General features: G+C 34.2%; 3 protein-coding genes across 9 annotated transcripts; all 3 read left to right on the top strand.

Annotated features, from left to right (window-relative positions):
- Positions 1-9662: 9662 nt before the first annotated feature.
- LOC113495342 lies at positions 9663-17230 on the top strand. 6 transcript variants are annotated; one of them, XR_003400709.1, is made up of 6 exons: positions 9663-10296; positions 11727-11909; positions 14541-14622; positions 14950-15171; positions 16029-16161; positions 17013-17230. XR_003400709.1 is itself a non-coding variant. In XM_026874028.1 (5 exons), the coding sequence occupies exons 2-5, from the start codon at positions 11808-11810 to the stop codon at positions 17135-17137; spliced, it is 531 nt and encodes a 176-aa protein (XP_026729829.1). In that variant the 5' UTR covers positions 9663-9803; positions 11727-11807; the 3' UTR covers positions 17138-17230. The 6 variants fall into 6 exon arrangements, 5 of the variants coding, with proteins under 5 accessions (XP_026729829.1, XP_026729828.1, XP_026729827.1 ...); XM_026874028.1 differs by lacking the exon at positions 16029-16161 and having other exon boundaries at positions 9663-9803; XM_026874027.1 differs by lacking the exon at positions 16029-16161 and having other exon boundaries at positions 9663-9976.
- Positions 17231-18261: 1031 nt separating this feature from the next.
- On the top strand, positions 18262-21314 carry LOC113495343. 2 transcript variants are annotated; one of them, XM_026874029.1, is made up of 5 exons: positions 18262-18596; positions 19359-19437; positions 19917-19943; positions 20366-20497; positions 21115-21314. In XM_026874029.1, the coding sequence occupies exons 1-5, from the start codon at positions 18501-18503 to the stop codon at positions 21279-21281; spliced, it is 501 nt and encodes a 166-aa protein (XP_026729830.1). In that variant the 5' UTR covers positions 18262-18500; the 3' UTR covers positions 21282-21314. The 2 variants fall into 2 exon arrangements, with proteins under 2 accessions (XP_026729830.1, XP_026729831.1); XM_026874030.1 differs by lacking the exon at positions 18262-18596 and adding an exon at positions 18904-19014.
- Positions 21315-40741: 19427 nt separating this feature from the next.
- On the top strand, positions 40742-117751 carry LOC113494848. Its single transcript, XM_026873350.1, has 12 exons — positions 40742-41221; positions 103987-104092; positions 104630-104741; positions 105853-106019; positions 106464-106547; positions 108969-109067; positions 110464-110582; positions 112286-112441; positions 112527-112761; positions 112937-113149; positions 114088-114340; positions 115332-117751. The coding sequence occupies exons 1-12, from the start codon at positions 41125-41127 to the stop codon at positions 116553-116555; spliced, it is 2865 nt and encodes a 954-aa protein (XP_026729151.1). The 5' UTR covers positions 40742-41124; the 3' UTR covers positions 116556-117751.
- The last annotated feature ends 26428 nt before the right edge of the window (positions 117752-144179 follow it).

Below are 144179 nucleotides of genomic sequence, written 5' to 3'. Positions count from 1 at the left end.
AATTGAACTTAATCATAACCCAATTTGAATAAAACCTTTGTCAATTTACAAAGCCCAAATATAATTCCAATAAATAGAATTCAAAATCAGTTCAACATAAGGTAGAAAATATATATATTTACTACATGTTATCTACTATTAGGTATGGTAATCATAACAGATTATCATGACAGTTTTTTAACAAATAAAGTATACATACAACCGACTTCAAATAAAAACTGCTGAGCCAATCTTGATATTTTTTATGGGACCATGACAGTTATCTAATAAAATAGTTAAATAAAAAAAAACCAGATAGACACAAATTGGGAACCTTCTCTTCTTTGCAATCTAATAAAAATTACTTCTAAAAACACACTGAAAACCTTAAAAACATATCCAAGCTAAACATATTCCCGTCATCAAAAGGGTTTCTCCCCGTTAATCTCACATATCCTTTAAATTAAACAAATATTATCGCGACCGAACCAAACAGCGAGGGATGGAACTACCCTCGAATACTAATACTTAAATTTTCCCGATAAGCTTTTAAGCTAAGTAAATTTATAAACAGATACTGGATAATAATTTATAGAGGCGCATTACGTGAATATCTTACTGGTTAAACCTTGGAGCTTGAATTCATTTCTCAATCGTGTTTTGAATTCAATGGGAATTAATAGGTAAAACGGGTTTTGTGACGACAGGACTCTACTGTCTGATCTTCTGTCTCTTATCAGGCTGCTGTGTTCGGGAAGCCTGATAGCTAGAATACTAAAAATAACATGGTGAATATGGTGGATAATGGTACAGAAACAATCCTGCGCGAGTCTGGCTTGACTGGTTTTTTATAATTACATGTTGTTATTTACTTTTTTTTATTATTAATAAAAAGTAAAAGTATGTATTAAAAAAAAGAAAGAAAGAGAATTCAATCGCAGTTGGCGCACATTTTTTACAAGCATTTGCGTCATATGCTCGAAGAAACCTAACCTTACAACAAACTTTGTCTTTCGCGAATCACACAAATTTATGTCCTACGCGAGGTTGGAACCCACGACATTGTTGTGACCTATACCACTCGGTCATCCGTGCAGCCATCAATCTCACTGCCTACTATAGCGTAATAATCATAACAGACAGGTAAAAAGTCGATAAGAAAAGAAGGTCTTACACAACCCGATACAAAACGTTAAAACAGGTACAGCATGGGTAAAAGCTAATTCGAAGTTACTTCTTTCTCTTTATCCAAACAATATTGTACAGACAGACTTAATCAACTAATTGATTTAGCTCTGTAAAGGAAACAATGTGAGGAAACGTATTTACTTAAAACCTTTTCTCGAAAGTAATTGAAGTTAATATTAGATTAGTAACTGTAAGGAAACTAAATACAGCCTATTTTATCGGCCTTAAGGTTCCGTATCGAAGGGTAAAAGAAGACACATTTAGGTACAAAGTATTGGCTATATTTACCTTCCTTCGGTTTGCCTGTCACTAGGCTCGTGATAGCTAGGCAGTTAAAATTTTCACAGATGATGTATTTCTGCTGTCGCTGAACCAAGTGGCAATAATATAAATTTGATTATTGACCATTTTTTCTATAAATATATATGTTATTTTGAAATATTTCTAAGAAACTGTTAGTTTTAACGTACCTTCAAGATGCAATCGTTGGCCTTTAGTAGACTCATGTGAAGTATTACATGCATTGTCGAAGCATTAAACAAAAATCATTCTCATAGCAGAGTCAACTTAACAAGTTGAGGCTCATGACGTCAGAAAACAGATTCATTTAAAACAACACTCTAAAAACATGTCAACAAATTCACTACCTATTACAATACTCTAAAGTGCATTAAAATAATTTCACAAGTTTGTTTCAGCATTCAGTCACACGACGTCATGGCTCATTAATCAAATGCACGTCAATACTCACACATACAAGTTTTACTTGTGTAGGCATGTATGTGTGTGTGTGTGCGTGACAATCCCGTGATATATAGTTAACGAGCTGCAATTAATTAGCTTTAGAATGTCAATGGAACTGTTAGTAATTCGCCAATGATTTTGTTTCCATTAAAATCCTTTTGTTGTGAACCTGTATCAATAGGATTCTGCTGTTTAGTTAGTTACCTTTCATTGTTGTAACTAATCATATGATATTTAATGCGATTAACGACGTGTATTAATTTAAATTGAAAGCGGAATTGTTTGAAAAGTTGCAATTATTTTATGACTGTAAAATTGGCAGGGCTGTGAAAAGTCAACCATTATTTGATATATGGACCTTATCCTCTAACACCCTTTGAAGTTTACCTCAGATGAAAAAAAAATGGGAAAAACATTATTTAAATCAGATTGTTTAATAATTATGCTACAGTGATCCCGTAAAAATAAATTTACAGTTAACAACGTATGTAGTTCTGGTTTCAAATCAAAATATAAACAAATGCATTAAAACCTTACACTCATCAATATTTTTTAATACTTCCGTATAATTCGATTTCAGAATTTCAATTATCGAATGGTCCGTCATAAGACCAGTATTGATATACACTAGTGCTGTTATACAGTATGTATCTGTGTATCAAATAGAGGGGTCGATAACGAGCAGACATTAGCCGTGTGCTTGACATGGTAATGCGCAATCAAGCTTGATCAGCGATAGGTACATGCAGAAATCCTTTCTCATGTGCGGCTATAAGAGCAGCGATAAATGCGAAGTGAATTAAATGGGATTTCACTTGTCATTAATATAAAGAAGGAGTTACTAACACTTTTGTTCAAATTTTCAATGTTGTTCGTTCAAATGTCAAATATTTTGTAAGTTAAAGCTTGATTAATAGAAAATCATCTGTTTCAAATTTTTATATTCTATTGCAAGTTGCTATGACGCTATTTTTACATGCAGCCTATGCTATGTTTATATAGCTCTTAAGATGAAATATTCTTCATTGTTAACGCCATTTATAGAGAATTTGAAAATTATAACTAATTACATGGCGCCATAATAGGCGGTTTTATCGCTATGACCGATCTTTTACAGAGAACCTTTTACACATCCTTGGATGGGTTAATATCATTTTTCAATACATTACCATATTAAAATAATGCAACGTTAAAAATTATGTCCACAACCAAGCTATGATCAAAAAAAAAAAAAAAACTCCAAAGTACGACATTTCGATTGACGCACCTACTCCGATATTGTTGCAAAAAAATAAAAATCGCATTTTTAGTGGCCCCACTAGGCTGTCAATCACTTGGACGTGGCTCGGTAATCCAGTTATCTCCGAGCCAAGATTGACGCACATCTGCGCCTGTTATACGCTGTTATCTTAACTCCGAATTAGCTACGCGTTAATTACACGTAGGTAATTACAACGAAAACGTTACAAGTTTTCAGGGTTCTGTAGCAAAAGAGCAAAAACGGTACAATATTACTGAGTCACTTGTTCTGCTGTTTGTCTGTATGTCACAAGGCTGTACCTCGTGAACTGTGATCAAATATTAAACAAGCCAGTACTCACTAAGTCTGCGCTTTTTGTCTTGTCTACCTTTATAAAAAACAACATTAGAAAATAGATGGTTAGAAGTCATACATTTTGCCGGATATTTTTTGAAGATATTGTCGCGAGTTCGCCTGTCTGTATTGTCTGTATTTTCTGACTTGACTGTTTTTTTTCCAAAGGTATCCTTATTTCAGTGACCACTACCAAATTGAAGCTTCTACTTGTCAATCATTCAAAGAAATTCAGCATTTCGCCTAAAGCAAGTATCAAGATTAACATCCCACCTACATATCGTAAACCGCCATTTTACTTCCAAATTACTATCCTTACCATTACTCATCAGCTGTTTGCTTTACGAGCAATCCTGGATTATTTCTTCTACTTAATTTGGGAAAGACCAAATTAAATTGACCCTTCACAAAATACCGATGGTTCTTTTAGGAGGGTCATTGTCATTGGCAGATTTTGATTATTAATGAAGTTATAGCTAAGGGCAGTTGGTTTATCGTCGTGACACTTTCCTGATTAGATAATCATGATAATGGGGCTGGCTACTTGTTTAATTGGGTTTTGGTGATACTTTATGGTTTTGGTATAGTTATTGGTGTTTTTTATTGGAAATCGTTATGGAACATAGTAATACTGTATTAGAAAATGGTAGAATGAGGGCCATGCCATGTTTTATGAGAATGTATTATGAAAAATACTAATGCCTTGTTGGAGAAGATGGAGTGGTGTATTAGCTTTCATATAGCTAAACTATCTTTAAATTTAAATACACTATTTATCTATTATGATAAATATACATAATGGTTGAGGTCAGAGTGAGGAGGTTGACGCCAAACCGACGACAAACATTATTTTGTATGATGCACGAATGCTTGTCCTGAGTCTGAGTGTTTTTGTGCATGGCACTTGAACGATTGGGCAACACCTTGCGACACAAGTATTTATTTATTTGATGTGCCTGTCTACTCAACTATCAGCCATAAAAAATGATTAGCTGCTCTATCTTAGAATACCCAGTGTACCAGGCTGCCAGATAACGAAACAGCCTGCCGACATTGAGTACACTACACAAAACCGAACAAGATCTTTCTAAACATCAACACAAGAGTATTCACTTTAATCAAACCATTTATATTCAGGAAACACTCCACAGTATTATATAAAAAGGCGTGATAAAAATAATCGATAGGATCGCGTTATTTAATGCGACCCTAGTATCCCTTGTGTATCCCTCTGACATGTCAAAAGATACTGTCAACCCCTGAATTATACCCCCCTTCCTAAGTGTTCGCTCACACTTGATGAATTAACATACTTTCTTTTTCTTCGAGGGTTGCGAAGGCTATTTATCGTGATTTATTTGAGGTGCTCATAATGAAGTGCTTGGCAGCTTCAATGGAAATTGAAAAGTTTAATAATAGCAGTATGTAAATGTACCTAGGCTGGGCTAAGGTTTAAAAGAAGTATGAAGCATTCATTGGTCTTGACGCTGGCTTTCTGAAATTTTTCGAGTCTTGTACTACTCTAAATATTGTAACCTGAAATGAAGTTTACTCTGTTTTTATAGTTCCGGGCCCAAAAGATAATTCCCTATTACTAAGGGACTTCCGTCAGTCCTTCCATTAGACAGTTAAAATGTTCACAGACAAAGTATTGTTATCCCTGCTTAAACAACAAACAATAAGCTAAGATTGGTAAATTCATTTATTAGGTGGCCGTGCTTGAGCACTATTTTTACGTTTGTCAGTGTTGAAATAAATACACGTATAAACTTTGAATAAGTGGTATTGATACTAGCAAATTTTCAGTTAGATGCTGCTATTATATTGTGTACATGTTTGTTTTTTATAGTCATATATTTTTTTCTTTTTTGTTATATCTTTTTTTTATGTTATATTAGTCTTTTGTGTTATGTATGCGTTCAAGTTCGCAATAAAACACTTTTTCTTTCTTTCTTGCTTTCTATTTCGCTCATCCAAATCTGCTGCAGCTCTGCAAAGACACTACAATTTGAAAATATACGTTTCTACATTTTTCGTCTGAAAAATATAAATTTTTGTAACCAACTCGATAATATCATGCAAACCAGAAGTGATAGCAATCATTATTAATCTTAGTCTGAACGTTAGCTTAAACTCCGCCCACGGTTCATTCAGGCAATCCATTAATTTCACCACGTCACTTACCTATCCCATCGAAAACAAAACAAATACATCTTATTTTTACCTAAGCATGAAGATTAATCGTTATCCCAAGTCTGTACAAGCACTCGCCTCTCGGTTTTTCCTTCAAAATCCAGATTCTTTCAAACAAATAAATCAGTGACAGGTGTCTTTGACGTACTTCCCCTCTCGTTCACTCTATCCCCATCTCGCTCTTACATTTAATTAGAAGATTCTGGCATTTAAAATAGCCTGCAATTAATTCTGGAATATTGAAAGCCAAATGTAATTAATTGGATCTATGGAAAAATAATTTATAAAGCTTCCAGTTTAGTCTTGGCCCGAAGGAGGCACTTACAGTAATTGATGTTTTTAGACCTCTCCTTAAGAAATGGCTTTTTTGTAATCTGAAGTTTAAATTAGATTTTTTAATTCTGTTTTTGTGGAAATTCATTTATTTGCTATTAATAAATGTGAACGTATTTTTGCTTGGAAATTTTATGGGGTCACTTTAAGCAGTAACAATTTAAGTAATTTTTTAGACTATGCAAAAATATCCAATTTTTTGTTTTTCATCTGTTTTATACAAACCATCACAAACATTTTTTCCCAACATCGAAATTATCCATAAAATACTTACATATTTTTTTCATAAAACCCGAATAAACATTTATTAACTTCGCAATAACTTGACCTAAGCATAACTGGGTATAAACCAGAGTAAATTCACAATGTTACCTCGCCATACCAAAGGGGGGAACTGTTAAAATATTCAGTAGTCTAAAAGCGTTCCCATGTTGTTGTACGGACCAAGTCCAAGTTTAGAACGTAATTGGTATCGCGAGTGACGCCCTCTACCGATTGATAATTATTGAGAATTTATTTATGGAGTAAGTTTTGTTTAGTTTTAATATTGTCTGCTGTAGTTGTTATTTGTTTTATAGATTGGACTGTTCGAGTAGAAGGTGATTTTTTGATTGGGGAAAGTTAATAGAAAAATACTTAGGCAGTTCAGAATTTAACTCCTATTAAAATTCATCATTCGTCTCGTTGGACAAGACCGTATCACTTGAACAAACATGTAAGTAAACTTTTAGTAACACAATATTGTATTTATAAATAATTGAGCTAAATTCTTCTAAAACCACGTCGTTAGCCATACCAAGATGTTTCTAAAAGTAAGTGGAGCTTGCTAGTAATATTCATTTCTTTAACTCAAATCCAAATAACTTTTATAACTGAACATTTCACAAAAAGAACTTCGATTCCCTCGAGTAGGTATCAAACATTATTTTCTTTTAAACTAGTTTTCTTTTCGAAATAAAACCCGTATTTCACCGTAGGAGCTCGACAAAAACTTGTTCACAATTTTCTTTCACAAACGTATATTTGGTTGAGTATAACCACAGTATAACCGCAGGTTTACCTCGGGTTCTTCATTCATTCGTTGTGGAAATATCGCCTTTTCACTTTGGTAGGGCGCTTCAGAAATGAAAGTCACCTCCTGAGTAGTTAAGGGCGAGTTGCTGAGTTAGGAGTGCAGTGGGCGGCAAACCTTTTTTTAATGACGTTCTTATTTGAGTTATTGTGTTTTGTTTGGTTGTGTTTTCTGCTGAATAACGTGCTGACTGAGTCATCGTGTTTATTTGTTTGTTTGTGTAGGTTTTGGGTGGTAACTAAGTTGTGCATTCATTTTTGGGGAATATTACATATATTTAAACGTATCCGTACCCAAAAAGGAAAAACTTATTCCTATCACTGAGGCAACGCTGGCCGCATCTGATGATGTATAAAAATAAAATTGAATGCCGAGATTAAGCAAGTCGTAAATTTGTTAGTGGCAACCAAGAAATTTAAAGCTGGAAGGTGGACCTATAATTTAGTTTGTCACCCAACAGATTTGTTCTTTTAGGCTATTTCTACCTAACTCCTTATGTCATTATTCAATCTAGTCGATGTTTCGGTTTAAAAGCTTTAAATTGTTTAAAAAAATCAAGAGATGTCTTGTTATTGTAAAGTAAATTTTTCTCCTAAGCTGCAAACTAAAAAATACTCACTTCAACCAACAAGCCAGAGCCACGCGCAATACACATAAAAATATATAAAAAAGGACTTTTCTACTAGTCACTTGGTGTGCCTCAGGCTAGGTGAGTCAGCGGAAACCCTACCTCAAGTGGTGTCGGCGACACTCCGACTTACCGACTTCAGAACCGCTGTGTCACGCTCTCAGGACCAAACACGCCACCACACGGATTTATATAAAACTAGGTCTCTACTTGTTCTGTGTTTTAGTTTGAATGGAGTGGTTGGAGTCACAGAATTAAAATAAATATTTGAAGCCTATGTTTTAGTTGTATCGCGGGGGGTTTCACAAACATACAATTCACATGCACAAAGACACCCAGACTCAGAACAAGCATTTTTGGATCACACAAACGCTTGTCCTGCGCGGGGATCAAACCCGCGACACCACGCGCACAGTGGTATTGGCGTGATGACCTCAACTACTTGGCTATCCGTGTAGTCCGAAGTTTACTTTATCATAACATGAGGAAGTAAATACGTATACAACATGAAAATATAATGTATGTAGTGAAATAATACACCTATTATTTACACTCTTCCTCTATATTTCTTTAAGTCCTATCCACCCAAAGGGTATCTGAGAGAAATCTATTCTTTTCTATTTTATAATGTATTAAATAGATACGAATAATATTCATACATTCGGTCTAGATTATCAAGCCTAACGTTAGTATCCCCATCTCCAAATCTCATAAATCTAAACCAGTTCCAACAAATTACAGTCATAGCGCAGCACTAACATGCACTTACGACTAAACATATTATGCGTCCTAAATTATGTCAGATCTTGTACGAGAAACACTTTGTCTTTACAGCGTGACAAAAGTCTTGGCAGGTTATACATTTTTGTCACGCAGCGTGCTAAACAGGTTATTAAATGCAAAAGTTCCAGAATTATTATTGTTTTGTTCATTTTAGAACCCGATATAATAGCTTTCATTTGTTTTTTGAACTATTCGAGTTTAGTTTAAACGTACGTGACGTAGAGCATTGATAAATAAACGAGCCTCTAACTCAATTTGAACTCTATCCCTATCCTATAAGGTCGATATTTGTTATTTGTTAAGGTTTAGTTCTGGTAATACTAAGGCTCGTATTATGATATAAATTATTACTTTAGAATAATGATAATTGTCTCATTATATATAGACTTAACGTGAGTTGACATTTTAAAACAAAGAAATCATAACACATCTTGTTCGAGTACCTTATAATCTTGTCGGATTATCCGTAGTACTCAGTTAAAATAAGTATGGTCGATCTTCATACAAGTGCCAAGTGGGCCAACAAATCTGTCTCTTGAAATTGCTAGCGCAAATAATAAACTAATTTATTTTTTGTCATGGCAACTCTTTTGCCGCGGCCTAATAGACTGTGGGTCATGAGGTCAGATCGCACAGATACAATAATATTATCAAGTCACTCGTGATATTGCATCAGAAGTATAAGCATTACAATGTAATCTTCGAGAATATTCTTTGGTGATAGAGGATTTTTTTATTCAAACATATACCTACCATATTAAGGAATTCAATCCAATCAAGATTTAAGTACCTAATTATGCACAAACACAAACCAATTTTTTTATACTATATAAGATGCTCGTAAATTTTCAGCTTACCAGAATTAAAACGGAACTACTTACACGATATTTGCAGCACGAAAAGTTATTTACCTTTCTTGATAGCTCCTTGATCAAAAACATTATTATGACAGTAAAGGAAAATACACAACGAATGCTACTTTATTTAAACAACGTGCACTTAACGATCTCTTTTCTCCGACATCTCTCGCTAACACAGAGTATTAATCACACACCATAATATTTATTTCTAATACACATTATTATGTTATCGATACAATCCATAGACAAAGGTTGTTGTAAAAAAAGAAGTAAATCGCTCTTTTTTACGACCAGTAGTAGTTCAGCATTCAAACGATCACAACTAGAATCCGTTGAACACAGTTTTATTATAAAACAACTGTTTATTTCAAAATATTTTTTCTTTTTTTATCAGGAAGTGTTTGTGAACGTGATTTTCGAATTGTGAAAGTGAATTGAAGCGATAGATTTGATAACGATTTATTATTTGAAATTGGAATTCTTTATTTTATTGTTTTTTTTTTCGTTCAGTTTTATGGTTGTAGCGTTGTAGTTTACAAGTTGCTTGCGCCATTGAATGATTTAACCTTTTTACCTGATTTGGTTTACCTACACTTTATTGAGTAAGGTTATGGAGTTTTAAGAATTAGTTGATATAAAAATAAAATTCAAGATATTCTCTTCCACATAGAAATAAGCCACAATTTCTGAATTTCGTTCTCTTTGGTACAACAAAAATACTTAAAACAATATTACTTATTCCAGCCTCATTTTTCCACAGATATCACACGACCGACATTCCGTAGTAAATAAAAATGCCAATTAAGTCAGGCACCAATGGCTCAACAGTTTTAATAACACGAGTCGAAAATTAATTAAGTGTAAGGCAATATTTTCCGCTACATTACTGATTGGGAAACAAATTACTGTGACCACGTGACCGGTAGTAAATAAATCATTTTAAAATATTACCTTTTTGCTTACCACTGTGCATAAAGGTTCTATATTTATTGAAGGTTTTAACAAAAATTAAAAATAAGAAAAAAAAATTATAGCGTGTGTGGATACTTTGATCTATTTAAATTTGCGATGTCCGCGTCTCAATTGGAATCGAGGGATCAAAGGTCAGAAATTTTCCAAAGTTATGTTCTACTGGGGAAGTAATTTAATGATATTTTTTCCTATATATGCCAACGGTACGGCAGTTCTTTCAAAATTATCCATTCTCCAAATCCAGGAAATCATATCCTTCACATTGGATGTTTGAGATAATCGTGAATCTATATTCGCTTACTATCAGGGCCTATTAGGTCCTGCTAGAGACACGTTGATCCTGCTACTGAGATCCGCGACTCTACAATGTAGAGTCAGGATGTTTTCAGTCGGTGAAAGTACAACATATCTTTCCTTATTGTTCTCAGTGTTAAAGGTCATCTTTACATTCTATTTTTTAACCTGTGTTTTTGTTTAATTAAAGTGTCCGATAAAAAATAGAGACCCTGTTTTATCACACTCAGCTAATTTCATCTAAGTGATTTGTTTATCCCAACCCTTTTATTATGTGAGTCAATATCAAAAAATATTTTCGTTATAACGTTTCTTTGTATATCTGCAATAAATTCTGATTCCATGTCAGTATGACGTCAAAGAGTTTTGGCAGATCCCTGGATTTTCCCGTGTCGAATCCAAGAGAGAATGGAGTGTATCAAAATATGCGATATTTATTCCCCTCCTGGCTTCGAGGAAAGTGCGTTGTTGTTATGGTTTGCTTTGTAGAGCCGCTACAGTTTTTATCGGCTTTTTTTTTAATTTGGTTCAGATTTGTAAAAAGTTCTAGTAGAGCGGCTAAAACATTTATAATAGAGTATAATTTGCTTATATATCTCTTAAATTCACCATTTATTGGCAAAATCAAACGAAATCCTAACTATGACTTACTAAAAAAAGTAGCTAAGTTCTGTCCAAAAAACTGAGAATTCCTTTAGGAAAAGACAAAATTAGTAAAATGAAATCGGTTAAATACTTATATAATTAAAGATAAGAGCTGTAAATTGACTAAAAATAAGGAGGTAAAAGATCATTTATTCCAAGATTCATCATTTTGGAAGATCATCAGTTACAAAGACGCCAAAGACCGGAACGGTTATGTCTAAAAATGATCGTACAGAAATAATATTTGTACCAACGCACGTCGGACACAATGTATGACTGAAGTCATTTTATAATGACAATGAGTAAGATCTACATGCGACACTTTGTACCCCTCGATTCCATGGTCAGACGTCTCAAAACAAACTCGTGGCACTCAACTTCAAACTTCCAAGTGATTTTGACCGATCGAATCATGTAAAAAATAACTTTCTCTTCAAATAGTAAAGGTTGAAATTCGCATAGCATCATTCTCGGATCGAGAACGCAAGAAAATAAATAAGTGTATGGGTGTTAATTAGTGAAATGAGGTCTTTTCTAGCTATATTTTTGATATTAGTGTGTTTTGTGGACAAAAGTTATGGAACATTCGCTGAGTTTATGAACAATCTGCCTACTGAGGTTGCAGTGAGTCGCTTTTGATTTTTATTTTGTCATTAATAATTATTTATTAACTTCATTGGGCTGTAATTAATCCTGCTTTGCTTGTACTGACTTGAAACAATAAACAAATTATTTATTTGTTTATTTATTTTATTGACGCGTATATTACTGGTTAAAATATAAGAGAAATATTTTTTGCATGACTTTTTTTTTATTTAGTAAAATAATGTATACGATTATTTTATTTAACAAAAACATTTACATAGTTAAAAATAATTAATTTTAATCAATTAAGTTTTCATGATTTGTAAGAAAACACTTAGTAGTTTTATTTACCACGTATTTTTAGGGTCTACAAGCTAATTAAATTTTACATTGCTCATTTTTCTTGTTTCTCAATTAAAACTATTTCTCATAAACAAAACTTTTTGTTGTTTTCTAATCAAATATTAATTAAGCGGATTGTTTTTTAATTAAAATACTAGCATTTAATTACTAAACACTCATTCATGTCTTTTGTCATTCAAAATAACAAAGTTTCATATTCATATAATTAATTCTTACCTTAATGTCTCAATTTTGTACAATTCGTCCTTATGTATTTCTGGGTCACAAGCACGTAATAAAAGTTATTTTCTTTCTTTCTTTCTTTCTTTCAAATTCCAGATACATTATCTACTAACCTCACTAAACTGTTGCATTGTAAAACATAATGCAACATTTTAGTTAAAAGGCAATTATGACTGAAGAAATTTTAATTTCAGCGTGAATTTAACCCTATATTTAGGTATCGATTTTGTTTTACTAATGTGTGATTTGGCAGTACATTAAGGATGGCAAACGATTGAAACCTCTTCATAAAAGACTTCTTGGTTCAGGTCTGTAAGAAGGTCCACGTAACAGTCATTTTTCATCATTACTACCACATGACATCAAGGCTTGAAAACTGTAAGTATACATTTAATTATTCTATGGGATATTAATGAATGATCGCTTGCTTACATAGTTAACTGAGTTGACAGTAGTACTTAATTAAGTAATTAGTTTTCGTAGCTTATTAACATTTCATGATTTACATTACTAAAGTTTTAATTTAATTTAATTTGATGTTCGTTAAAGTATACTAAAACTCTTAAAAAGGAGTCCAATTATAAAAACTCGAAGTAGACCCCAGATGATCGAGACTCATATGCTATGCTATTGATAAACTAGCTGTAGCACGCGGACTCACCCGCTATAAATAGAAAATGATCCCACGGGAACATGAAATCGGGATTAAAGTTATCCGTGTACCAAGTTTCGTCTAAATCATGGTTTTGGGTAAAAGAAGAACAAACATCGTATGGATAGAAACTGTTGCATTTATAATATTAGTAGGATTAGCATTATATTAATGTTTTTGAAAAACATTTAATTAAAATCAGTACTTTAAGTTATGAAATCTACAAGTGGCGTAAGAGATTACTCACTTCTTACGACATTTTAAGATTATGAGGAAAGGCAAGCAGTTACACCTACCATGTTATTGTAATACATTTTAATAACATAATATTGTTCATTGAAATATTATTAATACACAATACTCCGAGAGCACGTGTCCTAATGGTTTATAAAAGCAACAAACTTTGTTGTTGAAAATATCTGCTTGTGCCAGTACGGAACAAAGACATTTTGTGTTGTAATGTTGTAACTTTGATTAAATCTCTATACAAGAACCTTGGTCAAATGTGAAATGAAACCATTTGAGTTGATTCGAACCTTCGTTTTTTTTAACCCATATCCAAAAAGAGAGGTGTTATAAGTTTGATGTCTGTCTGTGGCATGATAACTCCCAAACAGATTTACAATTTCAATTTAGTTTATTTTGTATGAATTCTGTGTGAGGGTTGAAAATTTTTACCATACCGTGTTCTTAATTTTATATTTAATTGGGAAATTTCTTGGCACACATGACTGATGCCTTTTTGAAAACGGGAAGCCAAAAACACTGTGCCCTGTGTTGCTTCCATAATGGTATCACTTCTGATAGAATTTATAGTAGCTATTGCCATAGATGGGGTAGATCTTCAGGCATAGCCATCTTCCCAGCGAAATAAAGTATTTTTAATTTCAGATGCTTATAATCTTTGCACAATACACCTATTTTGATTCCTCAATGAATGTCTTCTAAAGTGACTTCGTGTTTTTATTAAAGACAAACAAGACACAATGGCTAGCCAAATATAAACACGCAAAATAATCATGATAGATTTCTCAAAATATTACGTTATATGGGACGTTTGACACCTATTGTCCCCTAATTATCCCACGCTTGATTATTTTTGTTCCACACGGTTGGTATGCCTAGGCCCCTGTGAAGGACGAAGTCAAATTGAGGATTGTTTTGAAATTGTTGTACTTCAAATGCTTTATCAAAAAAATACGTATAAGTTTTAAGCTAAATATGAAAAAATAACCTATTTCATTCTTTACTTAATTAAGAAAGACAAAAATGAAGTGGGGCAGATAAATCGTCTAATAATAGTTAAAATTTGGGCATATCTCCGCAAAATTATATTTTCAAACTTATTTATCAATTTATTTTCGATATTTCGAATTATTTTCATTTGAAGTCCATAACCAGGTGTATAATCAGTTAGATAAATATACTTTCAGAACGCGTTCAGTAATGCTTGGACATCTATAACAGACGCCATCAAGAAACCAGTCAGACTAAAGCGCCTTGGTCCTGGAGGAAGTAAGTTGCCATTTTTGTTCGATATCCTATATACAAGGTTAGAAGCTTTTACATTCACAGTTTTCTAGGCTAGAAAGGTAATGGTAACATTTGCCTAAAAACGAAGTGGATATTGCAGTAGTAACTTATATACCACTGACTTTCTTGGCTCTGCATCTGAACATTTTTCAAACACGCTAAAACCTAAGTATAAACGAAGGTCTTTCTACGAACAAATTCCAACGAAATTGCACAACTAAGAAACAGTATGGCTGTTGAATCAAACGTCTTCCAAAAAGAACGTTTTAATTTCCTCTAAATCTTGAGCATCCTTTCTTCTCCTTTCAGGACTGAAATCAACTCCGTCTTATGAAATAGGTTCTCTACCTCCTGAAGACGAAAGAAGTATATTCGGGAATCCTGGCGCCACGCCGCCTTCCTATTTTCGTTCAACAACATACTTTGGTAACAAATTGACATTACCGGTGCTACCTGCACCAAAGTATAAGAATCTCGATGACTGGAGGGAAATGCAGAAAGCTCATTTTGCCAAACGAAAAAAAGTTGCCAGTAAGTTCCTTTTTTAAAATGATTCCCGTACTAAGGAATTAAAACCTTGTATCGCGGGGGGTTTCATCACACAAATGCCGTCCTACGCGGGGATCGAACCCGCGGCACGTCCCACTCAGTGGGTTTGGCTTACGAACCGATCATAAACGAAGAAGTCAAGAAACATGAAGTTATTAATTAGTTAAATATTAAGTTTTATTTAAAATACTTGTGAATACAGATACAAGTCAAAATACGACGCCATATGACCACAATCTGTGGTCCATTAATATAACTCAATGTGACCCTAATATTGCAATAGTTTTAGTACCTTGGCAAAAATTACTTATACATGCAACGAAATTACTGTCGTGATATATAATAGGAGATGCTCGACTAGTTTCGAAACTGAATAATGTCCTTAATCATGAGCTCATGACGTGATGGAGTCACGCAACGATCAGCTGCTCTGAAAGCAGCGAGCTGAAGTGCATCTCGATCAAAATAACGTGTCGTCAGATGGGCGTGTTGCTGTGATACAAGCATCAGGCACCAATTATACAAATGTGCAGTGTGCGCGCTGAGCTGACCATGTCACATTCCAGGACGAAAGCGCCGCTTTGGATTGATTCAAGAGTGCCAAGTCCTTAGTTGGACGCGATTCCCAGCCGATGTCTCCGTTGAAATAGAAATAAATAAGAAATGAGCTCATAATTAAGGACTTCGGTACTATTCAAAACTAGTCAAATATCTCCAATAATATTGCGTGAGTAAAGCCGTTTTAATAGTTGCGTTGTCACAAATTTTGTGTAGGTATGCAATATTCATCTCTCATGGATGAAAATAAGTTTTAATATGGCCTAAAATCTTGATTACAGACACTGAGACAGTGCCACCGGTGAAACTAAATAGAAATATTTATAAAAACCGTTTTATTTTTTATAAATATTAAAATAAGTAAGTACAGATGAACTCAAGGTTCAAGGCTCAACCCCCTTGACGCAACTGAAGGTACTACGACTTTAGTTTGTACTAGCGTGGTGATAGATGGCGCTGTTTCACCCCGTTTGACGTGTTTCACCGTGTTTTTTTGTTTTGTTTGAATCGCACTATGGCTTTGTTGCACTTGCCAAATAAAGTCTAGGTTCCACTGCTTGTTATATTTTAGGATTAAACTGCATGATTACCTCTCTCTGTCTCTACCTGATCTGTTCATCATGCTACATCTGAGTTAAAATTTTACCAGTATTATTCATAAGCATATGTAAAAATAATGCAATCCCTTAACGACTACAAGTTATTAAATAAATATTTTACTTTTGCTACAATGTGTTCTAAGCATTGCACAATTTGATTCTTTGTGACCACTGTTGGTAGAGTCAACCTTTTATACCGGAAAAATATACGATTCCTCCGGGAACAAAGTCTGAAGTTCCTCTCCGCAACACTAAGCTTTGGGTATAAAGTTGCATAAAACTTTTCATCCATATTTGTTTGCATGCGCTAAGAAGATTGCCGTTTATTTGCATAAGGGAATTACTCGTGACCTTTGATACATTTTCTGAACGTCGATCAAAATTAATTGACCTTCAGACAATTATCGAATTGATAGTTTTCTAAAATATTTTGAACTTTCCCATGTTAATGCAAGTCTCACTGAAATCCAAACAATTAAATACACTCTTTTATTTCTATGCTACTCCCAAAAACGTAATTTGATTTTTATAACCTATTCACTCTCAGTATACTATTTTTAGTATCCAAACTACCAAGACACATAATAATATGTATATAGAGCCGGTCATATGTAGGCAAACATTTAAAAGTTCCGAGTCCATGTAATAGGGTCATTTTTATTTCAGATCCAGCGCCTGTAGTTATATTCATAGAACCGCCTGATGAAGTAACAAGAGATAAAAAAGGAAGGACTAAACCCATTACAAGATACGACGACGAAAGTTTCGCTACTATGATGGTTTTGCAATAAGGGTTTGAACATTGAACAACCTCCATGTACAAAATGACATTGAAAAAGGCAAAGACAACAAAATATCATACAGTTTAACGTGTACCAAGTAACATATTGACACTAAGCGACAAAATGTAATTTGTTCCATCGCTCTCCTTAAATGACTGTCGTTGGGCGTTGCGTGGTGCAGTTTAATATTTTGATCCAAATGTCACTTACATTTCTACAAAACTTAATTGGAACTTACTTCAAATCCTTCAAAAGTTGTGCTTTATTTTATTGCAAAAATCCTTATAGATTGTTCTTTTTGACAAGTACGTGACTTAGATTTATCTCTAAAGTAGACTTGCGAAATCCGACTGTCAATGTGCACGGAGGTTGAGTCTATGTTTCTTTTTGTGAATTCAAGTAACGTTTAATTAACATTTAGGCTAATTTAATTTATTGTTATTAATTATGAAACTTATGTGGCCATATAAAATCTGGTGCCATTAAAGTTTGACTATGTTAGAATTAATTTAGCTTACCCATAATTTCTGAAATTCTGATAAATGAATGCTTGTCCGGAGTCTGTACGCAACACAAACATTAATATTCTAAATGTGGGTAATATTATTAATAAATTAAATTAACCACAGCTCTTTATAGCTTTGACAGATGGTTACTATTTTACTATTGATCAGGTTTTCAGGAATTCGGGGTTTTTAATCTGGTAACGCCATGAAATGCTTTTTGTAATTCTTTCTTTTAGTATTTCGTTGTTTATTAGTTAATTTAGTTTAGCCTTTTAGATGTTATTTTATTTAAAATACAGTAATTCAACTTCTATCATTAATCTAAGAATTTAAAGGGTCAATTTAAACAACAGCAAAACAACACCGAATAAAAAAGATTTGCTTCAAAGATTTGCAGAAAATTTTAGTAATTACACCTTTCAATGTTCAACCATAATGTGTTTTTGAATCCTCGATACAAAACAATGGGATAGTATAAGTTTGACATGTGTGTGTGTCTATCAGTAGCTGTCATCATAGCTGCCAAATGAATGAACCAATTTATGATTTTGTTTATTTTTCTCTTTACATTCAGGATTTTTTTTTATTATTTTTATTTATATTTGCTAAAAGTCAATTCAAGTTAGAAACCGCCACAAAGGTGCATTTCGTATTTTTACTTATCTCAAAACTCACAAAATACACAAAAAGAAAGTCTGAAAACCGTGGGAATAATTTGAATGTTTACTATATTAACAATATCATGTTGACAGTAAATCTGAGTGGACTTCATTATATAACGTCTGTTTCAATATTTTTCCGGCCATTATAAGGTTTGGACACACGTGCAACTGTTGATTCCATCAGGCGTTCGTGAATTGAATAATATGTTGCAGTTTTGTGTCTGTATAATCATAATTTTATCCGTTACTAAATGTTTTTGTGATGTTATAAGTGTTTATCCCATACCATGGGAGGGAGAGGTGAGTGTAAAAATAAAATGAAATCAATTAAAATTTGAAGCCAAATTCAGTTCTAGATATATTTGTATTTCTTTTTGTTTTTTTACGTCGTACAAAATTATATTTTTAAGGTTATCGATAAAATGCTTTTTTTTATTGTAGTTCATCCAAATAAAACGTTAATTTTATTGTAATCCTTTGCCATTTTTATTGTTTTTCTGTAAGTTGGTCTTTCAAAATTATTTAATGTTTTCACTTAAATCTTTCGCACGTATATTGTGTATATTTCTTCTAAAATGGTCACAGAATGTTAATGTATTTTTGCTCGTACTTTTATGTAAAATGTTGTCTTAAAACTATGACACATATTTAATGTTATCTTCACATTCTCTAAGTTGTATCTTATTACACAGCTGTAGGTTTGGCACTAAATGTGTAGGTATGTACTTCACAAGTGTAGTTATTAACTTACTTAAAAATAATTAATAATTGCTTATTATTTTCAATAATTATATCGAGATATTAAATGGCTTTTGAATAGCAGATTAAAAAATATTTAGTATTCCAAATAATCTAGTCTTGATGTCTTTAATGATACAACGGTTTACTTATGTTTATTTTATCGGTAAAGCTCGATTATTTTTGGACCCGACTGTAGCTCTTAATCATGATTAATATAATTCTCATGATCGAGCGTCAAAAACCGTTGTATCGTTTTAGTATGAATAATCACAAAAGTTTCTATAAATATATTAACATCAATTTGTTCACTGTTTTTTTCAGGATGCATTTCAGACTACCTGGAATATGATAAAATCTCAAGTCCCGAAGCGCATTGATCAAAAACGATTAAAACGTACAGGTACCCTTTTTATTAGTATTGCACCCTAATAAAATCACTTTGGAAATTATATATTTTTTTACATTTCCAAACTCTTTGTCGTGATTATAATGGAAATAATTCAGTTTCACCTAGATATAGAAAAAGACTAAGCTGGACATAGTTACTGGCCATTGGTTCAATATTCGATTGTTTTATCAAAGGGCCTACCACTATCATGTCTTCAATTAAGATTTTAGCACTTATGGAACCTAAAAAACGCACTACAAATCAAACGAGGTGATAGCAGATGATGTTTGGTACATGACACAGCAAAGTAGAAGCATGTTTCAAATAAAACTTATTGCACTTGACCACCCTAAACATTCTCTTGTTTTCGGCTAAAAAGCGAATTCGTGTGTGACTAATTTATCTTAAAAATTTAATGCACTGTTGTATAAATGACCCTCTATATAATCACACTACTTCTATACTCACACTAATTTTTCGTGCACTTTCAGGTCATTCGCCAATGAAACAGCACAAAAGTACGATATTTTTTAAAACCATTTTTACGAACCAGGGAGTACATGTGTTTGGACACACAATCTCTCTATTATTAGCTTTTAATAAAAAATCAATATATGAAGCAAGTCCATCACCCATTGGTTTAAAAGAAGGTCTGGCTCACTACCAGCCAGATATACTGATGTCATTCTGGGCTAACAGGTCGAAACCTGCTTGAAGGGGCGTAGAACAGGGGTATATCGACACCTTAAGTAAAACTGCGGTTGTGCGAACAAGACGGCACACCAAAGCAAATACTCCCTTACACAATTGCAATAGTATTACTCGCAAAAGTTGTAATACTTCCCCAGATTTGAGTTTTTAAAGGAGGAGTGTCCGTCTGTTGGTTGTTTAAAAACTGATGATGATGGTCTTATAATACAATATGAGTATTATTTTCCAGGCTCAACCACACCACCGACCACTGAACGATCAGGTTACATAATTATACCAATATTACCGGAACCAAAGTCACGGTATCAGGACTTGTACAGGGTGAAACTCCCGCCATCGAATAAGAATTATCTGGAAAGAGGTATGACGCTTTTCATAAAATACTAGATAGATAGATAGAATATTCTTTATTGCAGACCACATAAGTACAGCTGGCTCTGAATGCTATACAATGGTCACCTTTTCAGTTTTAACTGCAATTTGCGAAAGTTTTATCACAGTCTCTTGTTTCACCATAAAATTGACCTAACCTGATAACCAAATCACTGAAAAGAATCAAATGGCAAAATGCAGTAGCTATCCAAGAAAGAGAAAAAACGAACTCGTTTCGAAAAATGGAAAATAACCTAAGGGCAATAATATTAACATTCATGGTGAGTTCGGAGGTCCATGAGACCTCTGAGTCAGCACTTTTGTAGTTCCCAATCTAAGAAAATTGGGCCAAGGTTTCTGAAATTTCCATAATTATTTTGGATTTTCCTTGCTTCGTAAGACGTCGTTGCGCTGCAAGAGCACAAGTAAATTACCGAAGCAAATTGTTATTTAAAAGTAGCTTTTTGTAATAAAACAAAATGTTTTTTAATGTCCCCCCTTATTCCCAATCTAAATTGACGTCCACTTACAATATTACCGAACTCAACTAAATTGTTCATGAGACCGAGAGGGCAAATGTTAAAAATCTCCTTTAATCCGTTCCAGCGCAACAATGGTACCGCAAAACAAATCGACGCATCAAAATCAGAACAACAACAACGACGACGACGACGCCTGCACCGAGGCCGGAAGCAAGCGATGACTCTGTGTACTACATAGACTTCAAGAACTTCAAAGTCAAATTCTATTACAACATCAATGTAGACTTTTAGAGCAGAAAGTTCTTTCAAATTATAAGAGAAGATTTATAAGTGTTTTTTTTATTTGATATATTCTTTGTAAGGCATGTTATGCGGAGGAATGAGAGTCATGCGGTGAGGAAGGTGTTGAGTATGGATGTGGATGGATATAGGGGAAGAGGACGACCAAAGAAACGTTGGATGGATTGTGTGAAAGACGATATGGCTGCAAAGAGTATTTCTTGTGAGATGACATCAGATAGTAAGGTATGGAAGTAGAAGACATGTTGCGCTGACCCCTAATAATAATTAGGATAAGGGCAGGGGAATGATGATATATTCTTTGTAAATGATTGTCTACATATGAGTCGAATAGAATCCTCCTAAAAATGGAAAAGAATCTGCAACCCGATACCGAACGGCTTTCAAGAATGATGCTTAGTTAAATCTTGATATAATAAAATTGTATATTTTTCTCAACATTCCGATAAAGACTAGAACAGCATGACAACTAAAAGTGAAGTTTTGCTAGGCGTTCCAGGTTCTTACGTAGGTACGTACAACTCTTCATTTCGGCTTTCTATTACTGCCATCTATTTTTTAAACATCGTTAAAAATACTCATTAATCTCTCAACATTTGCTTTGTTTTAAGGGCAACACTCAAATCATAAATCCACAGCAATACCAATACGAAATCACCAAAGAGTTTCTATATCCTTACTAATATAAAGTGTTTTTGTGGTATTATTATGAATATCCATAACTATATGAGAGAGCTCATTAACATTTGGGTATTCCAGACATGATTAGGTTGATATACATAATACACGCAAAGGTCGGTGACTTAACGAATGTGACGTCAGATCACGTGACGTCATAGTGGTGACCATCACGCTCTTTTATTTATGAGGTGGGGTAGAACTGTACTAATTAATATCAGGAAGTCAGTTGACCGAATATCAATTGAGTATTTCGTGCCTTTCAGAGGAAAATAAAAGGTAAAAACAGACCTAATGGAAGTATTTTTATTTATTTCTTTATTCTATTATAAAAAATACATGTTATCCTTATGAAATAGTACAGTCTCACAAAACAGTACACACTGTTTGCCTGTGAGATCAAAAATGTTTTTGTGTATAATATTAATATTTTCAATCTATACTAATATATAAAGCTGAAGAGTTTGTTTGTTTGTTTGTTTGAACGCGCTAATCTCAGGAACTAATGGTCCAGATTGAAAAATTTGTGTTGAATAGACCATTCATCGAGGAAGGCTTTAGGCTATAAACCATCACGCTGCGACTAATAGGAGCGAAGATACAATGGAAAATGTGAAAAAAAACAGGACAGGTATAAATCATAACTTATATCTTCTACCCATGGGGACGAAGTCGTGGGCAACAGCTAGTATTAATATATAATTTCAATATTATTATAATATTTCCCTTTCTCTAACTTATATTACGTAATGATACTAATATATTTTCGTATAATTTATGTTTAAAATAATCACTTACTTAATAAAAAAGGACAGTCAGAGAACACAGTACATTACTCTGTACAATGTTTTGTTTCAATATGATCTTATCATTTTCAATAGATTGGCATAAAATTATTTAACAATAAATAAGGTTTCATTGCCAATATTTTATTCGATGTATTGGATAAAACAATTCCTGGAATTTGTGTAATTAACATGTACAAGTATTAGTTTCAATGAAACGAATTGTGAATATGGAACTTTTAATTAATATTGACATATATAGAATGCATTTAAATATGTATAATAAAATTAGGTCGATGAAGGAAAAAATAATAAATCCCGACGCAAAAAGAGGGGTGTTCTAAGTTTGATGTGTGTGGCTGTCTGCCAGTCTGCTTGTCTGTGGTATGATAGCATTTGTTCTGTTGTTTGTTCAAGAACATGTTTGATAAATATTGGTCGAGCCGTTTAAAAGATGTGGGGTCAACATTTTGACAATCTTATTTTTTCTAGTATCAATACTATCAATGTAATCCCAGAAGTTTTACACTTAACAAGTAAAACGTTTTGGAAATGACCCTGCCTTAAAGATCCATTCAACAGGAAGTTTACCATCATCAATATTTGTCACATCTTCCAACAAAGATCACAAAACGAACCCACATAACCTTCGTCCTACTAAAGCCACACTGCCTTTTAGTTTCAAAAATCTAACAACCCACGCCATCCCTCAACAAAATAATGACCAAAAAGCCACAGATGCCAGACACCCACACCGCGAAAAAACCAACGAGAATAATCGTAAAACATTTTTTTTCATCATCAAAGGGAATAAAAATAAACATGACATTTTCAGTTGACAAGGGTAAAAAACTTTGGACGTCTGTTTCACCTGAGACGTGGACTGGTTAAAGTTATGAGGGATCGATCGAGGACAAAGGAGGCTGTGTAATGATGATGAGGAAATATGTGATTATCTTCCTTTGTTTTATATCTCTGTGTAGGCAAATTGTAGCGGGCGGTATATGGTAAGTATTTGAGATACCCATGATGTTAAAAAGGAATCCTATTATTTGGACACATCTATCTATTCGTAGGTCCGTCCTTCTGTCACCAGGCTGTATTTCATTATCCGTATTGACTAGATAGTTCAAAATTAGTTTGAAAGTATTTCTCTGACAAAAAAATGAAGCTTAGCAAAGGTCACAAAATTTGATGGGAGCATGGTTTTTGGAGTTTGGGTTGCCTTTTACTATTAAACGTAACCCTCAGTTATTTTGAGTCAAACTAGCTCATGCCTGGTGCTTTTAGTTCGGTTGGAAGATTTTTTATATTTGATATATTCTTTGTAGGGCATGTTATGCGGAGGAATGAGAGTCATGCGGTGAGGAAGGTGTTGAGTATGGATGTGGATGGATAATTGACTACAATTTTTTTCTTCTTAAAAAAACTTATGGACATGGCGAGGATTTTGATTAGCCACTTGTTTTTTTGTTAGTCATATGTTAAGCCTATCATAGAACTGATACATAGACGATGTATTGTCTGCATTGTAATTTTATTACGAAATGTTAGAAAAGGAAGCAGACATTATTTAAAATAATGACCATTACTTAACTGAAACCATATTGCATTTCCTTTTTTAATAAATCCTTTATTGAAACAAAAAATATATCTTCCAAAATAATAAAAAAGTTATCAGCTTTTTGCACATCTACCACAAAGGTTCTTTATTAAAATGAAAACGCGTAAATTATGACGAGGTAAATCCCACCGTCCTTTGTAGAGACTAACCAATTTTCAAGTAACCCGTATATTGGGTTTAAACCTAATCTTTTAGGAGCTGGATGCCACAGAATGAGAAAGCAAGATCTTTATGAGATCACTTGGTTGTTTATCTGGACTATATATTTGTATTATTATGTAAGCTGGTATGCTACAAGGGGTTTTAAGGATGTCAGGGGTAGGATAATGCAACTACGTAATGGGTGTACTGTGTATGTGTGTCAGTTTTTAACGTAGCCTTGGTTTAGATCACGATTCTAGGAAAACATACTTCCATGCAATTTTTAAAAACTATTTTTTTGCGAAATGACACAAAAAAAATGAAACAAACTTTTCCTTTTAGGCTTGACAGATTAAACAGGACAAAAAATATTTCTTTGTTGTTAATATTGATCATAATTATATCTGAAAGTTTATCCATTTCAATTACAGTTGGTAAAATTAAAGAAACACTAAAGCAATGTGTTATAGGTCAATAAAGTCCAATGACCTTTGCCTACATCAAATTTAATCATCTTAACGTCTGTTACTGAAGCTGTCTGATAACAGGATTTTGGATGGCAATGAGCATGATTCCATCCCCATAAACTATGGAAGTGGGTGTCTCATAGAAATATCCGTCCTCTTTAGGGACCCGGTATAAATTCACGGATTAAATTCCGAATATTCTCTGTGGGACATCGTAAAACATGATTTTATGCGATTTCTGTAAATGGGCGACGATTTTTATTAGAATTGGATGGTATTGGATATTCCTGGATATTCAAGTATTTGAAGTTTTTCGACGTTTTGTATGCTGAGCTTGTAAATGGAACTTGTAAGTTGATATTTCTGTGTACTTTAGATAAGGATTCCTCGAGCTACAATGTTATGCTGACTTGAATATTCTGTGTTTGCACTAATATCGATAGGAACTGATATCCCTGCAAATTCGCCAGACGATCACAGACAAACTTCTTATCTAGTTTTGTGGGAAATTGCATTATTTCCACTGTTTTATGAAGAAATTTTAAATAAAAACCTAAAGAGCAAATTATCAGTATTTATATTAAATGCTGTATAGAGTACCTAACCTACCTACCCTACCTTGGGTGTACATCAAATAATAGATTATTTGACTAACAAAATGTATCAAGCCCGTAAGATAGGTTTGAGAAAAATAATGTGCACGTAGTTTCTTTAATCCCTTAAAAAATAGGTAATTCAGTATGTGTATGTATGTACTAATGTTCACTAACAAATTATTTATTTTAAATTTCTACACACAGTTCCTGCACCTCTTAATGACATCCTAAGCAGAATCGTGCTCTATCTATGTGGAGAAACAGAAATTGTCCTTACTCAATTGAACGAAGGGAACTGGAACGAAGAATTCCCTCGTCGTCATTTTATGGGTAAAAGCATGTTGCTGTCACTCTTAAAATAGCTTTCGATAAATTTGTAATTGTTATTAAGTTCAGTTCCATAAATTATTTTCTCGTCAGGGTTTATTATAATCCAAATCAATTTAATTATAACCATGGAAACAATTCATAACTTAAGTAACAAATATTCTGTTCTTTGATGTTTTATTTTAACTAAATGTCTCCGTAAAATTTCTTCCTAAAATTCTATTTCAAAAACTTTTCCACGTCGCGCGTCTACTTTAACAAATTCTTAAATCACAACTTGCAAGTGCTCTCGAAAATCCATAAACAGAAACAATATGCTTCCAAAATATTGGATACAACATGAGTGGCTCTCAGCCGATATCTGCAGTAGTCTGAACGGATTTAAATAATGCCAGACCAGTCTAGCAAGTGCCTTCGATTGGTTCAGTATTGAATTTACATTTTGCCTGTTTTGTTGGCACCGTGCCCAAACCTGATGAATTATAGCACTCATATATTTGTAGTTCCAAAAACTTTTTGTATCAAGACTCAGCCAAGGTTGGGTCTAGTATTATTTTTGTTAAGAGCACCATTTATCTGGACTAAGGATAAGATTATGTGTGTTAATCTATTAGCTTTTTGTTGTCGTTTGGATTTTGTTGACGAAAACATCTATCGCTTTGGGAATACGGTTGACTGGAAGTCTTTGGTATAAGTAGACAAATATATTTTGTGAAAATATTGTTTGGTCTCTGTTGTTATTTTTTCAATCAAGATAAGACATTGGTTGTTAGGATTCTTTACCCAAAGTGTAAAAATAGAAACCTAATACTGAGGGTCTACTGTCTGTCCATCTCCGTCCGTTCGTCACCAGGCACTACCTCAAGGGTCGTGACAGCCAGACTGTCAAATTTTATACACAGAGCATGTTACAAAAAGAAAAATTCATCGAGGTCCAGAGGTCATAATTTTATTGATGGGTGACAAAAGAACAATATTTCAGACTCAACTAATTTGCATTTTCTTTTCCCGAATAGAAAGATACAAATCCATCAGCTTTTTATTCGACCTTGTGCTAAACTATAATTCACTGTACTAAACTTATCGCTAACTTCCAAGCAATTTCAAAGCGTTTTGTAAGATATCCTTTTTATATAAATTCCATACGAAGACTTACATCAAAGATAGGTCAAGTTATCTTTGTACATTCGAAGTTATAATGTACCCTAGTTATTATGGGTTACGGATTTCCTGTGGAACCCGTTTCGTATTTTTTCTTTGATGTATTTCTTTCTAGCTCAGAGTTATATTTTCGTTTCGTTCGCGTATTGGGAGATACTATTTTTATTGCCATTTGCTTAGGTTGGCTTAGTAGAGGGATGTTTTGTATAGTTTTTGAATTGGATTTTATTCTTTTTCATGTCAAATGTTTTCCAAAGCATTAAAACAGACGTTTAAGTGCTACGGACGTTTTTAAACGGAAGTAGGCATCTAAAAACGTTATCCCTTTTTTACTTTTTCGTGTTTAGTTTTGAAAACACGCCGAGAATGCGATTTACAAATGAATAATCAACCAAACGCTGAACTACTCACCTTACGTAGAGCTCAAAATTTTTACATATCCAATAACCAGGTTTAAAACTCCAACGAACTCATTATAATACAGGAAGATAAAATAATTCAAACGATAAAAATTAAAAATATCCAAGGACGCGACGTACCAAAAGCAATTTTCAAAGTCATAAAAATTCATTGGGGAATAAAAATTCAAAGTTAATTAAACTAGAGTGTAGGACTGAAACACACCCCTTGCAATCTTAACTCACGATCCGTGACCAATTTTTTAATTGAAATGAGCTTATCGCCACCTGCGCCGCGGCTATTCTGCTGTTTACTCGATAAATTTATATTGTTTATTAAAAAAGTTTACGATTATTAAGTTTTGGAGAGTTTACCCTTTATTTAGACAATTTTTGGTTTGTAAATATTATAAACAAATGCGGGTTGGAATGTAAAATTTTATTATTTGCTATGCTAATTTGAACAAGATGATTCTGTTTTTGTTATTTTTACGAAACCTATAATTTATAGCATATATTATGCACGACTAGTTTTAGACTTAACTGGAGTCCATCATAAGCCAACGCGGTGGTGTGACCGCGTAACTTTACCTGGTATACATACATATATTTGGCAACGTTTCAGGTATGAAAACGTCTTTCAACAAAATGTAACGTTGACACTCGTAATTTTACTCCTAACTGCTCTTAAGTATCTAGGACTTATAGCCCGTTCAACCTAACCAGAAACTATAAATTTAGATCAAAGCCAGCATCAACGTCATACCCGATAAATATTTATTGGCTAAATCGTTAAAACTTGCTCTCTAACTTCTAAAATCCCTCCGGTATTTCATATTTCATCGTTAATGGCTGTCGGTTTACTAAGCAGCGCTTTACCCAAAGTGCAGAGTGCACGCAAATTACCTATCAAACTGTGTCATAAAGAACCTTTAAGCTTCGCCGGCGTATGACGACAACTAAAATTCAATATCGAATAATTATCGAACGCAAAATTGCTTTGATAATAGCCCCCGTTCGCAACAATAATAGGGCTGTGCCAAGTTCACTTTTAGATTCCTTATCTTAATTGCCTCGGGAGTTTCATGTCACTTCGTGTAAGGACCGCTTAAGGAAAAAACTGTTGCTAAAGTGCTGTCAACTTTTTCTTTTAAAGTAATATAAGTTTGGGACAAGAAAATGATTGCGAATGTTAAACGTAATGTTTTTTTTAAACTGACCTTTGAGTATTTCTTTGAATTTTTTACATGTTTATAAAATAGTATTTTAAATCCACTAAAAAGCTTATGAAAAATAGAGTTATGTTTAGTAGCAAAACAGAAAACTTTTAAATTAGAACTTAAGCTGGATTAAAAAGAGACGCCATGACGAATACTGTAGTGCGCCGTCTCTTACACACATTCACAAGAGTCCTTACTCAAGACAAGTGCTCTCTGTACAGGAATATTCAGTACTCTATATTTATCCACGGAAATCAATCAAAAGCAGTAAGTAGGTTAATACAAAGTGAATATATAAAGTAATTTTTGTTCATAAATAATGTTCACCACTGAACATAAATCAGTTTCTTCAATACTGGGAATTCATTCAGAGATATTCACATAAAGCATTTTCGCTTTGACTACAAACGAATTTTAATATGTGGTCATAGGAACATATTAATCATTAATGATGAATTCAGAGATATTTATCGTATGTACATATTCATCTTTATTTGGAATACTGACAGCTGATGACATACTGAAGCAACAAGATTTTATAAAGAGAGATTTTTCTAAGAGTTAATTGTTGGGGTTCGATCCCCGCGTACGACAAGCATTTGTTTGATCCACGAATGCTTGTTTTGAGACTGAGTGTGTTTGCTTCCATGACTTGAACGTTTATGAAACTCAAAGTGATACGATAAAATAAAATTATTTTAGAATAACTTGAAGCTTCTACCAAGAAAGAAACCGAAAGTAAACAACTATACTTACTTATCACATCCAAATATTTAGTTAATAATATTATTATTAAGTGATCTGTTACAGCCCTACATGCCATCTCACTTCGTTAGTCGCTGTAATTGAATGAGGAATGGTTGCCAGCAACTACAACCAATGGACCTTTGTCACTGGAAAATTTTATGAGGGACATTTTCATAGGTTTTAGACATAATCTAATAGTGACCTATGCAAGATTTTACTAAAAAAATATATATTTTAGAAAAATACAGAATCATACCGCAAGTTGAAATGATAGTAAGATCTTTTTGAGTTAGTCAATTGGTTTTTAGTTGGATTTAATCATAGTGACAGATAGACAAAAAAATGTTTACTGAATCGTAATTTTATTAAGTACACGAAATGTTATAATTAAAAAAATAATAATATACTAATGCTCGAGAAAAGAATTTATAATATTTTTTAATAACTTACGATTGAAGACTGCGGTTGGATCCGAATTTAATTGGTCAGTTCGGATAAATACGTGTGAATGCCCTCAATGTAACTTACTTTTAGAATTCATATAAACTACTATAAACCAGTAAGCAATTTACTAAAGCAAAAGCAAAATTATGATACAGTAGCACACATCGCTGCACTTGTTCTCAACAAATACGCGTCCAGTCTAATAAAAACAGACATGGAATGCAAAATACACCGTCAACTTTTATTACCGCGCGTTGCATGCTTAAAGTGTTTTGCTTCGTATTTGCTTGATTCAGTTTGTTTGTGGCAATTAGAATGGTCTCTTAGATAACACGGTGTTTGCGTTTGTGGAGCATTTTTATTTAAAAGGGTGAATTGAATATGCTTTTCTGTCAGTTTAAAGTAAATTCGTTTTTAGTTGCAAGCGTATAAAGTTTATTTCTGCCTGGCAAGGTAATATTATTTACACAAATATGATTGCACGGAGGTCTAAGTAGTGTGGGCCATTTTGCCACCTACTTTTTCTTATTTCTATCTTATTATTTTTAACTCACTCTGTTATATTTTTATGTACAACAGACTATTCAAGATTCCTATTTTTGAACTTCTTTCTCTTCCGTATTTAAAAATCTTCCTTGCAAAAAAAAAACAACACCACAACTAAACCCAACAATCAAACAAGCATAAAAAATGGCATCTCATATTTCTTTCCACCCCTCTCCGTTGCCATGACAACCAAACATTCGAAGACGCCAATACAAAATGCATGCCTTTAGAGATTGTACGGATCGCCTGCCTTAAGAAATTACAGTCCAGTTATATCAGCGATCTTTATGGATAGTTGAACGTACGAAAGGTCCGACGTTTCTGTATAGAACGTTAATAATATGATATATTGGACATTCGAGTGAAGGCAAAAGGGTTATTAAGGACGAGATCTGAAGAATTTGTGTATGGAACTCTTTGATTTTTCCTTCGTGGACTGATCCTTTGAACTAGCTATAAAGTGCGTACCTAAATCATTTTCTTTTTCGGCCTTACCTCGCATTAGGTTTAAAATGCGCTCATGTGACCTCAACATTTCAATTTCATACATTTAAGCAATAACATGAGCTGTTGTGTAAAATGTGTAAATATTGTCTGTATTTCTAGAGATCGTAACGATGTTATACCATGAATCAACAATCAATTTCCAAATAAGTCCAGTCGACTAGGGGCAAGCCCCACTGACTTCCGACCCCCAAAATCCCGGGATCCCAAAATCTCTCCGTATTAACCCTATAACATCTTTCCCGGGATAATGTACCATCGCTTATTCCCGTACGTGATGCATAAAGGAATTTTTATATTCCCGTCTCGCGGCAAACGTTTTAGTAACACCCTAAAATTTTATGTCGAATGATTAAGTAAGGAGGTTCGAATCAGATTTCAAATGCGAGTGTAAAAAGGGAACGTGATCTTCTAAGAACTGTCTTTTGGATGTGCCGCTTGATTTATTATCGCGTGACACTAAAACCTAGATCTGAAACGGATAAATGTAAACTTTATTGTAAACAGATCAAGGACAAATTTTCTTTGAACTTGTAAAGCGATATCTCGTCAACTTATTTACGCTTTTGGGATAAAGCTTAAATAATTTCCAATCTCAATTTTATAGTCAAATAACTGGCGATAATTTAGGTTATGACTCTTTTCTTTAACCCAGTGAAACGTATTTGTGTTAGACAGCACAAAACAACATAAAATTTGTATCTTTTTGTATGAACTGCTCGACTTGCTTTTACAAAAGGCTTTGAACAAAAAAAATAAAATGAAAACAATCGTTACATTCCGCGTTTTAGGCGTAAGTAGCAACATATAAGTTATTTACCGTTATAATGGCCAGCTAACGTAATATATCTGTCAATTTTATATTGAAGAGAATGTAGTTTTCACCTAATTCTCAGAACTTTCTAGCTCAAAAGATATTCAAGACTTGGATGTTCGGCAAACATCGTGATTCCTCGGTGTCATTTGGGTCGGCAGCTATGTAAGTTGCCCTAACTGCTGTTACATAGTATTTATTACACGTTATTGAAGCAGTATTTGAATTTCATGTTACTGAGGTTAATTTTGCAGTCTTGCTACTTGATTTTGTGACCGAAAAGACTCTTGGTTAGTCTTAGCATTTTATAACTACAAGGAAGAGAGATAGATATATTATTTTTATTTGACATTATGTTTACAAAAAAAATAAGGTATTCTTACTAAAGTCGAGGATAAGTAACATTGTAACGGTCCTTAATTGGTTGATGGGGAACCTTCAGTGTCTGAGAATTAGTCTGACTTGACTAATACTCAGAGGTACATTACAAACAAAATTTGAAAAGGCATCATGCTAACATTAAACAAACCATATCTTCAGAATGTTTCATAAAATCAAAGACTACAAATAAATGTCGACGCGATATGACGTCACTGGTTAGGTATTTGCATTTACGTTTTTCTTAGTGACAAAGTATTTTAGTTTCAATACTTTGTTCCGTTTTTTTTTACTCTCCTGCTTTAATAAATTTAATCTTTGTGTCAGCGGACTCATCAACTTTGAATTTAAATGCACAAAGACTATCCAGACATATCAAACCATAGTGGTCTTTACTGTAACCTATAACTACATGCCTATCCTTTCAGTACAATCTTTCTACTACTCAATATTTATTTTCTACAACTAGAATTAAAACAACTGACATCCGTCGTCCCCCACGTCAGACCTTCAGCGAACATCCCCGTCTTATCCCCGTTAAGCTTTCCAATAATCACAGTCGATCGGAGTTCCGTTGCGACAACCCTGAATGAACGTACATCGTATGACACCCACACATGATTTGTTTTATTACTTGTATTACTGTTTTGCTCTGTAAATAGCAACGAAACTATTTAGGGATGGCAGTTTTAGTTTAGTTGGTTAGTTAAAGTTTCGTTTGAATAATTTATTTTTAGAATATTTTATAATAATTTTGTGAGGTGGACACGTATGTTTTAGTCATACCATTTATTTAGAGTCGCTCGATTTTTGGACTTAATGTAGATCTTAAGGAACACGTGTAAGTAGTAAGTGTTATGTAAATAAGAATATTAACAGTAAGAAATAAGTATTGGTTTTTGATGTTTATTTGTTAAAGTTTTTTGTCGTTATTCATAATAATATATATGTGGGAGCGTCAGGAACATTTTCCGAACAGTCTAGGTTGGCCTCCATCTTGGGCGTATGAGCGACGGGATGATCGAAATAAAAGCGTCAATGTTATCTTGTAGATTGTATAATGTGAACTTATAACATTATGGAGTAGAATACAATAGGACGGTTGAGATGGAATATTATTTGGAGCCAATAGGTTAGTACGTGCTCGCTATTTTTATGACAACCGTCTTGACAAGCAAAACGAACGTCGTCGCACCTAGCGCCACCTACTACTCTATTCGGGGTAACCCGCTCCCTTTTATAATTTACCACTTACTCATTATAATAATAATTATGGACTATCTTAATACACATTTCCACAATCAATTAAAATCGTCTAAATAAACAAAGTATTCTCAATTAATCCGCGCGCCGTCACGGCCGTCCTGCGTCGTCACACGTCCTCGTGTGTCTCATGTGCATCGTTGTTGTCTGCAAACATTAGATAAAATGATACACTACACTCTCGTCTTGGCCTTCCTGACCAATTGGGTGACTGCTGATCACTTATCATTTCTCATAAGACACATTTTCCACAAATCTATCTTAAAAATTATAAAATCCATCTCCGAACTATACTCCAACTACAGCTATAGCTATAGATTAGCAAATATTAAACACACCGGCTCACCAATGCCACATAGGCCCTTGAATGCCAACCAGGTTCGCCACCCAGGCTAGTTTGTGCCACACAGGATAGTTGTCGCCACACAGGCTAATCGTCGCCACACAGGCTAATCGTTGCCACACAGGCTGGCCACACAGGCTGGCCACACAGGCTGGCCACACAGGCTACTTGCCACACAGGCTTGCCACACAGGCTACTTGCCACACAGGCTTGCCACACAGGCTACTTGCCACACAGGCTCGCCACACAGGCTACTTGCCACACAGGCTACTTGCCACACAGGCTCGCCACACAGGCTACTTGCCACACAGGCTTGCCACACAGGCTATTTGCCACACAGGCTATTTGCCACACAGGCTATTTGCCACACAGGCCATTTGCCACACAGGCTATTTGCCACACAGGCCAACACACAGTCCAATCGGTGCCACACAGTCCAACTGATAAATTGAATCAACTGCTAAGTAGTGATCTCCTCTAACCACACAAGTAGGACTCACTTACCCGCGCCGTCATCGGCACATTCTACTCATGAAGTATCCCAGGGACAAATTATCAAAAGTACAAGAAACCAAGAACAAAAATTCACTCAGTTAAGTTCCAAATTCAGGCTCCACACTTACGTGGATTGGGTCTTATTTGACCAACGGAAACCTCGTAGCTCAAAATTCAACATTTGTTTTCAGCCAAGAATATTTCTTTATGTTTACTTATGAAAAATATGAAATCCTAATTTTTAGGACAAAGTCATTTAAGTCCGCACGGCCACGGCCGCGTTGACTCAACCCAAAATATCGCTACGTATTGCACAGCATTGTATTACGTTAGCCTGGAAACTTGTCAGCTAAAGTCTGCTTTATTAAAGATCATTATGCATCAAAGAACAACACAGCAGTACTCACCACTCGGTCATTCGTTATCATGATTATAATAGTTGACTTTATCTTAACATCTGTATCTTCTTTACCAGAAACCTTTCATTAAGTCAGAGCTACCAAGTAACTCTACAATCTTACAGTTGCCACCAGCAACTCACTACTGGAACTAATCACGAATCTCAAAGCAGGAATCTGAGTCATACAAAGTCCGCACGCATTCCATGTGAATACTGAGTCCACCCGACTCCATGGCCTCTCCAAGACCCAATCTCAGCCAGAGTCACCATAGTCTCTTCAGTCGCCACGCGACACGGTCTCTGCTTCGATCCCGACCATTGACCTAAAATTCTATACTATCACCATTCTCGACCTCGTTCTTTATTTGGAACGGTACTTAGTTTTCGGACTAAAGATATAGACACTTTGGATAAAATCTTTACTAGTGGTAACAACAGTGTTAACAGCCTTATACTCAGAACGCATAACTGCCAATGACATGTGCAATAACACCTATTATCATTCAAACAATAAGAAACTTATTATAACATATCAGTGCTTAACTTTGATTAACCCTGGGAAATGGTCATCATCACACTTATAACTTTAATCCAATCATAAGCATCAAACCAAAATGACCTCCCTCCGGGCATGATCATGCAACCTCCTTAGGTAACGATCACAACGGGTAACCTCTATCCAGTCACTACCACACGTAACTTCCATCCGGTTACAAACACAACACCCACTACTAGAGAACCTCACTTTCTCAAACCTTGATCAAAATAACATTAAACTTGGTTCTTTCAATTTGACACTTTATTTGTCCTATACATAGCCCCTTTTGTAAATCAATAACTTTAAAATCTTAAATAACCAACTTCTTAACGAAACTGCCATCAACTCATACTGATAAATATGCCGCTCCTTATCAAAAATAAATTGTAATCGACCCACCGTTGTGTTAGTGATCCTAAGGAAAGCTTGACCATAAGCACCCAGTTCAAATTAACTCGATACTCGCTGGAGCTCACACAGCGCAACACGATCAGATCACTCTCCGCACTTCGCACCAGTTTCCCTCGATGACTTTAAGGTACAGACATAGCGGTCGACATAGGTCGCTCCTCCTCCGCAAATAACTGTCTCTTTGAATCGACATTATAAGACGACAAGCTGTAATAAGAGCAATAATTAGTTGTCAATATTGGCACCATACAAAAATCAAACTCAAGACATTTTGCTTAAACTTCCGATACCTCGCCTAATGGCTACAATCGTTATACTTACTCACTTCTTTTTTTCAAACACAAGACATACAACTGACTTGACCACATACAATTGACTCGAAGTGATGATGCTACATTCCATTTAGCAAAGACAAATTCACTTACGTGCGTTGCTTTTCTTTATTAACTTAGTACAATAACCATCAAACCTTTAAACGTCTTGCCGAATTTCAATTTAGTACGCATTGTAAGACAGCAACGTAGTATATAGTTGGCCAATTTTCATTTTCAAATCTAGATTTCAAACCAAATCAATCCGCTTTCTTCCAAATGCTTGATCTGTCAACCTGCTTTTTCTCGTACAAACTGCTTTATCGTCGATACCGATTTCAGAAAAACCTCACTTCTGTCTTCTAGAAGCTTATACAGGAACTTGATTGTTTTCTTTATACGGTTGCGGCACTCATTCGATACGTAATCCTGCTTGCCACAACTATAGGCCTTTGGAACGTCTTCTACTCGTGACTTCATTGCCACTATCGGCGAAATGGTATACTCATACATAGTAGGCTTTGTTTTCTAAAAGTAAGCGCGACGAGTTCTTGTTGCAGTCTACTGCGACTTTTAATATCTGTGGTAAATGCAATTCTATACAATCGTGGTTCTATCATCGCTGCGTGCGCCAATGTAAAAGCAATAGCAATCTTCTCCACTGACAAGAACTTCATCCGTGCGGTTCAGGTGCTCATAACTCATATCAATCATCGACTTCTATTGAGTAATCGCCATAAATTTGCAGCTGGGGTTTTTCAATTGATCAAATGTTGCCAAAACACGTCTTCAATTCAGGCATGCTATTCCAGGAAACGGTCTATATTATCTTCACCAAATGTATTTCGTAGTTGCATTGCAAAAAGATATTTCCAACAATCGCAATAATTTTCTGAGGACATATTTTCATGCTGACCTGTATTTATCTTTTACGATGCGTCGCTGGTAATCCCACTTCTGATGTGGGAGCGTCAGGAACATTTTCCGAACAGTCTAGGTTGGCCTCCATCTTGGGCGTATGAGCGACGGGATGATCGAAATAAAAGCGTCAATGTTATCTTGTAGATTGTATAATGTGAACTTATAACATTATGGAGTAGAATACAATAGGACGGTTGAGATGGAATATTATTTGGAGCCAATAGGTTAGTACGTGCTCGCTATTTTTATGACAACCGTCTTGACAAGCAAAACGAACGTCGTCGCACCTAGCGCCACCTACTACTCTATTCGGGGTAACCCGCTCCCTTTTATAATTTACCACTTACTCATTATAATAATAATTATGGACTATCTTAATACACATTTCCACAATCAATTAAAATCGTCTAAATAAACAAAGTATTCTCAATTAATCCGCGCGCCGTCATATATATATTTTGTTTTGTGCTAACAATCAAGAACAGCAATGTGATAAAGTTCAATATTATCTCGAAATGTTTTTTTTTTAAGAAATGGTGTAACATTATCCTCTTCCACAGCCACTGTTATACTTTTAACAATAATAATATTATAATTTAAAGTGTTTCAAATACATTTCAGTTCATTTTAATAACAATCCTATTTAAAGCAACACACATACGTCAGTTTCATCCGCATTTAGCCCGATTTATAATTACATCGGTGGATTGCGGATTTGAGGCCAATTTACACGTGATACCTGAAAATAATCGCCGACCTGGCGCTGATTTTTGACCATGCTATTCCCTACTAATATTATAAATGCGAAAGTAACTCTGTCTGTCTGTCTGTCTGTTACGCTTTCACGTCTCAACCACAGAACTGATTTTAATAAATAGTTTTTATCCCGGACTTTTGAAACGTTCTCTTGGAAACGCGATATAACCGACCTCGACGCGAGCGAAGCCGCGGGCGAATAGCTAGTGCCCTATAAATCCTAAATTTAGGAATTGTTATTTAGCTTCTTTCATTATATACAATCCGCATGTAAGTAAGTGGTTTTTAATTCTCGTTTCTTCTCGATAAGAGCACTTCTATGTCCAGCAATTTACTTTAAGTGGCTTTAGAAAATACGTCGATTTTGAGCTAGGTGAAGATGCCGATACCTTCTATATACTTAAGACTACGACGATTTCAAAGTTAATCTGAGAAGTTGAAATATATTAGCTATACCACAAGAGGGCGTAGCAAAAGTTATCTGTTTTTGTCTTACAAAATCAATCTGAGACTCATCTTCTGGCCTTTTTGTTAAGCTGTGGGAGGAAGTATATACAAGAAAGAAAGAAGTGGCAATCGAGCCTCTTTGCGTTTACCTAGAGATGACGATCAATCTTTACTTAGCCCAATTGTAGGGCACAGTTTGCCAAAAGAATAAAAAAAATGCTTAGTTACTTCATATCGATATGTAAAAACGTTGAAAAGAAAAACACATCTTGATTTTATAACTAATACACTATTGATCAATAGTTCCAGCTCTACGGCATTGAAGAGGTACTTCCATTGACATGCCTATGTTCCATGTTTTAATGTACAATGTGTAACCACTTCATAACACATACTGCTTATCCCACGAGAATACAAATATGATGATATACATACATTTAGGTCAGCGGCCAGGTCAGGCGCCGCCTAATAATACTCGCCCGAAACAAGCTCAAATAATAATAGTTAATTTCGTTACATGTTAGTATCTGCTAATGAAACACGTTTCTCTGTTTTCCTTATTTATTACGAGAACGATACTATGTATCCTATAGAATTGATATTTGAGGTCTTATCCAAATTGTCGATGATCCCAATTACTGAAATACTTAAGCATCTGATTTTATGATGTATACAAAAAAGTGACTGTTTGCCTCTAGTAGTGTATCATTAGTGTAGGCATTATTCATTTAATTTCGCTCTGATTAAAATGCAGAGCTATCCAATAACGCATTAGGTTATTTCCTGTGCCTAATAAGAAGAACTTTGAATCTTTAGGTAAATATGCTTCAATTTCGTAAAAAACTTTGTAACCTTTATGTAATTAAAAGATTTTTTATTGCATTTGATCTGCGATGTGCGGCAAAATACAGTTATATTACCATCCGACATTAATTAACTTCATTAAGAAACAAACATCTTTAATATCACTGTTATAAAACATTGTACAATATTAATGTCACAGAACAAATGTATAAGTAGGTATACAAGAACAGAGATGAAAGAAAGAAACCTCGACTCACTTCTGGCGTCTCACTATAGAAACCTAAATCCTTTGTTATAAGCACGCAAGTCACTCGAAACATTAAAGTGCCTGTTCGAGACCCATTCTTATATCACTCGATACAATATAATCCTTAAATTGTTGGATTTTTTTTTTGTTGAAACTGTGCATGCTTTTTTTCTTATAAATGATTCTTAATAATGTCCAAGTAAAAAAAACCTGAATCACATCGATCAATACTTTGACACAAAGTCACAATTATAAATAACTTTCTATTGATGTAGGTATATAATGAACACAATGTTTTTAAACACCAAAATTATAATGAGGAATATACATAATTCAGTTACAACTACCACATACTAGGTCTCCTTTCAACGTCTCCTAACAACGGTTATATCACTCGAGTAATATAATGCCATAAAAAGTCGAGCGGTTTTGATAATGAGCCCCTTACAAACACCCAGTCATTCGTCATCTGTGTATAAATGTACGTTTTGGTACTTTTTGTACACTCCCACTTGTCGGGCTTAATATAGTGTTACGTTAGTGCTTTATGTTAAATTAGGGTTAAGTTGTTTTGAATGTAATTTTAATATTATTATTTTAGCTTCGAGTTGGATTATTTTTTTATTAGACTGTACAATACAACACGGTTATTTAAACAAAGTCTATCCGATTTTGAGAATAAAAAAAAAACTTCTTCTCTTGATACGGTATGTCACCGATTGCCCGGTCCAGCTAGTTAATACAATAAATACTTAGTACAATGCCATTTGGTTTTAATGTTAATACATATATGATGCATTATTAAATAAAACCTTAAATCAAATATTCAGTAGACTATAGAAAAATCTTTCACAAAAAAAATAATCGCAGCAATAACTTGTACCATTTTCATTTGCGAATACCTTTAAGAAAATCTAATACCACGCATTTCAAATCTGCGTTAAAATGAAGGTCTGGTAATATTTAATATAGCTCATTCATGGCGTCATTATTCCGCAGGACGTCCGAGGTGCAATGCGAGGGATTTTAAAATTAAAAATTCCTAGCCTACAGGTTGTGGCACCGGTATCTGGACATAGAATAGTTCGAATATTGATTTCTTCATATAATTTAGTGAGATATGTATGTTCATTGGCAACATTGACACTTGAGAGAGAATTTTGAAAATATTCGTTAAAAAAAACAGTTAATTTTAATGCTTCAGTCTGGTTCGCTTCAGAATAGAATTCGGTACCTTTTATGAAGATAAATATTTAACAAATACGCGTCTAATGAAAATATTTCAGTTTTTCCCTTTCAAAATATTGGCCAGCAAACAACCGGAACGAACCAAGACAGACTTCCAGGTAAACAAAATATTCATGAACTTTTTTTAATTTAAAACTTTAATACCTATATATTTTTGTAGCATTCAGAAAAACTCGCTTTTTTCATTTCATGCGGAAGTTTTGGCGAAATGTCTGAATGGGCTTAATATTTTAACATGAACTGCGATTCACTGGGTGTTAATAAAGGAGAAGATTGGTAAAAATATTGCTGTTCATCCAAAATTTGTTATTTTATATTCAATATGTTTTATTAAAGAAATAAATTCATTAAATGTTTTCATAGACTGCTTGGTATTGAAAAAAAAAATCAAAATGGAAAGTTTAAATAAATATCACAAAAAAAATGTATTGAATAACAAGAAATTGAAAATATCCACTGCGGTTAGCCAACTTTGTACACAATACAATAATGTACCACATGACATTCAAGTAAAACATTTAATTATAAAATATGTTTATTAAATAACAAAATAATACACAACTGGGGCATACAAATAAGCACAATCTATATCATAACACATTAAATCACCAAAAATAACATTTTAAAGAATCAATAACAGCCGACTGGTAAGCGTGGCCGAAGCTTGCTTTAGTTGTCTGGGCGCCGTAGCGCGGAGCGGACGCCTCTACGACACGACGCGCTACGACGTAGCACGTGCTACGATACCGATGAAAAAGTGCTTCGGGACAAAAATGTGATACAAAAAGTACATTCGTGGTAAAAAAAAATCTTATTTCGTATGAAGTGTTGTGACTTGAATTGTGCTAAAATGGAGTGGACTTTGATGCTGTTGGTTTGTCTTTTCTACACGGCTGCCGGTAACCCTGCAAAAATGGGTCAGTACGAGTTAATAATTTAGTTTCTGCGCGGTTAGCTTATTGCATAGATTGGCAGTTTGACGGTTGGAACAAAGGAGGAACTGGTCGGCTTATAAATTATGGTTTCCATGTTTGTCTTGCTTGTGTTTCTCTGAGTTTGACGGACTGCATTGTGTAGCAGTCGAATTGAACAAATATAAATTGTTCGAGTGACGAATACTTGATTTGTTTCAGTAAAGCTGCTATTAATTGAATTTGAAACGGGTTTGCTTGTGATATTAATAACCATGCATTTTTTTTAATGAATGGAAATGGAATTTATTTACGAGGGTAAAAATTATTTAAATGCGGTTCTCTCAAACACACAATCGGATCAAATAAGGAATACAATATAGATACGACGGCTAATCAGGTAAAATTAACGACTATGCTTTAATGTGAAATTTAATTTCGTTTAATATTTACGAATGGGAACACAGAATCTGCATTGCTTTTTTGTTTATTTTACCGCCGGGTAAAATTCAATTTGTTTTTTTCTATGACTACTGTTTCTGTATAACATGTTTAAGATATAATTCTAGAATATTACAAAAAAAAAAATATACAAATTTAAGAACAAAAGAGTCGTATCTTATCATATTGTTATATCCTTCTTTTAAAGGTATTTTTTTATTATTACTGTAGGTTGCTCATCTGTTCCATAATAGAGTATGGGCGAATGCCTTTTAATAGTAGAATTCACGGCAAGGCCGGCGCGTGTTGGACCTGTGTCACAACGTATTTGAGACTTCCAAAGGCCCTCCAATACAAAATAACGCGTATCTAATAAGAAGTATTAGCGAATAGATATTTATATTAAAATTTCTAAGAATGATGACGGTCAAGTAGCTTTAATTAGTTTTTTCATACAACACATTTTTAAGTATATGAATAAGTGGTAGTTAGAAAATAAGATTGGAAAGTCGAAATTTGAACCTTAATAAACATTATTATTGAATCCGATTTTTTTTAACATTGTTTGATAGTCAGGAATGTTTTCTATAAATAACCCAAATGAGCTGCGAATAGGCCAGTTTTATATTCAATAAACAAAATGCAAAGAAGTCCTTCTTGCATTCCATATTACATTTTCTTTAATAAATAATTATAATATAGGTACACTTTTCCAAGATCTAGGTTATTACAGAATAGTACTGAGAATAAAATTATTGTATCAAATTATAGCTTTCAGTTTAATTAAGTGTTGCAGTAATTATTTGAAACACGGCGTTTCCTATAAACTAACGTTCTCTCGAGGCAGTTATTAGAATTGAAACATAAGTGCTTTCTCTGAGAAATTAATTTATGAAATATGACTAAACGTTTATATTGAAGTTATTGTGGACGTAAAATTTAATCAAATTATTAATATATTGTCTAATAAACTTGATATTACGTTTATTCGTTTCACACCTCATTAGATTGTGGACGACTGTCTAGTGGTGATAGAGAGACGATTGACTGAGCTTTCGAGTTCAGTATCTTTTCAAACTACCGAAAATTTAATGAGTTTTGCATTGTCAACAAAAAAAAACATGTATTTATACTTATGTATATATATTACGGGATGCGAAGGACATGAAGTGAAACACAACAGATTATATAAATTTTTCGCTATTATATATCATGTATACTTATTAATATTTTTAATTCTTAGTGTAACATATTTTTTTATAAAGCTTTTTAAATAACGGAACAAAAACCATCACCGCGGCTTAATACTGCTCTTCTTAAATATAGTTAATTTCATTGAGCAACAAGCTAAGCCTGTCATAATTATATACTCATAAATACCACATTTTTGACTCGAATTATTTTATTTTCTTTTTCAATTGCAAGCCCAATTACCCACATCTACAGCAAATAGTACAAAAATAGCAATAAATACTCAACATAGAACACATAACAGACCTAAACGCTCCTAAGATCACACATAACAACAGGATATCGTTCGAGTTCAAAAGTCAATTGAGGTCGCCGCATTCCCCTCGCGTGATTGGTGATCACATACGTTGTACTAGCATGCCAGTGTCAATACTATTTAATACATTTGTATTTGCATTTCTGAAAAGAGAATTTGTAATTGGAATATATAACGAATAATAAGTTGGTGTCTTAGGTTTACGCGAATGTAAGACATTGAAATGAAACTACTTTCGTATGATACCTGCAAAGGCGTCGAAACGTCGGGAACTAAAATCTAAATTAAACCGCGATAAAATCCTTAAAAATAGTTTTATTTCAATGATTAATAAGTTACTTGTATTAAAGTCTTAAGACTGTTTTATTCGAAGGTTAAGTATATAAGTAAATTGGGTTTCAGTGTTTCGGGGCTAAATTTGAAGAATGGATGCACATGGTTATTTTGATGCTGATTTTATTAAAAAAAATATAAATAATCATCAAATAAGTCCAGTATTGCGCTCAGCTGGGTATAGAAGACATTTCTCTTTCACTACTTATGCCTGTCAAGCGAAACATTTTTGGTTATTGTTTAGCCTACTATGTCCACAGCGTATATAGTGCCATTTAGAGCTAGGCAATCAGCCCAAAACGTAAGTGTTTAGATCGTCGCCGTCCATCTGCCAATTATTTTGCTATGTATGATAAATAAAAAGGCTTCTGTATTTTATGTACCAAAAAAGGCAACGGCTATTCCATATAAAAATAATAGTTACTTTCATTTCTAGCAAACACCCGTTTTGACACTTTTAACCATGAATCATTATCGTTACGCCGTTCTAATATGTTGTTCCTATTAAGCAACATCGGTAAAATTCTGCATACGTTTGCCTTCCACATCATTGTTAGTAGAACACCAACTTAACTACGCTGAATCTGTAACAACTCATTTTAAATAAAACCTTCGTAATAAATCACCATACAATGACACTTTAATTAACTTTCTGACACTTGACAATTTAACACGACCGACATTACGAGATTATCGCCACTCAAGAGTTTAATACACATTGCGGCTCCCCAAAGCAATACCCCACGTACATACGTAACATAAACAGCAATGTATAAAGTACAAGTATTTGTCAGTTATATTGCACAATTTACTCTGTAGACAGTGGTGCATTGTCTCGGGAGGCCGGCGATGTACGACGTCGTTCAAGTTTTGTATTTCGACTCAAAACACGTTATAGCCCACATTTATTGGAAGATACGTGCTGTTTGATAACGTTAAGGGATGCTGGTTTTAGTAAATTGTTTTTATAATAAAAGGTGGTATTAGTAAGCTAGGTGTTTTTCATTGTATTTGAAGTTCTTTTTGTCTGGACTGGATGCTGAAAGCGGAGGACCGGGTGTTGCGGTGCAATTTGAGGGCAGGCTTACGTCCATCAGTAGATCTCACTTAGCTGAATTGATTAAGAAATGTCATAGTATGCTACGTAGATGAATGCAGTACTGATAAAATGTAAATAAACGCTCTACACATGAAATATATAAGATTAACTGAGCGATGATAACATGACATGTCCTAAAGGTAGGGGAAATTCACAGTAAAAAAGTAAACCAAGCACTTTTCATTAGTAGTAAACAAAAGAGGTCAAATTAAAACTAAGTACTCAAACAAACGTCCAAGTCTATTTAAAATAACTCACTTTAGAACACCATTTAGAAAATGAAACGCGAGATAAAAAGCAGAGCATACATTTTAAAACTAAATCATAACTTTACACAATAAAGGAAATTTAAATACTCAAAATGTACGGCGTAAGGAAATGTAAAATGCACGGGCATTATGAGCTAACATACTAAAATGTGTAGCTGAGATACTAAACTGAGATTAACGAGCCGTCGCTGAGCACGATTTTAATCTTTTAACTTACTATTTTATTGTTTAAACTTGGGTTCGTGATTTTTTTTACTTTGCGTATAAAGAAAAGTAATAGCTGCAAGTACTTGGGAAGAAATGGTACATATGTAGGTAGTAGTTTGACTCTGATTTGAAAGTTATTTATTTCATTAGGTATCTATGGGTAGCTTACTGACTGGTTTTTGGAAATCTTAGTTTATAAAAAACATCAGCACTGTTTTAACAGTTAGAAAATCAAAAAGACTAAAGGAGTTATATGAATGACCAAGGTATACATACATGAGAAGATACAGGCCAATTAAAAACATGTAAATGCAACAAACCTAACATTCAAGCAGATACGTCAAAAAGTATTTTTCTCAGATTTTAAACACTTTCAAATAACTTTAACCAGCTCAGCTGATCATCCTCTTTCAAAAAATTAAGGCAATATTTTGTTTTATTTCATTCTAAGCCCGAATTCTATGTAAGATTTGTTTGGGTACTAGGGTCCCAGGAAGCTTAGCAAAATACCACGCAGCTGGTTTTTCACAAGCCATAATGCTAGGACGCGGTAAAAGGGCTTTGTAGCGTACAGAATAATGCGGTTCAAAAAGTATTTCAAACAATTCACACTTAAGTTTCATTATACCTAGGTAATGGTTGATTTAGTGTGATATTTTTGGGATTTTGGAAAATGATAAATATTAATAAAACGTGGATTTTTCAAATACATATGATTACAGAATACTAAAACTGACGTAGTCTACTTTAGATAAGAAAAGATGACAGTATAAAATAATTAATTACTTTTGTCATCAAGTAAAACTAGAAATACATTACATAATTTTTCCTAGTGTCATGTTAAATTTTAATTCTCTTTGCCAGGGGATCGACTTTATATCAAGACTTTAAGGTTGAATTTCGTCTGTCTTCGTAGCCATTAGCGTGTTATAAGTAAAACTATTGTTATACACTAATCGTTGATCACTTACTCACCCCGGGGCGCAGCTGACTCCCAACCTTGAACACAACAAATAACATTTACCAAGTTTAACCATAAATCGGCGGCTAACGCAGTAAGGACTGCGTTGCAGTGCCGCCTACAAATCATAGTATAGCAATTATTGTGTACAACGCTAACAGGGATGTTATAACACTCGGTTATTGTAACCGAAGTTTCGGATATCCGAAAATTAAATATCCGAAACTGACAGTGATATGTAGTTTTCATCAAAAATCTGATATATAATCAAGACGTAAAAAAATTACTGCTAATTAAATTAATGAACTAATTCGCATTTGATATCCGAAAGTTTCGGATAGCCAGAAATAATGTCTTACCCAAGAACGTAACTCAAACTATACCCAAAACTTTCACAGTACCGTATCAAATGCGTATCCGAAATTTCATACCCGAACAACCCTAGCCATACACAAATACACATAAATCTTTCGAAAGTTTAGTGTATCGTTGGCATTGAGATAACTTGGCCTATTTGTGTGTCGTCCTTTGATAAGTGTGATCAGTGCTCGCCTTCGGATAGTTTGTTACGCACCTGGGGATTGTATCCGAAAGGGAGGCAGGCAAAGGAATAAGTAATGAGAAAGGGGTAAGTTATACGGTACAGTAAAGTTGTTGAAAAAGTCATATTGAATATGTCGATCTCTGCCGCACAGTAACCGTAAGTTCTCTTTTCACCAGTGATGTTTCTACCATTGTTTGCATTGATAAAGTTATTCGAGTAGGTGACTGTGGAGTGATACTTTAACCACGTCAATGATAAATAATCTTCAATGGCAGTGTATTTAGAGCATGTTTCTTTTGTTACCAACCACGCGATAACGTTATACCTCAAAATTAAAACTATTATCTCACGGAAATATAATGCAATAAAACTTCCCCACAGCAATAAGAACAAATGGGATCCGTCAGGTAGTAACAAACACTCTTAAACTCGGTAAAGCCCGCGCGAACAATCGCGAGTGGAATCCATCTTAAATTCTAAAACCGGCACGATACAGCGAGTGCCGAGATCCTCCGTACTAAACACACCATTACGACCGTGCACTATAATATAATAACAATAATTTCGCTAAAATGCTCGGTACACGGTGACAGATCCAAATCTTACATTAGTGCGATTGTATAGACGTAACATACGGGAGGTAAAGATGTACGGGAGCGATGCGTTTTTGTTTTTTGAAGAGTGAATTTGTAACATGGATACATTAAATTGATATTAAATAAGTATTAGTGTAATTGTACAGTTATTTGTATTGACGTGCTAGCCGCGGTTAATAATTTGCTTTAATTGTAATTTACACAGATTGATCCCATCATGTGTTATTGGAAATTATACAATTGTGGACGACTTCAAAATGCCGCTTCGTGAAATCTTCAAAAAAAAATGGTTCGGTACCGCCGCCTGTCGACACCCGTGTATTCACATTGTTTGCCTTCTATTGTTTGACATCTGACTGAAATGTTCTCGTGTAATTTGGTATAATAACATTTGCCGCGGTTCTGCATAATTGAGTATGTACGAATATATTAAAGCGTATATTTACATAATGCGTACACATAACGTAAGTAAAGCCGATGTAAGGATCCTTTAAGTGACAACGGTACGGTAAATGCTGGAAATTTTTGAGCAAACCTGAAAAGATAACGACAATTCGTCTTGTTAAAATGTTCCTCGTTTAACTGAGCGAATAAAAAGCTTCTTGACTCCTGTATTCTGTGAGAGCCTGGTACTTTATGTAAGCGGTCTCATTTATGCCTTGTAAGCAACTAACTACTGGATTCAAGGAGCTTCTGCCTGCCAAGAAAAGTGGACTGAAATTGGTAGTCTTACAGAACAGACTAGATTATAAAATAACGTTGGTATTTCATAATTTTAATGGATTAAAGATTTAAATTTATGTAGGTGAAGTATTTTCCTGCCTTACTCTTTCCCATGCGTATTAATGAGCAAAACTTTAGATTTTGTTTATAACAACCCTTCTTTAGATATCCTACAAAATTTCAAAAAATAGAAAAGATTTTGATTGTAATCACGTTTATTCAGAAATAAACAGAACAACTGCCAATCAAGTGTTATCATACTCGGTATATAGCACAGCGCATTATCATCGCTCGGAGTGAGTGATGCGTCATCTCTACACCCGCTTGAAGTCACGCGTGCCTCACCACACGAGTGACATGTCAGACGATCCAACAGAAGATCACTTTGGGGACAATTGCGTCGAAAATAGTCATTTATTAAATTTATTCTATAATATACAAATATTTCCCTTAAGATGTGGTTGTAATCAATAAGGGATTCGTTTAACGACATATTCTTAAAATCGAAATCATAATGATTTTATTTCTAGTAGGCCTAAAACAGGCGCTAAGAAACATTAAATTAGATAGCTAATGGTTAAATGCACGGTTCGAAAATGTCATTCCCATACAAAAAAATACTTTTCATTGTACTGTTTAAAAAATAAAAAAAAAACGAAAAAGTAGACAGACATAGAAACAAGTAAATAGAGATGGCGTTCAACATGGTTGAACAAAATCTTAGCTAAAACGTATAAGTACTATACACATCACATCTAAAACACAATTTCCTCATTTTCCTTACAATCTACACAACATCGCCCACCTAAATCACCCAAAACTGCTTCTAAAACAGTTACCCTCGTTAAAACGTTTCCATTTATATAAGTAAAACACATTATTGTTTGTCCTGAACCAAATTGATTGCTAATGATTCCGCTATCCCTCTCGGAATGGACAACACAAGACACTTGAAATGGATTAATGGATTCCAACTGTCAAAATGGAATTTCAATTACCATTACAGAATCAATGAGGACCCGGAAAACGTTGAGCATAAATACTGGGATGTACTTCGTCTAAGGCGAAAAATAACACGGTTTTAAAAATAATATTTCTTAATTTGAGACATCAATCATATAATTTGTGAAGTTATATAGCTTACTCTTATGTTTACCCATAGCTTTCGGGTTGGTGACAAGCATTTACAAATATTTTATTACTCTTACTCTCATCCATATACGTCTTTGGATTTACCGGAGGTTCAAAAATAATATCCTATCTTTATGATCTATAGCTGTGTTTTACATTTTGCCATACTGCAAACCAAATTTAACAAAAGTGTCCAAATTATAGCGGTAGACGTCACCAAAAAAAAAGAAAAAAAATTGCCTAAAAAAATTGCTATGAAACAAATTGGCCTACTGAATTAACTTGCTGCGTAACGAAACGAACTCACGTGACTTAATATTTCTTGAACCCCGGTAACGAGCTATTGATGTAGAAACTCGCTTTTTTCACAAAACTCGTGTGACGACGTTATTATGCGAATTTTATACAAATACCAATTTGTCTTCCGTACCGTGTGATGACTTCGTCTTCAACTTAAATTAGATTAAACATTGTTTCTTATAGTATTATTAATGTTCGAAAACTGTTTGTATTCAATTTTATTGTAAAGTTTTTTATGTACGTTTTGAATTTGGATAATTGACAGCAAAACACCACCATCTTTGGTTGTAAAAAACCTTTATGATGTCGGTTGTAACCCTGTCGGCTGTCAATGTGCCCGAGAGGAAAGCGCCATTGCCACAATGCAAATCCTTTGTGTAACTTAATGCCAGCCTGTAGGTTACGGGAAGTGACAACGCGACGAGACTCCCTATACTCGTAATAAAAAAAATGCTAACAAAAATTAAACGCAGATGCAAGTAACAAGGAATACGATCGTTTTGAAACCAACTATAAAGAATACCTAGATTCCACATACCCTGTGACTAGATACAAAGCCATGTTGCTGTTCAATATTTCTATCAATCTATCAGCTATTGCGATGCGATCGATATTTCATTAACATTAACGCTATTGTCCCGTCCAGTCAGGGTAAGTGGCACAGTTGACTGTCTACAGACAATACTCATTCAGAATCACACATACATGCACAGATATTTGTATGTCTCTGAATATAAGGATCAAAATTTTGGCTCTTTTGAGAGTATATACTCAAAATAAAAGAGATAAACAATAAAGACAAGATTATATAAAATTCTTGAAATAGACAGTTGTAATATAACGGTTGTTTGGTGCTGCTATGATCGCTAGCATATGCAAGTTCAACTTTTTGCTATGATTATACTAATTGATGGTCCTTTGACCCACAGTCAGTTGAAGGCATAAAACATGATATTACAAAAAGATTAGAAATTCAGGTATCCTATCATTTTCTTTGTAAATAAATTCATTTAACAGAATGTATGAAAAAGTTTTCTTTTATCACTTAAAGTATCTCACAATTCCTTGCTTATATTACGTGACCTACTAAAAATAATGCACCAACTGCACAAATAGTAAAAAGAGTAACTGTTGACCATAAATAAATCCAATTTCGCTTATAGGTCACACCATTAAGACTTAAGTAGGTACTTAACAAACTTTATTTAAATGCAAATTCGTTCACAATGTATAGTTTATTCCACCCAATAAAATGTTTTGAAAGTATTCAGGCGACAAAGTATAATACACGAATTGTTACGCCATTTACGTATTTAAGGCTAGCACTATGATAAAAGTTCACTAGGATATATCTGTCTTTGTCATCCCGCTTGTCAGTGATAAAGATAGCATGATATGATAGCGAGATGTTCTTGAGTACGGGCGTCAGTCAGTCACATTTACGTAAACAGTCTAGCGTTATCCTTCTGTAGATCAAATGGAACTGTGTTCATATTGCTGCGCTTATATTGTGTAAGTAAATGGATATGTATGAATAATATTAACATGTTAAATGTATCCTAACTTTATGGTGTTTTGTACTGAAGGACAGCGACTACAAATTCTAGGTCTAAAAAGATGCATTAAGTAGTAAACTTCTCGGCATTCAGGCTTTCTTTTCAATATTACTTAAACTTGGCGTTAATACTGCTACTTTTAATACAAGGAAGTGATTAAATATCTTTAAGAAAAGTGGCGCATCGAAATAATCGCATCGTGGTCAGCAAAATAAATTGTGTTTTCCATACCAAATTCTGATCAAAATTTGTTGAAAGAATAATTATTTTTTTAGTTGTTGAATCCCACCCACAAAAAATACTATTAAAAATGTGACTGGCCTGCGCAAAATCACAAAATATATTAACTCAAAATAATCAAACACTACACAGAATATCGCACACGTAATATAGCACACACACTTAAGCCTCAAGTAACCCCAACAAAAAAACTAAATCCAAACGCCTTGATTCAACAAAAATATAAGGAAAACATACCTAATTTGATAACATCAAAGCTTCCTTTAGCATCAATCTTGTTATTTGTCACGGCATCAGCAGGAACAAATCAAGGCGTTTGTTTATCTGTGATATTTCGCGCGGCCTTTACTTTACGCCGTCGTGACCGGGGTTGGCAATACGCACAGACCAACTTTGTAAGACGTGACATTATTTTAGCTTATGACAGATGACAGGCGCTTGACGCATGTATTACGTGCGTTGACGTTTCTATAAAGTGCTCTCGGAAAGCGTACGTGATGATTTTGTGAGCGGTTTGTTTAAATTGCGGTTTGGCTTGTGGTGTGGGTTTTATTAAGTACTCTGCGTATATATTTTGTAGTGACAGGTTTTAAAAAGTACGTGTCTAGGCCCATGTTTAGAAACGGCAATAGTATACACTCACGATCATTTTGACATTGAAATTGGCGGCATTTCAAATTCGTCCCCGTAACTTTTGCTTTAGAAAAGAAGTGCCGCAACATCTTAAATTTAAAAATTTACAATCGGCTGACAATCACAATGAAAACACACTCAAGTATTCTATGCATATCATCATTCACTCTTACTTCTAAACTCTATTACTTAAACAAAACACTACCACTTCCCACGGTCGTACCAACACGAGCACTAATAATTCTTCACTAAGCAACAATCACTCCCAATTTCGCGATCCCTCATTCCCCTTGCGTCGCATCTGTTGATTGGTCTGAGTCCTCCGTCACGGCCGCTCTGCCGGCCCGACTCTTGTTATACGCCGTGAATTTTGATATATCTCTAATTTATTTAACTTCTTGTAATGCACCGAGCTTTGACATGTGTTGGGAAAGACTTTAATAACAGCTTTTCCATTCGTAGTTATCATTATCGCCTAACTAGTTTGGACCCAACTGGATTGGACTGCTCATGAGACGCAGTCATGGGACAAGTCAAGTTGATCAAGCGACAGTATCGTGTGGTAACCAAAAGGTTTACATATATAAAACTCCACAGCACAAACTTGAACTTCATCTGAAATCCACACACATAAAATAAATATCCAACTCATCAGCTTACCCCACAACAAATCAACCTCAGACAATGAACTGTCATTCATAGCTTATTACGATGACAGTCCAAAAATAGCGTCGAAACCATTACCGTCAAACGTTACGTACCAATCTCCGGGGCATTCGTCAAAGTTCATGAAAACGAACTAAAGCTGCCCCGCATTAACGAAATCATTGAATTTTAGTCACGAGCGCGGTCTCTAGTGTATTTATTCCGCTGATTGGTCACCTACATGATTAATGCTGGGATTCCTGGCATTGGTATCGAATTTGAATCGCTACAAAATGTAGTGGGCGGTAGTTTGTAATGACTTTAATGACGTTTTAGCTTATTATCGATTTCTCGTTTTAGTAGCACGCGTATAGAAATTCGGTAATAAGCTTAAATTCGATGTTGTTTTATATTGGTAGTATAGACAACATTTAAATTAATTGAATTAAGGGTTTTGGCTTTTGGGATTTGCCTATTTTTACGGAACCCTCAATGTCACTTCTTCTAACTAATTCAAATACTCCAGTGCCACTCGCAATAAACATTATCGCCATCAGAGTATTTATGTAGATTAATTATTCTCCCTACACTGTAATTGTACAGAAACATACTTTTTGAAAAATTGGACGACGTTATTATTATAAAATTCTTCAAGAACTCAAGTTAAGTATTCTAAAACATTAACTGATAAAGCCATAGCTCCGAAGGCGTTTTTGCGACTAATAGGGCACATCAACGATATCGCCACCAGTCCCCGTATACACCCATAATTCTACTAATACAGACATACAGGGTGCGTTTCTGTGACAATTTATACATTATTCAAACCGAAATGGAACTATGAACACGCAATTTGTTGCAATATTCGATACAATTTGCTAGTTGCACGCACGTTTCAAAACTATAGTAGTTTCGAAGTCGAAGAAAAAGTTTTGTGTACATTTGTACAGGAATCGTATTTGGAATTTGTTTCACATCGTGTTTTTTTTAAACTATACTTGTAGACCAAGTACTCAATAGTAAACTTAAAATACAATTATTGACATTTGAACTACCATAAAAAAAAAGCTAAGAGATTAAATCCTTGCCTCGCTGGTATTTTACAAACATTCAAATCACAAACACCAAGACATCCAAACTCAAAACAAACATTTGTGGATCACACAAATGCTTATCCTACGCGGGGACCGAACCCGAGGCATGTCGCGCACTGTGAACTTGGCCGCATAACCTATATCACTCGGCTATTCTTGTAAACAAAACTACGAGCAATAATTGTTTTTTATAAAAGAGTAATGAACGCACACAAAAAACTCGGCTTTAACTGATAACGTCTTTAATATTCCTATTGCTCTACATATTGAAAATTACTCCGAGTGATCATAATAAAGTCTAACATATTTTGTCTCGCCACACATTGTCTAGACGTAACGTATTATACACGCACACAAAGAAGGCATAAAAACAATTGCCTATGCGTTGGTATATGTACGAGTATATGTAGTGAACTAGCTTGTCTGACCGGGCATAAGAATACTGCAAAGATGCTTAATGGTTGAGGTCACCACGCAAAACCCACTTTGTGCGAAGTCTCGCGGGTTTGATCCCAGCGAACAGCGAAGTGGAGAAGCGGTTATGTGATCCGCGAATAGTTGTCCTGAGTACAAATGTTTTTGTGTATGTGACTTAAAAAATTGAAAAACCCAAAAAAATATACACTTACCCAAACATGTATAATTTGATACCTTTTCAATAATTTCTAAACCGACAATGAATGAAAACTATTCTATAACATGTTTGATTGCGTATGACTTACTATTCGATCTATTTTGCCATGAAAGCATACATCCCTCACAAACTTTGTTGGTATACCTTAGAGTTGATTCGAAAAGATCATCGCAATGTTTGACCAGTGTATATTAGATTGAAAATATTGTTTATTTCAGTTGCCTGTCTACGTTTTGAGAGAAAATATTTACTTCATATACATAACTCTACTAGTACTTTTGAACAAATTTATTTATTTATGGCTATTTTCCCATGTGCATTGTTTCCCAACTTTGTCCTTCAAAAACCTTAATACAACAGTGATAGAATGTAATACAGTAGATAAGTTTCAAAATTGACGACTATTCAAATATAAATTACTTATCAAGTGCGAGTCGGATTGCATGCGTGGTTAAAGATAAACAAATTAGTTGTGTGACCAATAAATTTACCCACCCTCAAATTTATTTGCTACCCACCAGCAAATTTATGACCGTACCAGCTGTTGCTTTGCCTCGATCTTTATTTTTAGTATTTGTTAGCGGCAGCACTTCTTAGCTAACACAGTTCATGAGATAAAGCCTGGTGACTAACAGACGGATGGATAGCGGAAACTTTTTAATAGGTTTCCGTTTTTACCCGCTGGGTTAATAAAAAAGGAAACCAAAAACGTATGCAATTTCCATAACATTGAAACAAACAAACCTTTTAGTATCGATTCCTTCTGTATATTGGTCCCAAAGCGGTCACACAGTATTGACTTGTTACTTTGTGTACATCGTTCTGTAATTTATTTTATTGTACGGTTTTTTATATTGATATTGTTTCGTCAACGGTGATGATAAAAACTGACAAGTAAAGCAAGCTGAGCACTCTAATAAAGCCTTTTTCAAAATCGATAGAAATCGGAGCACTACACGCTCATAGAAGCGTCCAGTTTTCACAACTTACACACAGTAAGGTCCATAGTAAAACGCGCAAAGACACACATACCCAGAATTAGCATTCAGGGTCACACAAAGGCTTGAATTACGCGGGTATCGAATCCACGACACGTCGCCACTAGGCAGACAATCACAATCACTGTCGTGCTTAAAAATTCAGACAGTTTTGAACGGTAAAGAATTTTTTTTAATTGAGTTACGCAATGAACTGAACTAGCACGTCAACCTCAAAACAACATCTAGTAATATCGCCATTATAATTAAATCCACTAAGTAATAAAATGCTTAATAAACGAAACAGCCTGTATATCGAGTCAATGTCACGAACACCCATTAGTCACGTCGAGACACCGCCACACTTGTAATCCTTTTGGGACAAATAATACAACGGAAAATGTAGTTGAAAGACTTCTTGCGTCTGTAAAGTGATATCTTCCTTGAGATCGGTTTAAAATACGATGTCTCGGGGAAATAATAAATGTTGAAATCTGTATCGACTTTCTGGGTGTTCTTAACCAGTTTGATTATAGCAGTTGTGGAAGCAAGACGGAGCTATAAGCGGCGTAGAGCAGCATCTCGCTCTTACAAATTCAAACGTGTTATATTGCAAGGTGGTGGTAGATCCTAGCCAATGTTTTATGTAAGACTTTATTGTTTCTGTAGACTGTCAATGTGAATGAGTCGGTTGAAATATCTTGGTTGGCGCATTTGGGTGTATTTGAATATGTGGACGATAAAATGAAACTTTAAATGCATTGGGTGGTTTTATACGAGTATCTAGGTAATGTTTTTTAAAACGCGTTTATTTGACTGGCATTATGCCATTGTATCTCTTATTTAAATTTAATTATTTTTATTTTTAATCTACGACTTAATTAGATCTTAATATTGTCATCTCGTTATTGTCATTTTGAACCGGTCGCGCTGGAGAACTTATAGAGAGGCCTATGTCCAGCAGTGGACTGGTATAGGCTGAGATGATGATGATGATTGTCATCTCGATATGAATGTAATCTTTTTTGTAATATATTAAAAGTAATCACTTAAAAAGCACCTTTGCTGCCTAAATATATCAAACCACAAATTCCCAGGATTTAAATAGAAACTTATTACAGGTATAGTACCGGTCAAAAAGGTAAAACTTCATTGACCACTTTGCACGTAGCGAGCAATTTATCAGGCCATGACAACTACACTATTGTAAGCCATTCGGGACTAATAAAAGCATTAAGGAATAGCGTCTCGGGATCTCGCTATTGATATATTGTTGCGTATGAGTCAAAAGGGCTTAGGACCTGTTATACCTATGTTGTTCGAGATAGTGTTTAGACAGGTGACAGTTCTAGAGGCATTGTATCCTTGTGCTGAAATGTATGAAAGTGACTAGTCTTAAGTTATGACGCGTATGGCTCTAAAATGATATCGCATAATTTATTCATTAGTGTTTGTGTTAGCGAAAAGGCTATATACATTTTACCTACTTATCCATTGAGTTTTTGATTTAAGAAAATGTTTTTTTAAATCATTGTCGATGTCTGCTTATTACAAAAGCTATGTGGCTGTAGTTGTATTCAAGGATGTTATGCTATTCCTTTACAGTACTGAGTTATCTCTAGCCAAATGAGGTCTTTAGTGTCGTTCTAAAAACCATTACGCACAGTATAAGTCAGATCTTTAGTAGAAAAAAGAATAAATACTGGTTTCTTAGGTTTACGCGAATGTTAGACATTGAAATGAAAGTGAAAATTGAAATAAAAGGTGTCGAAACGTCGGGAACTAAAACCAAAAATTAAACCGCGATAAAATCCGTAAAAGTCGTTTCATTTCAAGAATAAATACTTTTAAAAAATACGAGTTTATTTAAAAATAAACATTTCTTATCTACCAAATCTTAACCTTACCTATCTTTTTCTCATACATTTTTGGCTCGACTTCGATACCTATCTTAGATAGTACTGCTAAATGAGATCCGAGGGGCCGGAGATTACGCCACCTATCTCAAGCTTAAACGATCATTATCTAAAATCTAGTACTCATTCTCTGAGCTTATGAAATTTTTGGAATTTTCGTCAAATGTGTGTTTTTAAGGGTGGATTGGTGGTGGTATGTACGTATTAAATTGATGTTCTAACATAAATAAAAATTACTGTATTTGATTTACTTGGTACAAAGGTTTGCATTGAATTCGGGTTAAATTTAATGTTATTCATGTTTTTAAGTAAATTCGATGATAGATTACAGTTATTTCTTACGACTGAATTATAAAAATTCTTTATTTTATGTAAATCTGAAACACTCTTATTTCACAAATTTTACAAAGCAGTTTTCACTCCATACAATTTCAAACTGAATCTTTCACCAAAAACATATTCTCAAAGACTTTAAAACCTTTTCAATTTATTCAAAAGTATAAAACTGGACAGTAGCAGCAACGCATAGGAGTAGAGCGACGTAAATGGTGCAGACAATTTGTCAGTAGACAATGCCTTGCAAGCGTCCCCTCGAGACAACTTAAGCCACTGTCATTTATGCCGGTCCCACTCACCGGCCCGCAACTATGAAACACTATGAAAACGTATTTAGATGTGTAGATAAAGATAAATTTAAATGAAAGGTCTAAGTTAGAACTGCTAATGAAACTTTGGGCTCGATTTAAACATGAGAATGTCTTAAAATTCAAATTAATTAAAACGTGGATTTGGTTTGGATAATGAATGAATTAAAATAAAGTTTTCTTTGCGTTCATTATCGTTTATTATAATGACGTCATCTATTCTTCGATTTAAAAGTTTAAAACTATGATGTTCAAATTTTTTAATTTACTTCTAAAAAGTTGTATTTACATTTTACTATTTCTAATTCTTATCTTAAGTAAAAAATCTCTACCAAAGTAACATTAAAACAAAATTATTTCACTGAATACCTAAAATTCAGCATTCGCTTAACCCTCAGCAAACATCCGACAACGAAACCAAAACTCATATAATTCTCAGAATTCTCAAAACAAACAAACAAGTACCTGATTACTATAGCCGTCTCGTTTCAATTCTAAAACAGAATACTGTGTCAGAGTGTCCTCAAAGGCGCTCGCCACAATCGCACCAATTAAAGTGATGCCGAGTGTACAGTGACGTTGCAATGGTACGAACAATTTATCACCACTCGAGACAATGAGAGCCTGTGGGACAGTTTAAGCTCGCCGCTCTGTTATGCATTTAACGTAAACATCATATAGCGCTTGTGTTTATATAGACGCCACCTGTGACGATATTACTGATCTTATGAATAAAGTAATGGAGATTTGGTGTACAGTTCTCATAGAGAGCTTTGGGATTATGTGTTTACAATTTACAAGCAAAATTGCAGTTATTAAATTAAGCAACAAGCAGTGTAGAAAGGAGTTCTAAACCATGTAAATTCAAAATGAAAACCTTCAGTTACTGGAATTTTGATCAATTAAAAGTTAAATTGAAACCATCAATCCCATCAAAACTCTCTCTTCCCCCAAAGCAATAAGTACTTCTTAAACCCATTTTCAGGAACCCATAAGTCACATTACCAAAACAAATGAAACTCGAACAATATTCATAGTACCCAAGTAGACAAACATTCAACTTATATAATCAAGACTGTGTCCATTTATAGAACTTGTTATACAGGAAAGTTTATCATGTCATCTGGATGTGAGCCAGACGATGTTTCTTCTTTCATTTTTCTTTCGGACACCAAGTTTGACTTAGTTGCTGTTTTGAAACGATTTGCGTTTGTTCTTTATGTTTTTTAACCTTTTGCCTTGGGAAATTGCTTGCATTTTAGGGTTAGCTGTTTTCTTTTCTATAAAAAAGTCGCGAACTCTTTTGTAGCAATGTTGATTTACCTTCTTGAGGACAATATAATTTATCACTACCCTTGTCCAGACTTGCAAATTTGCGATTCTCCGACACAAATTCCCAAGTTACCCAATTTTCTCAGCCATTGGTCATAGTTTCACAATACAATTTCAACATTTTTCCGCGCCTTACATTTAACATTTTGCCTTACAATATTTTCCTATACAATCCGAAAGAAAAAAGTCTGAAAACCAAAAACGTTAGCGTTACCGATAAAAAAGACCGATACAGAAGTACCCTTAAACGAATATCCATCTACCCACCTCTCGCTGTAAAAATATCACTATGTTCCACTGCATAATATCAATGTTTGACATGAAAACTGGGTCGGTATCGGCGGTATAGTTTGGAAGTCTGCCAGGCCTGAATTAGGGCATGCACTTCGTTAACTAAATTGATAAGGTAGCCATTGTTTCTGTTTAGAAGTTAGGATGACGGTGGTGCCATCTGTCTGGAGGAGTTTGTGTAAGCTGGGGAAGTGGTCAGTACTTGTTTGTGACGTATTTTGGTATGAATATATAGTCTTAATTTTGTAAAGGTCTTAAGATAGCCGAATTCTAGCTCAAATGTTTAAACCTTTCCCTTTTGTTAAGTATCTCATGGGTTTCATAAAACGTGGTAGTTGCATAAATGAAATTTTGATAGATGTTGTATTTCAGTTGCCGCTATCACAATTTACCTAGAAATAGAGACTTAGCGAGGGTATATAGTCTTAATAAGCTTCCATTTTCGTGCTTTTTGCAAAGAAGCTTCAAAGAAAGACTTGAATAGTTTTCATTCTTGAATAGTAGCTTCACCTTAGTACCTATAGGGTGAGTGTAAGATTGTAATACCAAAGAGTGTTTGCTTTATATTCTGTACCGTATTGAAATAGTCTTTTTCAGGATATTTTTTTTTGAACCGAAGACCAAATAAAAATAATGACTTCACGAAAATGAAACAATTCAGGAATTACAAGAAATAATTAATTTCGGTATTCATGTATCTTTAAAATGAAAATCCCAAAAGCATTTTCAATCCCCACTGAAAACATAATTCGAAATCAGAATAAAAATTACATGAATGGTATAATTTCAAAATAATTACATTGTTGTCTTATCATAAAAGGTATCCATTGTTTCGTCTGCGCGCATCGTATCGCCGTCGGTGAGAACAAAGCCTGTCATTTATCAAATAATAACAATATGCAATTTTTCTCATTGTCGCACCACGAGATAAATTGTGAGGAGGGATAATAAGATAATGACGGGGTTTATTTATGGCAGTTAATTTTACAGTAGCTTTTGTCTCGACTTTTTGTCTATTGTGAGAAAAATATTATATTTCAGAGAAAGAAAAATAGGTCATTTTCTGTAAGACTGAGTTGTGACAAATTTTTGGCTTTGTTCCTGCTTGATTTGAAGGAATGCTGAAAGCTGTTGTGTTTTAAAGAGACTAGCAGTTAGGATTTTAATCCTTGTGTCGTACTAGTTTTCACAAGCATTCGCGTGTCACACGTGTTTTTATATTTGGCGTTATGACATAATAATATCGATCAGCTATCTTGCAGTCAAAAGCAATTTCATAAGAATCATCTTCAGCTCATGAATCATTATTAAGTTCAAACGTAAAATCTTAAGCAAATACATAATTCAGAATGCACAACAACCCTTCTTGCAATTACAGATCAAAAATTTCAAAACTCATTTTCGCAAAAGCTTACCAAAAAGCAGGGAAAAAGTATCTGGCAGTAAAAGAGTCAAAAAGACTCCAGGGATATCGATTAAAAAGAAAAGTTTATCGAAAGAGAGCGGCTCGTTTGCGTGAAGCCAATGTGTCCACAAATTCTGGGAAAGAGCACACAGTCCCAATAAAAACGATGTGATGAGGCGACGCCTAGTATGGATACCAGTAATAGGGTTTCAATAGGGTTTCAACACGAATTAAACAAAGCGTGTTTTAATATTAACAAACCGGTTACTCGCAAGTAGGACTTTCTAGACTTAAGCTGCCATAGTAATAGGCTAGGAAAGTAAAATTGTTCACCCATCAAATTTATGGCCTTACCGAGCGTTGCTTACAAGTGATTTCATTTTTAAAACATAATTACACAATCTGTTAACGTTTCAAATTTCTCCTTGCGACACATGAATAGACAGATAGCAGAGCTTTAGTATTAGGAGTTCTATTTTTACCCCTAGGGCATGGATCTCTAAAAAACATGTCAGAGTATTATAAACACTGTGAGTAAATAAAGTCGATGCAACAGTATCTAATTATGAGGCTTTGAACTACGACTACTAAGCACGACTATTACCACGCAATGATAATATCAAACCTAGTATTACATGCAATGTATTATTATGCTGGTATTTGTTATTGTGTCGTATTGGCCTTGCGGTTCCGTGCATGGATTTGTATGTTATATTTTAACACGGTGCAGGTTCAATTCCAACACATAGTGCCAATGTGACTTTTAAAGGTATGTATATACTTAATTAGGCTAAAATAAAACGTGAGGAAATCCGGATTCTAGCATCAGATATTAGAATCTGATATTACCAGCCCGCAGTGAACGTGAGTAATGTAATGATCAATGCTCAAACCTTCACTATCCGTGACGAGGCCTGTGCTCAGGAATAGGTCTTATATAGGATAATATTACTATTATATGTAATACTGGCAACAATATAGTGTGTTTTTATTTCTTTCCCTTATTCTAAAAAAACACGTCTAGCATAAACATTTCAGAAAACTCCATCCAAGTATTATGGATAGCACAGCTAGTAAAGCATGAAAAGATGACTGTTGTAATACATTTTGGCAAAACAAGGATTTTGGCGATATTGCATGGACAAGACTAATCACAAACGGACTTGTACGATGTAGGATTTTAGGCTGATTCCCTTTGAACAAGCTTCGTGTAGCAACACAAAGTTTAGCCTTGCTTTCATATTCACTGATTCTAAATTACACCTGCTTCATGCTTTGAATTTGGTTCAGGTATAGATTGAATTGAATTTGGAGAGTTTGAGGAACGTTATTGTGTTAGTTATAGGCCTTTGATAGGCTTACTCAGTTACATTTTGTCTATAGTGCATTATCTAGGGACTAGCTGAGGACTATAGAACCACATGCGTTGACTGCACGGATAGCCGAGCGGTTCAGGTCATCATGAAAAAATCCTAACATAGTAATCCCAATCAATGATCCCCAGGTAGGACAAGCATTTATGTGAACCACGAATGTTTGTTTTGAGTGTCTTTGTTCATATGACTTGAATGTTTGGGAAGCCCGGCGCCACATAAAAATTCATTTAGTTAATCAAGGATTCATTTTTTTAATTATTAACTTAATGGGTTTGAAATAAAAAGCCAATAGAAAATCAAAGCCGCTTATTAAAATCTAAACCGTACACATGGAAAATTATGAATGTACAAAATCAACCAAACGCAAAAATATGCTATTCTATGTACAGTCATCGATGAAAGTCTATAAACTGTCTGATTTACAAAACTATCGAATGAAATAAGTTGTATTTGCAAATAGGATACTAAATAAACTCGATATGAAAACTCGCTCTACTGAAAACTCTCTGAACCCCAATGTTTTGAAATGACATTGAACATATCTGGAAATCGGTAATTTGATTTTGTTTACCAACTTTGTTGCTGATTGTATCTTTCACAAAATTATAGGACGTTGCTGATATATTTGAATTTTATATATTTGCACAGTATTTGGATTTAGATACATGCAAAAAGTAAAAACCAGAAGATATAGTAAAGATGTAATTTAAGGATGCTTTTAATTTCTTAGGAAATCTCTACCGACTGATTGATGATATAAAAATGGTAGATGTTATTGGCAGACGTTATATTTGTACCTGAAGAGAAATAAAACTGTTTCAAGTCAAAAAATAAATCAGCGCTTAGTATATTTGGAATCCGAAATATTCAACCAGTTAGACTCTCGTCGCCACCAGCATTTTGAAGCTGTACCGCTCATGATTAAAGACTCCGTTTTGTCTGAAACAAGTCCAGCAATGTGAGTTATCCATTCTAGTATGTAAGTGTGATCATCCCGACCAAAGTTACGAAAAAATGTAGTTACCGCGTAATGCAATGAAGCGTTCATATATTGTGTGCTATATTGTAACATGTTACGAGAACTTCATAGACTATGTTAAAGTTTGAACACGATATCAACAGTTTTGATAAATTTTGTGTCAATTTCGCTTGAAATTCGGCGCAAACTAAAGTTCGTATGAAACCAGAAGTTTGGCACTAATTTCGCATGTATGAAGTAAAACGCTACTAAGGGATTATGTTATTAGTGTGTGAGCAACATACTCTAGCGCTAATGTATTTTGCAACCTCCCGTTAATTTTCTTGTGCTGAGTTTTAGTATATTTTTTCTTTTGTTCGAGTGATACCATGAGCAAATTGTCACGCTCGTTCGTGGTAGATTCTTCATTCGAGTACCGATGTGAGATTCTAGCAATTTTTTTTTTAATTTTTAGCATCACTAACCATCGGTGACGGTAAACTATGGAGAAACTTAGATACCGAATTAAATGGAAATTGATAGCTGTCAGTAGATCAAGATTAATTTTATAGTTACTTTCTTATAAGAATAAGATGGTGTGATGTTACAGCGAAACTGGAGGAAAGGCAAAAGAGCTTTCAATTATGTGCATGAAAACAAACGGACACCGTCAGTTTATATTACTTTAAATATTACAGAAGAGAATCTTCTTTGAGTAGAAAACGCAGACCAAACCACTTAAAATGGCGTTTTAATGAACCTTAAGTAAGGCTCAAAATGTAGTTTTGACCTCAAAGGACAATGTAATGGCATTAAAGTTCAGAACTCAGCTTACATCTTTAGTAACGAGTTTGCGTTAACTGTTATACCTTAAACTATATAGCTTCACGTGGAAACAAAATACTTCAAAAGCCATTAATTTTTTTATAGACATTGACAATTTGAATTTAAATAATCACTGTTACTGTTTTCTGACATGTTGACGCCACATTAAGATCATTAACCACAACGGATCTGTGATGCTATAAAAAAACACTATTCACTTGGTGGATTATTAAGGTGCCATACTTGATTTTCTTTATGATTACAGCAGAATCACTACTGAACATCACGTCTTCAAGTAATATTCTACTGGTTTTGAAAGCATGACACACGCTATCATATTATTATTACTAACTGATATAACAGACGTGGTGCGCTGCCCCTTGGCATCGTTGTGTTAAATTAAACATTGAAATAAATATTAATTTAATAAAAAAAAATCAATTCCACTTACAATTTGTGACACACATAGTCACACAATAAACTACCGTATCAGTGAGTTCTAAGTGATTATTTCCTTCTATTCTCCGTCCATGGGACGCTTTGTTACAAGACTGGCAATTTGCGGGGACCCTTCGTTTTGTTTGCTCGCTTTATCGACGACGTTCTGCGGTCGCCCTACCGGAAAGGACGTATCTCAGGGATCTAGTTACGTTCAGGACAAATGATCGTACCTTTCGATATGAGAGTAATAGATTTTGGTGAAACTACGGTTGATTTTGAAGATTTTTGGGATCTTGACTAATAGGTTTCCATTAAGCTGAAGCCAAATACAGTAGTTATTTTAATCGTTAATGTTTTACCCCAAAAAATAAATATTTATTTAAAAGTAAACAGATATTATAAATAACGCTATTTCTCGATACTCTTTAATAGTAAAAACAGTAAAAAACATTTATGTAAAAATATCGACACATTCGGAATGAACTTATCGAATGAAAATATTTCGTGGTACATACCCAAATACATTGCTGTATCAACAACATGCTATACAAACTCGACTCTGGAATTGTTACGTAAAATGAATACAACTAAAATTTTCCAATTAATCATATACCCATGCCTACTACCTACGACTGGACCTCGATATTTCATTAGGCCGTCCCCTTTTACAGGGAGCCTTTACAAACGAAAAAACGCCAACTTCAAACCGTGAAAAGCTATTGAATCCATTCATTTTTGTATCCGTTAATTAACGGAGCCGGTCCAGGAAAGTTTTTATCAATAACCTTGGCAACATTACTGTATATATTTTTGTTCAGAAACAGGAACCATTATGTATGAAATGCAGAAAATGGATGTTGTATTTTTTCTGGAAAATTGTTTTCGCTTTACTTTTTGCAATTACTTCAGTTATTTAAGAGCCCGTTAGATAGTACATTATAGACTTTTTAACGAAATGCAATACTATTTTAGCTAGTTGGAGTGTCTTCAAAGTATCTCATACAAATAAAACCATCTTATCTGCAATAGAGAAAATCCTCCAAATACAGACCATTAAAACGATCCAAGTATATTTATCGTCAGTAAAAAGGACCAAAGAAAAATCATTCAAAGGATATCGTTCAAAAAATGTTATTCCCTCGATAGAAATATTATGGGCAGACAATAAAACATCATCAGCAATAATCCAGTACACATAGAGACTATTATGCTGAGTCGAAGTCGAACCGCTTCCAATTACATTCCCCCTTATTGAATCGTAAAAACCATTGTATTGCAAGATCCGGATCATATTCTGATTTGTGGGGGATATTTTAATAAACAGAATGTATTGGAGGGTCTATTAACGGGACCGTCCATTTGTCGAGGAATAATAAATGCCAAAACAGGTATCGAAATTCGGAGAAACGGTTTCTTTCTTGCTGGAATATTAAATGGCTGGAGACTTCTCTTTTGAGACTTTTCTGCAGATATTAAAAGAAAAAGCCTGTTTAATGATAGATATTTTAATTGAACTGGTTTGACGAAATATTATCTCTTTCTGGTCCTTCTGTAAATTTAATTAATAATTTCTTCGGAGAATGCGTGGTTTCAAGTCGTGGTAAAACACAGTAGGTACTAAATCTTATTCATGTGTTTAGATATGACAACAAAAATGTTCTGGCTTACAACCTTAGACTATTTTTTGAATTCTTTTTTTGCAACACACACAACATATCTGTTAAATTATTACATGCAGGCGCTTCAACCTATTCAGAATTGTAATTCTAATAAATTCTCTTTAAAACGTTCTGGGTAAAAAGAGGAAAACTCAAAAAGGATTCTGAAAGCCCACATTGGATTCAATTCTTACGGAGCATGTCCAGTCAGAAATTAGGACAACATACTGGCAACCGGCCAGGTCAAGTCGACCTGTGGAATTATGCATGAGACCTATAAGCGAAGAGTTGTTACCCAGTTATGAACGAATGATAATATTATTCTAGGACAAGTTTTTGTCTTTGCTAGCGGTTCATACTTCACTGCTGTTGTAATGGATGTTTTTCTCTGGTAAGAATTTCAAATTTCATCTTTCATCTTTCACGATAGTTTTTGAACTAGAAAATGTTTTAGCGTGGAATTCCAACTTACTTTAAGTAATTCAATAAAAACGATAATGAAATAATATTTCTTATCATCACTCAGATTTGTTTCATCAAGCAGACACTTAAATTTGAGCAGCATCCATGCAGAACAATTAGGGAACTAATCGAAATCAACCTTCTGTGAAACGAGTCTTCGAAATTCAAGTAGTATTCCAAATTGCCACTTAGACGGCACACTAATACCTTCAAAACATCTGTTACCACTTTCAAGGCTTCATCTATTTATGATTTTAGTGAACGTTCATTCTTGCTCCAGATAAAACCTCAACACCGCACTACCCAACAAAGGACATCATTACGAACTCTGAAACAACCTGAAGAGGTCACGGCCAGGAAACTCTAAGCAGGCCCAAAGGCGACCCTTTTAATGAACACTCGAAATCGTAAAACATAAAAGCTGAGATGTCTTTTCTCTTTCTTTAGTAAACACGAAAAAGGGACGAAAAGATTTTGAGAAGGAAATAGAGTGGCTAAGAGGGGGACAAAAGTTGGGCACGAAGCACTTGACACAATTGTTTGAGATAAATAGAAGCTGAGACTAAAGCTAATAATGAGACGAGTCCCCAGATATCATGACGGCCAGAAAGTATTCCTTTGTCACTTTGATGGCTCGTGTTAAGTAGGCCGCATATCTGTAGTCAGACAACGCTGAAATATTTTTGCTTCCGAATAACGATGTAACCATTTGTTGGTTTGGGTTTCTAAAGTCTTCAAAAACAAAATCATTTTTTTAGGTAGATAGAATTTAATTGTATCTCATTATTTGCTTTAACCTACCTCAAATGATACCCTAAAAATACAATAAACGATACCAATTTTCTATTAACAATCTCATTATGAAAAAGGTTGGTATTTCAACAAAAAATTACGGCTAAATTACTTTTACGTGAAACATAAATGAATTCTAGACGTTAGTCGGAATAAAATTGTCTTGAAAAGTAATTGAGGATAATGAGGATTACTTTTGCCTATAATTTGGTAAATGTTTGGTTCAACTGTCAATTTTAGATTAAATTAAAAATGATATAATTTTAGGCCTAGATCTTTTGAAAGTTTAGTCGCGGTTTTAGTGTCAAAGGTTTCTCCTGAGCCTTTGAAGCAACACTATTGATATTATGGAAGCGAGATGCTACTACGGGACGTAGGTAACGCTTAGGCTTTTCTGTCAGAATAATATTTTATCCCTGATTTCTTCATATACGTGCAGGTCTAGTAGTGACTTACCTCCATACTCAATATTACCTTTCTTATCACTTGAAGAAAAAATGATATTGTCAACAGCTCTGTTTTGCATCGCGGGAGTTTTATAAACATTTAAGGCATATGCGAGTAAACAAAGACACTTAGACTCAGAAAAAGCTACGTATAAATACTTGTCGAACCCAATTTGTCGTAGAGTCTACAACCACTCGACCATCACTAATGACATTAAAATAAAATTCAATGTTTATATAACAGAATGCTTAAGATAAGATAGTAATTGCTTTTTATCGTACTGCATGCGTCCTTAAAGGGGTTGGAGCAAATTACTTCAAAAAATGGGGCAGTTGTGAGGGGTGGGCAGCCATCAGATTTAAGGGTAGATTGCTTCAATGATAATTGTGATAACATCGCGCATTTCACGCATTTTGTAGCGACAAGTATCTCCATGGGACCTTTTGAGTAAACGTTGAGTTTCATCCCTTTTCGAGGGTTTTAAGATTATGATGATAAAAAATGTTGAAGTTTGGGCTTGACCTATTAGGCCAATTTTGGATCAAGCGAAAACGTCTCGTTTTGTACAATTTTACTTCATTGGATATTTAGTTAAATTTCCTATAAGTATTAATGTTGTAATACTTCAAAAACAGAGTCTTCTTTACCTAATTACAACGTCTACTATTTTAAGCGTTTTCTCCAATAATTATACCTCTCCTATTCTTAATTACAGGTTTGTAATTATTCTAAATAGGAGAACGTAATGAAGTCGTACTTAATAAAATACCCACGTGAAATACAATAATGGACCTTCAACAAAACCGTTTATTGGGAGTATTTCTATAACGACATACGAAACCTTCTTCCACAACACAGAATCCAATAGCTTCCTTGTCCGAACATTCAATTGAAATCCCTTCGATTTTATGCCCAATAATTTATTTGAATACCATAAACTTTGGGTGTTCTCAGAAAGTTATGTATTTTGCTGAATGTTTTATTTAAGCTTCCTATATACAATTATTCTTCCGTGGTAAATGTTGTATATATGAACCTTCATTCCAATTTGATAGTATTTTCCCTTGGATTATTTAGAGTTCACACAAACAAACGTACTGACAGAAGCTAGTATTGAGATATAAGAAATATTTCTACGCATTGTCGATAAAGACAAAACCAGTATCCCTGTTGAATAGTTTTGCTGCCTTTTCCCCTAAATTGGAACCTCCTTGTTCCAACCACATATTTCTTTCAATCTGCTTTCTGTTATAGTGCTCGATATATCTGGGACACGTGGGGTTTCATTGGCATGCCATGCGGGCCGCAGGTAAACACCTGGGACGCGGTCAAGGTCATCTGTACACCTTTTTGTCAGTGGTGCAAGTTTGGAGAAATCTTCGTTGACCTCAATGTCAAGAACTTTTTCAAGCCTGGTTTCTTTGCCGCGTATTTGCTTGTGTGTTTTAATCAAAATAATAAAGAGAAAAAATCATGTTTCTTTAAAATTTTGCCTTTTTTGGCATTCCTTTCAAAGGCTAAGCATAGCTTCTGAAGAAGTGACTTCCTTCCGTTATCATTGCAATCGATTAAGTTAAAATAGTTAAATAATAAATTAAATTGTGATATATATTGAGTCGCAAAAGTCCTTGTAAGTATGAGCTAAGTGCTTTTGTATTTCGTTCACAAAGTTTTGTGACATACATCTGAATAATAGCTGTGACTCTAACTGTGTAAGCGAAATTCAAGTCTCCAAACGCTACAATGAAACTGAAGGAAATCCCAACGCAGCCGAACTCCTTGAATGTTTTGAACTTTATGATGAGAAGCGTCCCAGTTGCTACAAAACTATAACTCAGTTACAAATCTCGTTTTTCAAGGAACAACCTGCTAACACAATTACTGTATCTTCGTTCACTTTCGACGCTTCAAGCTCATAACTTGGAGTCACATTTACAAAGACTATGGATGTACCCTGGTTCATGAATATGTAACGATTCTACCCTGCCACGATTTTCGGTTCAGCTAGGACGAAATAACGCATGAAGGTCCCTCCTTCTCTAATGTCATGAGAGTGAGAGAGACAGGTAGGGAAAAATAAGCCATAAACGCTCGCGTTACGCGTAATGATGTTGGTGTTAAATTGACCTGGATGTGTCTGATGTACACGAAATTGGATTATAGACTTGACACTTTTAAAGTGAGAGTATTTTAAATTGGTGTTACATAATATGTAGTAGTCTGCCCTTATAAAGGTAATGAAATGGTATTGATTAGAATGTAACGAATGTTGCGTGTACAGAGAAAGTTCTTTAATTTAGGTTAGGAATTTTAGGATCACCTGGAATTCGATTTATCAGTAAGGGTCTGTGAGAGAACAGTTTTGTTACATAAGTCCCAATAGTGCTAGTCCCAATAAGGCAATACAATTTTAGCGATTTGTTGTAAGCAGAACTAATGTCATATTAAAGGTACTCAAATTATATGTCTACATGCCTCCATCATAATTTGTTGACGACAGCACACAGCAAATTGCCAATAAAACCTATTCAACTAAAAATAAATGACATATCAGGGTGACTCGACCAAAAGTCGGTTACTTTGCCCAATTACAGGGTAAGAGGCCTCAAAAGGTCCTCCCATAGGACTTTATTATAGGCCCCTCTCGAAAGGGTGTATCGTTTAACGATATTACAAAATCGAATTACATAGTTTTTCGCCTTACGACGGCCGGTAACGGGGACGTTTACCCTATTCGAATTGTCTTATTATGTAACTAGCGATTAAGGAGATTGCTTAGTTGTCGTTATTGAAAGTAAATTGCTGGGCAATTTTCAATTTATGTTGCATGAGCTGAATTAATGTTATAGTTATGATTTTCTATTATTCTATATTTATGATAAATCATATGGATGCTAAAATATTTTTTCTGAGAATGGTCAAATTTTTTACCTTAATGGTAAATAGGGATTTAATATAATGTCATGAACCGTAATAGCAATACCAACAGCTGAAATTTTCATAACTCATTTAGCCTATTTATACGGAGCTCTAAGTGTCGCGAGTTCTACTCGTACTTGATAGGTTTGTCTATGCTGGTTTGAGAGAACAAAATTTTTACCTAAACTATACCTATAATATTAGTTCTCCAATCCTTTCTTAAAATCTAATCTTCTCTTTATTTTATCTTTCTTATTTACATCTAAAAAAGATTCTCAAATCTTGTTTTGTCAATGGACTTCATACAACATTGAATACATTTATAGGATATACACACGATTGAATCCCCCGAGTTTATCCGATGTTAACCGATGTTTGCCGATCTAAATATATTTTGCTCCGCTTGGTTGCTGCTAAGGTTGAGTGGACAAATGGGCCGAGGGCAAAGGGCAGCTTTTAATAACGGCGTGTGATACTTCTTGCTATCTTAATTTATGTTGTAAGTGGGCTATCGTAGCATATTTCAGTGTTTGGTGAAAACAAATGCGTCAATACGAAATTTGTTTACCTGGGTAGTATTTATAGCAAAGCATTCCCAATCACAAGCATGAAATTTGATAAGATTCTAAGCCCAAATCGAATCCGTAGTATTCACTAATATAATGTTAATACACTTCTGGTGATTCTGTCTCAAATTACTGCATCTGCAGATGTTGGTGTAGTAGCTACTGTTCGAAATAAACAAATAAGAATGATTAATTAGTGGGCAGCAAGCCAGTGAGATGGCATTCAACTCCTTCATCAAATAAATAGGAGGCCCAAAAACAAATGTATTTTTCACCCAACTTATTGTTGTTACAAGCGGCAACAGGAATACATGGAATTTTGAACTGTCTAGCTACTACGTTGCAAAAGATACCTTCAGACAGGTGACAGATGGACAAACAGCGTTGCCTCAGTAATAGGTTTCCATTTTACGCTTCGAATAAGTAAGGAAACCTTAAACCTATTAAAATATTTTTGAGAAAAACAAATCACTTAAATAACGTCCATGTATAATATTCACATTTATTTCGTACATTTAGCAAAGCACTGTAAATTATAAATAGAGTACGAATTAATAATTTTGCGCAATCATTAGGGTTGGAAACATCGATAATTATCAATGTCGGTACTATAAATAAATTAAAGAGGGGCCGTATTGATGGGGGCTAGACAAATAGGGCGAGGGATCCATCCCCATTATTGGATCACATGTGGCTTTCCTCTTAGTTATGTGAATAAGGGTTGCTTGTATTTAATTGAAAAAAAGAAAACAATGAATCCTGTTATAATGAATGAATCAAGGTTTGTAATTATGGTAGTCCGGGTTCAAATGTTTTTTGTGGCTGTCTTTGTATCTTCAGAGTTTCGGCAAATGGTGTTTCTCTTTTAACGATTTATTTTTCTGTCCTTGTATATTTTCAATATGCTTAGCTCGAGTTACGTGAATATTCTCACTCCACATATAAGTCCGCAAACCGCAAAACCCCAAGATAAACGCTTTTTATTCTCAACGAAGTACCACTTACTTATTTATCACTCGATACCTAGACGCACTGAAGCGGGAATTTTACGAGTTCCAGCGTTTGTGGGCTATTGAATTATTTATAATAACCAGCGTCGCCCTATAATGCGACAAGTCACTTGCTTTCAACTTGACAACGGTGTCGTGTCACACGCTATAAAGATTGCACGTGGTACGCGTTCGCCCGTAATTTTACACGTAATTCACAAGTAATATTCGCCTCGTAAATTCTTGGTTTTTATTGCAAAGCTCTTTGTCTAAAGGCACTGGTTCACTAGGGTACGGTGTCGCCAGCTGCTTGCGTATTGATAACCGGACTCAATTTCAAGATGTTACTTTTCTTATCAACACTGCCTAATTCTCAACCGACTTCAAAAAAGGAAGGTGTTCTAAGCATCTTTACTTTTATGGTTGTTAAATAAATAAAAATGTAAAAATGTTGTTTATTCTTTTTAAAGTGAACGTGAAATACTGAGTTGACATTTGGCCCATAAAAGTATCATAAAGTTTGGCTCAGCTATTTGTATAGGAAGTCAGTTGTATGCATTTAATGTTAATACATACTATCATTGACTTGATGAGATGTTCCCAGTACAATTGTGATTGACGTTACAAGCTCCACTAGCTCTTTCGTAGATAAGAATCCAAGTAATTAAACTTAACAAATCGGTGACAGATTAAAAATCTATTGTATCGCGTTTTCAATGACATTAATTGAATTTTCCGTGTTGTTCAATATAATTCTATGTAGAATAAAGAAATGCAGGAAAAAAAGTACGAAATACCGTAGATGAGTTAGGATCTCTAGCTAAAATGTGGCATTTTAATTTATTGCTCAATCTTCAATAGCCGTATAGCCATTACCTGCAGGGTGTTTGAGTTTGGACGGCCATTTAAATCATTTGTTTGTTGTTTTAAAATTATTGGAAAGAATACAAGGCTATATTTTTTAAACAAACTTTATTATGTTACTGCCTTATCAAAAAGGTTGACAAACGTGTTACTTTTTAATAACACTTATTATGTTTTTGTAAACCTTTGCCAAAAAGCAATTTTATCATTGGAACATCATAATTCGTAAGGGGATTTCAGTATGCGCGTGTTTTTTTTAATAAGTTTGTTGTGAAGCATTATAAAAAACATATTTAATGTATAATGAACACCCAGTCAGGAACATTTTCTACCTTATTTACAAACAGATGTACAAAACATAAGAACAACAAAACAAATAAAATTCTACAATTTCATATTGCAAGCAAAGTTTTTTGAGGAAATTTTCAATTCACTCCGTATAATTTTAAAGTTTACCCACTGAAGTCTAGCCGTAAAAACTAAGTGCTACAGTTTGGGAGTCTAGCATTCTAATAACGGCAGGCTTGGCTACGGAACCCGAATAATACAAGTTTCTTTAAATTCTCGAATTTGTGTGTGAATTCGTTTTGTTATTTGGTATTTGTTTAGTGGACGGTTATGTGGTGATATCATAGAATATAAACAGGAAATTGAAAAATATATATTAATAGATACATAAATGTTGAGTGATAGATTGAATATGATTAGAAAACACAAGGTCTTTATTAAAATCTCCTGATTTATTTCTTTAATAAATCAGAAGATAGACTTCGATTGAAATTTAAACAATAGACTTTTAATAAACTACCTCCTTAACAAACCACAAAAAAAAAACAAAACATAAAAACACTTTCTATAATTCAATTTGAAATAACAAAGCCAACCTTTTCACCAATTAAATGAAGTCAACTAATAAGAAACAAAACCAGTCAATTTAAATTCTAAAATTGAAACACCAACCGGTCATCCGGTCATTCCTTTTGAACCCTTCCAACGCAAATCATTCACTGTCAACGAACATTCACCGTTCATTTGCGGTCTATTTGTTCATTCGGCTATCATTCAGTAACATCGTTAGTACACCTTCCAACATTTGGCGTAAGAAAAACCTTTTTCTCCCGAGTTAATTTGTTTAAGAGAATGAATGTGTTAAGACAAATGTTGGACATTTTTTTGCGCTTTGTTTACGCGTAAATGCGTTATTATACTCTGTTGCTTCTCTCACGGAATGAGTTGGTAATCCTCTTTTTTACAAATGAGCCTGGATGTTTGGAATTAAGTTTAATGTTTCGAGAGTTAATTTTGTTTTTCAGAATTTTGTGTTCGCCGGGATTATTGTTGAGCCTTTAAAATTACTTTCTTGCATCCCCTTTTATATTAAAATGCAAACGCTCACTGCGTTTGTTGGTAAGACAGACGGACTTTACTGAATTGTAGGAGAAGCCATGTTCTTCCTTGTTATTTCTAATTTTGGAGGTCTGAGGTTTTCAGAACTAGAAATTGCTGGAAATGATCAAAGTGTAATCTCGTAACTATTAAATTTTCTAGCGAGCTTTATTTACCAAAAACTCTAAAAAACATAGCCTTTGTGAATAGATTGAATGAATTACATTTTTTATATATTTTGTACTGTTTAGTCGCTACATAAAATACAGGTCTGTTTACCAAGCCGGACCTGTACTATGGGCATTAAAAATACATATTCCACCCAAGGCTAGTTACAGAGGTACAAATACAAATGTTTATCTATTTTGACATAATTTCCAACGGGTTTATCCGTACCCTTCTATATATCATTAACAAAGCACACAGACCCAAACTCCCTGAAATCCAAATTATCATACGTAATTCAAACTACAACTTATCACAATAACGCACAATCACGAACAAACATCAAGTTATGGAACAATACCAGTTGTAACCAGTTCAAACTGGGGCTATCCAGACTACACCGGTGTGAGATAACAAAGGGTGTTTGAGGAACATTGAGATTGCAAGGCTAAAACAAACAGTACCTACTATATGTAATTATAAGTTTCGAATTTAGGTCGTGTGACGTCATCGAGACGCTGTAAGGAAATTGTGGAGCAATCTCGCTAAGTTTTCGAACAAACGGCTTGCTTTGGTACATTGTTAGATACTTACTTTTGATATTAAATTTGTTATCGGAATTTAACTCTTGGGGCCTACTACCAGCTCTCAAAGTAAGACTGTTGCAATTTTGGAAAGTGAACGTGATGTGTTCGCTGCGTAGCACGCCATCTTAGTTCTTTAATTTATAAAATATCGTAGAAGCAAGTCACAAGCACCTGAGAAGCCTTTTTTATTCCATTTTTGGCCAATAAAATAAACGTAATAAAACTGCAAATTTACCTCAAAATCGGATACGGGACCAAACAAACAAATTTCCCAAAACCAATGAGGTCGGTATATATATTTTTGCTTATTAAAGTTTCGTTGTATGGTTAAAGTGGTTGCCGCAAGCGTGACTCGTTGCTGAATATCCGACGTTAATTATGAGAATCATTTATCACGCGTGATCAAACATGTATGGTGCGGTTCTGGGTGATTTCTGATAAGTCTGTTGTTAGGTCAGGAAATGCTGTACTACTTACAGCTTCTAGTGTGAATAAAAGACAATTCGCAGTCCCAATTTCAGAGAAAATACCTTAATTAGCATTTTTAGTGTCATAAAATTCTTATTTTGTATAAGACAATTCGAAGCTAACTTATTGAATTTGTAGTATAGTATATTATATTTTTATAGTACAGTATATCTTTGTGTCTTTTTATCTATATCTTTACTAATATATAAAGCTGAAGAGTTTGTTTGTTTGTTTGAACGCGCTAATCTCAGGAACTACTGGTTCAAATTGAAAAAATATTTTTGTATTGAACAGACCATTCATCGAGGAAGCTTTTAAGCTATATAATATCAAGCTGCGACTAATAGGAGCGAAGATACAATGGAAAATGTGGAAAAAGCGGGGCAGGTATAAATCATAACTTATATCTTCTAACCACGCGGACGAAGTTGCGGGCAACAGCTAGTGTAAATGTTCAAGTCCAAAGACAAAAGAAATATTAAAAAAAAAAACGGAATTTAATTGAAATAGCTATAAAATCCTAAGATATTTTATCGCCAACTAATTGCTGTACTTCAATTAAATTTCTCGTTCATTAACTAATCATAAAACGAAAACTTTCTTAAATATTTAGCACAACGCTTAAAGCATCTCAGTGAATTTACTTCGAATTTTCGTAATTCCCTTTTAAAGTGAGCGTTTAAGGATTCCAAACTGGTAATACCCATTAACTGGCCTTAAAATTGGCCTCGGGCAACATTTTCAAATTATTCCTTACAAGTTATATTTCGACTCTACGGTATAGTCAGTGCCATCAGTGAACGAAACACCTGAGGCACCTACATATTTTTGGAAATTCTGAAAGAATCTTGCAAATATTTAAGTAAGACAGCGCACTGCATGGTTTAAAACGGTAGCCGAGTGGTTCAGGTCACCACACCAAACCCACTGAGCGCGACGTGTCGCGGGTTCAATCCCCGCGTAGGACAAGCATTTGTGTGATCTACGAATGCTTGTTCTGAGTCTGGGTATCTTTCTGCACGTATATATTATAAAATATAATATTTGTAAATATATTTGTAAACATTTTTTTCATTTGTATACATATTTGTAAAGCCCCCCGCGACACAAGGATTAAATTCCTTACTGCGGGAGTCGTTTTTTTTAAAGAGAAGGGAGGCACATCGCTTCCTTAACTCTAATGTCAATACTTTTTTACTATTAGCTTTTTTTAGCCTACCCAAAGGGTGATTATTACCCTTTCCGGTATTATTTCGGCTGTCTATCCGTCTTTCGGTGTGCCGTTCGTCACTAGGCAGTTTCTATTGAACCGTGATAACTGGACAGCAACGTTTGTACGGTTACATTATTTTTTCCCCCACGTCTGAGTACGAGCGATTTCCTAAGACGGGCATAAAAATCGATTCTAAAATCTGAAATGTATACAATTTACTTCATCTGAAATATTACTGAGTACTTTGGCAACAAATTAAAGTGGCTTGACTTCTCATCTCATCTTTCCATCAAAATATTAAGCAAGAAACCTCATCAAAACGACAACTCTTGGTAGGGCGGAGGACATTGCTACCAACTTCATAATTCCAACTTCGTTAAGACGCTACCAAGTTAATTTAAATAGTTTTTAATTATGCAATTTTTAGTTGTGAGCTCCACAAAGCGGGGAATTTTAGCGCTTTTTGTTTCACGCTTTATTAACTAAATTAGGGTTTGAGGTTATACTCGGATTATCTCCCGGCAATGTCTTAATTTATAGAACTTTTTAATCTACTCATTTAATGTTTATGACTTTGTTGGTGTTATTTCGTTAAAAGGTTTTTCGTGAACCGCGATTAAATTGGTATAGGATAGAAACAAAAGAAAGGACCGAAAAGGCAAGAAAGCTATTTAGAAAGCTAGAATAGATAAAGCTATGACATGATTTAAGTCTTTTTTTTTCAAATTATTCCGCACTAAAACCATTACATCAGGGGTGACACAAACATTTAAGTCACTTTGCACAAAAACACCCAAACCCAGGACAAGAATTCATGAATTAGACAATCGTTTGTCCTACGCTTGAATCAAACCTGCGACACGACACTCGCCGTGGGTTTGAAGTGGTAGTTTATGAAAGTTAAAACTTATACAAATTTTACATGCGAATATTCGTTGATTTATCGGAAACTAAAATTTGAATAACAAAGCCGTTAAAAATATTCAAACTTTCATAATAGGTAGTTAACCTAACAAAAGCTATAAAACTCGTTAAAATGATTACTAAATAAAGTAAATGACACAGTAAAAGCTTTACGTATCTAAATATCCAACGCGTTTAACTGTACAGTCAGGAACAAAAGTCAATGAATTAATAGGATTTACAAAGTGCCAACATTTTTCAGGGAAATGTTAAAAAAAATGTGTTTAGTACGAATTTAGTAAATTATGAGACAAATTTATTTTAGTTACGTAGGTACCCAAAGGCTTAAAACAAGGTCACAAACCGCTTGATCAAAAGGTCAGTCGAATAAAATTGATTACATGTTTTGTTTTCTTTAACAATTTTCACAAAAAAAAACCGACTTCAAATTAGTTTCAGTATTGCGTTTTTTGTAAAACTTTGTAAGTGCCCTTGAACATTATTTTTTTTCGAAATAGTTTTTATAACCTTTGTAGTGAGTACAGGCGTAATAATATGTTGTGTGATGGCGTAAACAATGCTTAGATATGCTATAGCAACAATTGCGGTTAATCTGCTGTTATTTATTGAAGAGTTCCCCCGATTTCTACAAGATCCCATCATCAGATATTGAAATGGTGATAATGGGACCACACGGGAAGCATAAGCTTTCAAATAAAAAAAGAATCATGAAAATCGGTTCACCCAATCGCAAGTTACGAGGTAACAAACATAAAAAAAAATACATTCGAATTGAGAACCTCCTCCTTTTTTTGAAGTCGGTTAAAAAAAAAATCTCTCGCAGTAAGGAATTTAGTCCTTGTGTCGCAGGGGTTTCACAAACATTCAAACCACATATACAAAGACACCTAGACTCAGAACAAGAATTAAGTATATCGCAAAAATTTTCTCTTACACGGGGCCTAAACCCGCGACACGACGCGCACAGTGGGCTTGGCGTGGTGACCTCAACCACGCGGATATCCATGCAGTCAGTATTAAAGGATTTGTGTTGCTAACCATACATTTAGTCGTCGATACAGGGCAATATATTATTATAATGATCACGTATGTTGGTGGGATATAGCTCCAGGCTTTTACCAAATTAAAATATTAATAACGCTATATTATCCGCACCAGCTTTACACATATATGCTTATTTATGAAAATATGCATTCATGCGTTTCCCAGGATTACACTTTCATTGATTTATATTAAAAAGTATATGAAATTTTATACGTACTTGTTTTTAAACAGTTAATTTAATGTATACAAGCTGTTCGTTTTGGAATTCCTTATTCTGTCTTGTTACAAATTTCGTTCATGATTCCTTCCAAAATTATTCCATGATTTCTGGCATGCGTAAAAGGTCACAGCTTACTAAACCAGCTTCATTCGTAATTAAAATACACAAATATATAAACATACTTTCTATTACTTCACTATAGCAATCAAGTTCCCTACCACCTCTAAAGCGACTGCTACAAATAAGGAAGCGAGACGCACTACACTCCGTAGAGCGGCATCTCCTTCTTTCACCATCAGAGTTACTTTCAGAAGTAGTGGTAGGATTCAAGGTAGATGTGACGGCGCGGCGGCGTGCCACTCGACTCTCTCGAGGCGGTCCTAGCAAACAATACCTGCACTGCGAGCGCGAAATTGCAGCCAAGCCTCGGTCTAAGTTAAGAGAGAGGTAGAATATAGTTACGTTTGGTTAGTATAGACTGTTACTATTTTTTGTGGGTGATACGAAGCTATCTTTAGTCAATTCCGACTAACCGGAGAGTTATTTTTTTTTTTCTGTACCTTCATATATTTTGCTTATTAGTAATTACTGTAAAAAGCTTACTCTTTTTCAAAAAAGATGTTGAATTTTTTTTTTGACATAAGCCCAAGAGGATATTTGCTTTGTATTTTAGAGCAAATACTTATCCGACAGCGATTTTACGGCAACAATAATTACAATATGTTATAAAATTAATTACTTATGTTAATTGTTTATAAAAATATTTATCGATCACTCAACTTCAGTAATTGAGGTCAAAATTATCCTATTCAAATAAATTACCAATTTGATGATAATTACCAGAACTAATTATGATTAATTGGTGATAATTTATAAATGTTTAATTAAGTATTTAAAGCCACGTGAGCTTTTGGATAAATAGATCTATAAGGATTATTTGATAGTAATTCAGATGTATGGTATAGGTAATTAAGTTTTAAGTTCGTGATGAATCCTTTGTATTGCCCTAGATTTTACTCCAAAGAGGAATAAACATAAAGAATAATCATTCAGCCGGGAATAATCGCGATAGTTCTTAACAGAAAGCGTCTATCGCAGCGGATTTTCGGGTACTTTTTTAATTTTTAAGTACCTATGTTTGCACTTCATCAGAATAAATTTGATTTTCAAGTGTTTAATAATACTTAATTTGATAAATCTTTTGGTAATGTAGTCATGTATTTCAGTTTGCTAGTTCTTAAGCGTCTTCAGCAGTTTTTAATTCTCACAAATATAATAACTAAATACTTCTGGGCTATCTTAGGGTATAAACGAAAATATTCTACAACTGTCAAGTTGTATTCGAAATTTAACGACATATCAATATAAAATTAGGATAACATAAAAACATGGCTGAAATTAAAACATTGCTAAATCAACTAAAGCTAACAACAAAAAGTGTAAAAAAAAGGTTATTAAAATTCAAATCGCTACTAAGCTTGTTAGTAGAAACATCGCTAGATTGCTCAATGGAACGTTCATAAAATTACTGTGTATTGCGCCCCTCACCCGCTCCCAATGGATTACCTTGGATTAAGTTTAAAATGCTTATTTTTCTTTCTTATTTAATACCGCGAACACCCATAATTTAATCCTTAGATGCACGAATGAAAAAAACTTGATAACAAAGAAAACCACAGTGTTATGAATATTTTGTTGTAAACTTACGACTATGATTATAATTTGTTATTAGTTCCTGTTTTATGTAAAACTGAAGATTAATTAGAATAATACATAACAGAATTGTGTAAAATATTTATTGTCAAACAGACTCGCGGTTGGATACGAAACTACTAGGGCGATCGCGATAAATAGTGAGAACGTGAGAGTCCGTTATAAAATAAATAGTTACAATCAGTATTTTTATGGTATTGCGTTAGTATTGTAATACGATCCAGTTTGAGGAAAAAAAAATATAATCTGTAAAAGAAACATGGTTTATGACATACAGGCTAATAACAGATAAACGGGCCGCAGAGCCTTATTAAAGGGATTAAATTCCTTGACTACGAAAAAATAAAAATGTTTTCCAAAAACGATTGATTTCATTTTCAAGTGTAAACTCTGAACCTGTCTCCATAATGTGAGGTTTCGTGACAAACAGGGACTGCATTCATTGTTATTAATTCCCCAAAACAGTCCTCGATATCGGCGCCATTGATAAACCGTGACACTGTATACAATGGTAACTCTCGACAATGCCATTGTATTGGAAGCAGTACCAATGCACAATGGTACGAAAGTATGTAGGGATGGAATTAATTTGGATATATTGAAATTTGTAAAATGTTTTGAATGCTGAGGTTTTAAATGGCTGAGGCTGTAAATGTAGACAATTTAGTGGCTTATTGATTTTATGTTTTAGTGTTTCAGAATAATTTAATTGATCTATTTGGTTCATCAATTTATGGCTATTTTTAAAATTATATATTTTTTTACCTAAAACTACTATGTTCTTAACGTGGTTCCTTTTGAATTTAATTTTTTCAGCACAATCAAAACTCTATAACATGATCGTAATCACAATGCACGTTTTTTTAAAGAGAGTAATTCAGCTTGGTAACTGTGTAGGTAAATGAAATAATAATCTAGGTGTCTCTATGCATATGCCTTTAATATTTGTTAAAAAAGACGTCTGCGCATCAAGGACTAAATTTCTAAGTGCGGGATTCCGTTAATAATAGAAAATAAAATAAGTGTGAGCATGTATGAAATTTTTGGAATTTCTTTACCTTGGCTACACAAACATGCGGAACAAAATATAAATGAGCGTACTATTTGAGATGAAATCAAAAGATACGCACAATTTTCTTAGAATGAAACTGTATCGTTCTCGTGAAATGAAATTTGGCCGTACTGAATTTCAGAAGCTCAATTGAGGAAATTAAATGATCAAAATAACGCTTCCTATCCCGTCGGATATAGCTTATTACCGCTGTTCTTGTAATACCCACTTTATACCAGATTTTTGGTTTGTTGGGAAATTTCATCACTTGAATTTCCTAAAATGATTATAATAATCATAATATTTTGCTCGTGATATTGAAGCACAAAATTTTCATTTAATCCGCCTGAACTGGTAACAGTATAGGCTTATGAAATTCCAGATCAATAAAAAAATTCACTACAATTTTCAGAAAGACACTCTACGAAAACCTGGCTTTTTGCTTAAAAATACATAAATGGCAATTTACCTTAAATGACATGCAAAGCCAAATATTTAAACAAAATTATGTACAGAGCACGTCAACGAGATCACAAGTAAAAACAAGCGAGCGCCGATGGAGGAAATGAGATGATCTCGAATGACAGCGCAGCGACGGATATCACTCATTCGAGTCCCGTCTCGTGTGAATGGGTAACGCAAAACTCACTCAGCGCCAGTAATATGAACTGGCAAAACAAGACGGGTATATTAAAGGGAGATGGTGCTATACATTTTGCGTTTAGCGTTATTGCTTCCACACGTCAACGCTTCCGATTTTTAAACTCATAGTATGCTCTGGACCAGAATAATCGTTGCAAGTAAAAATGTGTTTTGAGCTTTTTTAATATTGATAATGTGTTACCAACTTGGCTTACATCGTGGTATATCGAAGGCGTGATAAAAAAGGACCATGTTTTTTCTGGTACCACAGGATCAATCCGGCTTCGGATGCTTCTTAATTATTAACCCACTAAAACCGCCAAAAAATTTAGTTCTGTCCCGTTTTTTATAAATCACGTGACAAGTGTTTCGCACCAAAAAGAATTTTAGCTTACAATTTTCTACCTTCAATATTTCAAAATTTTCCGACACAGACATTTTAGGTCCACATTCTGCACCATCATTATCTATCCCAATTTAAGCTTTAATGATCCAATCATCTCCATTGACACCTATCGACAGTATTATGACGTCACTAATACTGATTACGAATACGTTCCAGATTGCTATCATCCCGTGGTTAGGTTTGATGACTCGGTTACTGGCCGACCAACAATACCATCAGAATTGAAATGACTTCATTATTTCAATGAGAATATGATTGCTGGGTCGCGTTGGCTTTGATATATGATTTCTATTACTTCCCTTTTATAAATATTTCGTTTGCCATTTTCGAGGTTATAACAAATTTTGTAGATTAAATTTTTCTGTATGCAAGAATTTCCCTTATTTTGATAACTACTATTGAATACCTAATAGCTTGGTCACATATTTGTTCGAAATTAGTACTTTTTTAACATAATCGTTGCTTAACTAAACCCAATTAAAAGATTTCGACTTTTTGTCTAAAAAAAGTTTGCATCGGTCCTTCAGTGTCCCGAGTATAATAATTTATTTTTTGAGTCTCTTAATATTCTTTTTTGAAAACCAACTTTATTTTCCTCCAAAACAAATATCTTATCTGTTTCCTCAAGATTTATATGAAGTATAAAATATGTATTCTTTTGGAAGTTACATCTGTGTTACCAGTTTCGAACTTTGAAGAAGTAAATTTTGTTCAAGGAAACTCGGAGAACATTCCATATTGAACTGCGCCGTACATAGAGTTAGTTTTTAGATCAATCATTGTAACTCGACGCTCCGCCGGTCCATAATTTACATATCTACTCCAAGAAACAGAAAAGGCGAACGTCGAAAATTGGAACCTCATGAATCATGTTTCCAGAGGCTATAAAATTATTATCACTTCTGCGCAATAGACTCGTAAAAGAGTACGCACGATAATAATAATAACTCAATAATATCTTGCAATCATTTCTAGAGTACATCTTCATAACTCTCGTTTGTTCGACACAAAAATACTGCCGACGAAATATAGATGTCTGGTTATGACGTGACCATTGCTCACAATACAAGAACCACATAAATTAGGCTCGAATAAACAGTACACTTATTCCGAACGAGCCTCCCGCGACTTATTACCCTGACTACAAAAATCAAGCAAAACAACACCATTTCAGATACAGAATACGGTTGAAAGTCCCATGTTGATGGCTCGAAGTAATCCCAATTGACTAATCTGGAAACACTCCGTCCGCCTTTCGCAGATGTCGATCGATTAATCTTGGCATCGGAATTATTCGGGCTGTTGACTGGTCGCCATGACAACGCTTTGGGTCCTGCTTGTACCCGGGTTTTGAAACATGAAGGGATGGTTTGACAAAGTTGTTGCTTAAATAGGGATTTCATGTAAATGTAAATTTCGGATCTAAATAATCACGTTTCGATGTTCACAATGGACTGGTCATTGTTCTCGCGACCGCATATTGTCAGACGTGAGTATTTCGAGATTTGTGGTAGCGACAATACTAATAAATAGGCTCTTTAGCTTGTTTGACACATCACTCAAGAGAACAATCCACTTATACTTTGATATACATTTTTGAATTACAACGCTGGTTTTCCTATCTCTTTTCTTGGTACCAATAACATAACATAAATTTACTGCTGTCAAAAAAAAACATGTATTCCAACACGAGTTACTAAATTGAATTCTGCCCATGAAAACGACGTTCTTAATTTACTAAATTTGAGTGATATTTCCCTCTTAATTAACCAATGTGGCAATTTCAATAACCGAGGCAGTCAGTTAAGGAAACTTCTCAAATTCCCACCCTAACGATATCCAATCTAAAGGCCTAACCGGTCCGCAAACGATACGTAACTCACACATGCAGACACCGTAAAATACTTTCGCCAACAAAAACCTTGTCCCAACGGATATCCGCATAAATCCGCCAATAAAATATCGGGTTGCCGGTTGTTTATACCGGTTGGTTGTCGAGTTATGACCAGGTGGTTGCTTAGCAACCGCTACCCGTCTAAAACGTATAATATTTTTATTTGGTAACTGTAATGCACTCAAGAAAATTGAGTCAGTATGAAATAGGGTATGCCTGATTCAGCGTTTTATATATTTGAGTAAAAAAAGTAACCAAGCACTGCGGTCGCTGTTGTATTTCCCAGACTTTTCATTTGTGCAAAGTGACTTGTTTATTTATGTACTGGAGGCGTGTCTGTACTTTCTGGCCACTTTTCCTCGTAGCAAACTTTCCTGTTTTATCAGTACCACTTTTCTTACCTACCTATTACCTACCTTATTACTTTGCACTGACTCTCGAATTTTTCATCTGCCTCAAAAACAGGAGCAAATAAAACAGTACTTTGTTTAACAAAATTCTAAACAGAACGAATCAAAAAACAGTTTATACAATAGCAATTGCAATCAACCTCCACCAACAAAACCCTGAAATCACAACGAACCTATTTTTAATCCCCTCCAAAAACGCAGTCACACAAAACAATTGGCGATCCCATTCTCGGCAGTCCCACTGGTCGTTAATGTCAGTTCATTATCCACTAAACGGTTTTATATCCTGTGGGGATACATCCATCCGTAACGTGGCCTGTGAATGTTAGAATAGTGGGTTGAAATTGAATCCGAATTTAAAATTCGACCTCTATTTTGGACAAGATTTTGTCCTAATTGTTATAAGGTTGAAATTAGCTACACAGAAAATATGTATTTCTAATTGTTGACGTATTTTAAGTTAATATTTTTTTTATGAAAAAAGGTTTAATATCCTTTTTGTCGAAAAGTTCTAAAGCATTTGCAAAATAATGTTTTTACCATCATACACAAACAGCTGTTCCCTTATCTATGGTCCTCGTAATTATTGGAGTATGATTATACATGCACCAGTTTCCAGCATTCATATGAAATACAAATTAACCCATTTAAATATGAATATTATAAAATTGGCATATCGTTATTACAACCATTACAAACTTCGTTGGAGCGAGGGTTGCCTCGGATCGGATATTTTGGATTCGGATATACAAATAGTACCGAGTTCGGTCATGGTCCCGGAAATTAATCAAAGTTAAAATCTGATAAACAAGGTAATCTGATCAAAACAAAGCTACGTTCAATCATACATGTAAAATTTCGAAGCGACTTTGTCTTTTCCTTAAATAATGTATTATAATTTTTCAAAAAAGTATGAATCACTGTAGCGGATATTAAGGCGACAAGCTAACGTACCCAATAAACACCTTACCCTATTTACAGTTTTGGCAGTCGTATTTCGGATATCGGAAAAAATAAGTTTCGGCTACGGTATTTTAACATCACTAGTTCGTAGAGTACTTTAATCGCTCCAAATATTGTTAACGATTGAATTAAAATACTTAACAGTGGTTTCGAATTCTGCCCGAAGCAAATATTGGAATTGGGTCTCCGTATAATTTTGTCCCATTTTATTTTATCTGAGGCTCTTCATGTATTTTATAATTGTATGCAAAAAAATATCTTGTATTGCGTTTTAACCAGTCGTTGTTTGTTCTTTAATAGTCGCATTATTTGAAATAAAAAAAGCTTTATTTGGAACGCGCATTTACTTTGTGATTGAGGTTCAACTAACAATTTTTTACTAAGGAGGTTTGCTGAAGTTTGGAATATTTCGATGTGGCCAATTTTATGTAAAAATAATCGGCCAAAAGCAAATTATGCATTTTTTTGTTTATGCATCATTGGTGCTTCGTTCCCACCGTTAGTTATCAATAGTGAATTCACAAATCTAATTTTGAGTTTATTGGGTATCTGAATGAATGTTAGTATCCAAGTTCCAAATTCAATTAGTTTGATTCAATGTATTTTAAACAATGAACTGAAAACGTTTTGTTAAAATTGTTTATTTTGATTCTATTAAAACTTTCAAATTGGTTCACTGTTTGCTATGATATAATATTTTCGTTTGAAATAGAAGGTTGCTATTTTAAATGGAAAACAAACAAAAGCTAATTCCGGAATGTCACACAACCATTTTTTTTACGAAAAATATTGTTGGTTGAGTGTCAAACGCTGTAATTAATTTAAATGTGGTTTGCTTATCAAACCCTTGACTAGAAAGAGTGTTATATGTGTGTATATTGTGAAAGAGTGTGCTATGTTCTTAAAGATGTTTTGTTTTCCCAAACTGCTGGAAAATAAGACAATTTAGCTGATAAGGAGGCACTCCTAGCTAAGCTACAACTGCATAAGTTGATTTACATGATACCAGGTAAGGCTACGCTTGATACGGTCGGTCCGTGGCTGGGTGACCATTATTTCATGGTTTTGAACCTCCGTGTTTTAGAAGGCACGTTAAAATGTGGGTCGCGGCTGTTATTATACATCTTTAATAGTCGTTAAATCTAGCAATCTGTCTTATTAAGGGGGCTCGTGTTGCCCAGTTAACTAGGGTGAAGGGGTCAGAATAGGCAATTGCTCGTTGTAAAATACTGATACTTACCTGCATCTAGTTAAACTGGAAGCCGACCTAAACATAATAGGGATAAGGCTAGGACGATGATAATTAATCTGATAAATTTGAGTTAAATAACACAAACAATGAAAAACAAATACAAAATGGCCTATAACAAAACAAAAACAGAATTTCAAGAAAATGCCTTCTAAAACATCACCTTCATTAATGATAGCACACATTTAACGCAAACGTCGGCCTCATCACAAACTGACAGCTCAACAATCCTAACACCAGAAATTAAGCACAATCAACAAACTTGACACCCCAAAGTGAACCTTATAACAAGAGCATTAAGATTAATTTGCATATTAAGTGTATCCACCCGATGTTGCACGGTGGTTCCGCAGTAATATAAAAGATTTAGTTACCATTATACTCATACTGCGGCCATTAACCCCGCACTTTATAAGGGTTACTTCTAAAAGTAAAATCTTGCGTTTATCTCGTAAAGTGAGAGTATAGCGCCTGTAGGGATATCCTTGGTTATATATTCGGGATATAAATACTCCTTGGTAAAGTTTTGTTGTTACGTCATCAAATACATGTGTGACACATTGTACCGTACTTAGAAAGTGTGGCGTAAGCGGAGTTTGAATGTTTAGATGTGATTTAGATTTATGTGACAGTGTAGAGCAGTAAGGGAATGCGGGATTCTTTTGTTTTGTATTTGCCTAGAATTTATGTCATAGAATCATTATAAACTACCACGCTAAGTAGATTGGATTGAACATGAAGTGTTGTCAGTTTGAGGTTTCTGTTCGAAGGAGACGTAAATTTGTGTTCACACATTAAGAGACTATGTAAATGGAATTCAGTATAACACAGGCAGGCAATAATATATCAAGTTTATAAACATTAGATTTCACAGTTACCAAAACCAAAAGCCTTAAATAGAAAAGTAAAGATCTTAACTAATAAGACAGTGTTATAGTCTCACTTTGCAGGTATCACAAACCATTTCGAGGAAATGATTCAGAAACATTTAAAACATAAAAGCCTTCACGAAAACTCATCATCTTTTTGTGAGAACTCAAAACAAACCGACCTAAAACTGGGACGAAAATTGCTTCAATAAAACACGAAATATATTTCGTTTTCCAAGGCGTGTTATTAGTGTCAGACACTGCGTTTTCCACAGTTTTCAGTAAACAGAAACAGGGAAAGCGTTTACAAAAACTTTACTATTTGAACTGGGCCTAGTTTTGTATACCGTGCGAAGGAATGTATCGTTTTATGTACACTACAGCAATTAAATATTTCTAATTATTGGCATACATAAGTAAAATTATCTTGCTGATTGTCCGGCTACTTATCTTCTTAAGATCGAAAACAGTCGTATTTTGAATAAATAATAAAAATCAATCTAGTACTATATGTTGGTTTAAAAATTTCGATTTTCTCTCAGTTTTGGCTTTTATGCTTGCGAAAGGTAGTGCTCTGATTATATAATATTTTCTTAAAATAAAAAAGATATGACATTATTATTTTTATCAAATATATAAACAAGTGTAAAAATAGAAGCACCAAGAACTCAACTCTGCATATAAAGTCTAAATAAACGAGTGTTTGCAAGTGAATTCAATTCCCCGCTATTTTCAATTAACATCTGTGTGTCCCTGGAGAGGTTTCTTTCGTAACTAAGGCTTTGTTGCCTCGAATAGTCTCCGCTTTGTCTCCTTACTGCTCGAAAAAAAGAAAAGCCTTTTTTGTGTTTCTCTCCTTTTGATAAAACTATGCGGTTTCGTACTGGACGACTTTGGTTTGCGTAGCGTATAACATACGCTATGGTATAATATGGAAGAATTATATTTTGTTTTATTTATATAATTGTAATAGTACGCACAATAGAAACTCTACTAATATAACAACTTAGTTGAACTTAATAAAAGTGAGCAAAAAACCAATAACATTAATACAAAAGTGGACCAGCATTCACTGGTCATATTATTCTAGATTTAATATTACAAAATGATTAAAAATTGTCAAATACCTATACAAAAAAAAACCTAATATGCTTAAGAAAAAACACCTACCACTAAACGACTCAATACATATTCATCATTTAACAATTCAATCGCACGAATAACAATCCTGTTTTTTTTTGCAGTAATAAACGTGTAGAGCATCTGTACGAAGTAAATCTAACCTAAAAAAAAGTTCAAAAAGTTTCCTTCTACACGTCAAGTACGAGTGTAGGTCACTGCAGTCGTATGTAACTATTTTCAATTAAAACCTCTTTGTGCCCGCAGAGACGTTCTTTCAAAGCAAGGCTTTGTGTCGCACTGAATACGTAGATACTGAGACCAGTACTCGTCTCTTTTGAAGTTATTTGAAAAGAGAATAATGGCGGTTGCAAATTTGAAATAGGAAACGATTCGTTTATTTTATTTATAACTTGCATACTATCGGTAGTTTTTTTCTGTTACGTAACTGGAGGGTTATTATTTATTATTTATTTAATTAATTAATTATCACACTAATCTACCATTACAGGTTACTTAACCTAACGCGGTAGCCAGGACAAAACAAAGGTCTAAGTATTTATGTGAACTAGGGTTTCAAAGGTTGAATTATTATGCACATAGTTGCAGGTCTAAATTCCATCAACTGTTTTAATATGTAATTTTCTGATAATTTTGATATGCATAGGCAATAAATTAGCCTGATACACAATTACACATGCCCATCATGTTAAAACGGCACTCTATTTGTAAGGCTCCATTGTATCTGCCCATCATCAGGGTGTATCTTGTAAGTCATGAAGGATAAATAGTTATAATTTATACGGAAGATGTAGTTGTTTCTATAGGAAGAAAAAGTAAAAAAAATAGAAATTAAGCCTAATCAGTTGTTGGCACGTTAACAAGTTAGATGACAAATTTGCTTTTCCTAGTAGAGGTGTCATGAGTCCGTCTTTAGATTGGTCGATTTTTTTCTTCGTTTTTGGAACTTATAATTTCATAGCATTGATTTCTTATTCATTTGAAAAGACATATTTTATTAGTGGTCTAAGATAAATAAATAGATAATTTGCTGGGTGAACGATGGTGAAAATGTACCACAAATCCGTTAAAATAGAGTTTCGTAAGAAACGGTTTCTACGAAATAAACTTAAAAGATTGTGAGAGACTGGAAATCTTAACCTCGTAAAATGAAAACTGCAATTTGGAGTGAGGAGCGTGAAAAATTCACAGTTTCGTCCTCTAAGTGAAAATCTTTTTTATTATTATCTCTCTTTATGAAAGACATAGCTGATTGTAAATAAAAGAGAATATTAAAGTTCCATAGATATTAGACTGGTATTTATTTTATCACAAACAGTATGAGATTAATATTTAGGGCTCGGTTGTAAAACACTGTATTTATGACAAAACACGTTTAAGTGAGGCTGAGGATTTTGTACAATTATCATAGAAATGAATAAATTCAAAGGTGACATGTTTGAGGATGGGTATCATAAATTGAAATATATTATGTATATTATACTCAAAAGGAACAAGTTTGGCCTCTTTACCTTAGCGATTTACCTACGAAAGTTTCAGTAAAATTAAAGCACCTTTAAGTCGTTTTCCAGATAAGAACAACTGAAATTAGATATGAACTTAGGTTTTTCATTAAAGAAACGCTTTAAAAAAATCTATTGCAGTACAAAATAAATACAAACACCGAAGCATTTTCAAAACCAGAAAATATCTAAAACAGCTTAACATTCAACGAACGCCTCGGTTTCCTCTAAAATACTGGGAATAGTTGAAAAATAAAACGCTTACTGTACACCCAGAATAACTTGTTAACGTTGAAACTACGACACGAAACACGACGTTCGATCTTATGACGCGAAGCTACGAAATTCTTAGCTAAGTTTTTGACTTGTTATAATTGTGTGGTCAGATGTGGTATTTGTAGGAATTACAACGAACAAGGAGTTATTATTTAAAAGTTACTTGTTTGGATTCTGGATTGTCTAATGAACATAAAAAGAAAAAGATTTAACCAAAATGTGATCAGCGAAATTTAACTCAAAACAGCTTCTTTTTACAAATTAACATATTTAAGAAGACTTGCGTAAGAGATGTTCAATGAAGCCTCAAATGTAATTGAACCGCATGAATACACAATTCAAACGAATAAGTGTCTACCGTATCTTCGTATTTACTTCCAACTCACTTAAATAAGAAGCAGCAAGAAAATAAAATCCAAGACATTACTCTTCCTTAACACTCGAGTAACAAATACCGCATCCACACAAAATGTTGGGGTAATCAACTTTATGACATCCATGTATCGTCGAACTGCACAAATTGCGTTCTTACTACGTATAAAAGTTGTTCTCGGCAATCAGCTGATTAAACCGAACTGGAGGATCGAATACAGTCTCTAAGAGTTTCACGTTAAAGTCTAAATTCGTTTGGGGATGAGACTTCACATACGTGAAGACGGCTTTAGTACCTACCATGAATTCAGTAGTAAAAGGAAATTAGATAAACGAGCTATTTCGTTAGTCTTAACCTTATTATTAGTATTGGAGAGTACAGTAATATTTCTAAGCAGATCACTGAAGTTCGTAATTTACTGAAGTTACTAGTTCCAAGTTAATTTGGCATTTGATTATGTAAGTGCTTGAAGTTGTAACCATTTCGGAATTACTTTTATTTATTTTGACGTGTATTTTAGTAGTACTTTGCGGATTAAGTAACTTTCGATTTACATCAAATACTTGATGGACATCACAGCAAATTGAATAGGGTTAACATCTATTCTTTTAAAAAACAATTTTAAGTAGTCATTATTCTTAATACCTCTGCATACCTAGTTTATAAAAGTGCAGTGCACAGTAAACTTGAATGCCTCAAATATATCATATTAAAACTTGTCTTTCCAAATCCTAAAATATTTCTGTCAAATTATATTAGGCTACATGCATGATCATATATAGCCATATATTCCAATGCAAACCATTCTAAAATTTCCCTATTAATCATAGTATAAGCTACTCGGGTACACTCTCGACCTAGTTTTCCATTAAAACTTAAATTTGTTTGATCTCTCTGAGGTCTTCCGCCCCCGTACTATGAGCACTTCGAGCAAAAATGTTGAAATTGTAAGAAAGAAACGGCGTTCTACCGTGCGCATAGTGACATCTCGCTTCTTCAACGGCCAAAATACTGTTTTAAAAGCTCATAGTAGGGCTTGACTGAAGTACATTCGTCTGAAGCCCGAATTCATTTGTACGAAACTTGTCTTGATTTATTATTTAGTTGTTTAGACGCCTCTCTAGAAATTTCTGGCTTTTATACAGGAATATATCTTCAATTCTTGAAATGAGGAATTAGTTTTAAAGAACACTAATCATACTTTAAGAATTTTGTCACGACTTGACAAAATGTTTGAATTTGCTTCAGTCAATCAATCTATCGAGGTCCGATGGACCTCCCCAAAGTTGCGCCACAAAACCCAGTTCTCCGCCTTTCGCATTCAGTTCTTGCCAATTTTGCTTTTTAAATATGCCTAATAAATTAATACTGACTGCGTGGATAGCCTAGTGGTTGAGGTCACCACTCTAAGCATTCTGTGCGTGTCACGGGTTCTATCGACAAGCATTTCTGTAATCCACGAATCCAGTCTGGGTATGTTTGCGCATGCCTTTTTATGTTTAAGAAACTCTCGGCGACACTAGGATAAATTTTTTTACAGAGAGAGTCGTTTTTTTTGAAGAAAAAAAATTATTCCTATATGACAAACTTATCTTCTTTTTAACAGGACACAGTTACTTTCAAAGTCATTTATTACTTGCCTTTATTGTTATTTTTTTCCATCCGTTTTGCTCCCTTTGTAACTCAGTGTATTTTATTCTAGCTTGCGTCACTGCACCCGCCTGCAATGGACATCAAAATGTCACATGACTAGAATTTTCTTTGAACACGTGAATGTCACATTACGTATTCTTTCACTGAAAGACTTTTCTCCTTGAGTGCAACAATCTTGGAAATATACGGGATTATATAGTGAGCTGAACCTTTAGCTGAAAGTTGCTAAGTAATTGTTTTTATTTATATTTACAAAATGTATAGACTAAGAAGATCTGGTCTAAGACATTTAATTATCATTGAAAAAATTACTTTGATTAAGTACATTTAATCATATTATATAGGAGTAATTGAAATTCGAATACTAATTAAATTCATGATACTAATCCTTTTCACAATAATTAACTTTAATAATATGATTATACTAGTGTGTGATTATACTAATGTTCGTTACACATTATAAGGTCCATAAAAAGGAATGAACGAAAATGTCATAACGTTTTACTGAATAAATCAGATCTTAATAAATCTCAGACGTCTTGCACTGATTGATTAAGGTCAGCAAACGATCAATTTAGATGGTAAGGTAAATTATAAAAGAATTAAAAGAGAATTTTATTAAAAAAGCGTTCATTATATAAACATTTTTAACATTATTCATAAAATCATTTATACAATTATGTGTTTTGAGGCACCATCTCTTAGCTTAAAAACAATAACGGCAGCGTCCACAATGCATGACCGTATATCCCATCCCAGCAATTCGCTGAATGTGTAAAGTGACACCGGGAGTGTAGTGTGAACTCCACCTTGCCACCTGTTTAACTTGTGAATTCTCGGCTCGGAATACTTAAATGTTTCACTAAGTACACTATAGAGTACCGCGGGTGTCTGACGTGTTCCTAACTTGAAGCTTCGATGAGTGTTTTGTGAATTTTTACCGAGTTTCGAGTTTAAAAGAGGTTGTAATTTACACCCGAAGTACATTTTTAAAGCCTTTTTTGGACTATTGTAAGTACTTTGCAAGATATTTTGTATAGTTAGAAGAGGAATTGGTAAAAACGTTTTTGGACTTTAAAATGTTTCTGAATACGGTGCGGTACCTGCATACTTATGTTATTATTTTTTACCTATATAAATTGTTATAAAAGGAATGTCTGTGGAAGTTTGTGTGCAATTTTTTCTCCCTCTCTCAGCAAGAGAACTCAAGAAGTGGTGGGAAATCAGGGTGTGTAGTAATTGTTGTTTGACGTTAAAAATTAAGCTTAAAAAACACATTTATATCCACGTGAAAACTTACTTCTAGAAGTTATTTAAACCGTAAACTAATTAACTTATTCATAAAATGATTACAAGTGACCTTATAACATAAAAATCTTTTACATTTTACGTAAAATACAATAATTCTCTTCGAAGCCCATAACGAACCTAAACCAGATATCCGCAAATTCAGAAATCAGTTGAAACAAAATCTCTATACGTAATAAGCTCAAACGATAAATTGTTAGAAAGCTCAGCTTATCTCATTTAAATATCTGCAGACTGCGGCTCTGCAGTCTCTTTTCATATTCCCAGTTTGATATAATTAGATCTCTAGGATCTACTGTTTAAGGCGAGCTACTTATAAACCGTTTTAAATTATTTCATTTTGGAAAGAAATACGATTTATGGATGGGGAAAAAGTGTTTCAGTATTAAAGGTAATGGTGATTTGATTGTAATGGATTCAGCCTTTTAAGCTGCCTTTTCAGATGTTTTTACCTGTAGGATTTATCTTAAAGTAAAGTAAAGGAGAATCATGCACTTCTTTCTATACACGTATTGTGGCTGGCTTTCTTTCAGACCCTTGTAAGAGTTCAAAAAGCATCATTATAAAGTAATATATGTAAAGGCGGTATGGGTCACGTGACTTTTGTAGAACAACATAATTTTTCTATACTTTTCAGCGTCTGTTATAAATTTTTGCTAACGAATGGTGGAGGGCACCCTGCCTTACCCATTGTGCGCGACATGTCGCGGGTGAAGTCCCCATGTAGGACAAGAATTTGTGTGATCCACGAAAGCTTGCCCTGAGTCTGGCTATATGCCCGTGCCTTGAATTTCATTGGTTATAAAGAAAAAAGAAGCCTTGTTGTAGGTTTTATTTCTTCTCTGGAAGCAATTACCACTTCGACAAATGAAACTTTAGTGCTAAATACCGCTACTATTTTACACTATCTCTTAACAAATTTAGTCTCTAGACCAACTCCAGACTACGGACAGAGTATTCGTTAGCAGCTACAAGGATTATTATCAATGGGCCCCAGGTAAGGCGGGATGCAATTTGTATTGACTTGTCTGACATAATGGGGCAAGCCGGCTGCCTGTGGTCGGGCTGTGAGCGTACCAATGTGATACAGTAATGCTTAAATATTTAGTTAGGGGAGATAGTTATGTAGGTTTACAGCTGTAGAGAGTTATTCTAAAAGACGTTTTTTAAATTGACTTAAACTAACTGAGATTGCTATTCAATTATTGAGGCTCGTAAACAAATTAATAAGTTAATGAATAGGTACGTAAAAAGGAATTGTATAGATATTTTGGACGTATTGAATTTTATTTCAGGTTGGATATTTTGCATAAGATGAAAACTGTTACAAAAATGTTCCATTTTATGGTTAGTAAATCTATTTTACTACATTTTTCTACTCATACAAAATGAAAATGATTTCATGGAATTATGAAATCGATGTATAATATACCATCATGTGTTAATTCTGGTTATAAACTTTCTGTGTACTAAGTTTTAGCTAAATCCGTTCAGTTGTTTTTGCGTAAAAGAGGAACAAATATCCATATCTATCCATGCATACAACTTTCGCCTTTATAATATAAGTAGGAACTCAGTTTAGTAAGATGTAGGTTCCACGTTACCGCACTTTAATAGGTACCTTCAACACACACTTCCGTCAATCAAACTACTTTATCCAACAAATAACCCCAAAAAATCAAGTCTTTAATTAAGATCTTAATTGTAATGACGTAGCAACTCGGTTTGTAGTAGGGTAGTAAATGTTCAAACGACACGAAATATTACAAATTCCCTTCGCCTGAGGGCAGGCTAAAATTTCCGCAGTATACCTCACTTTGACGGTAGGGTAGAAGTAGAAGTGTCTCGGTTGCCCCGAGGCGGACGTAAAAATACTTAAGGTACAAGCACTCTTAATTACGCCAATATACCGTACTTGCTTATCTGTGCTTAAGCCTACTAGTGGTGTTCTTGTGAATGTGAAGGTTGGGTAATGGTTGTATAGATCGTAATAAAGGTCAGAGGTAAGCAACGTTTTTGATTTTGTGTACACTGAGTATTTATTTTTGATAATTACATATTAACCTTACCTCATAAACAAATATAACAAAGATTTCCATGATGTTCAAAATATAAAAGGACGTTATTCGTATATAAAGGAGTTAGTTTTATTCCTTTTTAAAGTTTAAAAAATTATCAGGGTTTTGATCAACGAAGGTTTATAATTTTATGTTTATGCTCTTTCACTTAATCCTAAACAATTGTTCCCAATTTCAAATCTCTTCATCTTAAAACCTTAACCACTTCATCCCACATATCGTTAAACGTTCTATTAACGTGGATGTGTCAATTCTAAACGTTAAGCGTTTCAATTGCGATTTGAAGCTATATCGGTACGGCGGACTCGAATCGAGCATCCGATAGTTTTAACCTCAATGTAGTGAATAACGACTCAATCAGCGTGCTTGTATAGAGTTATTACGTTTTAGGATTTGCTCAACTGAAATGTGGTTTAAGAAGGCTTATATTAAAGCACTATTTTGAATGGCCCGATCTTAAAATAATACGTTAACAGGGACCTTTTTGACTGACATTTGTTGGTGTTAGACATATTTGACAGTTGTAAAGTAATTAGAATTATATTATTCTGACCTACTTTTCTTGATATTGGCGACAGTTACCAAGAAACAGTGGCGGTTAAATAGGCTCCCGTTTCTTATGAAATACGGAATTGAACTGAATCCGAAGATTACTTAAAATTGAGCATAATATAAGTTCGTAATAGTAAACTTAGATTAATATTTACGTATGCATAGTTCAAAAGATAACATAAACCACCAGAAATAAACTTTCAGTGAAGCTACACATCACGAACATTCCACCAAGACATTCATAGGTACTAAAGACTGCGGAAACTCTATCTACGTAACATCTGGGGCCCAACTTATAATCGGAAAAAACTACAGCTATGCCGTGAAACGGGCAAGTTGTGAAGTAACCAAAGTTTCACGACACTCCACTGGCCAGACTTCCACTTGGTTTTTATGAACTTTTCAACGGAAACCCGTTTTATCTTCCACTCAGATCTTTTGAAGTAAATTTGTTATTAAGTATTTGACGTTCGCTGCGGGTTGACGTAAACTTTCGATGTTTCGGTTAAGTTGAAGGTTTATTAAGACTTTCTTCGATTTCTCCTTAATTCGAACCAAGTTACAGGAACATTCAATCGTAGTTCTATTTTTATTTTAACTGTAAGCTTTCAAGTACCTAAACTCATATTCGAGAGACGGGCAGTTCGTGTTTTCAATATCTAAATATCCGCGTTTCGGATAAACACGTATCCGAAACTAATATTACGTCCGACATATCTAAAATAGGTGTGCTTTCAAGTAAATGTATTTTAAAACTTCATGAAGTAGTCTACATACTCATAGTTTTATGGCCGCCTGGGGACCGAAGTTTCGGATAAAAGAGTCTTCCGTGTAAGTTCGGTTACACGTCCGAACTACTTGCAGTACGAATTCTGTATATAGAATTTTACTTTAAGTTTAAAACACGATATTGGATTTGAATTCAGAGCAACGTAATTTAAGAGACGATGTTCGGGAGACGTTTATTATATTTTCAGTTTGGACGAGAATGAGTATTTTGAAAACGTGTCAGCATTTTGTCAAGTTGTAGCTGGCAGATGAGTTTAGGTTTTTCATAAAGTAGAACAAAAATGATCTAAGGGAAAAGTCACAAAAGTCAAAAAGCTCAAGTCATGATCATTCGAAAACGTGTAAATGTATCATAAACGGATGTTATAAAATATTGTAAGCGTATAATAGTTAAGTGGAATAGCTAAAAGGTCAGAAAAATTTAAAGCATAAATGAAGAAAAAAACCGACGACAAAATGTAAATTACCCTCATTGCCCCACATCTATCATCCCACGGGATATTCCACAAAAACCAACAAGTGACCTTATTTATAATGAGGGACGATAAATTAAAAACAACCACAGCTGATAGCAGGGGTCGTCGCACTAAACGACTGCGACCACAGCAAAGTGGTCGCGACCACTCGCTATGAGCTATCAGTTGCACTCGTTACGAAGGACGCGCCACAAACGCGACCACACTGTTTAAAATAGTACCTTATTTGTTGGGAAAATGTGACGTAATTGTTTGTTGTATACTGTGGTTGGGTTCGCCACAGCGGTTTTTAGATTTTCTGAAGAAAATTCTTGGGAAATCATGTTTTTCTTTAATATCGTACCTAGTTTTATGAAGTACCCTTTCTATTCTATACCCATTTTACCAAATATATACAAACCTAAAAAAAATACACCAAAATTTTTGGTACTTCACAATCCTTTTGTCTCCGAACAAAAACGTTATTAACCTGTACAACTCACAATGATCGATACCTTTTTTCCCCACTTTAGCAAACAAACGTTTCATCTATCACTTCCATATAAAATCAACACAGTCAAGTCGACACTCAAGAAATGTAGCAGTAACATAATACGTAGCGACGCTCGTGATGTATAGCTCTCACCCCCGAGGGATGAAACTTTGAGCCGACAAAATCCCCGGGGTTGAAACTAGTCGTTGGTAAACAAAAAACTGCGGTTTTTGCTGGTCTTGTATTTGGACATACGGTTGACAAGATTGAATAAAATTTTCTTCTAAGTTCAGAAAAAATTACAGACAAGAAGTCAATTAATAAGTTCGTTAGCCGAAGCGTCGTTTAAAAATGCGTCTCATGGTATTTTTTTAATGAATTACATTTGGTGAATTTGAAATATTAAGAATCCAATCGGTAAATCCATTTTTATATGTAAATAAACATTATTTTAAACAACCATAAGACATTTAAGATGAGTAATAATAATAACAAGACATATATTCTCTAACGAATTCTCAACAATTTGGTTATCATTAAAATATAGCATTAATGTACAAAAACATTAGAACTATAGACGAAACAAAACCTCTAAAAAAGTCATCAACCACAATTCAACTAAACAGAAACAGACCGTTTTACAAACTTAAAGAGTTCAACACTCACTCAACCCTCTTCACCAATTTAATTTATTAACACTTAAAACTTCCATCGAACTAAGTTTTAAGTCTAGCCCTTCTAAGTTACATTTAAGGCACTTTAAGAACGCACCTGATACATAAGTGACAGATGGGTAGCTCTTACACTAAGTGGAAAGTTGGAGGGCCCCTAAAATTAATACTAGAATGAATACGGCTTAGAACGACTTTATTTAAGTGCTTAAGGCACTTTGCGATAAGTTGTCTGGAAGGTAGACACGAGATAATGTGTTGGTAAAGAGTTATTAGACGTTGATGGTGATAGTTAACGTAGGTGTGCGAACAGCTTGGTAAAAATACGGTCAAGAGCGAGACGCAGTCGTGAACGTTTCACTTGGTCACTGTAGATTTGAATATTTGTGGTTATTAAACATTAACACAAATATATTCAATAACTGAACGTGGCAATGGTTATTTTTTGCATTGTGTACCTCATGGTTACTTAAGTATTTTTTTCTTTATATGCTGCTTTTTCACCCACGCCAACATTCCATAAATTAAATATTAAAGTAAGTTTATAAACATTACATTGATAATAAACATATTTCCAACTTCATACAATTATCTTTGTCATAATGGAAACCGCGACGCTTCGGTAAAAGTGGTTTGTTACTGCGCCAATTAAGTTAAATGAAAGAGGTGTGTCTCAAGTTTGAACGCAGAACCATTACGAGTTGGCACACAGTTTCTCTATGTAATGAAAAATGTTTCTAGACAAACAAATTAATTGATGAATGTACGTAAATATGTCAGAAATTTTTTTTTACTCCTTCGAGATAGATGTTATTTTTTATTTAGTACTTTTAAGGCTTTTAGCTAATAATAAGAAACAAAAAATACCCTTAGTCAGTTGTTTTTACTACTATTACACGATCGCATGGATAGTAAATCCATGCAATATAAAACTGCTTGATCTAAACCTCCAAAACGCAAACTTTAGTAGTTTAATAGTTAGTTATAAGCTTAATAATCTTGATTGTTGTTTAACATTGGTTTAAGTCGTGTTTTCTATTTAATTTTCGTTTTAATACAAAAAGACGCACAAAGATTATTTACCATTTTAAGTACCTAAACTAGTGTAATCATCGCATATAATTAGTGAATACACAAAGCACAAGAATAACAACAAATACACCTTTATAATATAAACACATGGTAACGCAATTTCCTCATTAATTTACACAAATCCCTACAAATCTTAAGTTAATTTCCATTCGAATCGTCTACCTCCCGATTACTGTCAATAGTTCTATTGCCTGGCTAATTCAATTGTTCGCTAGATCCAGACTAAGTGGCAATGAGATTATCCGGACAGCGTCAAAGACCGTTGTGTAGATTGACTTAACACGGATAAGACCATTAGTCATTAATCTTGTCTAACTTAATCAGTATCTACAAATAGATAGAGAAAAGATTAAAAAATATATTAATTGCAAGTCAGGCTCATGCCACTCGTCTTGGGAGTTCCAAACAAATAGGACCTTAATATAATTTCATTTTTGTTATTTGGTGTTATAGTGGTAAACAATAATTTAACCTATGAATTTTTTAAACTGTCAAGCAATCACGGTTCATAATATATAGCGAAGGTTTATTAATAGTGTTCCGATCTAGGCCGTCGCGACTATTACTTAACCAGAAGCTATGTTTTTAATCAAATTACATCTGCGGGACGCAAGAAGATAAACGAATCCAATATTCATTAAACTATCTGAAAATTATTGAAAACGAAATCGTCATCCGTATTATGTAACTTTGTAGTTTACACCGTAACATAACATTTTAATCATACCATTCATACCTTTTTTTTTTCCGGGGTGAAACGCTAATGTCTTCAACCCACGTCGAGGGCACGGCGTGGGGATATGTCGGACTTCCACCTACTAAAAACACCCCGGGCCCCTTCTACTGCTTTAGCCAGAGTCACGGGATCGCTCGCGCATACTCTGCGCGACTCTGGCTGTTACCTAGCCTGGCCTACCTACCTGGCTGATACCATTCATACCTGCTCCATCAATCGTTCAAACAATTAATGTATTGATAAAAAATAAAATAAAAAACTAGGATATTTTTTTTTAAATCATTTATTCATATATTATATAACTTTACATTGCATTCATTTATCAACTCATGAAAGCATTGTAACAGGTACGGAGAATTTATTCATTCATTAATAACGTTAATTTAAACTCGTTGGTTCTTCAAAACCATAATATTTTTTTATTCTACATGGAATTGGTAAAATACCTCATTAATTAATATCCGGTCAAATGAACGCGGTTCTTACTGTAATGTATGTTTAATTAAATATTTCAGACTCTACGCACCGAAATAAACAAACATTTATATTCCATTTCCAAATTAACAGAATAGTATGAATTTTCTGGGTTAAGGTAAACGGTTGTTGGTCAATAAATATATTCTGCCAATTTTTTTTTTTTTGGTATAATTTATATCGTCAACGGACCGTAAAAACAGTAGATGTCTTCTTAAGCCTACCAAATATTATTACAAAAAAATACTACAAATATTATTGTAAAAACGAGAACATTTTTTAGAGGTCATTAGTAAAAACGCTTTTTTTTTGCATTGGATAGGGAAATTAAAACATCTCGATGCCAAATTAAACGTTGATAGGTCAATAGTTGAAATAGCCAACAACTTTGTCCAAATACCAAAACAAACATTTGGAATTGGCCGTTTGACTGGTTGGCCAAACTAAAACCAACATATTTGGCAAACTTTCGAACTGTGTGCATCGACCAATAGGAAAGTTTGGTGCTGCAGGGCTTAACGCGGCATAAGTGTAGCTGAACAAGTTTGCGAAGCGTTTTTTTTTCGCAACTCATTGTTTTTGAGAACTAGAATGTTTGCTTTAGATATTTTTAGTACTTTTTTGGCTAAAGTTTGGGATTCCGAGATGATTAGTGTTTTACTTTTGTGGTAAGTTTTGGCGTCAATTAAGCTAGGTGAGTATCGTAACTAGTTTTATTCCCATTACACATACGAACTTAATATTACACGTTCACGTAAATATATACACGGATAGCTGAGTGCATAGCGTTGGTGCGTCCCACGACTGCTTGATCTGAGTCTGGGTGTCAACGTGCACGTGATTTGTTAATTTGTGAAACCCCCAACGACACAAGAATTACATTCCTTTATACTGCGGGAGTCGTTTTTTTTCAAGAACAAAAAAAAACAAATTAACTTTTGGTATGGACCCATTTTGATTAATTTTCTGATCTATAATACAACAGAATACTGTATTTTGTATTTTAAAAGCTTCGGGACATTATATAGGTAAGGTAAGGTCTTTACCAAAACTGGTCTCCATAACCCTAAAAGCCGTTTCAGTTTTGTTTAACTGACACAGTCGCATAAAACTAACCAACAGCATGTCAGAATCTTCTTAAAAAAGTGCTCCTTGGTCGCCCATGACAAATACCTAAGAACTAAGAACGGTGCAGAAGGGGAAATATAGCTCGCAGCACAATGAGCTACTAGCGCCGTCAGCATAAAATACGTTCAGGTTTCTGCAACTTTAAATTAAATCTTTGCGTCTAAGTTTCAATTTCAAGAAAAGTTATTTTTTTGTTTGAAACTCTTATCCTCGCTTTCTTTTTTTATATGCAAATGACAGATCGAATAAGATAATAAGAATAATTTCAGCTTATAAATACCTCGCCGCTGAGCATTGGCCGGTATATAAGGAAGGAAACAATAAATATAGGTATTTAATTGCATACAACATAGTACATTAATTTTGTAAACAAGTCAACTGTCTTGGGATGTTCAAAAAGCGCTAATAGTCTAATTAAAATGACAGAAATTCAGACAGCTACTTAGGTTACACACAAACTTTATAGCTGTAATACCAACTATTCATGTTCACGACTCTATACACATTTTCGCAGCAGATGAAATATCATTTGAAATCGAAACAAAACTCAAAGGTCTCAGACTACATTCATAAACTTACGTCGTATCAAGCAAAGCTTTGACGTCAACGTAAAAGCATTTCCCGTTTCATTAACACGTCAGCCGGCACGTAATTACGAATACGCTCTGTTTTTATTCTTTTTATCAAGACTTTACATATAGTTTCTTTTTTTGGATTCCGTTTTGCCAAAAAATCAGCCCTGTCAATAACAGTGTTTGACTGTGGTTTTTTAAATCGATGATTTTGATGTCCAAAAGGGCGAACTTAACAACCTTACATGAAAAATACTTTTGAATAATATGTTTAATGGCTCTAAACGTAATTTCAGCTGGTAGAAATTGCTTATGTTACAAGAATAATGGTTTTTCTACTCTTTTGCATGTACATAAACTATTAATCACAAATATTAACGACAATGAACAAAACCAAATTTCCAGACTTAAATGCCCCCACAATGTTTACCTGATAACGCACGAAGCTGCAAGAAAAGCAATACGACCAAAATTATAACGAATCCTGTTATTTGTTTCAGATTCAAAACGGGACCATTGTAACAAGACGGTGGAGATATACGAAGACGTGTCGTCCCCTCCGGTGACCTCGGAGAACTTCGGCAGACCCCTCACTTGCACATATAGGTCAGTGGTCTAACTTAACTAAACTTTGTGGTAAGAATGATTGATGTTGATGTAGCATCACTTATTACGGGTTGCGTAGGATCTTGTTTCAGAAGTTTGGTTTCTTGGGTCCCAAAAATATTGATCATCAAAAACAACTATGTCTTAGTGAGTGACTGAGTCTGATAATGGGAACGTCCTTTTTTTAATAATATGCTAAAAGAAATGAAGAATTTTCCTTTTTAACAAATGATTTGTTTTTGCACCTATTCCTACTAGAATATCAAAATTTAACATACGCCCAAAAAAATTAAGAATCATAATATTCATGAGTCTCAAAATATATTGCCCTAATAAATATTGTTTTGCTTGAAGGAACTAAGCGATAAGGAAGTCTTGAGCATTTTTGTCAGATATAATACTTATGATAAATTGTCATAATTTATTTGAGGCAATATTGTACAAAAAGGTTGTAAGAATTGCTTTCGTAAGCTTGGAATAAATACTCCTTAGTTCGTTGCAAAAGAACGTTTTCTGTAATGTTTTTATTTTTTGCAGGTTTAGAGCTTTCAGAGGATCGCCGAAGGATTGGATTCTTAGGATCAGGTTCAAAAAGTTCAAAGTTGGAACCTTGATCAATGGCACGACGTGTCACAAAGGATACATGCAGGTACGAATCAGGACGGGGTTTATGAATACAACAATGACCTTCTGAAAATTTTAATCAAAATCAAAATATGTTGATGGTTACTTTGAGAAGCTGAAGTAAAAGCTGCCTACTACGTGACGGTACTTCCTACATAAAATATACAAATCTCTCAAAGACAAACGAAGGGGCAAGTTCTAATATTACCCGCCTTAACCAGCCCAAATTTAACGAATGGAATAATGGCTTCTTATTATTTTTTCTCATTTATATTCATTGAAAGAAAACGATGAAAAGTATAAAAGGAAATCCGGATAACAAAAAAAGTTGAGAGTCAGAAAGTCGTAAAATCGGCCGCCATTACAAATACTGCTAATTGAGTCGACGTAGGTACGCTCTCGCAATTCTACTAATTAATTTTTGAACTCGGCTGACGGGTGAAAGAACTCGGAACTCAGAACAGCTAATTTAAACAAAATTATTGAATCATTCTACGTTTGTAGATTCGGGAGTTTACGAACTCTAATTTTAGAATCCTGATGTGATTTGGATTTGAGACGCTATTTCATATTTTGGTTGATTGCTTTCAAATTTGTTTACGATTTGTGAATAATAATTAAACTTAAAAGAAAGAAATTAAATGTAGACAAACATGATTACTGAGGTGCATCGCAATGCTCTAGAGGTGGGTAAGAAATATTCTCGAGAAAAACTTGAGAAATGAGAAATAATTTAACAGGAAGTACCGTAAGGCAAACATTTCTCAGAAGCTAAATCAAAGGGACCATGTTGACTACATTCTAGAACTATTTGTCATTTTCTTTGTACCGAGAAGTGAATTCTGTATTCTCTTTTGTATGCTTAAGTTTATTAGTGTTTATGCTTACTTACACTCCAGTGTACCAATTTTTCGAGAAAATATTTACAAATGACAAAGAATGACTGATATTAACTTACTTCATATATACACTCTATCTAACAAATTTAATTACAATGACGTATTTGAACTAGTAACCAACAACAGATATCCAAAATCAATATGACCATACAAAGTACAACGAGACAGATGAAATTTTTCACTATCTGACATTCCATGTACTTGTATTCAATTCAATTATTTATTTTCATCCATCAGATAGTCGACGGCAACGCGAAGACCGATGTCTCGAACAGGAAGGAGCCAGGACTCTTCTGCGGCGAGATAGAACAACCGCAGACTTTCATATCGGAGACCAACTTCGTGAAGATAGTATTCCACGCCGACAACTTCACTGATCAAACTTACTTCAGTTTCGATTCCAGGTCAGCGATCATATTAACTGGGTTAATTTAATAGAGATTCAAAGGCAACGATTTTAAGTTCCAAACTATTGTGAACTGTGATTTTAATTACCAAAGTATTTGATTTATTACCGAAATTGTTGTCTGATTCGAAACACGTTTATTAGTTTTGTTGTTGTTTATTTGTGTGTGTCTCTTATTGTTATAATGACGATATTTGATTTAATACTGCTTTCATAAAAACCAAAAATTTTGATTTCAAATCTAACAGTCAGGCCAGATGTTCCGTGTGTTTCTTTCATCTCAAGACTGAATTAAAACACCTGTTTCCTTTATACACAAAAACCCCAAAATTATAAAAATGCACAAGTGGAATATTTACCGAGATACAATAATACGAACTCGATTCACAGAAGCGCAAAGCAAATATCTGGAGTAAGTTTTTACACATAATTTCCTTTGCAGAGCTGAGCAACAATTTGAAGTGTATCTACGGTACGGGCAGCATCCGGAACTATATCCAAATAGAAGAGGGGAAGTTGTTGCTGGGTACGTGTTTACCTATGTCTGTCTATATTAGATTGGCGTTAATCGAAATAGCAATGTTTGGGTATGTACTTACAAGTTTCGTGTTTGAGATTGGAATTGAAATATGGGTATGCTAGATGGTGGTAAGGTTAATTTATACAGTGATTTGTTTAGTGAAATTAAATCACCGCTATGAAAAATGAACCATAAATATGCTAGACTTAAAAGAGAAAGAGAGAGAATTAGAAGATAGAGAAAATTATATACTCAAAAGTCATATCAGTAAAATTATTAAGTTAAAATATTTATAATTTAACCATATTAACATCATTTTCCACATAATGTCGTCTCGCATTAAAAATAAACAAGGAAAACGCAATGATCATATCGAATAAACAAAAGAAGAAACTTAAAAATAATGCAAATACAAAACATCTCATTTTACATTCACTCCCTAACGAGATCTAATAATAGACCCGTTTGAGTATTCACCCAAGATACAGGGGTGTATTTACCTCTCGAAAACATTAACATTTGTAACACAAATTGCCTTAAAACGATTATTTTTATCGAAATCAGATATAACGAGAAACAAAACATATAGGGGTTCCACAGGGAGGCGTCCTCGGGCCGACTTTATTTAAATTATTTGCCAAATTGCGAAGCCGACTTCAAAGGGAATTCAAACGTACGTGATGAACATTTTAAAGCAAATCGTTTGGAAAAGCTATTCGGCATTGTCTGCGCTTACTTCTGAGTGTGATCGATTCTATGTGCTGAGATCACAAAGCGTGTTTTCAACTGGAATGATCACGTTTCAGTTTATTGTATTGTTGAACTGAGCTATTTGTTGATTTTTGATAGAGAATTTGAGATTTTTCGCTCAGTAAAGCTAACCTTTACACCTGTCGATTATACTATTGTGAAGGTCAAGTTGCTCTTAACTCATGGCCTTTAAATTTTCAACAATTTTAAGCAAAATGTAATCAATACTCAGAATAATTTCGGGGCAATATTTTTGCTACGCAAATAAACGCCCATAAAATATGAGGAATAAAGGCTAAAATAATTAAAACAGTAACTTCAGTAACAGTTAATTCGTTAAATGATAAATTGTTATTTGTTGACGCTGAATGTTAGCACCAAAAGTTTCAATAATTTAGTACCACATTCCGAACAATTTATACCCTCGTTAATAACAAAACAAATACATTTAAAGCAGAAAGTTCACAATTTATTTTGAAACTAGCTGGACCTGCGGCATCGCCCTTACATATTGATGCAAGGTAACTCTTTGACGTAAACGCCTTGGACATCTTTATGGTGGTATAATCTGTATGAATAAATGAATAAAGTGGTAAGAAATCATGAAGCTATTATTTAAGAGTATTAGACAGGCAAGCTTGTTGAGACATGCCTCATAAAATCATAAATATAATATTCGAACAATAAGTAAGTAACGGCACTAAGTCCTGGTGATCTTGTTCCCAGCAAAGCTGAACTTCCTAAACCGATAAGTACCTAACACAAACAACGTGACTTGAAACTTCATGAACCCCAGCTTTACCCAAAATCGTGACACTCAATTTCCATGCCAATAAATCACAAACGCAATGCCTCAAATCATCACTCGACGGCCACTGCATAAATCAAGTTCGAGTTGCCAATTACTTAAGAGTCTTATCCCGAATGTCGCAAACGTTCCAGAATCATTCTGACTGGCTCCAAATGGCACCACTTTGGTGGGTACGTGACCGAAATGGCTTATAAATCGTGTTGAATTGTCGGCGCGGCCTTACTGCCCACCTATTATTGCAGTCATATTGATTTATGCGCTGTAATCAAGTACTTGAATTAAAGTGAGGTGCGTATTTGCTGACTCTGGGATTTCTTTTTAAATCGTTTGGTCCTTTTTTGATAGGGCTCAAGGGGTGTTTTTCGAGAATGTTATTTATATACATGAGTTTGCGGAATTTTTGCAACGTGTGTAATGTTGCTCGGAGTTTTTTATTTAAAAAATGCGTCAGCAAAAGCAAATACGTTATAACGGCCAAAGGTACTATGTCAATACTGTTGAAAACACGACACAAAAAGCGGATGTCCGAAAATGGCATAATAGAATAACTATATAAAAAAGTTTAGATGAAATGCCGTTTTGAGCCTAAGTTTTATTGAACGTAGAATCTTTATTAAGGGTCCATGGAACAGTGCTATTTGAATCAACACCAAGATTTAAAAGCATTTACTTCCGTAATAACTGTACGTGCTTCTTCCAAGTAATAGCTTTACCGTTTTACGAGTCAGCAATTTAAAAATCTTTAAAAAATATGAAGACCATCAAAATTTTTACAGCGAAAATCTCCGACTAAAAGTGTCGGGAATAATGATTTTGCTCAGCTTTGTTAGCGAATTAAGTTAATGAACGAGAGTAATTTTTCCCAGGTCGTATTGCGAGCGAGTGTTCCGGGATTGTCGGCTGCAAACCTGTTACGTGCAGTCTGCTGCCTATCCTGGAGTGTATCCAAGAAATCTACACTGCAGGCAAGTATATTACACTATTTCATACTGACTGTTTATTTCGTTAATCACCAATACCGGTACATCGGAAAGTAGATTAAATTCATCCACTTGAATAACTTATTACCGATTCTAAATCCGTTCATAAATCGATTCAACATTTGCATATTCATGACCTCGTACTAAAATATGGACCGGAAATTTAGAATGATAAATATTGTCCCAAATTAGATATTTAAGCCTAATAAATTAGATCGGAGCGGAGTATCTCTTCAAAGTCATGAGGCGAAGCACAAATTTTGATGAGGGTAAGATCTGGCTTGAACAAATATGTTTGTTTAGGTCCGCAGCGTTAAATATTGTTTGTCAACGTTGTTTTCCCCGTACAGTTTGAAACGAGAGCTGTACTTTGTAGTCTTTACATCAACGTCAGTTTCGTTTTTGTTGGCAATGATAACACGACTCAAGTTCCAGAAATAGACAAAGGAAAATCTTGAGAATTTAACCAAATGCTCATTTTTGGTATCTGGCTCCAGATTTTTCTTTCCCCTCTAGGATATTTTTACATCGAATAAATGTGAAGTGGCATCAATTACGTGATTTCATGCTATCCCAGCGGTGTCCACTCGACGATCTATTAACACGATGCTTCATTAACTTTGGAGCTTCGATGTCGACACTCTGACCTCAAGCTAGACACACGGCAAAAAGTCATGTAGTTAACCATCAATGGCCTTATTTACTTATTTATTTAAATTAATTTATTATAGAATGGTAAAGAGGTTTTAATGTTCATTTCAACAAGAACCGCTGTATCTTAATTTAGATCAAGGACCAGACAATTTAGACACAAATAAGGATTTTAGAATACCTACTAAAAAGTTGAAGCTGTAAAAATGTGTATATTAAACACCCACTGTGGAAAAAATATAGGCACAAGCAAGTTAATTCGTGAAATTAGCCATCCCACGTTAGCTATTTATAGGAAAAGTATCCCATAGAGCCTGGCTTATACTCATTTCTATTATTTTTATTTTCGCCTTAGGGTATCAATATTGTACTAGTACATGTTGTTTGAAAACAGGTATAATTGGGACACGTAAAACACGATGTTTTACGTGTCCCAATTATACCTGTTTTCAAAACGATAAATGTCAAAGTATGATGTCAAACTATCTCTGTGATAAAGAAAGCTTAGTAATTATTGGCTTAGTTTTCTGTTTTCATTTCGTAATGTGTTTCTGTTGCGTGTATAACAGAAAATAATGAAAATAAATATCGAGTTTTAGCATCGGTTGGTTATAAATTTGATGGATGATCCATTTTTGTAGCAAAGATGTCTTTCTTAATCTAGTTTCCATGTAACCCTTAGTGTTGCGAGTCTACTCACACCATACTAATAAGTTTATTTTTCTTTTAGATACCACTTGAACACACGACTGCCGTACATAAAGCTTTACATAGAGAACGAGGAGTTTAATATCGACGGTCAACGATGCGAGAACATCATGACGTGTCCCATGAGGCCCATTACTTCTGGTGAGTATCCATATCATATTCATAAAGAAACAAATGTGTACACTATGAATTTATTATTATCTGGTAATGGTTTGTGAACCCTATTTGAATTGTATATGGGGTATATTTGAATAAGAACGTTTTGGATGCTTTTTTGTTGATTTTTGCTGTCTGCTGTAAGCTGAACTCTGTGGTTCTGCTTTGATGGTCTTTTGTTGAGTTTCATGAGATCAAAAGCAACTATAACCATTCTTGAGAAAGGGGTTATTTAGGAACTCTGTTATTTATGATCGGAATTGGTTGCTGAACCATAAAACTAATACGGCAATTCATATCATAATATAAGCTTAAAGAAAATTGCTTATTTTTATAGTCTAAAGATAAAAGCAATTTTCATACGACCTAGTTTTAAACAGTATCCTATTCCCAAACCCGATCTCATACCAGTGCGTTAGGTTACCTAAATACTTCTTTGATATCGAGTAGTGCGTAAACCACTTTAACAGCTGACTTCAATAGGCCACTTCGCTAAACGTACAATCGTCCGCACTAAAGTACCAATTCGAACGTTCAATTCCACTAAAAAGGCAATCGCGTCCGTACCAATGTGTCTATCAGAATAGGCCTGCATCAGCAAATAGGGGTGTCGCGTTCTTGATAAAATGAGATTGCACTCACCCCGTGCAAATAGAAACTTATATTTGGAGTTTCTTCTTTACTTTTCCTGTTCGGTGTCAGATTTCGATCAATAAGCTTGCGGAAGCAAACGAAATTATGTTTGTTACTGATTTTATTTCTTATCCCTTATAGAAGTTTTGCAGTTGGAATAGTTCTGATGATTTTATAAAGGAAGAGGCTCAAAATTTTTAGACACAAAAAAAATGCATAAGATATTATTGTAATTGGTAATTAACGACACTATTGACCATCAAATTAAATTATTTTAATGCGGATAATATTAACTCTTATTCCATTTATCGCCACTTCACCTAATTTCATCAATCTCTCCTATTTTCACCCTCAACATTCATCTAAACAGCCAACTAATCTAAAACTAAAATTTCAAAATCGTCAAAGAGCTTGTAGAACACAATAACAGTATCCTCCATATTTTTACATAACGCAGCAAGGTGCTATAAGTTATGATAGTCGTAAATAACGGCCATCCAATAACCAACATTAAATCTGTTCTGGCCTGCAACTTGGCCGATATTAAATTCTTAGACCGCTGAGTTTCCTCGTGTTGTAGAAAATCGTATTGAAAAATAATATAGCAAGTGCTTTGGTTTAGTTTATATGAATATGAAATGTATCGACTTTGAAGTGGTTTAACGTGTTTAGGGACGGATTTGAATTTGATACGTGACGTTGTCTTTGTATTGGCTTTTCTTTTCGTATAGTAAAATTGGTATTGGTTAAGTGGTTTTTTTTCTGGTTTGGTACCCCAAGGGCAGAGACAGACTTCTATTACTCAGTCTTCACTGTCTATCCGTTTGTCACCAAACCGGAATCTCGTAAGAATTACTAGCTAGATAGTTACCATTTTTATAATGTATCACTACAAAAATATGTCAAAATAATGCTGAATAATAAAAACTATCTTACGATAATTCATAACATTCAGTTCCTTAATTTTACTATTCATCATCTATAAGCAGAGTAGTAAGGTAAATATTTTTATCATATTCTTCTCATAAAGCCTATTATAATGTTCATTTTAACAGGTTCTGAAAACTGTCCATACGACTATATAAGAATTTATGATGGCAAGGACGAATCGGCTTCAGTCATCGGTACCTTTTGCGGCATGGGCAAGTTTCCATACTCCATCATTGGAACCTCTCAGGATCTCTTTGTAGAATTCGTCAGCTCACCAGCAGGTAAACTTGTTTTATTATTCTCTTTTAAAATCCATTCGATTTTGTTTCTTTTTCTTACTTCTTTTCTACTTGTTTTTTTCATCAGGTCCTCTTCTGAACACTGGTTTCCATTTCAATGTGGGTAACTGGCCTGGTCACGTGGAGGCTCCAGGTTCGAAGGTTGGTACGTGCGACTGGCTGCTCACCGCTGAAACCTTGAAGAAGTCAGGTGATACTGAAGGCATCTTCCTCTCGGTTGCACATTGGTACCCACCTCATACGTCCTGCACATATCTAATGCAGGGTTTCCCTGGGCAGGTCGTGAGGCTGTATTTTCCAAGGTGAGCGAATTTTGAAAATAACCATAACAAAGACATAATATTTTTTTATATAACTAAGTAATCCCAAAGTAATCCTCCAATTAAAATCTTCAATTAACACCATTTTTTAATAAACTAATATTGCCTACTACCAGAAGAAAAATCTACATCCTGAAAATAATTTTATTTCATGCAGCTTCCGAATCAACCGCATAGAGTCTCCTATCCAACCCTGGACTGGCGACTGTGGGGAGTCCCTCACCCTCTATGACGCTCCAAGACCGGATGACGCTCGCATCATCAAGACCTTCTGCGACACTTTCAGCAGACCCATGGAGAAACATGACTTCGTATCCACGGGCAACGCCATGTTTGTAAGATTCGAAAGCAAAACTGGCAGTTATAGTGGGTAAGCTATTTATCTTCCTCAATACTAAACTCTTTAATAGTATATCACAATAAAACAGAAACTGAATACGAAATATAACAAAGAGAAACAACTGAACCATCAATTTGCAAAAGTAAGTACAACTTAAAATAAAAACCATAACAATAAATCCCGTTATTGCAAAATAATAACATCCATTATTTAAAGTTCCACCATCCAAACCCACAATAGAATTGAAAAACACAATAAATCATACTTAATTCCTTGCCATAACTTAATTTTTATAGCCTAGAAAACATTAAACTCTCTTAATGACGTAAATTGTAATAAACAACGACACTTCGCCAGAGCCCCGGCGCTATTTGTTTACGTGAGATTTTCCTTCGCAAATACTGCCATCAATTAAATCTGGAGGACAAAACAAATGTGGGAACCAGCAAACAAAGACGGTAGAGTAAACAGTCTTAGTTTAGTATAATTAGTTTACACAAGCACTGGGTTCTGGATAAAAATGCTTCGAGATTAGAATTGTTGTGATCTATTTAATAATAGTTTCTTTAGAAATGTTGAGGAAGCCAAACATGACTTTTCAGGTGGATTTCAATTGAGAGTTTTAACTTTAGAAATAATACTTATGAAATACGTAGGTAATTTAAAAGCATTTAGCTGCAAAACCATAGAAAAATAATATTAATAAAAAATTGCAAAATTCGTGAAATAGAAGCCACAAAAAGAGATAACAGAGTGCTAACTGAATGTAGATAAAAATTAGAAGATTTCAGCAAGTTTTGCGCACTTAGTCTTAGTACTATACAGTCCGGCAGATAGTGTTAAAGAGTCATCTTACAATCTCGATATCGATTAAAGCTCAAAGCTCAAACTCGCCTACCCCAACTACAGCCCACAAAAAGAACAATAAAATCCATACCCGCTGACTCACTAAGAATGCTCTCTTTTAGTTCTTCACTCTACTACTGGGCCCACTACGACTTCTTCAACAACACGCGGTTCGGAGAACCAGTTCCCGGTACTGCTTGTGATGAGATCATAGCATCTTGGAAGCAGAGGGCAGGAAGGCTGAGGTCACCCCTCAACACTCTCGTCTATAAGCAAGCGTCACCTGGTGAAGATGTACACTGTCTCTACAGATTTGTGACAGATAAACGGATATATGCAAGAGTCATTCTTACAATCTTGAGTGTTAACTTTAAGGTGAGTTTTATCCTGTTTTATCGCTATTAGATTAAATACAAGGCCGTTAACCTGCTTGTGATATTTAGAGCTCAAATAAGAATTTGTGTGGAATGATTTGTTTTTAAGAATAACCTCAAAATTACTATTTTTTCGAAAAAAATACTATATATTTTAGCAACTTTCTATTTGTTCTATATTAATATCTATGATACAAATATAGGTTTAAAAGCCATTTAAAAAATACCAAGTACCTTTTGTGAATAAATAAAAACACTACTTAGAGAAATTAGTTTATACAAGCATATGTGAATAAGTCTGGATGAATTAACAGCTGACTAATTTAAGTATTTTAACTCGCTAATGTAATTAGCACTCTCAAACGCAAATAGTTGAAGAATGTTTAACTTTTATTTACTTTGCGCAACCAACGAGTTGAAAAGTAAATAAAATTACTTTAACGTAGTAGAGGCTACTACTTTATTACAATGCTTAACTAACAAAAAAGGTATAGATAAACAGTTTTTATATATATTTTCACAAAGTTCAATTAAATGTAGAGAGAAAACGGTTCAGTTAATTTCTAATTTAATCTAGTTTAATTAATTTCGTTTTATAAGACAAACTTGTCCTCAGATAGACTTGAATAGATGAAATTAAAACTAAGTTTTGAATTTTATAAATCATCATTATTGTTAAAGTTTACTAGACCATAATTTCTATGACAATAAACTCAGATTCACAAAAGAAAAGTACTTAATATAATTGTTAGAAATCATTCTGAACAACAATGCAGGGCTTGGCGTAACTTTTTGATTGTTGTTAGCAGTCTAGACTGTTTTTGTTCGGAGGCTGTATGAAACATAAGAAGGAGTTACAAAATAATATCATAGCTAGAGTAATGTACCTGGTAATTTCAGAAAGAAATATAGCTAGAATTTTTTTTTTAGGATCCCAAAATGGAGGAATTAGTTACGCGATAACCCAACTAAAGGCTTTGTCTTTTTCCCAGGAACACCCCTATACTTCAGTAACCTGTCAAAACTGCTACGAAGATCGAGCTGATAAGCTGATCATTTGGGAGCCCAACCCAGGTGGTAAATCACCCAACATGACAGCGCCAGGAGTCAGTACCACACCTCTACCACTCCATCTAGCCGTGCAAAGATCGCTTGGCTCCTGTCTTTGTGCAAAACATTCTAATGCCGTTAGCAGGGCGAGACCATATAGGGTAGTGTCTTCGGGAGAGAGTTTAAATCTTCAGCTAATTGTAGACAACGCTCACGCTGCAGCGTCTTATTTCAAGAACCCTTCTCCATTATTTGAAGCTCGCTATGAATTTGTCCACGGTCCTCTATGTGGGCCCGCAGTTCTAGCCGCTGCTTCAGATGGTGAAATTGTCTACCCGCACTTAGAAGCACTCGGCTACATGGAACCACCAAAGAGGATTCAATGCATATGGGATCTTGAGATCGAGGAAAAGAGAGACATCTGGTTACACTTCGAAAGTATTAAATTTGCGTCACGTCACTGCGAGGATGGTAACATTCAGATCTATTTACCAGGACGACTAGACCCATACCTGTCTGTATGTGGAGATAATGTCACCGAAACAGAAAAGCTGCCAATTTTATCCGCTGGTGAACTTGGGTTTGAATCTTTAGATGACCCATTAGTCATTGAAAAAGAAAAGACTAGATCGATCCGGATAGTATTTATTGGAAGCGCATCTCCAGCAAGAGCTGCCTTCAAAATAGCTTGGACTGGGTTATACCACTTACCTAAAAACTCAGACGGAACCTTGATGACTTCACGTCTAACTGATGGTGAAATGAGATCCACTGATTCTGGACAAGGTTGTGACTTTATTTGTCCAGGAGAAGCTCTATGTATTCCGGCAAGATTGATTTGTAATGGTGTCGTTAATTGTCCTAACGTTACTTCCGGTGAACGTAAATTTTGGACCTCGGAAGAAAAGAGTGCTAGAGAAGCGTATTCTGAGGATAGCTTGAGACGCTTGGGCTATTTAGATTTATTAGGAGGTCTTCCGTTGGGTCAGTTGCACGATGAGGCTCCTGAGCTGTGTGCGCGGGCGAGGAGTGTGGGAGGGGGGGAGTGGACAGCACCAGCTCTGGGTGCTGGGTTAGCGATTGCTATCGGTGTGTGTGCTCTCGGTGCCGCCTGGCGCCTCTGCTGCCGCAAACGATCTCCGGATGAGGAGTCCCTGGATTACTGACACGCGGCCCGCGGTGCGCCTCACGCACCGCCCTCGCTACACTCGCGATCTACCTCCCGGGACCTTCCCATGGACTGGAGCCTCCATTGACAGACGCTATATTGAGCGCCGTCAGAGCCCTCCTTTGTTGACTACTGAGAACCAAGTTCTTTACCTGTTATTGTTACGCGGTATGGTGAAAATCATGACAGCTGAAATTCGTAATTCTGTCAATTTTACGATGAATATTTGCTACAAATTCAGTGTAATGGCAGTATCAAGCAGTTCGCATTGCGTGCTCGCGGAAATATTGTAGTGATGTACAAAGTTTACGGTTGACGTTGATCAGTTTAATTTGTTGAAAAACGGCATTGAATATTTTCCTTGCCGCTGCTCGAAACTGTCATTATATTTCTACTTTACTTAAGTACAGTACTTTTTAGTGTACTTTATTGAAGTCACCCTGTATTTAACTCGTTTCATTTAGGAGGGTAGATTCCCCGGCGCTCAAATTGACGACATTGTTTTGTAATTACTGTATATACCCTTATACCTAAATTTAAACCTAACATTAACTGATGCTTCAAATGAACGATCATAGGTTAGGGCAAGGTGATAGTAGCCAAACAGTTAAGTGATTATCAACTTAGGTAGTTATAGTCGTAATGTTTTTATAACAAGAAATAAGTACGAACACTCACGGAAATACAGTATTAGTTAATTTTTAATTCATTTTGAAACATCATGTTGACACTTATCTTGTATAATTATGCTTGTGAAATGATCGCCAAGTTCAACTTGTAAATAGAAACATTTTCGAAATACAAAAATTGGCTTTTACTAAAAGCGTGTTCCATAAGACGCAATAATATTCTTGGCAGTGTTAAGCCAGGTTTATTTTATTGAATTTTCCCGTGGTATCGAACTTGGCGTAATTTTACGTGCGTTCTAGCTTCAAAGCGATTCGACTGAATGCGAGCATCATGTATCTACTCGTTATAATGTAAATAAATTCGATTAGATTAAGAACGTTATTAGTCATTTAACAGCAGACACCATTGATTTTTTGCTAACGAATAAAGCAACTTAATCACTTTATTTAAAGTTTATCATCATAATTATATCTGGTTCTATAAAAAAGAAAATTATATAAAGTAGAAAATTCCAAGATGGGAATTCAAAATTAATTTCTAATTCTATTTTTTCATTGATGTATACTTTTTAGAAAAAAATATCATAACATAGCACAAATAAGGCACAAAATTGTTTAATTCACTTTTAACTTGGTTTTCCAAGAAATCGGTGATGTCTGCCTCCAAAATAAATATAAGCACTGCGGTTAGTTACGGTTAGTTCTCTATTCGCAATAATTTTACAATACTTACTATTAAGTTCCGAAGCTGGATCGCACCGTCTAAAGAAAAAAATAATAATTATATATCGAATAAAGATTAGTAAGGTCTTTACAAGTTCACGACCACGCTATCTTAGACCTACATTTAGTCAGACCTCACCGCTGAAATATAAACTTGTTCATGAATATAGGCATGAGCCTAAGTCGTTAGGTAACTGCTCGTGGTACGTCTTGCATAAAAAAGACCAAAAAGGTTTTACCTAATTCTTTCATCCTCTGTCATATCTCATGCTACACGTTGTGATTGGTTAGCATCTTTTTATTGATACAATATCATTGTTGGTTAGTGTTGCATTCAAACAGTCTCGATCCACAAGGAACCAAACGTTATTGTGATTTCTTTTGAAAATTATCTTAAGATCGTGCAATCAAGCTATTTATACAATTATATATTTTGCACTGTTAGCATTTAGATTGTTTTCACTGCCTCTAAAAATGCTTTGGTAAATTACGATTTGATATAAGTATATTTATTTTGAATGTAAAGCAATATCCATAAAAAATAACTGTGATGACATTCATGGCATTTCAATGGTTGTAAAAATTGTATTTAGATTTATTACTGGTTGTAAAAAAAACAACAGAAATGAAAAAAAAAAACAAATATTGAAAATTGAAAAATCACGCAATTTTAATGACAGTAAAAAACGATAAAACTTCGTACTTTCGTAACACATTTCGCTTCCGATGTGATCTAAGCCGCGTAGGCATTCTGAAATGACAATAACACCTCTACCTCTATCTATTGATGTTTGTTCGAAACTTTGACAATCTAGGGCAGATAGCACTCACCTGTCATTCTCTGCGAAGAACAAAGCTTATCACAAAAATAGCTAAGCTGAATGCTTGTTCAAGTTTGACATACTTACTGGTGACAGCATCGTTCAGACAATAGAGAAACTAAAAAAAAACAATTGAAAAAATATCACTATTGTTTGTTCATGTAAGAGGAAAGCTATAAATTCTTGGCTTTGTTTTACGTAACTTATACAAAGATCGGAGGACGAGTTGATAAAAAATATAAGCAAGGAGTTTTTTATTCTTTAATAGTGTCGGATGCTATAGCAGTCTTTACGAGCTGGTCGACGCCGACGATGTTATTGTAATATAATGAAAAAGGAAATGTTCTAAAAGGAAAAAAAAATGTTATAATATTGTCATGGATTTTTTTTTTGGATATTGCTTAGAACTTCATATTATTTTAAGTAAATAAATTAGATTGTACAAATTGTTTGCAATAGTATTTTACATGCTTATTTCGACAGTAATTTAGATTTTGTTAGCATTTACCGGATGGGTAATGTTAAAGAAATAAAATATATTTTGTACAAAATTTTCATGTTTTATTATATGCGTCCCAAATCATTTTGTGTTTCTATTAAAACACAATAGAGATATAGAAAATTACTTATCTAAATTCGGATAAAAATGTATAAAAAAACCGAAAGAAATTAATAAAGATTTTGGATTATAGAACAAGAACCTTGAAAACAACTACCAATCCAAGTCTTGCGGGTTCGAACCCCGCCTCCGACATGCATAAACAGTACTCATTTAAAAAAAAACAATCTCCATGAAAAGTGGTTTAAACTTACATCTTCGGTAAAAAAAAAAACAAAATAAACAGAACATCAGCTGTCAATCTCTGTAAGTATAAACATAAGAAAGTCTTAAATAAATGTAATTCATACAAATAGTGAGATTGTAGACACTACACTAGACACTGGGAGCAGGACTTACTGTCCTAAATAAACTGTATTTATTGGATTAAATTCACACTGTGACTAAGTGACGGTCCTTTTAGAAAAGGATTCCTAGATTTATTTATTTAGGATTCGAAGTAATAGGTCTTTTGTCCAAACTCAAGTTCTTTACCAACTTAAGTACTGGGCTTTCAAATGTATGAAAGTGATATTCGATAAGTCACGTGATCAAAAACGGTTCTAAACTATATTGCATGCCACGTGACGTAGCGACAGATGTGGCATTGGATATTTATAAATACTTTTATAAATTAGTCATAATAAATCGAAAATCCATACTTTGCTTGTTTCATTATTAAATTATACTCACGCGTATTTATTGGTATTGCCCAACTAAGTATCGACCTCACCGGAGTCCTTAATCATGAGCTGACGCAACGGTGGCGTCGCGAGTCGAACACATGTATGTTTCAAGTAATTTTTGACTTCAACTTTTAAAGAATTGAATATGAAATATATGTTGTCTAAAAGGCTGCAAAATTCTCAGTAAAATCACGATAAAACATACTTTCATACTTTTACATAATCGATTCGTGCCATTACTAGGCAACAGTATGCGATTTCCATTTTCTAAATATAACCACTTAGCAAAAGCCTACGTATCCAAAAACAAAAATACGCTTCAATAAATGTTATCTAAACGTATTGCTAGCATCAAACCCAGTATGCAGATAAACCCGGCCGTAAACCTAATGCCATACATTACAAAACATGTTCCACGCACGACACCGATTATTCACAAAAAATATTTATAGCGACCATATTTCATTGTATCTGTAACGTTCAGGAATCCATAAATCGTGGAGCCGACAAAGAGCACTTAAAATCTATAATACAATAGCATTTTTCATAGCCAACGTATTGCCGGACAATGTTGTTTGCAAATATTGAAGCACCTGCCGCCGGCGCCATTTTGTTTTCATCTCTTTTTTTTTATTAAACGGTGATCTGTCTCTGAGTTTTTGTTTTAAGATTTTTTTTGGGTTGAGACTGATATATGGCCAGTTTTTGTTGTTGGATTATATTCGGAATAGTGTAGTGAATATCTAAGCGAGTAGTAAGTACATGAAATATAGGTATCTTCTCATATTAGAAAGGTTAGAGCATGACCACACGCTGTTAGTGGTGCCGTAGAGTAATTAAAATAAGTACATATAATTTTGAAAAAATCACATTGTTACTTGCCTTTATTAGGATGGAACCAGCACCTCCGACATACAAATCCACACATGGAACCACAAACTCACCTCGTTTCAAGTGTGTTAAGTAAGTACGACTGGTTTTAAGACATTTATCTTACCTTAATCACAGTACACAATAAATATTCATAATTATCAGGTAACGAATGGACTCCCAAATACTTATTAATACTTAAATAAGTAGCCGAAAAGCATTAAATAACACTCGAAGTAGAGCAATATAGGGATTAAGAAAGAAATTATGGTTCTAATCTATACATATAATAAAATTGTAGAAAACTGAAAACTGTACATTGAATATTAAAAAAAAAGAATAGTTGCAGGGTGGTCTACGAACGATTCCGATGCCGAAAATATGATTTTTAGAATTTTTGTCTGTTTGTCTGTATGTATGTCCGGAAAGATCTCGGAAAGTACTCGATAGATTTGATTCATATTTTCAGAGAATATCAACAAGAGGTCCGGTCAACATACTTTTTACTTATTATCTCGCTTTTCGTTACAGGGGGTGAGCAGGAGCCTTTTATATCTATACACAAATATCAAATTATCTCATAAACTACTGAATATATTTCGTTCAAATTTTGCATGAACCTTATCGTACACATGATACAACAAATATACAAAAAACATAACGCTGCTATGCAGGGGGCACGAGCAGTAAAGTTTTAAATTTTTGGACTCACCCGTAACATCGTGTAATACAATTATGAAGTGTATTTTCATCCCATTGAGTAGTAGGCAGCACGGTCATCAATTTACTCAAAAAACATCACGCTATTTATCTTAAGACTTTTGGCAGAGCAATAATATATTTTTTCGAAAGTAAATCATTTTCACAAAATCAGTCATTTTATTCTCTTTCAAGTCTAAAGTAGACCTAGCGCGACAATAATTAAAATAAAAGAAACATAAACTATTAATACTTTTATTATTATTCTTTTGATGCAAATGTTACTTCGTAATCGGTACATTCTTGAAACAAAGAAACATAAATTATTTTTATTTTTATTGGTGTACTAAAATTACTCAAGTTCAAATGTGGAATGCCGTAATATGATTTTGTGTTTATTTACGATAGGTGTATATACCTATGTTTTTAGCTCGGTAATGTTGGCGATGCTACTTCAAGATAAAATAATTCGTAGTGACACTCAACCCAAAGTTGCATGTAGTTCACATTGATCTCATCTATAATTATGCATAACAATAAATTACTGAACGACACAGTTAATTATATTACCTTGGTTCATCTGTAACAACTAGCAACAAAAATATAAACTTTCAAACAAAAAAGCCTTTCAAACAATTAAATAATGTTTTCTTAAATTTGCAACATTACATAGGCCAAAAGTGTTTCGGATAGAAAAGCCCAGAAAACTTGCATAAAAACTTCATAATAGGTATGCAATGTGAAAGATCTATAAGACCAAAGCTATCAATTAATAAGAGCGTACGCTAGACGGTTTTTGACATTACGTATCTATTGATAGAACAATGTCTACTGATACCTGGGATTTTTCAAAATTTTAACGATTTGATTGGTCTACATCCGCCATTACAGAGACCGCACACGTGGCCCTTCCAAAAATTCCTGTAACAATTTATTGTAATCTCTACTATTATCCTATTACTATTCTATTACTATTACTCTATTTAAAATTTTCTTCTTTCGTACCCTTTTAAAAACAGGGGAAGGAACAAGACTGAATGAATTTCTGAGATCCCAAAGCTAAGCCGACGAGGATTAGGAACATATTTTTGGAAATTTCCCCAATAAGGCTGATAATAGCGTGTAGCTATCAGCACTTACATCCGTCACACTATGTCTGGAAAATTCATTTTGACTGTCGGTATCGACAGCGTAATCTCATAACCAACCTCATGTAGTCTTTATTTAAGTTCCATTTATGCAGTAGGGATGACGGTATTTTACTTCAATGATCGTCAGGTAGGTTAACGAATAAAATACGTATTTTTTCTTTGTAAATTGGTACAGTAAATAGAACTCATGGGCATGAAGTCACTTTTATGTTCATATTTTGCTTTGTCGTAACATCACAAATTAGACATATCCTATACTTTAGATTTTTGTCATTGTCAATTTAGGTGTCTGATATATTTTTTCACGCTATTTATTTATCAGCAATTTAAAGGCAAATCATGATCAAAACACCAGGGGGCCAAGATAACTCGTTTACCAACTTGTTTATTTTGGAAATATTCCAAATGTTTGTGAGGAAGAACAGTTTTAATATTAAGAGGACAATCAAACATAACGTGTTTCAGGAAACCGTTTATCTGGGCGCAATTTTGCAAAATCTTATATCTTATGACACTATGTAACATCCACAGTTACCGAGCCCGACTCTCACTTCACCAGCTCCGTCCACAAAAATAATTTGACATCTTATTTATATCGTCAGAAAACATCGTGTGTGAAAATAACAACTGTCTGGCTATCACTGTTTCTCAGAAACAGCCAGGTGACAGACAGACGAACGGACACCGGGGCCTCAGTAATATGGTTCTGGTTTACCTCTTTCGTTACAGTACAATAATACAATAATTTTATGATACTTCATAATCACTATCATAATCCGTCTAACAATTTCAGGTGTAGGCCGGCCAAAAAACAGACGTGCTCGAAAATCATAACCCACCCAATTAGAAAATGGAAACCCTCGAAAGTAAAACATTTTTAGCAGAAGTGCTAAGACTGAGTTATACCTTCTGTTATTTTTTCATACTTGCATCCCCCCATTTTTAAACGGCTCGATTTGTCAAACATGTCGATTCGTCAACACAAATTCACGTTTAAATTAAAATTGTACAATTCGTTCGGAAGCTATGATGTCACAGACAGACAGGCAGGCAGGCAGATATGTCAAAGTTACAAGCCCCTCTTTTTGGGATTAAATAAGAAAAAGTCATTAAAACAGCTGTGAAATATTTGACACCAGGATAGTATCGTAAACGATGAAATGTGTTTGATACAAACATTTGATAGTCTTTGGGCCGCTCAAGATTCATTATAATTTAGAAAAAAAAAGCAAGCTTAAAATGTAAAAAAAGTGTTTCATTTTCAATATTGCATTACATTTTTGCGATGATCGTTATTATTAAACTTCATAGTTTTTCACATCTTGAAAATCACGCAGACGAAGTCGCGGGCAACAGCTAGTACTAAAATACTTTCGACACTTCCAAAACGAATACAGAAAAAGTATACAATACTAGCTGTTGCCCGCGACTTCGTCCCCGTGGGTAGAAGATATAAGTTATAATTTATACCGGCCCTGATTTTTCACATTTTCCATTGTATCTTCGCTATTAGTCGCAGCGTGATGATTTATAGCCTAAAGCCTTCCTCGATGAATGTTCTATTCAACTCAAAAAGATTTTTTCAATTTGGACCAGTAGTTCCTGAGATTAGCGCGTTCAAACAAACAAACTCTTCAGCTTTATATATTAGTATAGATATAAATATGTATTAGTATTAGCTTGATTCGAATAACTGGAAATTTCCCCTTAAATGGATTCTAAAAATACCTGCAATATAGAGTATTACTCTTTGAAGTCTGTTTCATTGTTGGTACTATTTCACTCCGGACGCCCACTCAATATTTCAGTTTTTAATCTACTCCAGTAGATATTCAATTTTTCATTCCAATATTTGAAAATGAAAGCTTCATTCAAAAGGGAACACTGTTTATTTTCTGCCTTCAAGCGGAGTCACGGTATATGACTGCTGTGTTAATATTTTTTTTATTTTATAGCTTGTAGGTAAATATTAATTCATTTGCTTTTAACTATTGAATAGTTTTTCTTTTTCTTTTTTTTTCGTTTCAGTGACAATATTGTTTTATGAAACAAAATACAGTTAACGCTAAACAAATGCAATGTTGCTCTACTTCATTCAACTAAATTAATATTTCAAAACCAATTCGTGTTTGTATTTGTAGATAAACAAAATTTGCAAGCGAAAAAATACAGTGCACTTTATAGCGATGTAGCTCTACTTTATTCAATTAAATTAATATTTCAAAATCAATTCACGTTAATGTTTGTAGATAAAAACAAACATTTGTTTAAAGCTACCAATCAATCGTAATTAATTGGCTTGGAGTGTTAATATTTGTGATGACGAATTATTCGTTTACTTAAAAACTATTTTAATATAATACACTTCAATTTTAAAAAAAGGTAGACGTATACCTTTTGCAAAGCTAACTGGAACGAATTTCATATTATCCTCGTATGGGGTCCACCACCATGCCTTCGGGTAACACTCTTGCAAAAGAGACGCCGCTCTACAAATTGTATTGCGCCATCTCGCTTCAACACTATAGCAGTTTTACTTCCAGATACTTCGGTAGCCCCCTCGGACTTAGCGGTAACTCTTAAGTCAAACAGTACGTACATTTAATTAACTTTTCGACCCGGTTCGGACGGTTGAACTTTGAAAGAAGTTTTTATTAGTTTTTCTTTCTTTTTATACAGATCTTTTAACTTAATGGCTTCGAGGTAATAATCGCTTTGCACGTTAAGTTTAACGTACGTTTAGAGCGTGTACCTTTATATTAAAGTTCTTAGTTTTATTTCATTACAATTTTCTTTTAAAAAGTTCCAGAATGTGCGACTAGAAATTCTAGGTGTAATAATTTTGTGGCTTTTTGGTACTCTCTTTTTTGAAACGTACTCATAACATGGGCATCCGATTTTTCATAGTTGAACCTCATCAGTTTGCTATGTGGCATAAAACAAGAAAATAACCAGAAACTTTGCAACCATACTAACACAGCATTATTTCAATACATTTTACTCCTTTTCTAGAACTATGACATAGCTGATTTAAATTATTGTACTTTAAAATATATTAAATCACTACAACAAATACTCAGTTTAGACACGCAAAGCTAATTCTCATCATTGCACTAAGGTACTTACCTAAAATTGTATTTAAAACTTTTAAGAAGCTTAATTAAGTATTAGGCCTAGGGCACAATACAGTTCGTTTAAGGCTTAAGCACACAATAAATTTTCTTCGCGCAGAATTTTAAAAAACGTTATTTTAAACCATATATTTATTAAACGATTACAGTAAGTCAAATTGTAGTACGCACGCACTCGCGATCAACTTAATGACGCATAAAAATAATAATTCTTTATGCTTGGCAGTGTTTTGTTTCTTTAAATACTGTAGAAGGATTTATTCCTTAAGAAACTCTCAAAGAAATTCGGAGTCTTATAAACGAATCTAGACGATAGACTAGCCACTACTATTCGCTTACTTTCGAAAGAATCGTCTTTTTTCAATCCTGTTGAGATAGAGTTGTTGTTTTGAAAACCGACGATAGGGCTCTTGACAAAAAAAAAAAATATGTCCGACTGACAGGTTTAAAAAAAATCTTAGATACACTTACAGTCTTTTGGGTAAGAGCTTGAGAGAGAAGTATGAACGGCCTCTCATGCTGTAGCAGACAATCAATTCTGTAGCGTCGATAGAAATTTTAATCAATAATAAAGTTTTTTCAATATTTCAAAATTATTTTACTAGGTACATATTCTAATTAATAAGGTTACAAAAATTCAAAAAATTTCGACATACAAAAAAAGGCCGAAGAAAAAATGTAAGAAACAATCAGAGAGAATTTACTGCAGACTCAAGTTTAATGTGCCCCTGCGCTGTTATAATGACGCACGGTAACGTGTGGTGCAAGTGAAACGATATCCGCGGGGGAAGCTATCAGTTATAATATACTGCATATTGAAAAAGTAGTAGGTATGCATTATTCTATCACTTTCAATTAATTGTAAGTCTTTACTTAGATTTTACTAACTGCAAAATTTATAATTTCAGTAGCTTCGACACATAAACGGTTGTTGTCAAATCATCTCATATTAACAGGACAAGAAAGAGCGATTTCTTAAAATCTATATCTATTTGAAAAAGGTCTATAAATGATAACTAATATTGTTCCTCTATCCAATTAACCTAAAAAATCTATAACCTCTATTAACCTAAAATCATCCAAGTATTAATTGAAAAAAAGAGTAGAAGAGTCCATGTATCATGTGAAAATCGCTGAAGCTAACCCCTCGGACCAAAGTTCACAGCAATACAGGATGCTCGTAAAAAATGCTCTAAACATCCAAGTTGGCTGTAAACGCGAATAAACGTCCTCGCAGTAAATGTTGAATAGTAGAGCTTAGCTCCAGGTGTCAGCCCAGCAATGAATATTCATGAATTGTAAACTTTAAGGCGATAAATTTGTTACGCCTTATCGTCTATCTGTTCCTAATAAACCTTCGAGATTGTTACTTTTCTCTCGTCCATTGTAAGAAGGCTAAAGTTCTTCACTTTGCTGACTTAAATGAATTCGAATTAAGGTTTATTTGTTTTTTGTAGAGTTCCTTTTGTTTTTAGAATTAAATAAAAGCAAGCATCTTTCTTTTTTCCTAATTTATTTTAAGAAAAAAATGCCTTTATGTGTAATTATTGATTTATTGATTAATCAGTTACTCCAAAACATATCTATTTATTCAAAAAGAACAGTGTAATTATTTTTCTCGCTATAATAAAACTTGATGGTTATTCTTTCACTTTTACGTCTAACAAACGATTTTTATACCGCCTTTTTAATAATAGAACAAACAGATAGAATACTATACATATAACTAAAAATTTCAAATTCTGAATAGGATTACAATGAATAATAATTGTTACTTACAGCTATGCGGCTACGTTTACTTGGCGATAATAACGATAATTCGTTCGAGAAATAACTAAAAATCTAAGCCTTATTAATAGTAAAAATGAATAACTTTGTACAAAATCTTTACAGTAAAAATTCAACAAAGAAAGGATAATCCTTAAAGACAAAGATTATACCAATTTCCGCAGCGACCACAAACCAATAAATAAACTTTAGTTTCAATACAAAGAATAAACGAAACTCCGTAAGAGAAACCGAATAATCCTTACTAAACTAAATAAATGGCACTAAGCCTTTACCACGAGCTTCTAAGGCACGACTACTGCTGATGTCGGGGAGAGAGAAGTCACTACTCGCAATGTATAGCCCATCTCTCTTCCTCAGACAAAAGAGCAGGTTTTAGTGTTCATAGTACAGGAAATGATCCGCGATTTCGCTCGTAATTAAAATAAATTCTCCCGCTCTGACTAATCCTTATACAGGGTGTTCAGTGTTCGGTGTTCGGTGTTTGCTTATTCACATGGTGTTGTAGTAATTTTCAGCTTGTTCCGTTCGGATTAGCGTAAAGCCCCACTAATTGGTGCCGCGCAGTTCCTGCCAGGTGTGGGGCCATTGATGGAGGTTATAAAATATTGATGGCGCTGCGATCGAATTTGAAGAGTGAGTTTTATGTTAGATTCGAGTAGAAAATTTCTAAACAAAATTAAGAGGTTTTATGTAAATTATTTTCGCCTTTTTGAAATACTTTTTTCGCGGTTCCAAAACGTCATTTTCATGGAGAAAAATAGAAACTTTACAAATTACTCTTTTATAAAAAATAAGTGGATATTCTTGCCATTATTACCGTTATGAGTTACTTGCAGATGACGGAAAGCTGATAGAATGGAATTAAAAACGCCGCAATTCTAATGTTACCTTCGAACTTTAAAATATTACTTACTAAAACTACTCACATTTTTTGCCACGTTTTTATACACTTACGGTAGGTAGGTATTTCACGTAAAATAAAAAAATAACTATTAAAATAATTTCACTTAGTCCGAAGTTCGGAGGGCATTCATTTAAAACACCTTTTAAAAGACGGTTGGAAATGTAAATGTAAGGTAAAGAAAAATGAGAATTGCTACCCTAGTTGGACGCCACAATCTGCACATATTTTAAATTTTAAAATACCTGAAAAAGTGTATGATCTGAGAAGGCTTTGAATTTTTTGTATTTCCTTTTTTCAAATTACGCAAAAGGAAACAATACCTATTAGGTACCTAGCCAGGTTTAAAAAGGGTTTAACTAAACGTATTATTAAAATATGTTAATTATGTGTTAAATAACGATTCAATCTCGCCTATTTATCGGAATTGCCCGCCTAGTTTCGGACCATTTCTGCTGTGCTTGAGCTGACACGGCCTCATGTTCGCGGGTTGAACTCACCTTTATTAATTCCATAATAATTGTAAGAAAAAAGATAAGTTTTAAGGCATTTAAAAAAAAAGCAAACCGTACCGCAAAAAAAATAACCACCAAAAATATATTATCCCGGGTAAAATGTCAACAGTATAATGATTGATACACGGTAAATTCATACGAGGAATCTAATGGAACGGAATTCGGACGACAGAACAACACTTGTGAATACTTCTGGGAAAGAACGCATATAAAAACAGTTCAAGAGCGAGTCGAACTCGCGCCCCTAAGGGTTTTGTAGAAATAGGCTTAAAATAATGAAATCTATTGTAAATAAAATTTAACTAGTCAACCAAAAAAAATATGACCGTAAACAGAGTTTGTTAACCTTGATTTATTTACTATTTTTTTAAGTAAATCTGTAGAAATGTCAAAAAAATATTTAATTACAGTCTACTAGCTATTACGGTTCATAAATACAACCTGGAATTGGACAAACTGACAGATAGCACAGACTTGATAAAAGGCTTCTGGTTTTAGCCTCAAACAGTCAATCGGTCTACAATCATTCTTGGAATGCTTATGGGATGCCTAATATATCCGGACATCAAATATGAATACACAAATATGCGTCGAGGACTAAGTATAAACTGTTACATAAAGGACTTTCTAGTCCAGTGCCAGCAAATTGACACAAAGGCTCGGCTCGTCAATTAAATACCAGCACGGTATAGCCTGTTAAAGTGCCGCGTGAATAGCTCGTACACAGAAAGAGCTATCGAGTACAGTCATACATTGTTATAGCACGAAAGTAGAAGTAGATCACACATTTTTTTTTGTCTTGTAACTTTTTAAATCAACTTCAAAAAAAGGAAGTCTTCAACTGTTTTTTTTTTATGTATCTACACCGACTTTAGTCATACTTAGCTGATATGATAATATATTTTATATTTCATTCAATTTTATTTTTTGACAATTTTTCTTATGTACGTATATCATGATTAGTTCAATATAGTAGAAACCTAAGTTTATCAGTCAGAGTTTTTGTTTCAAAAGAATAAACACCAGCGCAAAACTCTATGTGAAACAAATGAACTCACCATATGTTAGGTATGACGAGGTTTTTCATAAAACAAGTTTAACCCATTTGTCTCCTTTATAAAAATTGAATAATACCCGAAGCATTATTTTTAATCACAGCTTTTAGAGGGACCACACCTCATACGGAACACAGGCTATAAGCGTTTAACAGCGGCAATATGATTAAATTTCGTAATTTACAACGATCATTCCATTTAATGCTGTCAAAATTTCAATATCACACACCAATTTAATTGGAACATTCTCTTCATAACAATATAGCGCTCCTTAAGATTTAAATTGTGATCTGAAATAACTGTACGCAATACGAAAACTAATAAGAAATTCACACTATGTCTTAGTTGATTTAGAAATTTTTGTACGTATATTATTCTTTACAGTATCATTTTTCTCTAGCCTATAGTGTCACACTAAGCCTTAGTATTTCCCTTACCCTAAAATCACTCTACGATCCTGCACTACCGAGAATCTAGGCTGACCATGGCGAGGCTATCATTATCTGACAAATTACCTAATAATGATGATTTAATGTTTAACACTACAATGGTCTACAATGAAACCTCGCGGGATTATCAAACTAAATAACAAAAAATTACACTATCACACTCAGTTTTTTTTTAAATAAACTTTATCCTACACAAACAAATTACAATTCAAACAATAACAAACACACCACAACTCCGTACCATTAATGAAAATCACGTTCCGAAACTCATTCTTCTTTATTCACCTTCAAAGTTCAAGTAATTGTTCGTCAAAGGTATCAACTGTCAATAATGGGTGTAGTTTAATGTGGCTCAGTCGTGTCATGCTATACCCTCGTCAGAAAGTCATCAGAGGGCGTACCAACTCTCAAAGTAATATAATTACAATTGAGGGAAAGAGAGGCCGCTTTACATCGCGTAGTACTCTGTCACGCTTACACTATTGCAATTATACTGCTGAACGATGTCGTGGTAGACCCCAAGAGTTGTTAGCGACTCCAAAAGCTTGGTGAAAGAACATTTTTAAGATTGATTGGGAAATAATTGGTGGGAAGTATAATTACCCAGTGTTTTAACATACTGATTGATGATTTTATGGGGTTGTGCTGTGTTGTGTAATTAGAATCGTTGTTAACGCTTTGACAGCAAGGAGTTTTTGAAATATAGAACCTACGAAATCATTCATCACAGAAAAAAAAGTTATGTATAGCGAATTAAATAAAAAATATTTAATATCATTCTAACAACCTCGTTAGTATTGAGTTGTGTGTAAGTTGCAGTTTTAACATTACAAAGTTGCTCCTTTACTAAACTTTTAGACCTGGTTTATTTTGATTATGAGCAATTATAATAAGTTATTTATTAAAGTGACCATAATAGTTAGTAGAACTTAAAAACTATGTTCTACAAATTATGATTATGTTTAGAATCAACTATTTAGGGTCCCTTCTTATACTAACGCGATTCGCTTCCATTTTAATTTCCTTTTAACCATAAAATTATTAACTTTTCTCGTGAGAAATATGAGCGTATGAAGATTGAAACACGCTTTAGATGAAGTTTTCCCCTTAGCTGGCGTTATGAAAACCAATAATATCACCTCGACGCGGTGGAAACTTAAAAAGATTATGTTAGCAATATAAATATTGTAGTTGATACCGCTGTATATTAAAAGTTAGATAATCTGTTTCGATGTTTAGTTTAAACTTATTTTTGCAAGGAATATTGTTGGTTTAGATTTATAAATGAGATTTATTCGCCGTATGGAATAAATACGCAACTAAGCTTGCGTTAAAAATATTCGTCCGTTCGTACAAAATGAAAATAGTTTTTCTTTTTTCGATAAACTTTTTGTTATTATAAAGCGAATAGCAAAAATTAACATATGACCATCGAGACTTAAGGCTAAACTTAAACGTGGTTACTGGGGTTTAAGCATTATTAGGGATTCATAGCTAAATGAAAACAAAGGGAGCTCTATTATAAAGGGTCCGTCCTACCGTTCTCCAACTCCAGGCTGTGTCTCATGAACCGTAATAGCTAGACAGTTGATTTTTTAAGATTACTTATTTCTACATCATCTATAACAAAAATAAATATCAACACTGAGCATTGAGTAAGATCGACTTATCCACAATTCACCTTAGCCATCGACCAAACTGAAATATCCCCACTTAACCACTCTTCAACATCACCATACGTACAAAAACAATGTAATCGACCCCTCAATGGGCTACAAATGTTTCGCTGATCACCGTCCCAGACTCAGGTGCGCCATTACGGAATATAAAGAATAATAATTCGTCCCTATCCCTTTATTGATGTTGGGATTCGGACGCATGACAAATGGCTTCAGGGTACCTATTACCACAATCTGAAAGCAAGACTGTTCTTTTTGTGTAAATGAGATGCCGCTCTAAGCTTTGTAGAGCACTGTCTCGCTTCCTCGCCTGTATTAATATTTACCTTAAGCGGTAATGGTACGCTTTTTTTTCAACATTTTAACGAAAATATTTTCTGTTTTGACGAACTGTGCTAGGTTCGAATTCTCCTAATGCCAGCGTGCCAGTTGCCAATTGTAGCGACATAGCTGAAATAGATCATGACTCTATTTTAAAGCTAAAATTGCAGTTCATGAAATCTTTATCTGATTTATGTTAACCAGGTTAAGTTGGCCCCATTCAACATATTTTTTTTCCGTTTTTTTGCTCTATAACTATGAAACTATAGCTTAATACACTAAATATAGTTATATTACGTTATCCGACATAAAAAAATATATATGTATTTTTAAGGTTAGTTTATTAATTGAGCTATATGCTGTGATTGTTTTGTTTAACTTCAATTAAGTGTTTTTATCACTATTCATGGAAAATAGCCCTTAAGCATTAGTAAATAAAAACATTTATCCGTTTTTTATATGCCATTACATAGTTTAGGATTGTGTTAAATTAGTTTACACAAACCATTTAGGGTTATTGATGGCTGATGTCTAAATGGTGTTGGAGTAAATTTGTTTTGGCCGATCCTGTTTTGTTTTAGTTACTTTGAATTTATTGTACTGCATTTTGGGAATAGTCATTAATGTTTTAATCACGTAATGAGATAATAGGTAGTAGAAGTATAATAATAAATAACATTTTTTTGTATCTCTAACCTTGGCCGGTAATCAGATTTTTTTAAAAGACTTCATAATTCTAAACTTTTATAAAATAAATTAGTTTTTAACATTTACAAAAATATTTAAATCAATGCATTTTTTATGTATTAAAAACTTTTTTCATAAAATGTTGTTGTTATATAATGTAAAATCATGTTGTGTGAAATTCATTTTATCACCAAACTGACAATTCGGTCGAAGGTTGACGTCATGTCAAGGCATTGAAACCGACGAACATTTGAGTTTAATTAAAACTGGCCGTAAACAATGCTATGTCAGAGTAATTTTCATTAGAGATATAACACATACATACATGCAAATACAATATGGCGTCACATTCTCTCAGTGACAGTACTGTAGTTTATTAACTGACGTCAACTAGAAATATTTCTAAAATTCAAACGCTAAAGAGTTTGTTTTGATGAACTACTTGCCTCCATAGGCAAATACTTTTTACAAGCGTTTGCGTTTGGTAAAATTAAAACATAAAACCTGGTCAAGTGCGACTCGAAATCTTGATTCCGAGGGTTCCATGCAAATGAGATTTTTTTTTACAAATAACGCTCACCTATCAGTAGTTTGTCGTTGTGGAAACAAAAATGAACATCGTCTGTGACAATTTTAACAGGCAAGCTTTTACGGTTTGTGAGATACGGCCTGAGAACCGACGGACGGACAGATTGAAAGATGGCTGAGCCTTATAAATAGTTACCCGTTCTTGTGAACAGAACCTCAAAAAGTCTATTTTTTTCACTCATCTCAATTCAGTCTTTATCAGCATTCTATTAGACAATGGGTATTTAAAACTCCTTTTCCCACCAAAATGCTTCAAAAAACTCATCATACCGAACAATCTGTCAAAACTTCAAATACAAAACAAACGAATCTCCATCAGCTATTGTTACCGAGCTATAATCTCTCAACTAGTCCCTCTGTGGTTGATAACCCGCGATCGATGACGTCATTACTGCTGATCAAAGGTTTGCAGGACGCCAAAGCCCTTTGCAATATGCTGCTTAATTAATAAGCCGAGTATTACGTACAGATTTCAAAAAAAAAATATGAAAAAATAGAACTTTGACATTTTTAGAAAGCTTCCGTTTTGTATGTTTTGAATTCGCTTTTGTATATTTTAATGGTTTTCAGATTCTATGTGAGATTGAATTGAAAAAAATATTTCTACTATAGATATTTTCAAATATGTTTGTACAGTAGAAACGATCTGGCGATTTGAAACGGAATTGATTTTCTGACGAAATTGTTCAATTCGTCCAATGCCTAGGGTAGTATACTATATACCGTTCTAGGTATAGATACATTGAGCTTATCTTTAAAACACTTTGGCACCTACAGCGCGATTTAAAAAATAATTCACACAAAAAGGTTTCATTGCATTAGTATTTAATCAGCTTCCAACCCACACCAACTCAGCTTATGCACACCAGCCTCGCAAACCAGTAAATAAATAAACAAACGACGATCCACACTGGCTAAAAATAACGCAGAGTGAAGAAACCTTCGAGAAATTTCTAGCAGCTTCGCAGGAATGATTTACGATGCCATAAATAATAAGTACCTATCTAATAAGAGGAAGTTTCCATTTTAATCGATTTATGAAGGCTCCCCTCTGTTAGATGGCGGAGGAAATGCTTATTTTCTTAGTATTTCTGGAACGCTGAACAACGGGTAAACGGGGTTGCTGTGTAGTTGAGAAGATTTTTATTACTCTTTTTTTTTGTTTGTGTGGTGAATGTTATGCTGTGTTAAAAAAAAAAAGTAACATTTTGTGGATGTACATTTTTAAATTACGAGTATCGATGGTTTCAAAGTCTTAATATGATTATCAGTAAATTAAGGAGTTTGAGCTACCGAAGCCAACACCTACTTGTTTATTTCTATTTACAATACAATTTTCTGCTTATTTCAATTTTACTTTAAATCGAATGTTACACCTATAAGTATTGCACTTTTTTTGTCTAGCCCACTGTGTCCCACTGCCGGGCAAAGGTCTCTCCCAAATTTCACGATTCTCTATCCTGAGCCACACTGAGCTAATTCCGTTTCGTTGAGCGTTCAGATCGGCCCGCCACAATCCCGAAGCCGTGTTTATTTCAAAACATAAAAAAAATACGTCACATTCTAAAATGTTTATGAATTTGTCTTAAGATGACAAGAACTGATTTGCGATAGTTTCAACCATTTTTTTCCAAACGGGTCTAACATTCAGCACCCAGACTTAGATGCTTGCACTAGGCTAGGTGACTGTATGATTTTGCTATCTTATCCTATATGCAGTGCAGTGAAGTCCATTGCAGTCGTTAAAACCAGACAGCAAACTACACGGTGGCGTAGAATGACTCCTGTCGTTGCTGTCGTGCAAAGCGGATAATATTTTATTTAATAAATACAAGTAAAACAGTGAAAAAATTAAACCCCATTCAGAACTCTAACCAGCGAGCCGCTTTTTGAACTAAGCTACATGTAAACACCTACTAAGAATTTAGCCCTTATTTCTATACAGAAACATGCACTAAGTGACAAGATTAACGTTTCATATTACCCTATACTAACTCAATATAGTAGAGTGATGAACAACCAGTTTCTCATCAGCTTTATTTAATCGCCTGATGGAGTGGTCGCACATAATGTAATTTACCGCGAACCATGTATAAAAACTACGCATTGCACAGATGTGACCAAACACATGACAGAGTATAACATATCGCTTAAAAAGCAATATTTTATAAAGTTTACTAATATTTTATAATAGTTTTCAATATGGTATAAAGGGGTGGTATTCAAGGATATATTCTATACTAGCTGTTGCCCGCTACTTCGTCCCCGTGGGTAGAAGATATAAGTTATGATTTAAACCTGCCCTGCTTTTTTCACATTTTCCATTATATCTTCGCCCCTATTAGTCGCAGCGTGATGGTTTATAGCCTAAAGCCTTCCTCGATAAATGGTCTATTCAACACAAAAAGAATTTTTCAATTCGAACCAGTAGTTCTTGAGATTAGCGCGTTCAAACAAACAAACAAACTCTTCAGCTTTATATATTAGTAGAGAGTATAGATATAAAAAAAATCCCGTGTCGCGATGCTAGTTACCATACTCCTCCGGAACGGCTTTACCGATTTTTACCCAATTTTATAAGCGTATTCAGTAGGTCTAAGAATTAGCTACTATCTATTTTGCATAATCCTAAGTGATAAGGGTTGTCCACTCTTAATATTTTGTCTCCACTATGATCATCGACTGTTTACCGGTATGTAGTTCGTCAGGCAAGCTAGTATTCTAAATATTCTTTCATTTCATATAATAGAAAAGTAATGTGATATAAAAATATAATAATATCCTATGAAAAGCAGAAAGATACTACCCTGAAAAATATTCCACAGATTGACTGATTATTCAGAACACTTTAAACTTAAAAAAAAAACATATATAATCTGCTGCAACACTCGTTCGTTTGTGATCACTTTAAACTAGTATTGCCTCTAAATAAATAGACAAAAAACTACTCTGAACCAAACTCCGGAACGACCTAAATTGGTAAGAGTTTGCGTTGCGCGAGAATCGAACTTAGCTCACGTTGCGCCAGAAAGCACATCGACTTTTAATTTCCTTCGTGTTTACTTAACTTTATATATTGAACTAGCTGTTGCCCGCGACTTCGTCCGGTGATCGATTGTATCTTTGCTCCTATTAGTCGCAGCGTGATGTTATATAGCCTATAGCCTTCCTTGATAAATGGTCTATACAACACAAAAAGAATTTTTCAATTCGAACCAGTAGTTCCTGAGATTAGCGCGTTCAAACAAACAAACAAACAAACAAACAAACAAACTCTTCAGCTTTATATATTAGTATAGAAGTATAGAAGTATAGATTAGGGGAGAAAATACAAACATAGCAGACGAGCATAGTAGTCTGTGTAATTAGTAAATAAATATGTACATAATAAAATGCATTTATACATGTAATGGTAACACAGGCATTAATATAACTATGCTATAATTAAGTCCTCGACGATTTCGTACTTCAAAATTTAAACCAGCTAACTCGCTGTCGAAGTCATTACAAGAAAAAATAATTCGATTTAAAATACCGAAGCAACCACTTGGTCCCAAAAATTTTGACGAATTTCATCTAAATTAGTTTTAAATTGGATTCTGTTTCAAAGGGCGGTTTCTTTTTGAACTACCCTTTTTATTTAAAGTTTGTTTTCGAAACATTATTTCGTAGACAACTTTTCTAATGAATTATTTATATTTGCAATTCAATTAGCTTCTTTATTTGTGTTTTAGATTCGTAAGATACTTTTATTCCTTTAGTTTTTAGAATAAAGAGAGATACCGCCTTTTTAATGTTTTTCGCAGAGACGAGTCTGAATAAAGTTTAGTTACTAAAGTATTTAAATTGTAATAGAAATAAATTCATTTAGAAAAATGTTTAAAAAAAGAGAAATCAATAATTGTAAAGAGCTAATGCTGAAATTCGCTCACCGTTAGAACAACAGACCCAAATAACATTTATGACAAGTTTAATGAATTCTGTTTGCACCAATGTCAATATAAATCACTAAAATATATCTACACTGATGACAACTGTATTTAATAAGTCACGTGACTAGTAGCTTTCACGTATGAGCGCCCAGCGGGGTTGTTATGTAAGTTGCAAAATGAACGCGACCGCGCTTTAGCTGTCCAAAATGATATTTGGACAAAGAAAATTTTTCATTTTCAACTGTGATTTCGTTTTAGCTTTTGTTTTGGAGTTAACGTAATAGGCCTGCTTGTCCACGTCACTAGTAACCTAAAATGAGATAGAAACTAAGTTTGAAGATCGTCAGACACAGTTTAAGTTCAAAATGCAACATAACTACAACTCATTTCAAGTACAAGAACTTTTAATGAACATCATTATACTTAATTACAGTAAACGCGGCAACTGAGATAATTCGCATATTTTTGTAGCTAACAGAGCAAGTTTGCGCAACGAACAAATGCACTTTTATTTATATCTCCGGTAAAAACTGTTTTAAAAACTCTCACTAACAATTTTTATACAAAACACTCAGAAACTACGGTTTGCATACAACAGCGGTAAATTCTCATATAACCTAGTTTGCATATCCGACTAGAACCGGCTTAATCTGGTAAAAACTGGTATTTGCCGGACACGGCTTGTTTCGCTGTGTTTTTGATACATTTGCAGGTTAATGTACCTCGAGTTTACGTTCGGCTTAGTGAAATATGTTTAGCAAAAAGTTTCGAGTGTACTAACTTTATGAGTTAAATATACTGGTTTTGTGGTCACGTATCCGGGCAAGTGTTTTGTACCTGGACTTTTATGCAGGGTTTGTTGTGATTCTCGTTTTCTAAACATGTTTTATGCAAGGTCTTATTTATTTTATCTAAGAATACCTTTCAGCGGCTAATACCAAGAAAAAATTCATTAAGTATACGGGTCGTTCTAAAAAATCTCATGTCCGAGACGTCGTCCCCTGTACAAAAAACCTCCTGTACAATAATTTTTGAAAGCATACCTTTATAACCTCTTCTTACGCATTCAAAAATCACTCAAAATGATATCTAACGTCCAAATTACACAATCTACGATGCAATCCACAAGTAAGCTCACTGAAGTGTGCAAACACAACAAACAGGGAGCTTACCACCATAATTTAAAACAGTAGAAAAACAGTTGTGAAAACGAGACACCGCTCTACATCATAGAGTTCTATCTCCCTCGCACAATTGAAACAATACTGGTTGAAGTGCTCATGGTAGAGGCCTTGGGCCGTATTTCACACAACCGTTGCCAGTTTGAATTGCTTTATTTGGCGGGCGTGCAAATTAAACCGTACTAATTAAGCACATACAGCCTGCGATCTGGTCCTGCACTGTTGTATTTATTGCGATAAATTATTTATTTAGTTGCAGGTTTTGACTTTGCAGTTTCGTTATTATATTTTTGGTAATACTTTATTAATATAATTTATAAGTTATGAGTTTTTCTCGTGATATATACAGAATTGTGAGAGTTTAACCCACTGATGACCAATGAATGATACTTTTTTTTCGTTTCTGTACCAAGTGACAATGTAATATAACATTATTTTAATGTGACAACAAAGTCTTCATTAACCGATGATCAATTATGCGGATATTAGTTTTTTAACAATAATCGGCATATAATCTCTAATTAGATTACATGTTTCTATAAAGTAACCTCAACTTAAGCCCCTAAACATTAATTCAAACGAGCTTCTTATCACGAAACCTTTATAAATAATGAAAGTTCGAATAAAAAAGATTTTATCTACGACACAGAATGGAGGCTTTTATGCCGTTCTTTTATGTGGTTCAAGTGGATGAGTCTATTAACATAATATCGATGGGAAACGCGACCTTGGACATTATTTATGGTTAATGAAGCATGGTAGAGATGCGATCGTACCATAAAGTATAGATCGTAAATATCTATGATTTGTACATTTGCACGTAATGTGTTGTTATGAGCAGTTATTGCTTATTTATATTCTGTCTGTGTTACTGGGTTTATTGCTGGGTATTATTGCTGAAAGTGAATTTCTTTGGATCTTACTGTTGTTGTCTGGATATCATGCTTTTCTTCCTTTGGGAAACTGAGTGTTTATCATGTCCTTTTAAAGCCGAATAGTTGCTGTTGTGGTATCAAGACACTGCTGCCATGTAGTGTGTGGTCTTGTTTCTATTTTTCAAGCTATGTCGGTGCCCACTTTTAGTCTTACTGGATTTTGCAGCATCCCTCATATTATACCAAGTAATAGCGCAATTGATTTCAAACAAACCATTTAAGTTAACCACGCAGTAAGATCAATACCACCTTTTGAAGATAAAATTAAACAAAATATTAAATACAGAGAAATAAGATAACAGAGTTCGACTCGCGATCCCACCGCGTCAGCTCATGATTAAGGACTCCGGTTGGGTCCGAAACTAGTCGGGCTACCCCGATAAATACGCGTGAGTAAACCGTTACATCATTTAATAATGAATCAGTCTCACGATAGTTATTATAAAAAAAAGAGAAATAACTGCTTGTGACAGAAGTTCCACAGTTCAGATATAAAATTACATATGTTCATTTTTATTATATCAAACAATCCAGATACTTAAACACAAACTATTCAATATTGCTCTCTTTTAATTTGCAAAAAACTCATTACGAATTACAAGCAAACTGATTATACTCGTATTTCCCGACATCTCGTAAAGTATGATTAATTAAACTGAGTTCACTATAACTAGACGAACTGCACTAAAGTCAGTCACGTTCGGTGTTGGACTAAGCAATTAATTTTTCAAATAGCTCAAAGGGAGTTCATTTGTGTGAATGGAAGGAGCTTTGGGAAATTCAGCTAAACATAGTACTGACTGGTTGCTTTTGTATGTTTTCGTGTGTATTTGACTTAATTTCTTCGTAGTATTTATGTATTCGTATATACTTCTTGCTAATGTTGATAGTACCTACATATGTTAAGTTGTTTATACATTGTGTTTAAATAAAGCCTGAGAATGTTCAAATTATTGCTTCTTTGGATGGTAATAAAAAGCTTGCTCAAACAAAACTTTCTGAAAAATATTTTGTATAGTCTCATACAAATTTTGATCAGCTACTCGCAATATTGTATGGTTATTCCATTGAAACTCGTTGTACATTATACCTGTACTAATTTCATCAATAAATTGCAGCAGAATTTATTGCTGAAACTATTCGTAGCAAATGGGCTGAGACAGGTCTACGACGTAGCAGCCGTAGACATGCTACGTCGTAGCAAATTAAGTTTCTCAGTGAACATTGATGGAAGTTTATTGTAATTGAAATAAGTGATATATAGTGTCGAAAACATTGAAAATAAAAGCATGTAGTAACAAATTATCCATATAAAACTAAAACTAAACAGGAAAGGTAAAAAGTCTGCCATAGTAGACGATTTGAGGAAACTCGTAATTTATAGTATTTTGAAAAACTAACTGAACTACATAACACTGAAATAGCCTTATAACACAGATACAGGAAGTAATTACACCGTATTAATGTTCCCCTTCACATTTGTTTCATATTCGTATCGAAGCCCGAAACTGATCACCTCCTTAATGAGTGTATTGATATATCAACGTCAAAGGCTATTTCACCCCAAACTATATTCCATACATCGAAAAACAAACCTTAACCCAAAAACAGAAGGCCCAATTTCGTGTGGGTCCATAAAATATCGGCAACGGAATCTTTTTATTAAGTTCCTCATCTCCTCTATACATTTTCGTTACAATACCTTACAACTTCGACAATAGGCAATTAATACTGCGAACAAACTTCGCTATAACACTGAAATTGAAAGAAAGATAAATTCGTGGAGTTCCAGTGACTGCCGTTCTGACTGTTTCTTTGGTTAACAATGTCTTATGACTTTTGATTTATAATTATGAGGTTCTCTTAGTGAAACTCAATTTACAATTTGAATTAATGAAAATGGTTTTCTGATTTTGATTAGGCTAGTCTTATATTAATCTAATATTGCGTTATTTTATATTAATATAGAAAACTTTTATGTATAGGATTTAAAGGTAAGAATGAAACTTTATTTTAATGCTTTTACTGTTTGATGTTAAAGATTATACCTATCAAGAGAAAAAATAAGCAAGGATCGCCGCACTCACTCATTTTCGTTTCGAACTCAATTTTTAAATGCAGTTTGGCATGTACAATTTGCATGTATGTACAGTATGCAATGTAGCATGCACGGATAGCTGAATGCTTGAGGTCACCATGTCAAACCCACTAAGAAAGATTTGTCGTGGGTTAGATCTCAGGGGGAGTGGGTTAGGGTTAGGACAAGCATTTGTGTGATCTTCGAATGATCGTTCTGAGTCTGGGTTGCCGAGCATGTGACTTGAATGTTTGTAAAACCCCCCGCTATACGGCTCAGGGCGAAAAGCATTTTATTAAAAAAAAAAGACAAACTGATTGTTGATGTTGTCGCTTTCACGCCTCCATCGACGCAATACATCTACTCTATCTATCTACTCTCAAAGAGCTCCCAGTGTAGGTATATTTGTATATTCTCCTCACTATCATTTTCTTATGTCACTTTAATATCGAGTAGACACTACGTTTACTTAATACCAGTAATCTGGAAGTCTTTTGAAGTGCTTTTAGCGAAGTTTCTAACGCCCCGAGTGTTTGAGTATGACTGCGCCGAAGTTTTTAGGGTCCCGTATTGAAGCACGGAACCCTCACAACTTCGATGTCTGACTGCCTGAGATAAGTAACCTTCCTTGTATGTGAGAACTTTTTGTTAATATCCCCTACTTTGCTCCATATTATTTTATTGGCATTGAAACTTTTTGTTCGGGTTTGGTTATATTTTGGTTGATTACGTGTATCAAGGGATAGTATTACATGGCTTCTGCGATAGATGATTTCCGTAGTACTCCAGTGAGTGTTATAATTTGAATTCTTGGAAAAACCTATATTCTCGTTCTTCTTAAAAAGAAAACAATGAGAAAACAGTTTTCCTTGAAAACTTAGATAAAAGTAAAAATATACTTTTTCAGCATGTGAGCTTTCAGATTTCATGAGTTTTCCGCTGCTTTTAGTACCGTACCTGGTTCAGGTACACGAAATCACAACCACAATTGGATCCTAAAAATTACGGCTTCTATTAACTTCAAGCTTTGTGTATTATTTTTAAGCAAACTTAAAAGAGGGGGTTCTTCATTCCGACCGTAAGTTTTGTCTTTTTTTGTAGCCAAGTTTCGGAATTCAAAAGTCTTTCAAATAAATGTCGTGTGTGACCTTAAGATAAGCAAGAAGATGAAACAATTCGTAGATTTACGACCCTGTCCCGCGGGATTAACAGGATTTTTTCTTCCTCAAGAAAATGATTGCAAGTTTACCCTCGGGCGTAAAGTTTTTGAAACGAATGACTAGACGCGGAATAGTGGTTATAATATTGTGGTATTGCTTTCTTTACTACTGAGATGCAGTCATATGAAAAATTGTATTGTTTTAATTTGAATATATTGTGGGGTAATATCGCGTAGGCTTTTTTTTTGGGTCTCATGAAATCATAATTGAATTTTTTAGAGGAATTGAATGCAACTAATAATTGCCAATACAACTTGTATTGCTTGTCAGTACTTAAAGTGAGGTGGGATTCAGTTTTACAGTAGAACTTGGATAGCTCAGGAGGAAGACCCATATCACATAGTTAATAATTTAAGTGTTTCATTAAATAAAGCTGCAAAAGGTTCAAACAAAACCGGCTTAAAACCATCATTGCTCAATAAAGCGCACACAAAAATTAATACAGATCCCTGTCATTCGGTCCGTCAATAAACAACAATGTTTAAACAGTATTGTGCAAATAAATATTCTCCTGTCAAACCGAACTACCCTTACGGATGGAATTCTCGTTGATTCACTTATAATCCGGTGTCGGGGCACAACGCCAAATTAATTAATGTAACTCGATTTTAATGAATATGGTTCGCTCGTGTAAATGGACGTTGCTACCAGTTGTTCGTGAGTTGTTTTTCTATCTATGTTGCTAAAGGGAATTTAATAGAAAGAAAGAAGAGAATAGAAAGAGAGTAGTGGGTATGTTACTAGGTATTTTTTTTTCCTAATTACAGCATCTTCTCTGATTTCTTCTAAGAAGACTTTTGTGTTTCCAGTAATTTTAAATATAATAGAAGATTAAAAATTCTACGTTCCTGTTAACTATGATTATTAATACAAAAATATTTTCAAAAATTTAAAAATAACTATTATTATACAAAGTGACGATACAAAGCAAAACAAAAGATAGTTATTCTTTGTAAGTAGTATTTATAAGGCGTGAGAATCTT

Source organism: Trichoplusia ni, chromosome 6 (assembly GCF_003590095.1).
Source record: "Trichoplusia ni isolate ovarian cell line Hi5 chromosome 6, tn1, whole genome shotgun sequence".
NCBI lineage: Eukaryota > Metazoa > Arthropoda > Insecta > Lepidoptera > Noctuidae > Trichoplusia > Trichoplusia ni.
The sequence above is the reverse complement of the archived record's forward strand: the minus strand, read 5'-3'. Positions and strand labels throughout refer to the sequence as shown.

Excerpts from the sequence above, each read along its gene's own strand:
- LOC113495342 (XM_026874028.1), top strand. The coding sequence starts at position 11,808 with ATGAGGTCTTTTCTAGCTATATTTTTGATATTAGTGTGTTTTGTGGAC. Across the intron at positions 11,910-14,540 it reads ATCTGCCTACTGAGGTTGCA|AACGCGTTCAGTAATGCTTG; the intron begins GTGAGTCGCTTT and ends ATATACTTTCAG. Across the intron at positions 14,623-14,949 it reads GCGCCTTGGTCCTGGAGGAA|GACTGAAATCAACTCCGTCT; the intron begins GTAAGTTGCCAT and ends TTCTCCTTTCAG.
- LOC113495343 (XM_026874029.1), top strand. The coding sequence starts at position 18,501 with ATGTTGCAGTTTTGTGTCTGTATAATCATAATTTTATCCGTTACTAAA. Across the intron at positions 19,438-19,916 it reads AAAACGATTAAAACGTACAG|GTCATTCGCCAATGAAACAG; the intron begins GTACCCTTTTTA and ends GTGCACTTTCAG. Across the intron at positions 20,498-21,114 it reads TAAGAATTATCTGGAAAGAG|CGCAACAATGGTACCGCAAA; the intron begins GTATGACGCTTT and ends AATCCGTTCCAG.
- LOC113494848 (XM_026873350.1), top strand. The coding sequence starts at position 41,125 with ATGAAGTGTTGTGACTTGAATTGTGCTAAAATGGAGTGGACTTTGATG. Across the intron at positions 106,020-106,463 it reads TACTTCAGTTTCGATTCCAG|AGCTGAGCAACAATTTGAAG; the intron begins GTCAGCGATCAT and ends TTTCCTTTGCAG. Across the intron at positions 109,068-110,463 it reads CCAAGAAATCTACACTGCAG|ATACCACTTGAACACACGAC; the intron begins GCAAGTATATTA and ends TTTTTCTTTTAG.